At 37.8% G+C, this 144,149-nt stretch overlaps 4 protein-coding genes across 5 annotated transcripts; 2 read left to right on the top strand and 2 right to left on the bottom strand.

The window, feature by feature from the left end:
* Window positions 1-19,585: 19,585 nt before the first annotated feature.
* LOC140237322 (coagulation factor XIII B chain-like) lies at window positions 19,586-45,456 on the top strand. Its single transcript, XM_072317259.1, has 11 exons — window positions 19,586-19,666; window positions 21,758-21,980; window positions 31,660-31,848; window positions 36,611-36,799; window positions 38,136-38,336; window positions 39,462-39,650; window positions 40,475-40,687; window positions 42,148-42,348; window positions 42,833-43,105; window positions 43,943-44,078; window positions 45,144-45,456. Exons 2-11 carry the CDS (start codon window positions 21,857-21,859, stop codon window positions 45,454-45,456), a joined length of 2,028 nt encoding a protein of 675 aa, XP_072173360.1. The 5' UTR covers window positions 19,586-19,666; window positions 21,758-21,856.
* Window positions 45,457-50,275: 4,819 nt separating this feature from the next.
* On the bottom strand, window positions 50,276-83,925 carry LOC140236702 (myophilin-like). 2 transcript variants are annotated; one of them, XM_072316623.1, is made up of 5 exons: window positions 83,547-83,925; window positions 59,625-59,764; window positions 57,793-57,859; window positions 55,866-55,970; window positions 50,276-54,435 (listed from the first exon to the last, which is right to left on the bottom strand). In XM_072316623.1, the coding sequence occupies exons 1-5, from the start codon at window positions 83,601-83,603 to the stop codon at window positions 54,226-54,228; spliced, it is 579 nt and encodes a 192-aa protein (XP_072172724.1). In that variant the 5' UTR covers window positions 83,604-83,925; the 3' UTR covers window positions 50,276-54,225. The 2 variants fall into 2 exon arrangements, with proteins under 2 accessions (XP_072172724.1, XP_072172725.1); XM_072316624.1 differs by lacking the exon at window positions 83,547-83,925 and adding an exon at window positions 78,559-78,717.
* Window positions 83,926-103,122: 19,197 nt separating this feature from the next.
* Window positions 103,123-120,928, bottom strand: LOC140236905 (pre-mRNA-splicing factor 38A-like). Its single transcript, XM_072316840.1, has 9 exons — window positions 120,799-120,928; window positions 116,802-116,961; window positions 116,233-116,354; window positions 115,037-115,164; window positions 112,794-112,862; window positions 111,905-112,014; window positions 110,475-110,602; window positions 107,933-108,002; window positions 103,123-103,259 (listed from the first exon to the last, which is right to left on the bottom strand). Exons 1-9 carry the CDS (start codon window positions 120,926-120,928, stop codon window positions 103,235-103,237), a joined length of 942 nt encoding a protein of 313 aa, XP_072172941.1. The 3' UTR covers window positions 103,123-103,234.
* A 327-nt stretch (window positions 120,929-121,255) lies between these two features.
* Window positions 121,256-134,606, top strand: LOC140237363 (uncharacterized). The gene is made up of 15 exons (XM_072317299.1): window positions 121,256-121,452; window positions 122,876-122,985; window positions 123,438-123,625; window positions 124,050-124,335; window positions 124,724-125,409; window positions 126,163-126,269; window positions 126,572-126,673; window positions 127,370-127,541; window positions 128,276-128,383; window positions 129,773-129,922; window positions 130,847-130,966; window positions 131,405-131,574; window positions 133,194-133,281; window positions 133,881-133,917; window positions 134,307-134,606. Exons 1-15 carry the CDS (start codon window positions 121,346-121,348, stop codon window positions 134,468-134,470), a joined length of 2,595 nt encoding a protein of 864 aa, XP_072173400.1. The 5' UTR covers window positions 121,256-121,345; the 3' UTR covers window positions 134,471-134,606.
* Window positions 134,607-144,149: the final 9,543 nt, after the last annotated feature.

Raw genomic sequence — 144,149 nt, forward strand, 5'->3', positions numbered from 1 at the left:
CAAACCAATGTGATAGGTGCATTATATTTTTTTTCGTCACACCACGTACCAATTTCTGATGATACACCCGCCTCCTTATAGCTTTATTGGCTTGTGTACTACGAGAATTGACTTATTATTGTTGTTACATTTCTTACATTGAATAGTCCTGCGATATCATAAATGTTTATAAAAGATATTTTTTGGTATTATATGAATTACTTGTGTCACGAATCATCCTGTTTTCAAAATCTCGCTGATAAAGAATAGATTATGTAATATTATACGAAGTATGTCCACACCCACATTTAACTCATTGATTCCGTAATTCTTATTTACGTGTCTGTGTTGAATACGTATATACAACAGAATTTTTTATATCTGCCGGACAGTAAAACAATAGTAATAATCATATAGACTCATTTATGGGAATTATTGTGTTTCAAAGTTGTTGAACTATTTTTATCATTGTATGAAATTAAGTTGTCTTTTTAGAGACAGAATTCACGTTGCAAATCTTGTCACTTTCACAAATACAAAGATATATATATTTTAAATACCTATAACACTAGTTACCTATTTTGCACTTTCATAGGAAATACATTAGAGGAATAACATTTCTGGACACAGAATACATGAAAAGTGTGAAAGAAAATGGATAATAATGTTATTTGACCAAATGACTTCAGTGATATCAAATCGAATATTTCATTGTCAGTTTACCTACTCGTTTTCCAAACAGCTCTACACATGGTGCATTCGAGATTGAAGGTTACTTGCTTATGTACCCCAATCACCGTCATTGCACAGAATAATCAAATAAATCTTACGTCCACAGCAGTCTTTCGAGTCCATTGAAAGCTCCTCTTTCAATTTCAGAAATTTCGTTACCTATAAATGCTCTGTGAAAAGACAAGAAAATGAAGAAGAATGCTATAAATTGCGTACCAGGGCGTAACTTTACGAACAGCTTTATGAAACAGGGCCCAGGGTTAATAATTTCATGACCAGTTTGTAGTCTTACCTATAGGCAAATACCTGTGCCTTCATGTAAGCTCGGGTGTAAATAATGTGATATAATTAAATGTTTGCTAAACTTCGGTCTTCATAGTTCGATTTCCCGCATCTGCTGTGATGCTGGAGACTGTCGAGTTCGCACTTTATTCTCAGATAACCTTTTAGAACTTTGGATATAATGTGGGTCTCGCATATCCTTTCCGATCAAACTCTTGCGTTTAAGTATCAGTCGATACTTCCAAAAAGGGGTCATGTATATACCATTTTCTTGCTTTGTACGCCATATCTATCATATTCTGATCTATCATAATACAAGTATAGGCCTACTATAAAGAATCACACAATTATGTATTCGTATATCCAGGGCTCCACACTAACATTTTTGTTTGGTGGCCCGATGGGGCCACCAAAATCCTCAATTTCAAAGCTTTGGTGGCCCGAGAGAAAAATTTGGTGGCCCGAGAAAAACAATAAAAAACATTAAAAGTCATGTTTTTTTAATGAGTCAAATATTTAAGTTTTATCATAGTAACAATTGGAAGTTGGACATATCTACTCATAAATAAACCTCAACAAACTCACTCACTCTCAGGCACTCATTCAGTCCTTTTCATCCATCCTTTAAACAATTTTAACCGCTAATTTCCGGCACAAAAAGTTACGAATTTGTTGACATACTTTTCAAAAAATGTTGGTGGCCCGAGGCGGGCCATAGGCGGGCCACTAAATATGCCCTTTTTTAAATTTGGTGGTCCGAATTTCATTTCTGGTGGCCCCGGGCCACCGGGCCACCGTTAGTGTCGAGCCCTGGTATATCATAATATCATACCTAGACCAAGTTAAGTATTGTGGGTGTACCTGCTTGCCAAGGAGAAAATAAGGAAATACAGGATTTCAACATGAGCATAAAGACAGTACATTATGCAAGATTATCATACAATAATGATTTGTTTGTTTGTTCATTTCCATCTGAGAAGATGGCTGGATAGCCCATATTCAGCTACTTTAAGCTGGTCTTCCATGGGGTCCAGTTGAATGTGAGGTGGGACCACTTCACCGGGTTAAACACCCTGCTCTTTGCGATGAATGAATGAAGCGAGATCTTTTAAGTGCAAGTATACTCTCTCATACACGGGTCCTTCATTTTATGTCCTATCAGAGGGACAGAGTGTTTTGCCTCTTGCTAGAGGGAGCGGTATGCTTACACACAACATTGCTCAGTCCAGACTCGGGTTCGAACCCGGGCCGTGTGATCGTGAGGCAGACGCTCTACGGACTAAGCCAACTCACCGCCATGATTATTCTTACGCATCTTACGTGAAACAATTACATTACAAGAGGAAGTTGATATAATGGATTAACAGTAGAATACTTTATTAGTACATTTATTTGAAGGAAAGAGAAGATTTCAGTCATTTCCTTTCACGAAAATAGAGTGCATAAAAATCTAGGTAATACTTACATCCCGAAAAGCTGTGGATTACCGACGAACGTATTGGCTCCTAACCGAGTCAAGTTATTATCGTTCAATATTCTGTCACGAGGAAGCAGAAAGATTGTATATTACTGACACAAATTAGGTACAGTGAGTTATGTGAACGTGTGTTTACAACCAATTATTGCTTATTAACAGAAATATAATTATAGTCTGAAAATTATGGGGCTAGACAGTTTTACATTACATTTCGTAGCCATGCCCGGCATTTTGTCTGTTTTATTTAGCAGAAAATGCAATGTTCAAGAATTCTAAATACTGTGTTATTCAACGCCCTATGCCTACTATAATTATAAAGAAAAGGCACACTCTTGTAACAGGCATACGAATTGTTATCAGATGATGTGCATACATGATTATGTATGTACATGGAAATAAGTATGTACAGACGGAGATACACTAAAACACACACACGTATGAAATAATATCTATTACATATACACAAATGCGTGTGTGAATAATATTTGTATCCTATACAAGCCCAAAAAGTTTGTGCACAGATAGGAGAGCGCAGGTTTGCTAAATCATACTTACAGATACCGCAGCTTGTACATTCCTGTGAGAAGACTGCTGTGCAGTTCAGTCAAGCCAATTTCATTCATGTACCTGAGCACCGAGAAATAGAGAACAGTCAGTATTTTTATATACCATGGTCCTATTGTGTGCTGGGCAGACTTTGACAAAAATTTGTCGGTAGGTATATCATCTATTAATCAGCAAAAAAAAAAAAAAAAAAAAAAAATGAGGAGTAAACGTGCACTGACTTGACAAAGATCACGGAAAATGTTGTAGTGTACTTACAATCTTTCCAGTGACTCTAAGTCCTTGAAGATTCCTGATTCCAGATTTCCAAGATTGTTCTTGGCGATAGATCTGGATCAAATCATAAGAAAGAATAGGTGGCATATAGGCACGATTGGAAGCTCTCCAAATTCTATACAGTCGCTCTTATAGCCTAATACTCCTCCTAAAGATGTTATTGTTATCTGTCAAGCTTCTATTCACTGCAACTGTACCAAAAGCTATTATTTGAAGTGAGAGAGCTATTCAACATGGCGTGTGGGTGGGTGTGTGTGTGCGTGTGTGTGTGTGTGTGCGCGCGCGTGTGTGAGTGTGTGTGTGTGTGCGGTTGGGGGCGAAGGGGTTGAGGTGAACGAAGCCAAATTTTCGGTAGAGGAGAATAAGAGCATTGTATAGAATGTTCTCGCGTGTGCCAACACGTTCCACATTACTTGTCCCAAAAGTTCTATGTCAAAATGGCTGACTTTCAATGGTATCACTCTTTGTCAACATACACTACATGTAGATATGGCATTACATCTTAAAACTTGTTAGTTTTAAAAAATCGTATACCACTGGAACTGTCAGATTCATAGGTTCTGATGGATATCAATAAAACTCTCAAACAGTAGTCTTGGGATGGTTAGGTTACTAAGAGTATGACATGAACTTTGGACCTCTTCAAATGTGTGCTTTTTTTTTTTCAAGTGACTACACTTTCCCTTTTGCAGGGAAGAAGACGCGGATTTCTTTTCAATAAAGAAAGAGTGAATTAGCAAATATGATAATCTGTTCAGGACTCAGTAAGAGTATTGCCACTGAATGGATTAAAAACGAATGCACCTCAGATCACCAGTGACAACAGATAAAGTTTCTTATTTAAATGACTAAGCACTGCTAAGAATATGAGATGGAACCAGCAAGAAAGAAGAAGAAGTAGGCTGAAAGAGTGAATGTAGAATATACTGTTTGAATGAGAGAAGTAGAAAAAACATGAAAAAGACAATGAAAGGTACGCAGAAGATACAAATTCAAATGTGATAATGATGATGAAAAATCCAACTTCTGATTTTATGAGCAGTAGAACTAGACGTACAAATGCATAAAAGAGATTTTTTTTTTTTTTTCCTCCCGAAATAACTTGGTAGCAAAAGCAAAAACAACTAAACGCACCTTCGGGATAATTTGATTCGCCTACACATCAATACACCCAATAATCAAGTTCAGATAGTCACATTTTCTGTGGAAAATATCATAAGCATAAACCTGTTCTGCACTGAGGTTGACGTCAGAACAGTAATTGGTTGAAAATCCCCTACCAAACACGCTAAACCATAAAAGTAATCAAGTTTGTGATGGTTACCTACACGTCTTGAAATCCAATATCGTTACCAGAATTTACCTCTAGGGACCTTACAGATATTACAAAATAAGTAAGTACTTAAACTTGCTATAATCATCCGAGCTGCACTAAATTTATCTACATCGAAACCGTACATTGCTTATTAAAGCCAAATTAATGATACATGATATATTACAAAATTATCAGCAGAGGTGTTAGAATGACGAATAGCGCTTACAGAATCTTCAAATTTCGAAGTCCACTAAACAGCCCCACATCAAGATGGGTCAGGCGATTGTCGTTGATATTTCTGTTTCAAGAAATAAAGGAGGTAATGCTTGTTATATAGAAGGTTCGTTCATCCTATTATAGAAATACGGTTGGTTATTCCGAAGGGTTGTTATTCCAAAAGACACAAATTCACTATACCTATATAATTATTTCCGTTAATTCGAAAATGAAACAGGGTTCGTTATTCCGAACAATATTGTGGCGTTACTGAGTAATCAAAAATGAAAAGAAGATGCGTGCAAGCGAACTTTCGGAATAACGGACCTTACTTAGTTTCTCGATTAATGAGTCTTCGGAAGAACGAACCTCATCCTTCTGAATGACGAACCCTCGGAATAACGAACCCCCTTCCATTTTGGATTAACGAATCTTCCGAATAACAAACCTTCGGAGTAACGAATTGTAACCGTATTAAGCTTTAAAGGTCAGGACCACAACTGCTTTGAGAAATGCAGTATGAAATCACTCGATTATAGTGCATGCTATAACCGCTCTATCATTTGAAATACCTTGCTATCATATCCAGTCTCGGACTATATAGTGCGTATCATTTTATTCGTAATGTGTCTTTTCAATATCTATAAGATCTCATTTCATCCATGATCTATTTCTATGTATGAATTATATTTTATAAACACACGTATATTCTTTGCTGATATTGACTTAATACATACCTGAGCAATTAAACCTTGTCATGTGTGATGGTGTGAACAATCATGAAATGACATTAGAAATGCCTGGTGTTGATTCATAAACCTTAGTTTCAACTCTTAGAAATTAAAATCTATTCAATTACATTAATTTGTTGTTCACTGTGAAATCAGAGAGTAACTTCAATCAGGTCCAGAGGAGTGTAATATTGTGTAAAGACTAAGGAGTAGGCCTATTCACTTACAATCTCAATATCGAATCCTGCATACTAGTGAAGATTCCAGGGTCAAGACGTTGTAATCTGTTGTCTGTTAAGGTTCTAGAATTGATTGAAAGATCACCAAAAAAAAAAAAAAGAATGATAATAATGGCTCTTACAGCTCTCCATCTATTGATGCTCAAAATGTTCAATATGTAAAGAATGCAATTCAAAATAACAAGAAAAGGGACGTATGCAAAACAATGTTTCTTTAATGATGATTCCTGACCATAATGCAAAGAGAAAATGTCATTATGAAATATGTTACAGATGTCCAACTTTTGACATTACCTATGAAATTACTATGTGATAATCAAGATAAAGAAATGTTGCAATATGTGAAGTTACAGCATTCACAATACAATATCAAGTTGAGAGAAGTTGCTTGAAAAAAAAACACACACACAATAATGTATACATGTACTTCTTTTCAAACGTTTTTAGTGCTTCTTCGCAACAAATGTCCCGGTTTCTTCGTATAATGATAGACAATCATTTCATCATAATTGTTTCATTAGCTGGAGTTCTTTTTAAACCTGATCTATCGCATTTCACTTTACTGTATGATTAGAATCAATTCGGGATAACTGAGTGGAATAATAATTAAGTATGACTGTGTAAGAGGTCCCGTCTCTTATTGAACAAAATAAATACATAAGCAAGCAAAATAATGAACTTTCAAACATCCCTCCTCGCTCTTCGCCATGATACTCTAAAACAAGAGGGTATTGAAAATCGATATTTTGTTTAATTAACAATAACTACTAGTATCGAAATATAGACGAGTAAAGATAAGTCAACACCTTCAATCTTGTGATAATTGCAGAGATCAAATAAGAATCGACAGATATCTTACAAGGTATCAAGTTTTCGCAACGGTTTAAAGACATCAGGATGTAAGTATGTGATCTGATTCTCCGCAAGCTTTCTGCAATAAAAAAAAAAATATGGTGCAGTGATATCAGTGTGAAAGCCATTGAGAAAGTACATTTCATTATCATCATGATCATCACATGGGATTTTCCCTAAATATACATGCGGATTGATGAAGGAGTGCAGAAATATTGGGATAGTATTCACATTTGTGAGGTTTGAGGAAAATCGGACATTCTGTTCAAAAACTGGATGATAAGTCTGTAATAGTTTATGACGTCATGTCATCACAACGATACAGCTCAAAGGAATGTGTACCTGTCATTTAAAAAAGATTGATTTTATATACTCAGTGACGTAGTTATTTTGTTATTCTTCTGATTTGTTCTTCATAGAAATCATAATTCATCCTAAAAACATTTCATACGCATCTGCCTTTAGAAAGCGAACACAGATAAACAAACGTCTTAAGTTGATAGTTCGGAGATGCCATTCAAATGTTATTTTAGTCCAGGTTGCAAGAGAATTGATAACTATTTGTTAAAACATAATTCCCCAAATAATAGATCACTTAGTGCACATTATTTATCTATCGCAGACGAATGGATTTTGTACCAGATAAATAATGAAGATTGCAAAAGTCATTCCTATTTATAAGTAAGGGGAGAAGAATGATTGAATGATGTTAACAATCACAGACCAATATCCCTATTATTATTATCAATATTATTATTACTACCACTACTACTACTATAACTACTACTACTACTTATTACATGTATCATTATCGTTATTATTATTATTATAAGTACGAGTAGTAGTAGTAGTAGTATTATAATTGGGTTTTTTTTTTAGTTATTATTATTATTATTATTATTGTATCATTTGATGCATGAATGTCGAGGAAAGATTTGTGAAGTGCGTGGAATACATCTCTACGTTTAGTGAATTGTTGCTGCAAACAGACTTTAGAAAAGATTTGGCTGGAAGTACAAAGGCTTACAGTTTCTCCAAGCTCATTAAGTCAGTTGTGCATTCTGGATCGAATGATTGAAGTTGATTAGTAGAAAGATCCCTGAAAGAAAAAAAAGGATATAATCATGATTTTCATGCGATTCTGAAACAGTTTCAGACAACAGAATAGACGATGGAACACAATTATGGCTCATGAGATTCACGTGACCATCTTGATATCATATGTGATTTATATGAATCTTTATCATTTCCAGGTACCATTACATCGCATCATTATTAGCTACAAAGATATTTCTGGCCTGATATTGATACTTCATATGACTTCCGTCTCTTTTTCCACGATATTAAGGTGATCCCGCTTGATCAATCTTTAGAATTGTAAAGGCCGCCGCAAACAATGCGACTATCAACCTATCATTCAAATACCTGCATATTAAGCTCTAAAATCAAAGTCTACTCCGAGTGGCAAAGGAATCCACAAAACAAACAAAGTTAATACGACGAATAGTTTCCGAGGAGAGTTATAGAGCACAAACGTGAAGAAAGAAGAAGAAGTCACTTACAGAGTATTTAATACGGTCATGTTCTCGAAAGTCCCGCACTCAATTGTGTGCAGTGTGGAGTGTATCACTGCCCTGCAAGAAGAAAGAAAAAAGCAAGGCGATTTACGCTTAATTCTAGACTCGAGTGGGATGAACATTTTCGGGTGAAATTTCACGAATGACGTACGTCGGTGACCCGGAAGGAGAACGCAAAGAGATTTAGAATTAATTGTCCGGATCCTATAGACTTGACTGACATGATTTAATTGTACAAAATTTGAAGAAGTAACATCTATTTGGAATCTGGTCTGAGTTACACCCGAGATATTTGACGGAGAGTTGGATAGAAAAAAGAAAATAGAACTGTTCATACCACCTCATCCACTCATCTTTTCGAGTTGACTCCCTGTTTGTTATCTCACAGTGATATCTTGAAGCCGTCATTTTTTGCTAGTACAAATCATCTCAAGCTTGACGACATGATCTCATGGAAAACATAATACTCGAAATGATAAATTATATATATATATATACACTCTTAAAACATCCGAGTCAGAACTGACCCGGAACTGGGTCCGTTGGGGTCATACACCGTTCCGGGTCAGAAATGACAAGGAATGGGGTCACATATGACCCATTCAGAGTCATGAATTGGGTCAGGGTGACCCCATTCGGGGTCTTCATAACCAAATTCTAAGTCATTTTTGACCCGGAACGGTGTATGACCCCAACGGACCCAGTTCCGGGTCAGTTCTGACTCGGATGTTTTAAGAGTGTATATATATATATGTGTGTGTGTGTGTGTGTGCTCTTCAGCGTGAGTTCGGGGATTTTTTTTACAGTTTTTTTTTTCCTTTACGTGAAAGTCCGACAGTAAGATTCTCTTGTATATTATTTTGCAAAACATCTTCTGTGATATAGTACGTATGTACAAGACTTGCATATTTTGATGTATTAAACATGTTAGCAGGTTTTGTACTTCAAAGGTTATCTTCTGTTTCCATTTTGACCCAAACTTTGCCGCCTGCCCTTTCGTATCCCCGGGAGGAAAGAGAAAATGTGTCTTGTACAAGAATGAAAGCACTTGGGAGTCGGAAGACAAACCCGCTACTTAAAATTCGAATGGCTTCCGCATGTACACCAGAGCGTACCGATAACTAGTTCTTTTTTTTCCCACACGATTACGTTAATGATTCTCATTAAGATTCCTAAGGCATAATGTACACCTACATGTACTGTAGACGAGTCAGACCACCCCAAGCCTCCTCCCGTATCATTGTCACATCGAAATCGGAAATCCACCTACGTGACATGAAATGTGTCAAAAGGAGAAAACAGACAAATCGTGATGACTTTATGATTATGATCAGATAGTTTGTGACATGATTATGGAAGTGATCATCACCTTTATATGTACAGCACTAAATACTTTAGAAAATAGACAAGCAGCTTTTTTTTTTTAATGACAGTAAAAGGTCTTCATTTTTTTCTAATACCTCAACGTTAAGTATATAAAGCTTGTGATGGAATCGTATTTTAAAGCGCCAAAGCAACTACATTGAATTGGTACATTCTTCATTAACGATTAAATTGCCCCAGGGTGTATGAAGAAAGTTGTAATAAGCACTAAATCATAAAGATTATTGAATAGGTTCAGCTTTGCATCTTTAAAAGTGCAGACCAATGTCAAACTGAGAACATCTTTACAGGTGCAACTTTACATCTTTCAGATCAGAGAGGTATGAAAGTTGCACCTTTAAACGTGCTCCCATTGCGACACTGGTCTGAAAGGTACAACGTTCCACCCGTAACGGTGCTCTCAGCGTGATATTGGTAAAGTTGCAGAGTTTAAACTATTTTACTTACATAGAGTGTATATTTAACTTAATGTGTTCTGACGAGAAGAAAAAACAAACAATAACAAACGAGGACGTGTTTGACATCAATTTCGGACATTTCAGAGGTGTAAAGAAGAAAATCCCGTCGCTGGGTGCAGAAAGAGAATGCAGCGTAATAATTTTAAGCCTAGAAAAAGTATAAAAAGAAAGAAATAAACACAGACATATCATGTACAAATTCCCTTAATTATTTTGTTTTGTTCGAAATTTTGTACATTCAACTCATTGATTAATTTGTTTTTGATTTACTTGTAACCCATGTAGAAAATGAAATAACTCAAAACAAAGAAACAAACAAATAAAAACAATTCCACCACCCCATCCCCCGAAAAAAATATAAACTTCCTGTTTGAAATACTGAAAATACCCACAGAGTCAACAGGAGTGGGTAGGACGCTGGAACAAAAGGAAGATCTCCAAGATTGCTGGAATTTCCTGTAATGTGCCTGAAACGGGAAAAAACAAACACTTATGTTCAAAGTTTGTAAACTTTGTGATAAACTAAAGCTGGAACAGTCAAGAGAGCAGTGTGAACAACGCTAATAAGTATTTTAAACACTTTCATGTTTAGATATTGAAATGTCAATATGCGTGGAGAGTTTCACGCGTATTGAAATAATGAATTTTGTGAAAATTGTGAAGGTAGCTTGTGTAATACGTTATCGGCGTGTGGACTTTTTTCTGTTATTATTACGGTGATGTGTGTTTGGCTAAGTCTGAACGACATGATGATGCCATGTCTAATTCCTTGTTGTACGCAAGCATCATCTGCACGCCTCGGCCAGACTTTGGTATATGAACTACTTTTTTGTCGTAGAATATCATTATGGACACTTCTTCTTTTGGAAGGAATAGTGAATGAAACAGAAATAAGAAGCCTAAAATCGGAAATTTTCAAAGGGTTTATGTGTCGTACATAAACTTACACAAAGCGGAGAGCGGGGTTCAAGGGAACGTTGTCGATTTCTCCGTTTATATCATCACACTCCACCCTTGTTAAAGAGCATTTGGAGCAACCAGAGGGACAGGAGGAGAGTTCATCTGGAAGAAAAATAAAACTATAAACGTATTTCCAACATTGTTGAAAAAATTGCTGATAAATATAATACAGCATTTCGTGATTCTAATTTCCTTTATAGTGCCGTAAATTCGATCCATAATTCCTACGTTAATACAAATGTATGTCCGGAAAGACCGTACCATTGTGAGCGTCGCAAACATTCAATAGCAGATATAATACAGAAATGTAAAGTTATCCACCTTTTCTCAGAAATATTATGGGGATTAGAATATCATAAACACAATTGCTAATACCAGACTTTGCTGTAAACATTGTTTTCAAGAAAAATGATGTATAAACCTAAGGTTATCTGCTTTTGTGTCAAGAGTTCGAATGAAAGAAGGCAAATTTCGACACAAAAGTGAGCATTGTTGAATTTGAATTTCAGTTTTGAGGATACTTTGAAGACATTCCATTGGATGCAGTGAATTAAGCCTGGCATAAAATGGAAATGTATTTCGGCAACATAAAACAGAAGAATAGAGGTCTGCTGTAATGTTAATCTGAATTCATCGCATATTATAATATATCATTCTTGACATGCGAGAGTCTTACTGAGTAGAAAAATGTGCAAACCACTGTGGATAAATCCAACAGGATCGCTGTCTCAAGTGGTTACAGTTTGTTATTCCGAAGATTCTTTATTCAGTTTCAGTTTCAGTAAGTTTTATTTCTCTACTTGTACATAACAGACAATAAGCATAATAAATATCGAACATATTATTTACAAGTCATAAAAATATAAACAAAATTTCGCATTGCAAATATATAATCATGTGAAATAGTACATAAATATCATTACAGATCTTTAAGTGTACATGTGGAGGAGACCGTTATCAATAAGCAAAACGCTTGACTTGGATTACGGCCTCTGAACATAATATGCCTTGTAACAATTTTTTTTTTATTTAACTGAAGGAAGGAACATAACAATTATACACACGTAGAGCAATGTAAATCTTTGAAGGATTTTAAATGTCATTTGACCAAAAAGGACGACACAAGGTGGAATGTATGTAAACGAAAGGAGAACAAAACAAAACAAAACAAAACCCGAGAATAAGGAACCCGAATAGGAAGAGTAGAGGGAAAAGAGAAGAGAAGAAAAGCGATGAGATACAGTGTTCAGGAGTTGGGAACTATAACAAAAGCGTAATTTCTAATTCGAGTGGTACATTGCAAGAAGGACGTTTTTATAGGATGATTTAAAACATTGTAAAGAAGAACTGCGTTTAAGGTCATCATTCAATGAGTTCCATACATCTGGACCATGATGTCTTATGGAATTTTGAGCTATAATGAGTGTAGGATTTTCCAAATGATAATCTGTTGCATGACGGGTAGGATACGAATGAATACTATAATTTGAAATATACATATCTTTAAAATTCATTAATAAAAAAAAAAATCGATATTCCTGAAGAAGTTCATTTATATGCACCTTCTTTTCGTTTCGAATTAACGAACCTTCAGAATAACGGACTTCTTTTTTCTTTTCTTTTATTTTTATCTTCGGATTACCGAACATTTGGTATACCAAGTCTTTGGAATAACGCCAGATATATTTTTGGATTAAGGAACCCCTTTTTCATTCTCGAATTAAGGAACATCTTGGTATATGTAATTTGTGAGCTTTTGGGATATCGAACATTCGTAATAACAAACATCTCCCGTTTGAAATAATATGAAGAGTTTGTTTGCAAAAACCGATAAGTCCATATTTGCCAAATGGAGATATTTGCGATTAAAGGTCAAGAAAAACAAAGAATAATAAGAAAATTTTTGCTTCTTTTGACCATAACTTCAAAAATATACCTTTATATGTAGTGACCAATATATCATTTAAAAGGCATTATTTTGTACTTTATGACAGAGATTGAACTTCAAAATCTTCAAAAATGGACTTACCGGTTTTTGCGAACAAACTCTTCATATACTTTGCTATATTGCACACGAAGGTTGCGCTTTCGACTGTGATGGGTTTACGTCAGCAGGGATGAAAACGGTGAATTTATGTGGACCTGTAGGCCTATAAACTCACCACAGAGTATTTCGTCACTCCCATCTACACAGTCTATGTCGCCGTCGCATACACTGTACGGGTTGATACCGGGGGCTGAATGATTGAGGCATCTGACACTTGCTGGAAGTTCTTCAACATTTATTGTTGTTGTTGTTTTGATTGGGGAAAATATACAACAAATATCACTCATAATTAGACACTTCAATATCCTTTTGACGTCTGAAGAAGATGAAAACAAGGAAAAGTAGAAATTACGCGGTGCGTAATATATGTCCCCGCCGGAAGTAGCGTTTTGTAGCAAATGTACAATACAGGTCAAAAATCAAGGTCAAAGGTCAAAATTCTGTGTAGAAGTTCTGAAGCCCTCACCTAGTGCCATCACATACAGCAAACGGAATTGAAATCGGGTTAGAAATGGCGAAGGAGTAGCATTTTGTAGCAAAATGTACAATACAGGTAAAAAATCAAGGTCAAAGGTCAAAGAAGTCAAAGGTCAAAATTCTGTGTAGAAGTTTTGAAGCCCTCACCTAATGCCATCACATAAAGCAAACAGCATCGAAATCGGGTTAGAAATGGCGAAGGAGTAGCATTTTGTAGCAAAATATACAATACAGGTCGAAAATCAAGGTCAAAGGTCAAAGAAGTCAAAGGTCAAAATTCTGTGTAGAAGTTCTAAAGCCCTCACATAGTGCCATCACATAAAGCAAACGGAATCGAAATCGGGTTAGAAATGGCGGAGTAGCATTTTGTAGCAAAATGTACAATATAGGTCAAAAATCAAGGTCAAAGGTCAAAGAAGTCAAAGGTCAAAATTCTGTGTAGAAGTTTTGAAGCCCTCACCTAGTGCCATCACATAAAGCAAACGGAATTGAAATCGGGTTAGAAATGGCGAAGGAGTAGCATTTTGAAGCAAAATGTATAATATAGGTCAAAGGTCAAGGTCAAAGGTCACCACCGAAATTCTGTGTAGAAGTTTCAAAGCTCCCATGTAGTGCTATCATGTAAAGCAGACAGAATAAAAATCGGCTCATAAATGACAGAGAAGTAGCAAATTGAACATTTTGATCACACACGGACGCACACACAGACGGACGGACGGACGGACAGACGGACGGACGGACGGACACAAACACATACGGAGCCCGTTTCATAGTCCCCTGCTCGAACTCGTTCGGCGGGGACAAAAAGAAGAAGAAATAATCAAGCAAGAAGAACAAAATTAAACATCAACAAAATTACATGTCAAATGTGAAATCGGGTTGTTTGCTACAACTTACACTTACCACAAAATAGTTCATCATCACCGAGAGGACAGGTAGTCACGCCATTGCAGAAGTCTTGCAGGTCAAAGGTCATGCTGCTATTGACGCAAGGAAAGGCATCTGTGGCCACAATTAACAATATTATGAATGCATTAATGCACTAAATTCTTTATCCTTTTTATCTTAACTTAATTTTTGATACCATAAGCAGCACATGGCAAAGCGAACACACAAACACAAACATATCAATACAGACACAGAGATACAGACGGATGGACTGACATAAACACACATACATACACACACACCCATGCACACAATAGGCAATGGGTCTGTATATTCATATTTTGTTTAGTCTGTCTTAGCTATATGACCTAGGCCGCGGCAGATAAGGCCTACTCACTGCATTCCCAACTATTCAGTATTAGGCATCTCGGTGCCTAGTACTAACATATAGGTAAGTCCTGTTCGGCACCTTCACAATGCATGCTGTGAAGTCAACGTATTTGTGTTGATGTGGAAGTAATGTGGATTATGACGTACAGGTCCATTCAGAATAACTGCATGCCAAATCTCTGGACCAACTCTAATATTAAAAGTCAGGTCCTGGTCCTGTAGACTGGTGCCCTTTATGCCTGATCTTTGGCGAGATTGCGTAGTTGTTTGCCTCTGTTTCTGAATTCAGCAGTGTTGTCCTGCCCAGTTTCAAGACGGACTTCAGGGCTTCTTTGTACTGTGTTAGTTTCCTGACTTGAGACTCCCACTCTTAGTGTTGTTACCCAAACAGGATAACCTTTTAGCGATGTGGCTGTCGTGGCTGTTTTCCATGTATATTCGCTTTCAGCCTCTGCATTCGTACTGAAGATGAAAATTACATACTGCAATATTGCAGCAAGAGTTGCTGTCATCGTAACTTTTTTTTAATGAAATGGGACCCAGATGATCTGTCAGTGCATTATACACAGAATCTAATTACTAGAAGTGTAGTCTTTTTTTGTTCATCACTTGCACAATGAATTACCAGATTACATGACATCACCATCACTCCTTTGTAGAAGTGATCATGTATAATGATGACCGTTAATTTAATCAGATTAAGCAGTGTGATTGTAATATTATTATACCGAGAAAATCGCAATATGGGTAGAATGGACTGTTTGATGGAGGTCTGCGCTCTCCGATCGATTTAAACATGTCACTTATATGGGAATGAAAAAGGTGGCAATCTTATGATTCTAATCAAAGACAGCTTTGATGCGTATGGGATATTATATGATTAATATTTGTCTGTCACAAATCTTTGGCGTAAAGATAGAAGGCATTTTTAACCGATCGAAACTAGAAACGAATTAAACAACTTTCATAAGTCCTGACTTTCCACATTCTTGTGTTTTATGAGCCATTCTTGACTTTACCAAGTAAGTCCGATGATGATTCTTTTATGAAACAATGTCTCTGCTACCATGAGCTGTTTTCATATCCCTTGCTATCGAACCGAGTAAATTTGCCCTCACCAAATCCATGGTGCTTGACACGGGTTGCCACGCCGTGATGTCACTAGTCAATGTTACAGCAAATATAATGTATCTCCGCTTATTAAGTCAAACGAGTGGCATACACCATGTGTAAACCTCATGCAAACCTTTGAATATCTTTGACCGCCTCGTCTGCAATACATACTTACATTTCAGTTCTTCAAGTATTTAGCGGCAGCAAAAACTGATAACCTTGCTCTTCCATTTCCGTGAAATGTCCACAATAGTCAAAAGATATAATGATCGCTTATCCTTCCAGAACAGTTGCATTTAAGCAAGTGTACAGACTCAATTTTTTACCAGATACATAATTTCCCGTAGTTTAGAAAACCTAAAGGGCGGTATCATTTCCACAACGTCTGCGTAATGTTCAAAAGCTGCTTTACAGTCGGTGTCAACACAGTGAAAGTTTTTCTTCTTTATTTTGTTTTTATCATGCGTGAGTTTTTTGAGCAAAACTTTCTGTCAGTGTTGACATAAAGAATAATGTAATCATTCTCGATGATGACAGTGTGAAAGCAAACGCTGTACAATGTCTGATTTCGATTGCATTATTCCAAGCAAATACAAGACAAATACGTTATCATCCCCGATTTATTTGATTTCATCTGTGTCGTTGGCCAAGAAGAAAGAATAATATGTCTGATAAGTTTAGAGTTGATATCTGTTCTTTCCTAAGTAGCCGTTACCATAGGCGCTACAGACGTCTAGAACAAGGAGCCTAAAAATTGAGAGGACGTCGTATTATCCACTATAAGCTACAGCAATTGCACTTTGACTAATTCATATATTTAAATCAAATGTGAAATTAATGTATTTTTAATATTTCACTACAAAACCAAAAGCTGTGTCACACGCGTATTTCTTTTAGAATCTTGACATGCACATCAGTACGCAATTCCATTTTGTTGTGCTTTCTATAGTGAATGCAGAGCTGAAAAAGGACCTATGCAATGTAAGAGTATGCATGTTGACCTACGTTGATCTACGGTAAAGGACCTTTAATATGCCCTGATCATCACTTATGTGGCCCAAATAATATTCAAGCATATGTTATGTATCTTATGATAATTTCTCGATATTTTTCTTCAGATTACTTGGATATGCAAAAAAAAAAAGAAAAATAAATAAATAAAAATCTTTTAAACCAAGATCCTGTCGATGTCATCATCTGTTACGTAAATCATTACAAAATTACTGATATGAATAACAAAACGCATTAAGGATCGTGTATTCCCCTTATTCCGAGCATAATTGGCGTGATTTTATATTATACTAATGTAAGTATAAGAGAATACATTCTTGTGGCCATTTAAGCAAAGATCAGGATATTCTAAATCAACACAAGAACACATGCGTTTGCATTGCACAGGTCATTTAAAGCCACATTCTTCTTTTCTTGCATTTATACAGATATTAAGCCTGGACAGAATTTCTGTAACAAATTCAAACTATAGATGGGAGTAAAATACAAAAGAGGTATTTGTGCGAAACGAACTTGCTTTTCTGCGTGGCTAGATAACCCTGATGACAAGTTTGTATTTGAAGATATCATTATGAACTATGCCGCTGTATTTACAATAGAATAATTTGTTTGCATCGCATACTTCAGTCCGTCTCCAACCAATGGATTTTCATATGGTGTTGGAAAGACTGCACATCCATATACAAAACCACATAATAATGCTGTCGGGATGGGCAGAATATGTTTAGGATATAAAAAGTGATTAAAGGGATGGTAAAGTTTTCGTTGAGATGGGGATTCAGATTTTAAGTTTTTGTGAGGTAATTAACAACCACTCCTGAAATCAAATTCAAGAGCATGCAATTCTAAGAGGAATTTAAAGTTTATTTGACGCCTGCAAAATCGTTTTTGAAATGGCTTAGATAATAATATGAAAAAAAAAGAAGTAAAACAAAGTGGTCCTGGTAAAAGGTGGGCCCCACCTTTTATAAGGACCTCTTTGTTTTTGGATATCTCAGTCATTTCAAAACCAATTTTCATCAAATAAATTTGAGTTCTTCTGAGAATTGTATCCTCTATAATATTTCATAAGAGATTTGTCAGTATTTCACAAAAAAGATGGAAGCCTGAAGCCCCATCTCAACCAAAACTATGCCATCCCTTTGAACCAATGTTCAAGGTGTATGTATCCTCAGAAGGAGCTGGTTCAAAAGACACCAAAGTTCGCTTATTCCATATCACTAAATCGAACGTATGTGTTCATTTTTTTTAAAAGAAAAATCATATAATTTATTTACTCGTGTGCACTTATCTGGAAGGCAAGACCTATTTCGGACAAAACTACAGTCCCTGTTCTGAATACACCGAGAGCTCTTACATGAATGATTGCTAAACTGACTAATACGTTTTGCTGGGTTCTTCACATTTCCATATTCTTTTCATTCTTGCTCCGCGTCTGACATGCATGTTAACAATTGCAGAATTATTTATAAATACTGATTAAAACATGATCTAGAAAAACTGGAATAGATGAATGGAATTTGTTTTCTTTTACTACCACGGATTACCACATTTAACATGGTTTCATTTCTTCGATCATGTGAAATAACGATATTGAAAAATTGATAATGAATATAATATGAAACAACTTTACACGGACAGAACAGATAGATGCAAACTGCCATTACATAAGAGTTTGATTGCATAAGTGATTAAGCGTCATTTTCGAATATCTTTTAAAATGAAATAAGTCCATCAGATAGAGCAAACTAAACCTTTCCACTGATAAATCACTTGTTGCACAAACATGAATATTTTTAAATCATTATTGAAAATAAGCCATATTCATTTTTTTCTTCGTGTTTTGCAGATCGAACCGCAAACAGCTGAACTTGACGGGAATGGGGTAACCTCGTTTTTTTTCGCCCAAGCTCTCCATATATCATTATTGACGATATAATGATTATAACTTGTTTGCATATAACACGTCACACTGCATTTAACGATTTGAAAATTATAGTAATTTCTAGTCTTGATGTAAAGATATCTGCACTGAAGTGTCCTTCAGCGGAAAAGGAGGCCAATAAACAGATTTCACCTTGACTGAAAGTAGCTTGTCATGTAAAGAGGAAGGGAAAGCATGCATATGTTGTTTAAACTAAAAGGAAAATGAATATCATGCCATTTTCATGAATACATGTTTTTCCAGATAGTAACTTGTGGTTGATTGCAGCTTCCCAACCTGACATTTGCCTTTCATGTTGAATTTCTATTTCGTTCTCCAATACGAAAGTTTTGACACCAAGGCATACAGAAAAAAATAGCAATATAGATCGTAGTACAAAACAGGGGGTTATTACATGAAAGTATACAAGGAAAAAGTGTAAGACAATCCAAGTACAACAACTACACACCGAAAGCTTTCGTATACCACATGGTATCTTAGAATTATAGAAATTGTTTAAGATCTTTACTAAAAAAAAAAAAACAAAAAACAGAGGCCCAACATCTGAGATAATTATTTCCACGATATAATGTATATTCATCTACTTGCCTACGCCTGTTTGGAATCTGTGCCCATTCCATTGCAGCAGCGACGTCATCGAAGCCCCGAGGAGCAGCGTCAGAGCTGTGGGTAACTTCATGGCAATCCGCGAGGGAATTCTTCTCGTAGCGTTCCCTTGGATCCAACGACATGTGGAATCTGACTGATTCCATCCGTTGAGTATCATCCACTATTTACACTCCTCCCCTTATTTTGTATGCATTTTTTTTTTTATTTGGTGGGGGGGGGGGGGTATCAGGTGGAGAGGGATGTGGATGGAGATGTGTGAATTTGACGTGATACATTATTTGACATTCACTCTCAAACGGCGAGCTTCGCTCCACTGTAATATTTCCCCCGAAATGTCAAGTGAAACAAATATGCACTTTACATGTAGATGTATTTGTTCTCTCATGCTGTCTTAGGAAATAGTTCTGGTCATCCTGACTCTTTCGTTTATTATTCATACACAGTATTTAGTCACGTACTTAAAGTGAGAAATAAAGTGGAGATGTAATGATAAGGTAGGAATAAGATAGTTGAAGTATCTCGCTCTATTGAATCTATCTGTTGAAACTGCCAGTACAATTTGCCGTCTTGCATGTACACAATTAACTATGCATTACTAAAGTTTGCGTGAAAATACAGTCCAAACATTTTTCTTTATTTCGGCGGATACTTTGATATATATATTTTTCTGCACTAATTGTGTAGCTCTGCACAGCATTCCCCCATAAGACTGAATTTTACACTCTAGTATCTGCGTTAACCTACCAACGGCTGTCTGTATCTATTTAGATTGTCTCATGTTACCATGGACAGAGAACAGGCAAGCACACACCCTCCTCCCCAGCTTGTGTTTGATTACTATTGATTTTTAACCTCATCTTTTTCTCTCTTTTTTTTTCCCCACAACACTTAAATATTGATATAGCTCATCAACGTAGCTTACAAAAACTCTATTGCATCTGCGTTTAAATGTTTGATACTCTCTCAACTTGAATTTTGTGTTTCGGTCATGAATCAAGGCGCTTGACTGATCAGTAAATCTATAGTCTTATGTGAGCATAATACTCATCAGGTGTTTGTGTGTATATTTTTTGTTTTGTTTTGTTTTTGTTTCTGTCTGAAGTTACTCTGCCTATTGCCAGAACTGTCATTTTTTTCTTTCTTTTTTTAGCTGGAAATGAGATGTGACAAATGCTCGTAGCTTGAAGGATGGGACAAGGCTATAACTTCACATCAAACCGTTTCCTCTAATTGCTGATGACGGTTGTGATCTTTGTATCTGTATAATACCTTTTGTCTATTAAATGCTGTATACACGGAGGGAAATGTACATCATTATATAATGTGCAATTTCTACCTGCTCAAAATTATAACATCAAACTTCTTTTTAATAGCAGAATTTTGCTATAAACAAATAATCTCCAAATCAAAAAAAAAATCATTTATATATTATTATATATTATCATTATGCAAAGGTATAATCAACTTCTTTCCTGATACTCGCACATCTCCAAGCACTATATAGCATTCGAGTTTAGAATAACAAAAGACATTAACAAAGCAATCTCGTTTTTATCGTAACATAATTGTCTGATAGCAATAAAGATACGAAATGTCACTGCTCCTTCTTTTTTTTTTTTTTTTTTTTGGGGGGGGGGCTACATCAGTTTCATGCAAGGCCTCGACAAGCCTTTTTAGAAATGTTTGATTTGAATTGTAATTACCTCCTCTCCTCTCTCCCTCTCTCACCATCTATCTCTTCCCCTCTTGCTAATTCTCTCTGCATGGAGAAACCTAGTTTCAAAATACATTTGCACAGATTATGCAAACATAATTTCAGAAATGAAGTCCCAGCGACACACCCTAATATCTGTAAGGGGACGCCATTAACGCTGGATACTTGACACGGGCTAACACGAGCCAGAAATGATAGACAAGTCAAGTCTAATGTTGTCAGACTTGTGTTATCGAGTAAAAGATCTGTAGTGCACATTAACCTCATTAATTCCCTCAATATTATGAGGAAAGTAGTGGGCCTTGTTTGACGCAGTATGTGCCAAGTTGATCCCAGTATTTCTGTCTCACTCTCGTTCTACTGTTTTTACCCATGGTTAACATTTTGCGACATGAATCGATTCACTCTCTCGCCATAAGGAGGAGAACGAAATTAATCGGATAATTACCGTCTCTAATAAGAAGGGAGTGCTTGTTTTCGACACAGCAGCATATTTCCTTTTATTTTGTTGATGCGAATTAGTTACACGCAGACCTCGGCGTTTTTTGGAAGCCAAAGGAAGATAAATACGTAGCAGAACGTTTATCATTAGACAATATCCCTCTCCGCCATTCTTTGACGATGCCCAATCTTCCTGGAGACTTAATTTGGATCCTGATCATCATTTCCCTTGGAATGATTCATGTGCCTGTCTGTTGGACCTTAACACCACCGGGGATGGCTTTAAACAACAGTACTCCTTGCGGTAAATAGAAAAGACCATGCATGTTTTCACCTGTGAAGCGAGAATCGTATAAACTCAATCATTGCAAAACTTTCAACTTGCATGAATATTACACACAACCTGCATTAAAAAAAAGAAAAATATCTACCTATCTTCTTATATTTCTTTCTATTCATATATCAATTCTGTTCATCAACTAAATTTTGTATCTGTAGATCTGTAAATTAATCATTCGTAACTATACGGGCACATGAGTATTGTCCACCATCTTGCGTTTTTCTACCATTTTTCTTTCTATCGTTATGGTGTTCTTTCTTTCTCCCCTGTGTGTTTGATTCCCTCTGTAGCTCGCCGTCGATCTGTTTACTTCATTGTAACTGATTCTTGCTTGCCCGAAATTTCTACCTATCTCCCAGAACTATCGAATGATACGTGCATGTGTATCATTCTATATGCGAAATGTCTTTTCCCCTCGTTTTCCTATCCATCCAATAAACCATCTAATTTGTCTGATGCCATTACTGAACAATAACGTCATTCTCAATTCAGTGCATTAGATGAAACGTTGTGTTGTTGTCATCACTGTCTTGTTTGTAATGATGATAATGTTTCTTCGCCAACTGATATGTAAATATATATATAGATTATGTTAACTTTTGTCATCAAGATAAGGAGACTATTAACGATAACAATAACAATGATAACATTGATATAAACAGTCTGTTTATCAATTCACTTGACTAACACACATTCTATTAGGTACGTCAGTGTAATTGATTGAGATGTTCTGTAGTATAGCTTTATAGTTTTTATGTCTGTTATTCAGCTGTTATTTGATATATTCAAGTCAACTCTTAGTGGCATTCGTTTCTCATAGATTTAAAACTAGAAATGTCGCTATGGCGACTGATGCCTCCGCCATATATGCATGATTCTCCCAATAGGCGTATAGCACAATGTCTTCACAGTGTGTGATCCATGATAGTTTCACATATAACTGGCAAAATATTGAAATGACAGGTTTGTCAGAAATGTTTTGAACTGGGTTTGCTATAATTTTCTAAGAGTGCAGGTACACATATTTGGGGAATTTTGGGGAAGTTTATGCATTGAGTAATTTCCAAGGTACGAAGAAAGAGTGTGATGACGGTACAAAATAGATTTTTTTTTTTTTTTTGGGGGGGGGGGCATTGAAACCTGGCCTTTGACCCTTAACCTTTGACCTTCTGGCTGGAAATTTCCCGCAGAATCTCCATTAGGTAATGCATGTATTAAGTTTTGAAACTAATAATGCAAGCATTGCATATACTAGTATATGAGGGAAATAGTAAAATTTTGAGTTGACCTTGACCTTTGACCCCTGACTATTGACTATTGACCCATGACCCCTAAATTCCCTAGATAATCCCTGCCAGACAGTACATGCATATGTGCCAAGTTCCATGAAGATACATTGAACCATTTGCGAGAAAAGTAATATTACAATATTTTCACCTAACTTTGACCTTTTGACCTTTGACCTTATGACATGAAACTCTCTCTGGAGAATCTTTACGCAGTAGTACATGTCCACACCAAGTTTCAAGAAAATACCATCGGGCATTGCATAGATATGGGGGAAATTGCAACATTTGTAGCATTTGACCTTGACCTTTAGACCTTTGACCTCTTGCCAATGTCACTAAAATCTACTCAACTAATTATCCCATCATACATCATCCTTGGACCAAGTTTGGTGAAAGCTGCTTCATCCAGTTTTGAGCTATCACGTAAACAGATAAATTTTAGGATTTGACTTTGATCTTTGACCTTTGACCTCTGTCCGATTTCACTGAAAAACTAGTCAAGTAATTGTCCCATCATACATCATCCACCAACAAAGTTTGGTGAAATTTGCTCCACCCAGTCTTGAGTTATCGCGTAAACGGAAACGATTTCATGAATTTCCTTGACCTTTGACCTTTACCCGATTTCACCCAAAATCTAATCAAATAATTGCCCCATCATACTTCATACTTGGACCAAGTTTGGTAAAATTCCAGTAAATATTACTCAAGTTATCGCGTAAACGAATGCGGACGGACGGACGTACGGACGTACGGACGGACGGACAACCCGAAAACATAATGCCTCCGGCACCACTTCGTGGCGGAGGCATAAAAAGAGAGAAAAAAAGTTGTGTCATGTGCGTGCAGCCATGTAATGCGTCATGAAGCTGATTGACTCCAGTTTAAGCTATGGTGCAAATCGCAAATTGGGGCTACTCTGCACTCCCCACGACAGCACGAAGGAAAATGGCGCGTAACCACCACGGCAGGCAATAAAAAAGTGAAAGTGATGGGCAAAATATCGTAATTACTTTTTTGTCATGTTTACATACTCATTACCTGATTACAGAGACAGACTGCAAACGCGTTCATTCTGCCCCCTTTTTTCTCTCTTTTTCTATCTCCCTCTCCCTCTCTCTCTCGCTTGTGCTCTCTTTCTCTCTCCCTCTCTCCCCCTATTTGTCCTTCATCGTTGAATTTTACTCCTCTGTAGATCTAGATTTTGTGTGAAACAGCACACTTTCAATCGTGCCAGGCGCTCGACATATTGAACATATTAAAATTGTCTGCATTGCATACGTATATGTTTATAATCTATTTTGCCTTTTGACTTCCTTGTTTAAACCAGTTCGGCATATATTCAGTATTAAGACCAAAATATGTATTTATATAGTATACATTATATATATATATATATATATATATATATATATATATATATATATATATAAATTATGTGTGTGTGCCTGCCTGTCTATTTGTCTGTCTGTTTGTTTGTGTCTGTCTGTGCTCCGAATATCATTTTGCCATTACGTTTTAAGCTTTGAAACCATTTTAATCCTCCTACACACGATGTGGGTCTTAAATTTGGGCGGCTTTGTCCATATCGTCTTTGATCCTTAAGCCGTAAGATCTCCTTCAACATCTTTCTGAATCAGAAGGAAGTTTTTATTGTAGCAAAGAAACCATTATCGACTTTTAATAGGATCAAAACCTATACTTCCAGAGAATTTCGAGATGTACAAATTGCATTGTTCATTAATCTACAGTTACTGCGCAAGAAGTATATGGGGGATAAATAAAATATGCAACATTACTTAAAAGCGAATTTTATGTTTTCATTATCTGATGCAGCTTTCGCCAAAAAACAAAACAAAATAAAATAAAACGCAGTTCTGAATGTTTCACTTTTTTCATATAGAAGCGGAAGGGGAAAAAGGGGTGTGAATCATTTAAAATCAAAGTAAAACTCCTTTGCGCATGTCATACACATGGACACAAACACTAAGTCATCAATAATTACGATTGCACCATCTTGATCTTTTTCTCATGCTCATTTCAGACCATTACCTATCACAATGCCTTACTTCAACACATTCGTAGACCTATACATATAGAAATGTATTTCTATATGGACATCAGAATCATGCCTGACCCGATTTAATCACGCCTGCGTGAGGTAGATGAATATAAAGACAGATATATTCCCCTATCAAATCTCGATTGAATGTTTGAGGTTCTCTTTGTGTGCAAATACCAACGTGTATTTGCAAGATCAGAAGTAGGTGCGCATACATCACATAATATATCAGGCATATTAGATGCGGCGCCAGAATGTAACGATCACTTCTACGAAGTGATCGTATACTATAAAAGGTTTTGTGTGTGTGTGTGTGTGTGTGTCAATATTTGCAGATAATTATGATTACAATGCTGATGCTGATAATAATTTAGTTAAGTTACACAATGTCATGTAAACTTACTCATTGCTTTTTTTATCTATATCCATATCACTGTTGGGGGAGACCAAACTAAAAGATCAAATCTAAAAAAAAAAAAAAATAATGTCAAATTTTCGGGAGAGCCAGTGGTAGCCAAATTACAATAAAAAAAAAAAATGTGATCGCCTTTCCTTCTGGCATTTGATGTTGTATCTTTATTCAAATGCCAAGACTGATATCATTTATGGATGCATCATTATATCAATATTAGTTTTCTGTAATTTGAAACGTGTTTATGCAACACCATTACGATTAGCATGTCAGTTATTTTCGTGTTTATGCAACACCATTACGATTAGCATGTCAGTTATTTTCAAGCATAGTTGAAAATCACTGCATAACAATCAATAATTGAAAAAGGACCCCATGTCCTGTAATCTACCAGACTCAATTAAAAAATGTTCAAAATCTATGAACCCAGCTGATTTTATTGTTTATATAGTAAGAATGTCAGTGTACACTATCTGTAATGTTATGAGAAAATTCTCCTAATACATCACTGATACAAACACAGTAGAGATGTTTGCAGACGTAGAGTAAAATGACACATTTTGAATTAATTAACAACAAAGAAAGATAACGTTAATGTTCCCTTCTATTCCAGTAGTGTGTGGGAGGGTTACATGTTTGTGTACTTGTTTACAAGTTACATGTTTGTGTTAATTTAAGCACGCATCTTGATTTGGCGGTGCAACTTGGACCTCTTAACTTTTGATTAATTCAATTTACTCCTGTGTATTCAATCAGTTAAAAAAGAACAGTTCTTTAATCATTTTCATCTTTTTACCTTTATTACCACATTGATAAATACTTCATTTGTAAAAAAAAAAAAAAATGAAAATTCGTAGTAAAGTTGTAATTTATTAATGCCATTCGTTGTTATGAGTTGTTAGTCGTTGTTATGAGTTTTTGTTATCAATTCATATTTTGACAGGACAATCTTTAACAGGTATAATGAATAACTACATACTGCACGAAGATGGTCCAACTGATAGATTGAATAAAACATGTTAGTATATTTGCAAGGTAATAAAGAGAATGGTTAGTTTCTTGAATGGTTCTGGTTTTGAGGTTGTCTTTTATATTGGACGTTCAGAAAAAATAGTAATCTATTCATTAAATTAATTCACCTCATGAGCCATGCTACACTCCTTAAAGTCAATAGTTTATTGATTTAACGTAGAAATAGTAATCGCTGATGCGTTTTTACGTGCTGATATGAAGGGCAATGGACGTTGGTGCTAATTAAGGGGATGCACGTGTGTGTTCTACAGAATTATTTTTCTTGAATTATTTTCATCTTTTTCACCGCTAGTTCTTTTTATTTGATATAAAAATATCAATCTATTCATTCAATTAATTCCCCTCATGAGCCATGATACACTGCTCAAAGTCATAATTTGTTGATTAAACGTAGAAATAGCAATCGCTGATGCGTTTTAAATGCTGATATGAAGGGTAATGAACGTTTGTTTGTTCATTTTCCATCTGACAAGATGGCTGGATAGCCCATATTCAGCTACGTTAAGCTGGTCTTCCATGGGTCCAGTTGGATGTGAGGTGGGACCACTTCACCGGGTTAAACACCCTGCTCTTTGCGATGAATGAAGAAGCGGGATCTTTTACATGCATGAGTTGTTGCTCTCTCATACACGGGACCTCCATTTTATGTCCTATCCGAGGGACAGAGTGTTTTGCCTCTTGCTAGAGGGGACGGTATATTTACACACAACATTGCTCAGTCCAGACTCGGGTTCGAACCCGGGCCGCGTGATCGTGAGGCAGACGCGATACCGACTGAGCCAACTCACATCCCCTTAATTAACATCACGTTGATGTTAAAGGGGATGCAGGTATGTGTTCCAAAGAATTGATTATTTTTCTTGAATTATTTTCATCATTTTCATCTCTCGCTCTTTTTATCTATTATTGAAATATCAATTTATTCATTCAATTAAGGTCACCTCATGAGCCATGATACACTGCTCAAAGTCATAGTTTATTGATTAAACGTAGAATTAGTGATGGCCGATGCGTTTTTAAGTGCTGATATGAAGGGTAACGGACGTTGATGTTAATTAAGGGGATGCAGGTATGTGTTCCACAGAATTATTTATTTTCTTCTGCTTATCTCCAGCTTAAACTGGACTAGAAAAGAAACCAAAAAAAAAACAAAACGACTGTAGTGTTATTTTTAACCTCTTCGGCAGCTTGCCTATCCTAGAATGTAATTTGCTTTAAATCATTCATGTGTATGAAAATATAATTATCCATTCTTTCAAATACCTTCAGAATATCATCATGTTATTACAATAAGCTGACAATGTAATTTTGAAATGAATAGCCAATATTTCAATACTAAATTTCCATTACATATTTGAAATGTAAGCTCATTTTCAAGTCTGAAACAGTGTTTAATAAAATCATTTTGATTTGCTTTTTCAAATAACCATATTTCTTTGTCAGTGAAGAACGAAATAAAATATGAAGCGTTTTTATAGCACTTAACAAGAAAATGATTTGTGGGGATCGATTTGATCATGTTATAGTACATTCTTTATTCAACCTTTATCATTATGTGGATTTGTTTTTGTTTTGCTTTTCTTTTGGTATAGACGAATGAAAGTAGTGAGAATTCTTTTAGAATATAAAGTGTGATAACAAAAGACTGAATATGGGGATGAGATTGGCATGAAATAACTTTAGGGAGAGAGAGAAGAGAAAGTGGACTTAACGGTAAAACAAAGTCTGCATGTGACGCTGAGACGTTAATCATGACTGTGAGCATGGTGAAACATAGAATTAAGCAAGAAAAAGGCTCAGTATACATTGGAGTAAAATGTACAGATGAGGTGAATAATTTTGATTAGGAATCAACCCCTTGTCATCATATCAACACACACACACACACACAAACACAAAAGCCCTGAAAATAGCAGCAACAATGCTTGTTTGTTGTTGTTCTTGTGATATATAGCCAAGAAGACATTCAGAGTTTATAACAAAATTACACATTTTCAAAACGAATACTGCGAAAATGTTTAAATTTTCACTGTAAAGGCTGCACGAATGAATGGAAGTAATTTCGGAGAATACAACACGCGCGAATACCTAATAATTTTGAACAAGGCGCACTTACGGCACGCCGTGCGGGCGTGCAATGTGCCACTTCGTGGAATTAATGAATAGAACGTCTTTGTGAAACAACGATTTGCGCGTAGATTTCCTTCACGAAGTGGTACAAAATCAAATGTTTGCAACTTTATGGTATTGATATATTGTCTCCTCGATTTGAAAAAAAAAAAAATCATAGTAGTTGGTGAAAAAGTACCCTTCTTGCTTCCACAACTAGGCGGGCGACCCAATGTGAAACTTCGTGGACAAAATCGAACTGCGGTTTACGCTTATGATTTCGTCCACGAAATGACACAATTGTTTCCTGCCTCGCAGTCGCAATATTTCACGTTCACTATTTAAAATTGGCACGTGACTGTAAAGAACAAGTTCTCCTCTTTCTGTTCATGTATGATTTATCAAATTTGATTCCAGAAATCCACTCGAGTTAACGATTTCATAAATTGTAAAGCTTTGGATGCGTTTTTCTCGAAACGCGGTTTTCATCAACTACGCGCCAAAGTGCCACTTCGTGGTATCAGCGGCGAATTGTATTATACTACTTATGTAGTCTTGTGTAATGCGTAAAGTTTTCATTAGTTGATCACTTTAATCACACTACTTACTGTCTTCGTATTCTTCCTGTATTTTTCCTGTTTTTCACAGGACAGTAATGTAAACGAGTTAAGAAACAAAGATTCCATCTGTTTGTTAAACATCTATCTATCTCAATTTATCCGCATCCTTCCACACATGTGAAAGAACCTGCCTGTACCACCTGTGGTTTTTCTGGGTTTGATACTCTATTCTCGTATGATGATATCTATATCACGATGATATCTCTATCACACTGTCGCTGAAGGCCTTCCGATATAATGTTAGAGGAAATTCACCTTGCCTTTATTTGTCCAAGTTGAGACACTACCCTCGCGATCCGTTCAATGCAAACCGGTGCCTTTGGATAGGTGTCGTTCTGTATATGAATCATGACTCTCCTACTGTATGTAACAGAGCCTGCTTTGGTCTTGTACGATGTGCATTTGATACTGTGTGAATCCCTGATCCACTGAGCAAATGAGCTCAAATGTGAGGTGCAACATCTAAGGAAAAAAGAATGTATTCATTTCTTAGTTTAATACGTAGGTATATGACGTATGTTTAACATCACATGCACACAGGCACACACACACACACACACACACACACACACACACATCATATTTGTTATTAGCATTAGTATTGTTATTATTATTATCATCATCATTATTATTATTATTATTATTATTATTATTATTATTATTATTATTATTATTATCATTATTCAGTTTTCAGGGTCCATACATGTATATTCCAAGAAACTCATTGATGAAATAACATAACAGCGATTTTGAAAAAAAAAATCTACAATATGAAATAATGTGAGGAATGCATAAGTCACAATTTTCAAAAGAGCATTTCATTTGCAGCTGAATTCGGCGTTTCTGGATGCAGCTCTCTGAATATTAAGCATAATTATGTTCGTTCCAGTTCAGATTGCACTCGGGAAAGTATTTAGAATTGTGTGGAGCATTTTTCAGTATAAGGGAGCATCCATCAATAGATTACAATTTCCCTTGTGTTTGTTTGTCTGAAGTGAGTAGAGTAGTTTTGATTTGATTTTACTTTCATTTTATTTCTTAATTTCTTTTTCACGCATATTTATTATGAAAAAAAAAGTCAATTGATGTTGATGTTAAATGATTGTTGATGTTAAATGATTGCTGGTTATTTGTTCGTTTGTTTTTTTTTTTTACATTTAAACCATGTTGACACTTTAGTTGATAAACAATTCAGTCGAGTAGTAAGAATTTTTAAAATTTGGTGCGAGTAAAAGATGTTCATATCCTTGGCATAGACAAAGAATATAACAATATGTATTAATATATGATATTGTTAATATGAATAAAAATAATATTGGTCGAGATATGAGCTTCACACCACATTTGTTGTTGGGGTTTTTTTTTGTTTTTGTTTTTTTGTTTGTTTTTTTTTTTGAGCTGCGACATTAAGAAAGCTGATATAATCGTTGGCAGTTATACGGAAAAAGTATACCAGCCAAAGGAGTGACTCTGGGATCAATCTAAGCTGCCAAGTTTGAACTTAGACCCTACATCTATAAAATAAGCATTAAAAACGTTTACCGTCATATTTCTATTTCGTACACACACACACATACACACACACACACACACACACACACACACACACACACACATGAATGTATAATGTACATGCACAGAGTTGATTAAAATCTGGGCTCCGTTTCATAAAAGATGTTAGGATGGCAACTCTTGCTGGAATGGCAACTTCCCATAGCAACACCCAATCAGGAAGCAGGATTCTTTTCGTTACCATGACAACTGCCATTCCAGCAAGAGTTGCTATCATATCAACTTTTTATGAAATGGGGCCCAGATGTTGATGTTGGATGATCAATGACTTTTCGAAATATGCAACGACTCACGCTGCCCTTCATCGACTAGTTCTCTCTATTCCTTTGATACATCACCATGTAGTCCTATAATAGCAGATTGATGTCCAGTATCTTTTCTCAATGTAACATTATACATATCCATACATTTCAATCACGATATGTAAAAAGTTTGCTTCTTATTGGCTGTATGTTGTTGTGCTTGATTGCAAAATAAACATTGAAGTGAGCTATGATGTTGATCAGGAGATGATAAAGAGGAGGAATTATCGATGTTTTCGCAACAGATTATTCTTGTCACGATCCGGGTGAGATTAAAAACGGATACCGGGACCTCTTGCTGGCGACGTTTCCAGCGTATCCAGCCAACGCATCATCGATCGAATATAGCTGCGACAGTGGATATCACATATCCGGACAACCGATTCTCACGTGCATATCCGGAATATGGAACCACCCAAAGCCATCGTGCAAAGGTAGGTTACCGTAAAAACCGTTTTTACGCTTTACATTAAAGGGGCATTCCGGACGATTTTCATAATTTCACATCATGTAGTACATAAATCAACAGCTTCATGTATAGATTTGTAGAATTTATTGTGGTTCTTGAGCAGAGAAACAGTACTTTCAAAAACCTTAAACAAATTACACTGAACAAAGATGATGACATAGGAGCCTCACATATCTCAGAAATGTAGCAGTGTCATTCCATTACAATACCACATGCTTGCAAGCTCACCTGTGTGTAATCTATGCATGCCTTCTTCTTTTGTGCTGCTTCCTTGAGCCACATCTCATGCATTCTTATGGTGAGGCTGCCATGTCATCATCCTTGTTCATTGCAATTTGTTATAAACTTCGAAAACATTCTTATTTTTCATCCCAATCATAATAAATCCTTAAACTCTGTACCCAGTATAACTAATTTATATATGTTCAAATGTAAAAATTTGAAAATCATCCGGAGGTCTCCTTTAACAGCTTTGAGGTAGTAAATGACAATATTCAAAAATTAGGAGCAAAACGCTTTAAAGTGCTTGTTATTGATAAAGCATGTTATGAGAAAGTGAACTGTCATAAGGCACTCCTGAAATATGTTCCGACTTTCTGCATGAATTTCGTTGCAAGGATATTTCGCAACATTTAAAGATGAGCTTGATTGTGGCATTCGTGTTGAAATGCAGATGAAGGGTTTTCAGAAATTGAGGAGTATCCAGACAAATTGATCTGACATCAAAAAGAGACTGAAAAAAAAAAACACATCAAACCTCACATCAGAAATGAAAAGAATAAAAACACAAAACAAATGATTTGACGAGTCTCTTTACAAAAGTAACATGGCGTGACGAGAAAGATCGATGACTGAAAATTCATCATCCAAACCATCAATCAATTTTTGGAGAGGTACAAGCTTCTATTATACGTCAAACGAGAAGAGAGCTTCAGTATAAATAATGCTCTACTTGCAAGCATGGACGGTTTTAATAAATTAATGCGATCATGATAGATTATACTGCGTATCAAGTGTAGTTGCGCTACACTCTGCATCTACAACGAGTAAAGATCACAGTGGCTACTTGCCAAAATATGTCAACATTGATTCTATGAGTGTGGTGGTACATATATGTTGGTAATTTTCTCAAAACCCCAACCAAAGGATTTTTTTATAAAAATCTTAACAGGAAACCTCTTCATGAAAGAGGTGTGCAATCACCTAAAAGTTGTATTTTTTTTGTCGTTGTTGTAAAGCTGCAATAATTACTGCTGCAACAATGGGGAGAAAAATCGCAGCTGACAGATCGCTCGTCGGCTGTTGCCATGGTAACTGCAATCATTGCGGCTTATAAATGATGAAAATCCTCGACAGCAACAAGAGACTCGATCCCTACGTTCCCAAATAACACCACATCCTTGGGCTGCAGATACGCTAGAATGTTTCATGCGATCGGCCTCAAAAAAGAAGAATCGTATATAACAACAAGATTGTTGCAGACAGGTTATATACCAGAGAGAGACAGAAGCTGTGGTCATCCGTCATACTGATAATATCTCTCCGTGTGTTCAAGAAACATATACAAAGAAAAATCATACACAGAAAAAAAAAGACAGTTTTCATGACTGTTAAACATATTTCATGTTTTTGCCATAATTTTGTAGAATAACTGACTTCATGTTTGATTTTGAAAAAAAAAAATAACTTCGCCCATCCCGTTACTTTGATTTCACTTCTTCATCAAAATTATGAGCATGAGTGACATTTCACTTTCAATTCAGGTCTTTTCATTCATTTTTCATTTTCATTTTTCTTCCAACAAAACATGACACAAAGTAAATCGAGGATTCTATCATAAGCATATATACATTACAAAGTACGACAAATAGACGATAGTCAACAAACTTTTTAAAGTATGCATACATATTGGAAATACAAAGTTATGTTTAGAGGGTGAAAGAGAACTGAGAGGTCCACAAAAAGCTATGCTTGTAGAATGTGGACCACTCAAGAATTTCTTCAAAAATACTTACTGTAATTACAAGTACATAAGACAAAAATAATTAAGACAAAATGAAACAGACAACGGAGACAGAACAACATGACATTACTAAACTGAGGCTATGGTCACAACCCCCAAAATCAGCCTGCTTAGCGACCGGTCGGCGAGTTTTTAGCTAAAACCGGTCGGAGAACGACCCGTGACCGACCAGGCGCCGCTGATTTTTAGGGCATCGGTCGGTCGCCGCTGAAGTTTTAACGCGGAGTTAAAATTTCAGCGGCGACCGACCAGTTTTCACTCGCTGCCCAAAATACGCTCGGTGTCCGAGCAGGAACCGCCCAGGTACTGACCTAATCGAGCGGTCGCTGCCGAGCGATTTAGGGAACAAAAATAATAGAGACAAAAATGACAACAGCACAGAAGAAAACCAAGAGAATAGATCGAGCGGTCGCCGTCGAGCGATTTGGGGACTAAAAATGTTAAGATAAAAATGACAGAGGCACTGAAGGAAATCAGGGCCTAGATGGAGAAGATAATCTAGCGCAATGTGGACAGTGGCGTATCTAGGGGGGGGGGGGGGGCAAGGGGGGCACGTGCCCCGGGCGCCACTCCTTGGGGGCGCCAAAAAACGGGGGAAAAAAACGAAGAAAAAAAAAAGAAAAAAAGGAAGAAGAAGGAAAAAAAAGAAAAAAAAAAAGGAAGAAGAAGAAGAAAAAAAAGAAAAGAAGAAGAAGAAGAAGAAGGAAAAAAAAAACAAAAACAAAAACAAAAACTCCCCCGGAAGGGGGGGAGGGAGAATGGTGGGGGGGGGGGGCAGAAAACCAAATCAAACAAGATAAAAACTAAACATGATGATGACGCGGACAAAATGACAATGTTTCTTGTGTTCACACAAAAATTCCATGTTCAGTGAGCTGAAATACAAAAATTTTCGGCTCGCTCGCTGCGCTCGCTCGCCAAAATTTATATAAAAAAGACGGTAAGAACAAAACATGATGATGACAAACTGACAGTGCCTATTGTGTTCACACATGTAATTTTATATTTAGCAGGCAAAATGTTTCACGGAGCAGCGGCTGCAATTTCTTTCGTTCTGAAGCGATCGCCAATTGGATCAAAAGAAGGCGCCAACGGTTTCGAACATACGGGGGCGCAAAAAAACCCGAATCAAACAAGATAATAACAAAACGTAATGATGACGCGGAAATATACAAATTTCGGCTCACTCGCTCGTACTAATTTAGATTATTTTTTCAAGTCCTCGGTTTGTTGGTATAAATCGTTATCTATAAGGCCGTCACTATTATCTTGATTAGAATTGTAAGATTTAATAAGTAAAAAATGACAAGAGTTTCCTGATTTGTAAGCTGAAATACAAAAATTTTCGGCTCGCTCGCTGCGCTCGCTCGCCAAAATTTGTATAAAAAAAGAGAAGAAGATAAGAACAAAACGTGACGATGACGCGGACAAAATGACAATGTCTATTGTGTTCACTCATGTCATTTTATATTTAGCAGGAAAAATGTTACACGGTTTCGAACATACAGAGGAGGAGGGCGCAAAAATAAAATCAAAAAAGATAAGAAAAAAAAAAACGTTATGATGACGCAGAAATATACAAATTTCGGCTCACTCGCTCGTACTAATTTAAAGTATTTTTTTTTCAAGTCCTCGCTTTGTTGGTATAAATCGTTATCTATAAGGTCGTCACTATAATTGTGAGATTTAATAAGTAAAAAATGACAAGAATTCCATGTTTTGTAAGCTGAAATACAAAAATTTTCGGCACGCTCGCTGCGCTCGCTCGCCAAAATTCATATCAAAAAAGATAAGAACAATACGTGATGATGACGAGGACATCTAGTTATCGGTGGTATCACATGGCGGAGTTTTGTTAGTTGATAATTTAACTATTAGATGTTTTGCCTCAAGTTTTCTCTTAATTAATTAATTAATCAATTAATCAATTAATTAACACATCACAAATCACATAGGAACATTAATAAACACAGGTAGCTCGTGAGAAATTTCCGGCAGAGACCGGCGGGTGGCCGCCGGTACGCCTACGGGTCACCGGTAGATGACCTATCGATCACCCGTCGGTCGCTGAGCAATTTCGTAAAAATCGGCCGGTGGCCGGTGGGAGATCGTCCAGTTGCCGATGGGGCATCGCTCGGTGACTGCTCGGACTCTGCTCGTTGCAGATCCCCACATTTCGCCAAAATTTTACTGAAATCGATCGTTGACCGACGGGAAATCGACAGGGCGCTGCTCGGTCATCGCTAGGATTTTACAGCCTGCTCAGCATCTCCAAAAACTGCTGAGCGGTGCCAAAATTTCAGCAGCGACCGAGCAGGCTACAAATCGGTCGGTCGCCGCTCTGAGTTGTGACCGTAGCCTGAGGGGGATACGACTGAAAGGAATGGGGCTTTACCGCAACCTACTGCACCCCTTTCCGTGACAAAGGCAATCAGTTCAAGAGTTTAATAGTAAAAGCGTAAAATAAAGGTAAAGCGCTAAATTTTCAAAGACACCCCACTTCTCACATAAAAAAAAAGGTTATCCTCGAAGTTATGAGTAAAGATATCCTTACATTTTCCTATTATCATTTCTTTGGTTTTCTTAATCGTAAATGATAATCTATGTCAAATTGTCTAGAATGAAATAACTCCTTTTGCAGTTAAACTTTTCAATTTTAAACATTATCTTCAACGTTTTGGCGCGTCATTTAATCTTTTTACAGCACAGTGCGTGTTGCCGACCGAAGAGCTCAAGACTCGTAATATCACCATGGTAAATGTGACGGAGCCCGACAACGTGTGGGATCGTTTCGTGGTGAACTGTTCTACAGGGTACACTGTGGTTGGCTCAAACCTTGTAGAATGTGTGGATGGACAGTGGTTCCCCAGCCTTGACACTCTACACTGCGAAGGTAAACATAAGCAAGTTACAGTTCGCCATTCCAAAGGTTCGTTAATCCGATAATGAAATAAGGTTAGCTATTCCGAAGGTTTGTTAATCCGACAATGAAATAAGGTTCGCTGTTCCGAAGGTTCCTTATCCGAAAATGAAATATAAAGTTCGTTATAATTCTTTACATTTTATATTAACGAACCTTATTTCATTTTCAGATTAACGAACACTAGAAATAACGAACATTTGGAATAACGAACATCACCCGCTTTATTGTAGGTGATATCCAGGACCTTTTACTCGATATACTCCACAAAAGTATATTTACCATAGATAATTTTTTGTCTGATTGACAATGTTATTGTTGCAATAGTGCCCTATACTATAGTGACAGTGGAAATTAGCATTGCAATAATTCCATGCTCTATATCAATATGCTTCATCTATTTCAAGAATTCATATCTTAATTGAATTATAATTATGGTCAAATCAATCCATTCACCTTACTGGAAAGAATGCAGTGTCCCACAGTGTGAAACACAATGTGAACATAGTACGAATACATTGCGAACACAATGTGAAATCTCTTCTTCATACGCTGTTAAATTCGAGCGTTTTAACATTGTGAACACATTGTGAATCATGAATTCACAGTGTGAAACAGAACAATACTATATGAACTGTCTGTGGAAAAAAAAACAACAACACACCACAGTGTGAAATCATCGTCACACTGTTCAACTCGAGAGCTTTCACATAGTCGACTATGCAAACATAATTATTGTGAACAAACTGTGGGACGCTGTGTTCTTTCCCGGTCCAAGGTCCCCCCAGAGGACCAGTAACACATTTGAACAGGCTCTCCATCAGGTCCTGGACAAATGTTTCTGTAACCATGGTAACAATTAGCATCTTTTCATCATTAGATAGGCAACTCTGATTTTTGCTGTGTGTCCTAGGTTGGAGAAAGTTGTGATGGAGCTGGTTACACTTACTAAATCTGCACAAAATCAAAGAGGAATTTACAAAGTGTGTCAATGTTAGAGAGCAACAGGAACTTCTGAAGCGTGTTCCCAAATTTGAAGATCCGTTATTGAACGATTAAGAGGAGTTTGATAACTTTGCAACTGATATAAGCAGTGGTATGTGACCAAATTAGGTCCTACAGGAAAGAGAAAGTTTCATTCTACATTGTGGAATACCAGCAATGAATGAAAAAAAAAAAAATAATGGATAAAAAGATACAACACCAATAATGTAGAAATGTGGTTTGCTGGATTTTATGGGTTAGACAGTAAAATATAACTAGCCAGATGAACTGGTCAAGTTTTTCTCATGTATAATTTTCGTTTCAGCGACGTGCACCAGTCCACCCATCGCCAATTTCACCAAACAACCATGGCTCATCTTCACACTCAAGACCACTTATGACAACGGTTCACAGCAAACCATCGTAGAGGTCGCTTGCGAAAACGGTTCTACCCTCATTGGGTCACGTGTTTTGGAGTGTTTGAATGGAAAGTGGTTCCCTCTCTATGACAGCTTTTACTGTCAAGGTGAGCTTTCAAATATTTCCAATATCTTCCGTGAATTTATCTAATTTCTTTTTAATCGGCTCTATTTTAACGAAAGCTCTCAGGAAGACTTATCAGAATCATGACTGGACTTACCCTGAGGTCTCCAGCCCCATTATCATTTCCCCATCAGCATTGTCAAATACCCATTCCTATACCTCGATCGAGGGCGACTTCGTGGGTACAACACCCTGTCTGAGGAACTTGGAACATGACAAATGTCTCAACCAGGTATAAGGAACTCTTGGCTGTGAGAGTCTAGAGCTCTCTAGTTCACCAAGACGTTCCTCAATAATGGAGGAATCCTGTTTCTACCAGGTCCTCTGAATCATTGAGGTATTCTTCCTCCATTTTCCTGATCCTTGGTGTCAAGATTGTGTTGGGTTGGTGGTGGTGGCGCCCTTGTCATACCTCTCTCTCAAGGAGATGATCGAGATTATCTCCCTTGATAGGAAAAACAGAGGTAGACTCGACTTTTCTTTCTCCTCTTCATCTCCAGCTCTAGATCTCATGCTGTCCGTCTCCCCCAGGACCTTACCTTGGGTAACGCGGACTTGTGGACAACAGAAATACCTGAGAGAAGCCATGTCAACATGTTTGACTGAGGAGTTGGGAAATTCTGAGAAGGGGTTTTCGAAGGATATTATGGACCCGATCGTTACCAAGTTCGGAGAATTGCAAACATCATTGTCGCAGTTTTCACTTACGCAGCCGCATACACTCATCCTTGTTACCAAATGACCTTATGACCTTATGAACTGGCAGTGATCAGTATTCAGTTACTATAGGGCCTACCCAGTGAGGCAGTCGCCTTGTACCTCCTCGGTTTACCACTGTTTGCATGATCTTCCTGCTGCAGTTGGCATGTACGGAACAGACATCTAAAGGCAGTTGAAAGTCCACAAGCGAGTAAGAGACTGGTTGGCAACTGAAAGCCGACTGATTGTTCATATTTACTGTAGTTCTCTGAGACTCGACTGAGCAGAACAGACGATATAACTCCTATCATACCCACTAATAATATCAATAGAGCTGATACGATGGTAAAATTTTTACTGAATGCGAGAATGCAAGACGCTTTGATCATTAATTTTGTCTTGTGAATAGTTCCTTGCGGGTATCAGGAGCTAAAGGAAAGGAAAGACCTCATCTTCAACTCCACCATGTCAACAACCCAGCCGGAGAGACAAAGTGTACTGGTCACGTGTGCTGAGAACTACGAACTTATTGGTTCTAGCGTTCTCCATTGCGTGAATGGACAGTGGTTCCCGCCCCTCGATGACTTGCGTTGCGGAAGTAAGTGCTCACTCACGCTGATGTTTTTTCGCGCTTCCATATCATTGAAGGTTGTTTTTTTCCCTAACTTCCATCTTTATGGTCTGACCTGACACTGAAAAAAAAAATACATGAAACAGCCAAACACTTCATCTCATTAATTTTGTAATCGATGTACCGATACACAGAAACAGCACTGCATACCTAAAGTAGTTCCTTCAATCTAAGTGCAGTTTGAATAAATGAGCCTGATCTGATCTTGGTCCCATATTCTTTCTTATAGCACTTACAGTGTACACGGAAGGTCGTATAGTAACTAATAATGATCTGATGGAATCAACCCTACTTCTCGTTTTATATCATTATTTCTCTTAACTATACTTAATCGAGTGTTACCTTAATTGTACAAATAAAATTTTATTGTCAGTTGCTTGTCAGTTCTTTCGAGGAATCTTGGATTGTAACACATACCATCATAACTGGACGACCAAAAGCTTTTCAGAACCTGACGAAGGCATCGTCAATTAGTCATAGAGTTGTTTGTGTATATTTGCGTGTTATTATAGGCCAACTAAAGCAAGAAAGATATTCAATATACATTAAAAAAAATCATATCTTTTTTAGATTAAGGCCGTCAAATCAAATCTTGTTAGTTTGGGAGAAAATCCACTGTGTGATAGTTTTAGCCTACTGATAAGTTCGTAATTTGCAGCGGGTTAAAAAGTAGCATTGGAAAGAGAGGACGAATATTCTCAATCTCATCATAAACAAAAGAATCAAATAATGGCATCACATTAATGACAAATGGCGTGTCCTTATTATATATCTAATGATTAATTCGTGAGGTTTAGATCTTTGCGGATACGATGCTCTCCAAATAATCCCTAAACTCATCATTGACGAGACGTCGCCAACGACGACTACTATAGCAAGCCAGCTGGCGAGACAGACTGTGCGTGTCACGTGTGCTGAAAACTTCGTCCTGATTGGCTCTTCTAGCACACTGCAATGCGTGGATGGACAGTGGTTCCCTTCCCCTGAAGATTTGTGCTGCGAACGTAAGTATAACTATTAACCTTAACCTTTATTTTTTTTTTTCAGAGAGAAGATTGGTTGGTAACACTCCAATAGCACAGTATAACAACGATTTTGTACAGGGAGCTAAATGACAATCATGAAAGCGACTTATGAATATCAGTAAGGGATTTTGTTTTACAGTTTCAGATTTGAACTTCCCTTCCCTGCAAGTATCGTTATTGTAAAGTTTTAATTAATGTTATTTACTCGATTCTCAATTTACTCGATTCTAACGCCTTATTTCTGTCACTAAAGAAAGTGAGATGTATATCATGTTATTGTTAAAAAAAAACCCCCGGAAATAGATTTGAACTTGAACTTTAGTATGATCTCATTAGGGTTGGGTTTTTTAAAGAGACCTTTGGGCATATTATTAAAGCTAAATGTAATCAGTAATCTGGGACTTAAATAATTGGAACCTCGGACAAGCCGTGGGATTATTCTTGTATACTCAGTAGCCATTGAATGAAGTATATGTTTAAAACACTTGAATACAGTTTTGTCTGAGAACAGTCATGTCGATCCGAGAATGAACATACAAGAAATTGAATTAACTCCTGTTCATTCAGTTCTCTCTTCATCTTTCTTTCTGTCTGTCTGTCTGTCTCTTGCTTTCTTTGTCTTTCTTTTTTTTCTTTCTCCCCCTCTCTCCCTTTCTATGTTCGTCTACTTGATCTCTCCTTTCCATTCCATTTCAATTCTTTTATTCATTTCCAACAAGTAATCATATAGCATGAATATAATAACGCAACAATGTACTGAAAAAAACAAACAAACAAACAAACATGTGAACTGAGATACAACGTTGTAAATTTCATGACAAAGAGTAATAAAACGTGGTAGGAAATGGAGTCTACTGCTAAAGAGCAGGGCTTGAAGTTTGCAGTCCCCTCATAAAGAATATCGAATTACAAAACTTACCACTAGGCAAATTGCTTGCAAAAAAAATAGAAAAAATATGACAGAAAAAAAATACATGCACACAGACACATAAACAAACACGAGGCAGCTCTCTTGCATAATAGAAGCAAGAGGGAGAGTGCGTACATGTAAGCGTGGAATGCTTGACAGAAAGAGACACTACCTACACAGTGGACAGCAAAAAAAAAAAAAAAAAAAAGGAGAAGGAAAAGGAGATGATGGGTCAAAACCAGGGAACTCGAGGTAGTAGGCTATAAACTCACCAAAGTATGAATACGAGATATATCGAGAAGAGTGTAGAAGACGACTCACTCATTCATTCATTCATTCATTCATTCATTCATTCATTCATTCATTCATTCATTCATTCATTCGTTTTTTTTTTCAATTTCCAACAGAAAGACATGAATATTTTACAGAAATTGAATACATATTAGTCACATCACAATACACGATACACAATAGTAATAAAAAAATGGACTTGAAATCAAGACTTTCGTCTTCTGTGCATATTGTACAGGCAACTGCCCGGATGTGACAATCTTTCAGCGAATAGAGGGGGTGTCGGTGAGTGTAATGAACCCCGAGGAGGTGGCGGTGGGTACCTTCCTGCCCATCCTGCGGGTCCAGTGCGCTGAGGGCTATTCTCCAGTGGGACCAGAAAAACTGATGTGTGTAGAAGGGGAATGGTTTCCTGCTTACAACGACCTGCTGTGCGCGCGTAAGTCTTCGCGCTAACTCAGCCTATAAAACACATAACGAACAAACAAAAACAACAACAAACAATCAAACTATGAGTTTGACAGGGATAAAAACAACAACAAAAAATTACTTGTAATCCTTACTTCTTCTTTTCTTTCTTTTTGGATCGGAGACCGACGGACAGGCATCAAACATGTAGAATTTGATGAAGTGCATATAACAACGTATAATGTGTATGTGCATAGGAACATACTTCACATAGGCCTGAACATAATAATATGCACATACAAACATCATACATGGTTTATGCCCACATATTTATGTATGCAATTACATGTACATACACACCCTTTATACAATAATACATGCATACAAAAAACAACACCCAAAACAAACAGACAAGTTGTGACAATTGTTTTTATTTTGTGTACATTGTATTTGATAGCGTATTCTATTGTATTGCATGCCTTCTCACACTCCTTGTCATTTATGTTATTCTAAAGGACTGTGTGTTAACGTGACGATTCCCCCCGGCTGTGAGACAGACGGACCCCCTACTACCCCGAGACAGACGGCTGATGGCTCAGTCGTCCTTACGCACGGAACCGCTGTGCGATGTCGGGGAAGGCCGCTCGACCAGTTCCCGACGTGGGGCTACGACGAGGCCGAGACCGAGATGCGATGCTTCGACGGGACAATGTATAATCGCCGGTCGTGCCAGCAGCCGACGCGTCCCATTCCCGAGACCACGGAAGTGACGATCGTGGATGAAACAGGTCTGGGCACCGTTTCATGAAAAATGTCAGCCCTGACAAGTTGTTAGTCTCTGACAACTGCAGTAAAATCCTTGGTTTTGATTGGCTGAGAAGCTCTGGTGTCTAACTGTTACCATGGTGATTGTCAGAAACTGACAACTTTCAAGAAACGGTGGCCTGATCTGTCAGATCTCTCTGTGCTCAACTCGAGTTACAATTCGTTTTATTATGCGGAAGCATGGAACGCGTACCTCACGCCCAATATCAGACTCAGAAAATCCTTTTCTCCCATAATCTACACATACTCACACTCTAAAAATGAAATGGTAAACCAAAACATTTTGAATGTTGTCACTACTCAAACATTTGGTGAATGTTAGATTTAACACTTTAAATGTTGGATTTACCATTTAATTTTTTAGAGTGCACCTACCAGTGTCTTTCCTATAAAGTCTGTTTCTGCATCATCAGACAGAACAAAATGAAACCTTTCCAGAGATGCCTTACTTGTAACATGATAGAATAGTCTTGAAGTCATGATTAAAACCATCCCGTATTTCCTATATATCATTTCCTTATCTTTATTCGCAAATATCTCTACTAAACCAAATTGGATTTAGTTCGACGTCCTGCGATAAATCCGTTCATATTTTTGGCATTTCTTGCTCGTTGCATTTTATTCTTCTTCCGAGTCTGACATTAAGCTTTCATTACCATAGAATTCTTATAATGCTAATGATTTTTCTAAAGTAGTTTGTTCAACGGAAAAGAATGAGAAAGGTAGTCTTGAAAGAAACGCGCTGAAAGTACGAGTCTCATCTCGCAAGATTGCGATTCGCATTATTTCCATCTCTTCAGAAGCTACAACCAGTGTCAATAACACGGTGGCCCACACTGAGTACTTTTCCCCAACGATGGTGGCGCTATCCTGCGTGAGTGGCGTGCTGTTCGTGATCCTCCTCATCATTGCCTTCTTCTTCTATCGCCTGCTTCGGTAATTGATACATCTGCCTTCTCTAGTTCAAATGAAGGGATGGTTGCAAACTCCCACCCCCTTGGGCTGCCAAGTAAAAATTTAATGTGCATAGGATACCCCCTCCCGCACCCCCCCCCCCCCCCCCCTCTCGCTCGCAGCCTTCTCTCGCTCGGGCTCGGTCGCTTCGTATACGCTCCCTTGCAATACCCAGCTCAGCCCCTGAACCCCCCCCCCCCTGGAAAAAAGCTAGATCCGCCCCTGCCACCCCCGATACATGCGCAATATCTATAGACGAGTATTAACAGTAAAATATTTCCACATTCAAAGGAACGAAGTTCTGTTGAGTAGCTAAAATACTTTACGCACATGAGCAAATATATCCAAAGTGTGAAGAGGCGAAACAAACGACATGAATTCATGATGTCATACATTCCTAACTATCAGCACTGTAAGCATGGTGGATAAAAAGATGAACGCTTCTTATATCAAGGGTCACCGCCATAATTTTAGTTGGTCAAGACATTTTACATCCGTTCTTTGTAATTTTCACACCCATGAACTGGGTAACCTGCTGCAGTTTTTCAAGCTAGTTTTCATGTAGGCCCCATCATATTTCTGTTACTTCTTCAAAACACCTTTGTACTACAACATGACCATGAACATTTGTGTTCAGTACATTCTTCATTTTGTAGTGTGCAACCCAAAGGCGTGGTTGTATACATTTGTAGTCTTATCGTGCTTATTTAAAGTACCATTCGTATCGACGAATTTGAGATTGTGATAAGGATTATGAAATCAAATTGAATAAAGTAAACTAAACTCAATGACTCTCTCATGATCCATAGGTTGAGTAAAAATAAATTCTCTAACCTGAAAATTGCATATAAGAGCTTACTTATTCATTCACGGTGGAAACATTATTTGTTTCATTTTAAAATTATTCAAATGTTCATCCAATATCAACCCACGTGTCATTGAGACACGCTACTTCTTTATTTAAACCAAGGGCATACCAATAGTGAAGGCAGGACAAATTTCAGTCCCTTAATACAATGTCTGACCTGTTTCATTTTGGTAACACAGTCGGAGGAAAGACGATGCAAAACAAATGAAGAAGTCTGGCTTCAGGAATCAGCTCAGCATATTCCAGCGACCCAGCCCCGAGTCGAGCCCCGTGCCGCCCAAGCTCCCATCGCGACCCATGCCGCTGGGCTCTGTGGGGTCGCTAGGTTACTCAGACCAGGAGAAGTGGAAGCTGCCGGGCCAGAAGATAGCGGAGGAGGAGGAGGCGGAGAGACGGAGGAGGGAGAAGGAGGCGATGCAAGCCTCCACCATCTACGAACAGATTGGTAGGAAGGGAGACCAGCCGGAGTACATCGACGTCTTCGTCCAGTAGCATGGGGAGGATGTTCAGCGAGATATTGATGGTTGTCTTCTTGTTGGATTGAATTATTTATTGAGACATTTATTTAATTATCTGCTTATTTATTTATTTGTTTATTTATCTATCTATTTATCTATCTATTTGTTTATTTATTTATTTATCTATTTATTTATTTATCTATTTATTTATTTATCTATTTATTCATTCATTTATTCATTCATTTGCTTATTCATCTATCTATCAATTTTTTAAAATCTTTTTAACTATTTACAGCTTATGGATTTCTTTATTTCTTTCTTTTTCTATCTATCTATCTATCTATCTATCTATCTATCTATCTATTGCTTAAGATAGCAGATTCCCTTTTCCATCTCGTCTTTCTCTGATGTCTTCCTTTTATTTTTTTTTATTTTCTTCTATTTTTCTTCCCTCTATTCTTTCTTTCTTTGTTTTCTTTTTAATATCAATTTTATTTTGTTTTTCTTCTCCTCCCTCTCCTCCTTCCTTTTCTTTTTCCTGTTTTTTTTTTTTTTTTTTCTTCAACGTTGGGAGACATTAAAGGGGACCTCCGGATGATTTTCAGACTTTTACATTTGAACAACTTTAAATTAGTTAAACTCAGTACAGAGTTTCACATTTATAGTGATTGGGATGAGGAATGAGAATATTTTCAAAATGTATAACAATAAATTGCAATGAACAAGGATGATGACATGGCAGCCTCACCACATAAGAATACATGAGTTGGGGATCAAGGAAGCAGAGCAAAAGAAAAAGGCATGCATAGATTCGTCACAGGTGAACTTGTTGAGCAAGCGGCATTAGTTACGTTCAGACGACAGGCCCTAACCTCGAGGTTAGGAAACCTCGAGGTTAAGCTCCTGCCCCTTTGAGTTCGTTGATTTTTGTGTCCACACGGTGACAAGTGGGACCCCCTGCGGCTCGTGGTTAGAGCGCTAATCATAAGATTTCTCGTGGCTCCTAACATCGAGCTAACTTTGAGGTTAGCTAACTACGAGTGCGTCTTCACGGCCCTTAAGTACAAGCTTAACCTCGAGGTTTCCTAACCTCGAGGTCAAGGCTTGTCGTCTGAACGTAACTATTGTAATAGAATTACACTGCTAAATTTCTGAAATATGTGAGGCTCTGATGTCATCGACACTGTTCAGTGTAATTTGTTTAAGATTTTCAGTTTATTTGTTTCTCTGCTCAAGGACCACAATAAATTCCACGAATCTATACATGGAGCTGTCGATTTACGTAGGCGCCTAGTAAATGATGTGAAATTATAAAAATCGTCTGGAATGCCGCTTTAAGCAAAATCTTTCACCAGGAATCAATTCTTACTTTGTTGCATCAGATAGAGGTTCCATAGGGACAGAGGAACGTTTTATTTATTTATCTTTTTTAACGTTCTTACGTACTTACTTATTTACCCATTTTTGTTTGTTTATCTATTGTCATCATCGTTATCATCATTATCCATATTCTTTGTGTTTCAGTTTAATTCACATTGCATTTCATAATCATAGCATTCATATTAGATGTTTATATGTGCAGAATTAGGAATTCTCTTCCACTTATGTAGATGAGGCTTCTGTCGTTCTATAACGTTTTGAGTTCAATACACATTGTACGCTGTAATAGATTGTGCGTTCAGTCACGTGACAGGCAATGCCCTAATACAACTGAGATTAAAGTTTTGTGTGTTTTTTTTTTTATCAAAAGACTAATGGTGATAGATTTGAGAGAGAGAGAAAAAAAAAGAGGTAAGAGGTAAATGCCTGTAAAGTAATTTCATGTGGTGTTTAATTCATTTGTGCCTTCTTTTTCTATGTGATATTTTGGTTGCTGTTAATTTTGTAGAACTAGCATCTGTTGATAATTTAGCTATTCAGTACCAAACATAATACCAGTCAAATTTATGGCCCTTTATCAAAATATATATTGATCGTGACGGAAAGAAACTTACTAGCTGGTCTAGAGTGAAGATCAAAAATTGAGAATTAATTTATGGACCGTGGGTCCAGATGAATGAAATCAAAATGCAGACGACAAAATTACTTGGCTCCAAAACAATAAGATTTCATCTCTGACTGACAATAACGCCATGATGACCAACATGATCGACGTTATTACAGTGCTGACTATGGATCTGCTGTCGCTGTTTACAATAGATGTGATTTCGATGCAATTCAATCTCTAAGTAACAGTAGAAATAATTGTGACACGTCGCACTTACGTGCAAAATTTCATATTGCAAAAGAAACGGTAAAATATATAATGTAACCGGACAATGTTTCTTGGATAACACAATTCTTTTCTATTCGGTATCACTTGACTGCAAAGTCCCTTTCTACATGATATTCGCATAATGTAGTAACAAGGCTGCAATTTAATTTCTTATTATGTACTCAGTATGAGCGCTATTTACAGAATACGAGTCCAACCTTTAGAATGTGGAACACTTTTATCAATATCAGGCGTAGAGAATGACCCCAAAGACTGTAGTCAGTAATCTTTATATGACTTATTCATTCTGTATCCAATAATTATAGTCTAAAAGATTTGAAGTTCTAGGCATTAAGTAGCAAGATGTATTAGTAAGCATTGTATCGTAGATTTATTTCGTATAGACAAGGGTGTCATTTCACAAAGAATGTTATGATAGTAGTTTTTGGTGGAAAGGCAACATCTTTTGGAACAGCCAATCATGAAGCACGATTCCTGTCATTATCATGACACTTGCTATTCCAGCAAGAAATTCTATTACAGCTTGCAACTATTTTTTTTTTTTCTTTTTAATGAAATGGAACCAGAGGGTCCTTTTTTGTATCTTTGAATTTCTCATACTCGTAACTGGGAAGAGACGCTTTCATCATTGTTCTTTTATTGGAATTAAACGTCATATCCTGTTTGGTTAATCCGATTCAACATTGTTTCTAAACAAGGACTGTCTTCTTTGGTTTGTGATTATTGTTTTGTCTAGTACTTCTTCGTTCAATCCTTAGTTTTATCAAGAAATAAAGTAATAACCAGTTTGAAAAGAAAATGAAAACATGACATACGCATATCATCATCTTCATCGTCAAAATCATCGCAGCTGATATCGTTATCAAAATCATCGCTGTCGTCAACATCCTCCTCCTCCTCATCATCATCATCATCACCACCACCTGGGGTCACCATTATCTTTAATAACAAGCAAGTCAAAATAACTGTATAACTCTGACTTCACAATTACGGTATTTTTGCAGCATTGTTTATGGGAAATATTGAAGCTGATAGGCCCAATTATGCCATATTCCGCAGAATTCCGTCGATATCATAAGTATATTTGGGCATTGTTTGTCTCTGACACGATCGCCTCACCACTATTGAATTTTATGAGTTCACTCTATAACTTCATGTGGTGACTTTGAACACTCATCACTCATGAACACTGTCGGTGATGAAATCATGACGTCAGATTTGTATTACTACCATTAGGCCTACAGTTTGATGTTGTGCGCACTTCTCTACATGCAACAGCGCCATCACAAGGTTTAGGGCGAGGCTTTTCGGAATTCATTACGACGCACAGACAATAATTTTGTTAGTTTTGTTTGATAATAATTTTTCTCCTTGTCTGTATCCAGAGTAATAAATTGGCCTGTGGTTGACAAAAAGATAACGAGTTACATAGGCAGTCTTTTGACTCTCTAAAAGATGGGGGGGGGGGTGATCTGCCTTCAAATTTTGCTCATGCAGCAAGCATAAAAGCAGGCATTATTATCTCTGCACTTCATGGACAGATCAATCACTTTGATATACAAACAGCATGACAAACACAAAAAGGCACACACACCCACGCACAACTTTACAATTAAAGGGAAATTCTGAACCAGTTAGGCCCCTTAAATGTTAATCTGAAAAGAAAGAGCATTTTTTTTTTCACAAGCACGACAGTGAAATCTTATTGAGATTAAATTGAAAGGAAGATAAGAATTCTTTAGAATTCGCCCATTTTTTTTTTTTTTGGCAAAACAGTTATCCAACAGTTGAAATGAATATGCAAATGAGTTATAGTAGCTGATTATGTCATTACTTCACAATTTTTCATTTACATTTATGATACTAAGACATGACAAAAATCAATTCCTCTGCAATGAAAGTTTAAAACAATTTGCCCATGGCTGAACAACATCAAAATAATGATCAGTGAAATACTGTATGTAGGATTAGAGACCGATCATTCATTTGATCGACTGGTCAAATACTGTTTTTGAGAAAATTAGTGAAACCTGACAATTTCACAACTTCCCTAATCTTTGTTTATCTTTATCAAATTTTCACTGCTGTGGTTGCTAATTAATTTTCTCTCTTCTTTTCAGACTAACTTTGGACTGTTCTGGAATTCCCCTTTAATAATTCATGTTTTCTCTTTTGTGTTTGTGTGTGAAATAGGCCAAGTAAGATGTACATAACTCTTGAAGTTTTTCTCTCATTTCTCTTTCTATTGCCTTCCTTTTTCCCCTCTCACTTTGTTTATGGACCCTTTAGGAAAACATGTCAAGCATAAACACATCTGAAATGGTGCTGTCCATGTGGGTTTTTTTTTTTTTTTAGGCTTGTTTGGATGTTTTTAATCAGTTTGTTGTGATATGTTGTAGATGTGCATTTTGATCTGTAATATCCATTTACGTCTGACTTAACAGAAACACACACACACACACACACACACACACACACACACACACACACACACATTCACATGTCAGCCTTTTAAGGACAGGTTATCAACTTGAATGCTTGAAAGAGAAAGGGAAAAAAAGGTAATTGTTCAGTTGTACACTCTTCACCTCAAGATACAGCTTTATTCATTTCATGTATGAATTCACTCCTTGTATTTAACACTACAGTAAATGCCACTTTCCATTGAAAGTTAGCCACCTTGGAGTAATATGATGTGTGAACTGCTCACCTGTAGTGAGTTGCACAGAAGTGGAGGCTGTTGTAATGATAGCACTGCAATGGTATGGGTTAATATTTCCCCCTGCAAAATATGTCAGAATTAAGCTGGGTGGTGCATATTTCTAAGTATGCACTGCACCCATATCAACAAATACATACAGCAGGCGGAACAGCCATATTGACAAGTCAATCAGTTATATGTTCATATGACAACAATCACCGAAAAACTGACCTTGCTCTTTAAATAAGTTTATTCAGTCTCCACAGAACAGAACATTTTCACTCCATTGGTTTTGCATATGAGTTCAACAGCCTGTGACTAGAAAGCAAGAATGCTTGGTAATTTGGGTGGAAGACAAGAAATCATGAAGTATCTTTAATCTGCAACTATAATACTATCATAGTTTGCATGACAATGCATAATCTGATGATGACAAGCTCATGGTTTGAACACATGTAGGAATGACTACTTGCTATACGGATGTGGGAATAAATGATTTGGCTTCCAAAGTAATACTGAACTTACCGCTTGAGATACAAATATCAACAACCAAGTATGTGATTTCATGGATTAAACCAACTATGTGATTTCATGGATAAAGGAACGAAGATGGTTCAGTCCTTCTACGATGCTCAGAATTTTGTCTGACTGCCCTTGTTGCAATTGTTTCTGCTCTCACAGTGAAATGCTCAAGCAGTTTTGCTTCCCTCCACAATTTTGGTCTTGCTTTCAAGGCTTAGGCATGGGGATGGGATGACCGAAGCACGCCCTCTTGTGACGGATGGTTAGCCAGAGCACAAGCTGCAATCCAGCAATAAAACCATGTAGACTAGGGAAGATTGCATAAATGTGCAATACTTTCTAGGCACCGGATTTGTGTTGACAATAATAATACAGCTTCATTCTCTGCAGTTCTGTTGCAGTCAAATGTGTGCAAAAATGTTGCCAAGTTGAAGAAAATACAACAAGTGATGACAGAAAGAAATTCAGACATCTGTGTGGAATTAGTGAACCCATCTTCTGTTCCATTATCACTCATGGAATGTTGGAGTAAGGAGATTCTAGGTTTCCTAGTACCTCCTTGGTTGGAGGTCAACAAACTTTCACTAACAGCAGCAAGCATACATTATACCAACCTTTCACATCTTAAAACATGATCATACAAATCATGCTTTTAGAAATTCTCGTCATGAAGAGATGGATTTCTCGGCATAATCAGTAACCAAACTCTGATTATGTATTTGCAAGCTACGCTGGGTGTCTTTGCTCCAGTATGCATACGTCAAGTATGGCTTGGTGTGATGGAATGCAATGATGAATGTATCGCTTACATAATACACAGAGTTACATTCAAAGACAAGAACATTTACTTTTTTTTAATTATATATACAATCAAGCTGTATTCATGCCTTGTGAAGTAAAATGGTATTCAGCGGAGATGATAGCAGAAGTGTAAATAATCAAAAATATAATATGCTTATAACATTCTACGTGACTAATTCATGAAACACAAAACATTTCTCGCTACATGATGTACCATGCTCTTTAAATACGACTTCAAACACCACAAGGCCACTACCTGTGCTTTTATATATACCCTTCATGATGTCATTTTATAATCCTATTACTGGCCTAACCATATCAATAATGCTCATTTCACAAAAGACATCTGCATATCTCTTTCCTCACAAAACACTCAAAAGTGCCGACAATTCTTTTTGTCTAAGATAAGAAAACAACATTAGGTTGGGATTTTTCTATAATGTCATCATATTAATCATGCTCCCCCTCTCTGATCATCTAATCAATTATGCCGCGATGAGCAAAAGGAGTAAAAGCAGCGAGGGAACACCATTTTATTGATACTAGTGTAGCAAAGCGCATTTCATTGCCATATCACTATTGGCGTACCGCATGAAGCGGATTACTGATTAATTGGGCCAGCAGTACAACATGGCTTGCTGTACTATGATACAGATTTATGTATTTGTTGTCACAGCAAAATCGTATGATCAGGACAAATCCTGTTGAGGTAAAGTGGAATTGAAAGTACAATGACTAAAGCCAATGAAAGGATTACCTAAAATCAAGTGCATGCAGTAATGCCAAAACAGTATAACTAAAAAAAAATGAGCTTTTAAGTTTTGTGTGTGCACGACAGTGCTAGATTATGGAATACCAAGAACAGTTACAGAAGGTGGACTGTATGAATGTAACCAGTACAATCACGACTGTATACATTATACATTCTGCAGAAGAAAAGAAAATATTAAAGTGGCAGATTTCTCATTATTTCAAATATTGCCACACTGTTTATTTGAAAACAGTATACCTTACATAAAAAGAAAGTGATAGATATCAAAAGTCATCAATATAATAAACTGTGATGCTACCAACAAAACAGCCAAGGCAATCAACGGAATATCGAGAAATATTTTCCTGAAAATAAAGAAATCTAATTATGTTAAATTTATCAGCAGCTACTAAAAACTTTAGCCACAGACAGCCCAAACAGGAGCATACATGATAGCTTTATGATAACATATTGTGATATGTAAAGTCATAAGTGTTCACACACAGCCTTGCCATACATACTTGAAAAAGAAAAAAAGATACAGAATAGGGTTCATTTGAGATGTGCAAAAGTGAGACAACACATGTGACCGAGAGTTTTTGTATCAAAGCTAGAGACACCTAATCAACCTGCAGTTTGCGCACTTCCAACAAAACCTGAAAAATCAACCTGATGTACATGTACCTCGTACATTTCAAAGAATAGAGCTGCATGAATTCATATTAATGTATCTAATTAGTTGCAGAATGTTTTTAACTATTTGAACAGGTGACTATAGCCAAGATTTATTAGTGTGCTGCAGCAAAACAAGATAAAAACAAAACACAACAATACAGAAAACAAACACAAGAAAAACCAGACTATTACTAGACTTCTTGGTAGACATCCTACAGAAAGAGTACTCAATGTCTAACCTTTCTTTCTGTCCAACATCAGTGCATTTTTAATTTTTACTCGGGTGTACATTTAGAATACATGCATAATCTTTAGGGAGTGAAAATCACATGCAAAAAGATTAGTTTGCCAGGATACCTTTCAAAGAGTACAGCTGAGTGCCACACTTTTCTATTTTTTACAATCAGTGAGTCTACTTTGCAGATTCTGTCTCCGGAATCATGGATGACGTTTTTGTTTTTCTTTTTCTTTTTGATATGCATCATGTAATGCTTGCTGCAATTGACCCTCTCCCCTAAGCTTAGATATAATGGCTAATAAAGCAATCAACTAAAAAGAAAGAAAGAAATAAAATCATCAATGGAGGCGCCACCACACCTCGCTCAACTGCCATGGCAAGAATGATTAGCAGGCCGGCTAGCCGATGGTGATAATTAAGCAAGGCCCAAGGTAGGCATGATTTCTTGATGAGCATCTCCAAAAAGAATAAAACTTGCCGCAGTGCTTCCACCTTTTCACAGATTCCTATCCTCAGATTCCAATCACTAGTGTATTATTCAAGACTCAGAAACCATTCATCAAATAGAGGAAATACCCCTACTAGCTACAGGTGATGGAACTTTTTTGACGTCATGAGCTGTCAAACTTTTCTGCTATATGTCTACATTAAAAAAACACTAGAGATGAAAGAAAAACAAACATTACATAATCGCAAGTGTATGAGTGATGAAGCAGTATTGTCCTATCTCAGGGTAACATAATTAGTAACTAGGCCTGTACATATGTAAAATGCATACTCAAACACATGTACAATGAGAGTAGAGTTTTGATCCTTCTTGAAGGAAGGCTGGGGCGGGTCTCACAGTTTGCGAGTGTTGCCAAACCCTCCCGACCCGGCTTGGCTGGCTCCACCAGTAAACCCAGCCTGCTGACTGAGGACTGCCTTCCCGGCAGCGAGGGTCTCTTCTGAGAATTCGCGTTTTGTTGGATCTTGAACGGCAATACCGATGTCAACATTAACGCCCTTCTTCCTGGCCTGGCCTGCTAATGAAAAAAGGCAGTTGACCACCTGTGTTGGGGGGGGGGGGGGGGGTAGGGGTAACAAACAAAAATATCACAGTGTTACCAAGAAGGGGACATGTCATATACATGTGTACTGTAAAACAAAAGAGCATTTGTGGTATTAAAATTTTGAGAGTTTTAGTTAACGGCTCTTTTTGCATTCAATGCCAGATAAGCAAACAAGAGCTTTCATGTGCATTTTACTTTCATGAACCGAAATTTGCAAAAGTTTCTGGTCTGAAGGAAGTCAACACTCAGATAAGTCATTCATTGCCACTGTCTGATACATAATCTTTACTGTAGGCCTGCATGCTACATCTTGCCTTCGGCTCTCTTAAACTTACAGTCAATTAACCCTATTCTAACTGGGCTATTTCAGACCAAGTTTTTACTGGGGGGGGGGGGGGGTCAATTTGACCCCCCCCCCAGATCTCGGCCCCCGATGGTGCGATTGCCGCAAAATTTTGCCTGAACATAGAGCCAGATGTCAACTACATGATTACATGGTCATACAATAGAAAAATGTTGATTTTCTATTTTAAGTAAATTAATGATGCAAATTTATGCATGAAATCATATTTTCACCTGTAACTCCATTAAAAAGACTGAAGGATTGCTAAATTTTTGTGTCAAAATTCCTCAAGACACATTTAACAATTTTTTTGTAAAAAATAGCACAATCAAAATCAATTTCTTTTTTGTTTTTTTTTTTTGTTTTGTTAAGTTCTTATGTATTTAATTGCTTTTTCGACCTTTTGTTTTCCATTGTTTTTTTTTCCAAAATTTGTTGCAGGCACTTTTTCAAGTTTATCTATACGAGAATTGATTACTTTCAATGATTTAAAGGGGTGAAATAATCTAATTTATGGCAATTTAACCAAAAAAAAACACAGACTTTGCATTGGATTTGCACACAATATCATGAATATGAGCTGTTTTCTGGTTGACATGCATATGCAAAACATGACGTAACATCAGAACGGTGTACCCTGACGTCGCAAATTTGGTCTCAAAATATGCGGGAGACTTCAATGTAAAAAGTCTTGAAACGACGTGGCAAAATCTTTGCGCGTTGCGGAATCGTGGTGCGAAATGTCGATTTGACCCCCAGTTAATATAGGGTTAAGTCAAGTTTCGTGCACCCATTCTCAGAAAAACACAATTTTCTTTTAATCCTTAGAAAATGGTGCATTGTCAGGATGTTTAAAATTATGAAACAAATCACAGAGCAGCTTGGATTCTGCAGTGACTTCTTAAAGGAAATTGTTTTGTGAACAAACAAGAAACAGATGCAGTGTGATCAGAGGTTGGTTGACTTTTGCAATGAATTAACTCCCTGTCTGAATACCCAAAAAAAAGTCAGAAAAAAGAAAAAAAAAGAGGAAAACTGAGGGGGCTTGTTTATGTCAATGTTCTACATTGGCAAGTCGTACTTACACTCCCCACATCCTGTTCTTCGTACAGGTCCACCGTCTGGAATAGGGAGGAGTTTGGCACCCCGTAGGCCTCTGCTGCCTTCAGGAAGGAACTGATGTTTTCCATCTGTGTTTATAAAGCAAGAAAACAGAAGCACCAGAGGTATAAATATCAGAAAGGCACAGTAGGTACAGCAGCTTTCATAATGCATCTGTAGGTGAAGCAAGGAACAAGATCATATCCCTCTTGCTGAAATGCTTTTACTGACTTCCCACGAAACAATGTGGACTATCTAACTACTGTAATGGCTTCCAAGCGTTTGCATAATCAAGCCCCCATCCCACTAGTTCTCTGTAGTCTTCTACCATCTTTCCCGCGTTCACACTAGACCCAAGTCACAAGGGCAGCCAGGAGAGATCTTATCCTATTTACGACTGACCGTCCACACTGCTATCTGGACTGTCCCCGAGCTGTGGCGGCAATCAGGCTTGGGGTGATCTAGCACTGCCATTTAATGAACAATCGATGAACACGGCTGGGCGCTATCAACTACAGCTCAAGGCAGGGGAGGATCCAGGAATTCCGTAAAGGGCAGGCGCCTTCACAAAATTAAAGGGGGGCACACTCCCCCCCCCCCATTTTTCCTTTTTATTTCCTTTGGTTTAGCAAAAAATAAAAAGGGAACGCACACCCTGTGTGCCCCCCTTTGGATCCACAACTGCAAAGTCACTATCGTGTCCCCTCCAAATTTTGTCCCCAGACCCGACTTGCTTTGGGGATAAAGGGGAAAAATTCCTCGTGAGTGTCCATACTACGCTTTAGGAGGGGGAAGGTCCTGGGGTGTGGGACTTTCCCCAAGACACATGGGGAAAATCTGTCTGCAAAACCAGATCTTTGTTCATCGGCAGACAGGATTCTCCTCCATGCATCAAGAACATTTATAGTAAGAGATGAACACGTTCTCCAATCTTGCAAAACTCATCTCTGGAATTAGCTTCCATTAAACATCCCCATTGTACCCTCAACATGCAGTCTTTACAAGACAAGCAAAGATTTATCCACAGAACTGATTTTCCTGTACTTCAACTTTGTAAAGTGCTGTGGAATCAATGTGTGTAAGAGCACTGTGCCTGCGCAAATACAATCATTGTAAGGGGTTTTGGTTTGTTTTAATAGGGCAATACCAGTGCAATGTTTGGTATATTCTGAGTAAAAGAATTAAAATCTACATTTAGTAGAGCTCTTCTGTTTATAAGCTCAGGAAGAGATGTTAAATTTACTATTAGCATGCCCCTGAAAAAGAACCCTGCCAATTAAGTTAGACTTTGGAAATCCAATGCACCTCTAAGTTTTTAGGCATTTCAGTTGCCTTCATGAATGTGGAATATCCAAACATTAGGTAAGAAACATAAATATTCTAATTCTATGCAAAGATGTGTATCAGAATGGCTGTCAATAAATAGTAGTAATGCAACTCCTCTCATACCTGAAGAATCATGTTACCCAAGTTTGAGGTTTTTGGCTTACTATACAAATAAAAAACATCTTTGTTTGTTGTTATCTTTTATCCTTTTTTTTTTGGGGGGGGGGGGTTGGGGGTTGGGATGGATTATCCTAATGCCATTAAAAGCCAGGTAAATCACAGTATGATGTATTCATGAACACATTACAGGTTTCGTGGAGTTGACGTACTAATCCAAACCATTGTTCAAAAAGATGACAAACTCTACAGACAGAGCAAAATCTGAGGATTAGCATCTGAAGCATTTCTCCGGTAATGTTTGTATACATGTGTGGTGCACACATAGCATTTTCAATATTCTGATTTGTCTCTTCATTTTCTAATCCTTTCAAGGGCTCTTGGCATACCTACTTATATTCAGTACAAAATGTTGTGTAAAATGTGGTGTAAGATATTGCCCATTTATCCCACTCTACATTGCCTTACCTGTTTGAATGCAAAGCTCTGGGTGTTGACCTTCTTGATGGCACCTGGCTGGAGGTGGTTCATTAGACTGCAATCAAGGGGGAAAAAATAACACATCATTATTGACCTTCCATGACGCTGTGGCATAGTGGATAAGACTCCCAACTCCCGATGGGAGGACCTGAGTTCGAATCCCGCCCAGTGCTTACGTCCTTGGACAAGATGTTTTTACCCACTACATGTCCCTCTCAACCCAGGTGTATAAATGGGTACCTAGCAATGCTAGGGTAAATGGCGTATCCCTGCATTTCGGTGCAGGAGTAGGCAGGTGACATCATTTTCCGAAACCCTGTCCCCTTTCCTTCCTATGTAAATATATCACTTGTAAATATCAAAAATAAATGTGATTACTTTTTTTTGTATATAATTAGAAGTAGTGTAGGTTTTTATAATTGAATTCAAGGGTATATTTCCTTTTTGTAGCAAATTGCCCACCCGGCAGAGAGCTCCTCAAATCTAAAAGAACAACAAGAACAACAACTAGGGTAATAATAATGGCAGGGCCCTCTGGTAGAGCAGTGGCAACACTGAAGAGGCTACCCTGGGTAAATAAGACTTTATTATTATTATTTGGAAGCACATTTAATTATCAGAACCAACACTTATATCTGCATCATTATGATGATGAAAACTAAAAATGACAATGTTGATAACATCAATTATAACAATAACTGAACCTTATTTCAATTTTAGAAGCACATTTGATTATCGAAACCAATACTTATATCTGCATCATTATGATGAAAAAAACTAAAAATGACATAATGTTGATAACATCATAACAATAACTGAACCTTATTTCAATTTTAGAAGCACATTTGATTATCGGAACCAATACTTATATCTGCATCATTATGATGATGAAAACTAAAAATGACATAATGCTGATAACATCAATCATAACAATAACTGAACCTTTAATATTTCAAGTTTAGAAGCACATTTGATTATTGGAACCAATACTTATATCTGCATCATTATGATGATGAAAACTAAAAATGACATAATGCTGATAACATCAATTATAACAATAACTGAACCTTATTTCAATTTTAGATGAATATACCTTCAGAATAATGAACTGTTATCCAATTAGTAATTGTAAAAATCATTATAAAACATATCATGGTGATGTGGTTTAATGGGAGTTGAAGGGTTTAAAGAGGAAATCCAGTCCAAGTATAAATTAGTCTGATGAAAAGAGTAAAATCTTATGAGTTCAACGTTAAAAATTTGACTAAAATCGGATGAAAAATTAGGAAGTTATGACATTTTGAAATTTTGCTAATTTCTACAAAACAGTTTTTGTACAGTGGATATGAATATGCAAATGAGTGAGCTAACCATGTCATACCCTCACAATTTTCCATAGATCATGTGCAATAAATGATGAAAATTCAATGTTTCTGTCATGAAGTCTGAAACATGATGTTATTCTTGGTTGAATAACTTCAGAATAGTGATAAGTTAGATATACGAGGATTTGAGCCTAGAGCATAATTGCGTTTGAATGAAAAACTGGAAATTTCACAATTTTATGTACTTTTATGGTACGTTGCGAGGGAATAACATATTCACTTTGCCATTTGCATATTATTCATATTGACTGTTCAAGAACTGTTTCCCCCCCAAAACAACAAAACTTCAAAATGTCATAGCTTCCTTATTTTTCATCCGATTTTGATCAAAATTTTACCAATGAACTCATAATATTTTACTCTTTCCTATCAGACTAACTCATATTTAGACTGGATTTTCCACCTTAAGACAATGACACCTTGCACTGCACTCACTTGCATAACACCTGGCCATCCTTGAGGCACTCTGCAAATGGAGCCATTCCGGTGTTCTGATTCTTGAGTTTGATTCCGAGGAGATTTTCAATCCATCCCCTCACCTTTATCTCATCCTCCACGCTATATTTTTGGTCCCTCTGATTTCAAGAGGCAGAGAAGAATAGAAAGAGAGAATATATGAACACACTGAGGAATATTACACAGGCTCTACATGTACAAGTATATTCCTGTTATAACAAAAATGGTTATAATAACAAAATTCAACATACAAGGCAAAATTCATGGCCCAAAATTATTAACTAGATGATATACTTTATATGTTCACATGTAACAAAATTTTGATATAACAAAAGAAAACTGCCTGTCCTGAGCATTTCGTTATAATGCGAGTCGCCTGTAATACACAAACCATCAAATTTTGCAGAGAGGGTTGTCAAGTCATGTTTTAAAAGGATGATCACAAAATAAAATTTGGAAAAGTTTGCTGTCACTGTGAAGTCATCTACAGTATGTCCAAAATCACCATGCTGTTTACCAGATTGTGAATTTTACCTATGCTAGAAAAAAATAAAAAAAGATTATATGTTGGTAGATCCCATCATGCATTTAGTATCCGTGCTTAACTTCAAACATTTTACCAGCTCCATGCTCACCCAATACTGTAAAACATGATATATTCGCGGCATGAATTTTTCGCGAATTGCAGCTGACGACCTCTTTTGCGGCATGAAATTTTCGGGAACTGCCACTGGCATTCAATGCATATAGTGTGGACAAGAACTTTCGCGTGCATTTTAATTTCACGAATCTTGGAGCTCGCGAAATTCGCGAAATTAAAATGCACGCGAACATTCCTCGTTTTACAGTATTGAAGACAGTGCTACCACATACATGTAGGATCAAGTACCGTAACTGTAGGCTATACGTTAAATATTTCATGAGGTTTTTATTTTTGCGAATCTTGCGAGTCAAGCAGTATTCGCGAAAATATTGACTCTGATCCCGCTGTGGATGTGACATGTGCATGTACATTTCTCCGGTCAGGACAAACTCCACGATCACGAATTTAACCACTCGCAAAACACGCAAAATATATGGCATGTACAGTAGCTCAGCATTTTTGCAAACTCATTATAATTTTTCCTCGTTTGAAAAATATGAGCTATACAGTACCTACAGGTACACATAGAATATACACCTGTACGTACTGTTAAACTGTGCCTGATGAGTTAGCGCTAAATGAAAGACTTCATATTTAGGGAGATACTGCACAATGATAAATGTACAATTAATTAATTCACGCAATTGTAACATAACTTTAACAAAATTAGACTTTTGTCTTATTATTTGACACTTTGTGCAGAATGGGTTAGCATTCTTGACATCCTTTGAAACAAATATCATATTTAGCAAAGTAGGCCTACAAATTTATATTATTGAGATAGTTCTGAGATTAAAGATTTCACCAAAGAAGAAGCAGAGGTATAGTATGGCTCATACAGCAGGCAGAAAAATCAACATGCAATTGAAGGGGTCGGTGCAATATAGTGCTAACCCACACATTGTTCATTTTGAGATACAAGCTGTAATCGCTGTTGAATGTTTGGAAAGTCCATACATTGTACATTGATAAAACATGAATGCATGCATTTTTTACCATCTTATTGGTTGAATTCAAATATGATATTTTCACGGAGGTTAGAGTGAAGGATAAGGATTATGAAAATGCATGTAACTCAATTTTGACAGAAGTGTGGGTTAGCACTATATTGCACCGACCCCTTCAATTCATAACCATGCAGAACATTATCATGATGTGTATCTATTCCTCTACCTATCTATATCCTGCTATCTCCAACAATGACATTCAATATTTCCCGCTCATAATCATCCATCCAAACACACGATTAAATTTCATGTAATTTTTCTTTATTGTGCATATATCTAAAACACTCTTTGCAGCCAAGTGAATGGTTTGGCCACATGAGGATATCCTGTTCTACCAGTCCATGCTTTGAGTTTCCCTGTAACCAAACTCCCCTGACCTGTATAACGAGTAAAGTCACCATGGCAACAGCTCAAACACACTCAAACATACCCCCACCCCCTCTCAGAACCTTATAATAAACTATATCAGGTCAGCATGAAGCACCGGTGTTCAAGCACTGGGCGTGGTACCCGGTGAAATCTCTCGTCCCATTTACATACCATACTCGATGCCCTCGAAACCTGCCAAGTGACGTGTTTGGTACCGAGTCTCAATTTGACCAAGGAGCTATTTGTAGTAGCTCCTTGATTTGACTAGGTATCATTCCATCAATGTTCAACACAGAGAATAAAACGGATGCCTAGAGCGACTGATTTATCAATGACTTCTCTCTGCAGAATTCATTCTCTTTATAACCTTGAGACCAATTTACCTCTGCCAAAGGAGTTAGAAATTTTTTTGAAAGCCATCCTTTGTTGGTCTGTCCTGCAGGCAGTATTATAGCACTCGCAAAGTTATGAACACATTCTGAAGAAATTTTCAAAACCAGTCTGTTGCCATAAGGAGGATAGGTGATTAGTTTGGGCGCTGGGGGGGGGGGGGGAGGGAGAAAATCTAGATCATGATCTGGAATGAGGACCTTTTTGATGGAAAGAGTTTCTGCTACTGTGGGATAACGCCATTATAGGCACCTAATGCATAATCTATTTCTATGCTGTTCCGGACCCTTAACCTGCTAAGCCTTAGGCCATGGTGGAGGGCTGTACTTACAAAGTGCTTCCAGTTCTAAGATACATATTTTCACTTCCCTTGAATTAAAAGTTGTCATAGGTACATGAAGAGATGAGGGCAAACATGTCTGACTGCTTTTTCTTCTAATCAGGAGGAACTTCTAACCACATTTACATCATATTGACCCTGCAGCAATGTTTTTGTAGAGCAGACTGCGCATCGCTCCAAAAACATGCTTTTCTAAAGCAATTCAGTTGTGAATGTTCAATGAAATCTTTACAATTTTCAGAGAGTTGATAGGGTAGAAGATCTTTTTCCCCATTGACGTAAGTACATGTACTTCTGAATATCAGCTACTTAAACATTCTACAGACCATCCCCCCACCCCCCCCCCCCCAAAAAAAAGCCCATTAATGTAATAGCGATCGTGCTGGTATGTCCATACTAGTATTATTAAAGCGTTTAATTATCTCTAGTTTTGCAGTTTTGTGTCCCCCTCCCCTCAATCTGCTAATGTTTTAGTCTTCTTTCAAGGTGTGTTTTCTACCATCACAAGCAGCCTTCCAATGATGGAAATGATAAATGTTTTTCACTTCTTAAGATTTCAGCATATCACATCTCTTCAAGGACAAGTGTGTGATGCAAATGGCTACTCGACTGTGAAATGGGCAAAACTTTTGGAGGTAACAGACCATATCATTCTTTTTTCCTCCAACTGCACTGAATCGGACAGAGCGTATGCATCCAATCATGATTCAAAGTCAAGTACGCTTCTGAAAGACATTCTTTCTTTCTTTTTTTTTAAAGAGTCATGCCAACATAATATCTACACAGTCAAATAATGCAGGTTCTGTAAACAGCTGGTAATAAAAATGTTCCTGTAAAAGAAAGATTTACTAACATTCTGAGAAAATTTGTGCAAATCTATTACAGATACCATACTGTTTTTGGCTAGACAGAAAGCTTGTCTTGGGGCTTTCTCAGCAAGATTATTACATAAGGCATATGAACCTGATTGAGCATTTCCAGAGTATACTGAATGCATTTGAGTATGAGCGGGTAGATGGACAAGCTTGTTGCTAGGTCTGTAGAGAAAAAAAAAATCTGTAAATATGCATAGAATTATGAACAGGCCTCTGTGGAGAGCGTTCTAATAATTAGGGCTCAGTCATTGAAACAGTCAGAACAAACCGTTCAGGAATGATATTCTGCACATGCCTTGTGCATATTCAGGTTCACTAAAATCATCATAGACTGTGGTCCTGTTCTATCGTATCATGAAAAGCACCTTGAAAAGGCTGTCTGCATAAGTCTACTATGTCTATCAGCCTATGTTCGCTACTACAGAGAGTAAGCCTACACCTTTCCTGTGTTACGATTCTAATGAGGAAATATTGACCGTACTCTATCAAGTAGACAGGCATGCTGTTTGTCTTGATATAAAATGGCCAAACGCTCAGACACGTGGTAGTTGACACAGCCCCTCCACTCACACACCTTGCTCAATGTAGTGAAACTTTGCAGTCTTTGATGCCAAAGACTTCTGATGACCTTGGATTCCATGGAATGTATGTTTGTGTTTATGTACACTATGTATGAATGTACATATGTCGTATGTTAACATGCATATAGTCCCTATACTATGTTGTTTTAAATATAAAGGCCTATATCATGTATACAGTGTGTATGTTTGTACTGACGACTGTTATATAGAACACAAGAGGGAAAAATAAGTTCTGAGGTATACACATAACAGGCCTATCATTCCATATGTTCAACGATGAAGAGCTAGGTACCCATGTTTGTTTGTAACACAACTTTTGGGGGACCATAAAACATCAGCAAATTCTGATAAATCGTCAAACTTTCATTTGTAACTTGAGGTGTGACTGCTATAGAATACCTTAAAATCTCAAAACCCGACCAGAAAAGAAAGTTATTAATTATTGAAAATATACGATATAGCACCATCTACAAAAGAGGTAAGAGGGCAGCATGCATTCAGTTTTATAGATATTCAACAGTCTTTATTTAAAAAAGACCATGCTCTCAAATTTCTGTGCGATGTTGCCCCATATTCTCATATTCTCGAACCTTCCGACTACAGTACAGAGGACACAGCCGGTGGTTTTCACTCCTCGCCTAAGTGGTAATGTCTCGAGGAGGGTTCCAGGAAGACGGGAGAAAAAAAAAATAGTGGGGGATTCTCTGCACCCAAATTGGTTGTCTCTGATTGATGAAGCAGTCTGGGCCCATGACGCACATTGCCCCCTTAAAGGGAAAGTTTCCCCAATTATACACATGGGCTGACAATTCAGCAATATCAGTAGAACACATCAGTGAAGTTTGAGGAAATTTGGACAATCCATTCTCAAAAGTTACGAATCTTTAAAATGTTGATACTGCCATCACTGGATGATAAGACTAAAAAAATTCTAGACACCACACATGAACAATGATTTAATGATTATATAATGAGAATACCCAAAAATTTGATAATTAAAAGTACACACTCCTTTCACTTGTTACTGACATAATTATATCAAGGGTAATATTATTCCCCTGCTTTCTGAAAGGGGTAAGTCAATTGCTTTTTCATTAAAGGGTGTGTACAGTTCTGGTTGAGGTGAGGATTTACAGTAGCTTTTAACGTTTTGTGAGATATTCAGAAACCACTCTATGAGATGTCAAAGAGCATGCAATTCTAAGGGGCATCAAAAGTTTATGTGATGAAAATCAGTTTTGAAATGGCTGAGATATCCAGAAACATGGTGAAACAAAGAGATCCTAATAAAAGGCGTGGCCTGTCGCCTTTTTATTATTATCACTTTTTTGGATATCTAAGCCATTTGAAAACCAATTTTCATCAAATAAATGTTGAATCCTTCTTAAAATGACATGCTCTTTCATATTTCATAAGAGGTTTGTCATTATCTCACTTAGAAATGTTCAAAACATGAATCCCAACCTCAACCAGTACTGTACAGTCCCTTTAAGGTAGAAAAATGAAATTTAGCAGAAATCTGCTTATATTTTCTTTGTATTGTTCATTGTTTTGCAGGGACATCACAGACTGGTGTAGTCTTCTCATCAAGCAATGGTGGCACCAAAACTTTTAAAAATTTATAACTTTTGAATGGACTGAAATCAGATATTCCTCAAATTTCACTGATGTATTCTACTAATATTGTTGCATTCACTCAATACATAATTATAATATATATATATACACAAGGTATCATATTTAGGTGAACTTGTCCTTTAAAGGCTGCTGGGAAGAAAGCTCTGGCATAAACATATACACAGAAGACACAGCATAGTTTCAGTTGTGATAACCTTCTTCCCCTTTTTCTCTCTACTTTCATAATTCGACTTTTCTTTTCACAGCACTACAAACTTGTTTTGCACATAATGTATACACCTATTTGTATGTAATGTATGTGTGTGTGTGTGTGTGTGGGGGGGGGGGGGGTTGCCACACACATGATATACATGTAGGACCTACGGGTTGTACAGGACTGTACACATCTGCACTCTTCAACATGATTCTTATTTTGAAGCTTGGCTGAGGACATCCCGTAAATCTATCAAACAGGTAACTTATATGGTAAGCACTGTGGGCACTTGTGCATACAGTAAGGAGTTGTCCTGATAGGGTAATAAGTAGGCCCTAACAATGTGCATACAATACAAAGTGAAATGTACAAATATCTTCTCTAGACTATGTTCCTTAAAGAAAATAATGCTTATAAATGATATGAGTATACTTAAGAGGAATGTTTCTCATTTGTATTTGGAAATCATGAATTTAAGACTTTTTAAATCAAATACCACTCTATAGGCTGTTTCACTTTCATTGTGGATAAAATGCTATAAATGGCATCCACAAAATGCTGTGTACCATACAACATTTAGGTCCCCTAACAGAAACAGATTTTTCTTTGTAGCTTCCTAAAACTTAAAGTACTTGCAAATCAGCACTCACTTGAAGTTGATATACGTGTAATATAGACCCAATCGTTGCTAAATTAATCTGTTCTCACAGTGGCATGGGGTGAAATTCAATCAAAAGCAATGGTAAGAGGCAGAATCAACCAATCAGGGAAAATACCATTTAATGGCCCAGGGTACGAAATATCGGGAGATATAAAGCATCTTACCGATTCTCTTCCTCTTTTACTTCATGTAGGGCCTACACAAATATTCATAGAAAAAAAAATACAACACACACACATGTACATAAAATACATGTACCTGATGGTACATGCCCTTAGATATGTATGGACATACGTATGGGTGCGTATAATGCATTCTAATACATGCAATAAATTCATGAACACATATTTACACATATAGGTCGTGATGGGAGTGAGTGTGTGCATGCCTGCATCCGTCTGTTTGTCTGTAAACAGTGATTCAGTGCCACAGAATGCTGCTTTCACTTTAATAGTAGCACAGAGCACACCGCCTATTGGCTACTGTCCTACATGTACAGTAGCTTGATTTAAAGAAGGGTGGGGGGGGGGGGGGATGGGAAAAATCCAAATCGTCGGTTGAGAATGATAAGGGCGTTAAGTTGCCACTAAACCCACAGTGTTCAAGACCACTTAACGCCCTTCTCATTCTCAACAGACGAAATTTGCATACATTACATCCTCTGTCATTTGCGTGTTTCATGCACATAGAAATTGAAAGTGTAAGACTATCAGTAGAAACATGCTACTCATTTACAGTATTGCCAAGTTCATTTCTTTCTTTGAGATGATAAAGATACTGGGCTTGGATATGACTTTATTAAAATGGCAATACGAAGTGCAACCTTTGAGTACCATGAATTCAGGGACCAGGATGTAAAACCTGGGTTGTCCAGTCTGTACTGTAATACACTTACTGCCTGAGAACACACAACAGGGAGATATGGATTTTTTTATGACAAACAGCAGAGGAATTCTCATATCCTGCGACCTTTACCCCATTCACGGGTCACTCCAGCGTGTGAGGGGTTAGAAGGCAAGGCACAAGAATGTTCTCTTCCGCAGCCATCCACCTGACACCAGATGAAAATAAACGATGTCTTTCTGTTATTCAGTCCAAAAATTGGTTCAGATCTCTTGAAACCCAAGCCGCAGTCTGACGCAGCACTTGTGAAATGCAGCTCCATAGTTTGAGAGCTGTTTTCGTATCTTTTGTGACTATTGTGATAAAGTAGGCCAATCTTCGGTCGTGTCCTCTATACACTGGTCCCTAATCTCTACGTCACGACGTAAAAAGAATAAAAGAAATATAGAGTCTAACATACAAGGAGGTGTTCCTTACATTTGCAAAACATGACTCCAAAAGTGGATTTTGGCAGCCGCAAGAATGTGAAGGACTGGAAATGATGTAAAGGAGGCCTTACTGCATTGTATGCGCACAGATCCAATTTCATTCATATGTATACTGTAGCCCTCTCAGTGTTCACATTGCTTGAACATGGTTTCAAGCACAAAACTTCATCTAGATTTTAAGAGAAAAAAAAAAATCAACAGCTACTCAATCTCTTTCCTAACTCCACAGAACATTCAATGATATCATACTGATATAACCCACAGTGGTATCAAGTCATCAACTACAACCACCTCTGTCTGAGAGCCAGCACTGCTAAGTTATTGAAAATAGGTCTTTTAAAATCAGGGTGTCAATGGGTGTCATTTATTGTTATGATCCCTTTCACTAAAAAAAGAAGAAAAAAAAAAAAAGGAATTTGTGACCTGGCCAATATATAGCAGGTTGTATATGTATGCTGATCACATCATCTCATAGTATGTAGGCCTACTTGAGATAAAATAAGAATGCTTTATAAAAACATGAAACAAAACAATTCCATAACTTTTTCATTATACGGCCAATTTTTATTGACATTTTTTACTATTCCACTTGTATGATCTCACTCCATTCAAGTGAACTTTAATGTACAGCAGAGTTTTGCTCGAATTATGAGCAGTCAATACAAATTCCAAAGAAATCCTATTAAACTCAATTACTTTATAGTCTGAATCCAAGGCTAGATATTTTGTTGGTGTTTTTAATCTCAAGAGGTGATGGAGCAGGGTAATCATTTGACACTAAAGGCTGTTTGAAATGACGGTCTATGTCTTCCAGGCCGTATAGCCATTTGGAGTACATTTGAACGCAGTCTTCCTATTTCGTGTGCATCATATCAATATCATACCATGGCCACCTAAATTGCATCTATACAGGTACAGACCTGTAATAAAACACACAGGTCACATACCTTGTTTTCAACCTAATCAACATGTGGGTGTGAATGGAGACTGCAAGAAATTCACTTTGGCGAGTTCGGCTGCTACACCAAACAAGACCACAGAGATATACGCTTTAGTGGATAGAAATTCATTTAATGATTTGTAGGCCGCGATCTACACGAAACACCATGTGGATATGGTTAGATAGAAATCCATTTGGCAATTTGTAGGCTCCTACACCAAACACCATGATGATGGAGGCCCCTACACCAAACACCATTATAATGGTGACCCCTACACAATACAACATAATGGAGACCCCCTACACCAAACACTAAGATGAAGGGGTACATTTCACCTCTTCAATCATTCTTTTATGTGTTTCTAAGAACGGAAGATGGCAGGAATATTCACTATCTATTAATGTTTATTTTTTTCATATTTTACTATTCATTTTCATGTGCATATTTGTGTAATGATTTCTGTACTTCATAACTCATTTTTCCTGCGCCTTGAATGTTAGTTATGTGGAATTGGCGCATTATAAGTAGCCTGTATTATTATCATTATTATTATTGTTATTATCTGTAAGGCAGAATGAAAATCCATGATAAACTAAGATATGAACAAATATAAACCAACTTATCACTGGGACTCTCAAATACATCTGAATTGGGACAGCCTTGCTGCTCGATGGTATCCCTTTACTACCAGGTCTTCAAGTGAAGCTGTGAATAGAATCAACTCCTGTGAGTTTCTTGTTTTACTCAGTTCTCGTTGTTTTGTTTTAATCTGTAGTCAGGGCAAAATTGTGTAGTGTTCATAGTGACCAGTTAATCTGATTCATTTGCCCCTAAAGTGTCCATTACACCAGCAAAGCTTCTAGTCACATCTGCTTTGCAACTGACAGAGGAGAGCTGCTCCCTCTTCCAATATATTCTCCCATCCCCGTACAGCTATCTTGGTCGTTGTGCCCATTTAACAAAATATAGGGTCTATCAACATGGGGTGCTTCATCTCTCTCACTCAAGATCCTGATTAGGTTTATGAATCATCCCTGGCAGATAGATCCTTCTGTGCTACCCTTGGGGAAAGCCTGGGAAAAAGGATCAAGAATAGGAACCGAGCCCGAAATTAGAACGCCCTCCCGATACGACCCCTCTTCCCTTCCCCTACTTCTGTCTAGAAGTCACTGTCTTCTGGAGTGTCTAAAAATCACACGGGACAGCCCCTTTTTGGAGCAAAAAGAAGAAAAAAAAGAGATGGGAATGAGAAAAAGAAATCAACACTCTGCAGGATTAAGCTATCTTTCTGTCTAATAGAAATTTATTCATACACCACTAATGTATGCATTAAATATAGACACACATCTCTGTATGGATAGATTGACATGTGTAAGATCATGCAATACTGGTATTTAATGACCTGAGGAGATATGAAAGGGAGAGTATGGTGTATTATGCACAGTCTGTTTAGGGAAATAACCTTTTTAATAGCGGGAAATTGTGAAGCAAAGACGGCACTAGATAAATCATTTAGCAAGCATTAGAAGCTGTGTGTCTTGGAACAAAGAAATCCACTTGAAGACTATATAGTTGTCCTCCTTTCTAATCGGTGGTTAGTCGTCATAATGTGCTTAATTTGCTTTCACTTTCATGACTGGGTCCATTTTATGCAAAACCCATTCAAGAACACGCACAGCTTTGATGGTGATGGAAAAATGTGGCTTTACATGGGAATCCAGTCTGCAATATGATAATGATAATGATGATGATGATGATGATGATGAAGAAGATGATGTTGGTGATGATGATGATGATGAAAAATTTGGCAACAACATGATCTCACAATCAAAGACGCTTGATAAACAACAACATCTTCAAAGACAGCACGTCTCAGGCAAAGACGCACATCACCTGAGACGCGCTGTCTTTGAAGTTGTTGTTGTTGTTGTTTTTCAAGCATCAAGGTGATCTGCATAATATGCTTGAGGACCGCGCGATGTCCATTTGTTTTGTACAGGATTAGCGCGCACTTTCCTGTCTTTGGTGGAAACCATAGGATAATATGGGCAGAGAAAAGCCAACTCTGGCTATTCAGTCATTTTTACTAGACAGATAAGAGTACAGGGAAAAGGGGGGGGGGGGAGACTGGAACTGAGGAGTGTACCACACATGGGCATCAATCAATTAACGTTCCACGCCAAAAGCATATTTGTGTATATTGGAATCTATGTTCAGAATGTCTTGCTTTGGTGCTTCAACATTCGAGATATACTGCACGCATTCAAAAGAGAGGGAAATGTCGCTTTCCAGTTTTAGTGCTTTTGATAACAAGTCATTCAGAATTCTCAAGGTACAGTGAAGTCTTTACACAAACTGGAAAAGTGCAAAAAATTGGAGGATATTACTCTTCGAGTTTCAGTTATCAAAAAGGTGATATCATTTCAATCCTACTCTGTCCTGTAGTCATATACTGTCAAGAGGAATTTTTTGCTTTCCACCCTGGGCAGATGGCTCAGTTTATCATAAAAGTGGACCATGAGATCCCTTACATGTACATGTATGAAAACTAATTTGCCAGCATATTTGAGGTGACAGAGTAATCTATTGTCCTAGTTTAATGAACTGTCTCTGTCAAAGGATTGTGAATACAACACTCATCAGCAGGAAAATTTTTTAAAAATGTACATATTGACAAGGCTGCATCATAATAAAATCCACATTTCATCGTAGCACAAACATTCTTTTGCTTATTGTGCCATTTACATAATTTGATTTCAAAGAATCCAAAAGGGTGTGGAGGAATGGAATCACAAATCACTCGTTTGACAGCTAATGGAATGAAAAAAAAAGCTACTATACAAAAGAAAAAACCTCAACTTGCAATATGGAATATTATGAACACATTGGTATCCACCCTGTCAATAATTGCCCATCTGACATACAATCAGTATGGAAATCACCACTGGAGCATGGTAATGGACGTAATTTAAGGCTATTCAAAATCTATGGACCATTACCAGTACATCGTTTGACTCTGAGTTGACAAAAATAGCAATCAAAACACATATCAAGCACAGAAGTGGGGAGAGAAATGAAATAGAGATAAGAAAGGGAGAAAGAATTTGTGGTATATAAGAGGGAGATATATTCAAATACATGAGAGATTGAAGGTAAAAGATTGATTGAAAGAGATATTTAATATGAGATTGAGAGTAATATTGAAGGTAAAAGGTGGATTGATATAAATATATGTGAGAGATTAAAGACAAGAGGTAGATTGACAGAGGGAGAGATAAATATATAATGAGAAATTGAAGGAGATAGATAGATAGATTGATAAAGAGAGAGAGAGAGATATGAGAGATTGAGGGTGAGAGATAGATATATACTGATAGCTAGACAGAAAGAGAGAGAGAGAGATAGACAGAGAAAGAGTCAGGGAGAGAGATAGAGGATAGACATACACTGTAGCCTTTTGCCTATTTGGCATGCATTTCTATCACCTGAAATCTCAAGAGGAATGAAAACATGATATACACACCTGCAGTGTGCAGCCGAAGTACAAATAGCCCCAAATGCCAGCATGCAAATATCACATCTCTGTCACAGGTTAGTGTAATATTTCAGACCTTGCTGTCATCTTTTAGCACCCTCAATTTGATGATTTCACAGTCATTTTTAAAATGGGGAATGTACTTATCACTATAAAAGTGTGGTAGAAATTGTAAGTTGAATATTATGAAGGCAATATGGGTTGATATTGAATGCTGAATATTTTGCAAGTTGAAGCAAACAAGCAAACAAAAAACAAAATTGGATAGATATTTCATATATTGATGGTGGTACCTGTTTCTACATGAAATGGTTTTGGGAAACTGATCTGAAATTTCATGACTTGATCCAACTGCAGACCAGTTAGGTATTAGGTGACTAGTACGTACCTTCCTTGTTCAGACAAGGAGGAAAATATTTAGCATGGTTTTAAGCCCAAAGTCAATATGTTTTGCTGTTGCATAATGATTTATTGCATTATGTATCCAAATAAAGCATGACCTTTAAATTTCCTCAGACACGGGGAAAATATCATAATGTATTCAATCACAGATGGGCATTTTCAAGGTTGGTGTTTGGCAAAGGAGACTAGCAAGACACCACCTTTGTCAAACAGACCCATCAGCGCTCACAAAGAATATAACCAGTGGCTCTTCACTCTATTCTCCCTGGCCTGGAAAACACTCTGAATATGAACTCCTGACATGGGCAAAGTTTTGCACTTTACAGATACACCAGGGTATGGGGAAAAAAAAAAAAAAAAAAAACCTGAATGAGGTCAAATATTTGATCACGTCAAACTGAGAGATGAATCTTCATTATTCAATATCTCAGATGGAATAAGACCGGTTTGAGGCTGGTGAAAATCTGTCTGCGATGGAACCTCCTATATAAGATTACGTGAGCTATTCCCAGCTTGCAAGATTGCATAGAGGAACGTTGAAAAATTACGGTTCAGGGTGTGTCACATGTTACATGTTATATGAAATAGATGGAATTTGATGGAATTGAGGAGCAAAAGGTTTTCCACCCTTTTCTCATCTTACAGACGTACATCCATTGTGTTGTTCTTCTGCAAACATGCAAAACTACAAGGTGACACAGCAAAATGGCACGCAATTGCCCTTGTCCTGTTTTGAGCAACAATAATTACTATTTTTTTCTAGTGACAACTTTCAATACAGCATGAAAATCCTGCTGTTCTTATGAAAGGATTTGAAAGACCTTGACACCAAATCAAACACTACAGGGATTTGTAGTACAGTAAGCAACCTTAATTCTGTAGCTAAAGTCCAACTGTTCCAACAACAAAAATTGGCAAATATTCTCATAAGACACAAAAACTGTTCTGTGCAGAAAGGAATGTTAGGAACATCCCCCTACCACTTCTCACGCATCATAATTACTCGTAAACACAGATGCACCTCTTATACAGAGTGCACATATTGCAGAATAAGTAGACATAAATTTGTCCTGCGATGAATCAACAAATAGTTGGACTCTCAACAGGCATTCAGCTCGATCGGTTTTATGGTATGTCCATGCCTTGTGGGTAATCCACATACTTCTGAGTGACCTGCTGGTAGACAAAGGGATACCACGCTTGACCTATCTCCCATAGCCTGATGGACAATGACTACATTGAGGGCAGTTCAACCGAGATCCAATGCATTCATACACGAGACATATTGGGGCCCTGGATCACTTACAAGTTACAAAAATGACGAAGGTCCAACTGTCCACTGACCAATAATAACCCTCTCCTGCAGAATTAATCTCCCATTAAAAAACAAACAAAACAAGAATTACATCTACAGTAGCCAGATGAGCAATATCTTTGCAAAAGAACCAACTTGAAAAAAAAAAAGGCTGAATTGTACTTTATAGTTAGAGTAGGTGCCCTTTCAACTGGGGGTTGCAAATACTGGGACATCAGTTTTGTTAGAACTGCTAAATGTCATAAGCACTGTCAGATCGATATGCCAGAATACAGAGAAACATAGAAATACATTGTACTTTTGTACTTCTGGTTTTATATTTAGATGACAACCACTATACAAGTGTAAGTGCTGAAAGCATCATTGTTACTAGTAACAAAGAAGACAATGATAATAATCATATCTAACCATAGCTGTAGTGTAGTAATACCTCTGGTACCACTACTACTTCTACTGTTATTACATGTACATACGATGACGACTACTACTACTACTACTACTTCTACTACTACTACTACTACTACTCCTAAGGTGTACTACTACTACTACTACTACTACTACTACTACTACTACTACTACTACTACTACTACTACTACCACTACTACTACTACTACTACTCCCAAGGTGTACTAATACTACTATTACTTCTACTAAGTGACTACTTATTTTTAACAAAAAATGACAAAAGAACTACAAATGATTACAAACATCATTGTAATCTGATGTAACCATGGCTATTGCAGTAATCATGTTGCTATTGAACACAACCTGGTGACAGTTTTATATAAAGACAGTGATTTGATTTGGTTTATTTGATTGATGTCACTCCACTTGTATTCCTTTTCTGCTGCAACAATGTTGATGATTTCTTTAAACCCAAAATCTCTTCTTTTTCTAACATCTTTGAAACTATAACCTGCTGGGACTATAATTAAAGATATTAACCTTCAGGCAAAGCAGTAAATGCCTTTCACAAATATTCTCAGCAAATTTAGCTGCAGCAAAAAGCCTGAGGCATTTGACATTGACAAAGACTTTCACCACATTTTCATAATCTATGGGGACAAATTTGGCCCCAAAATTACCTCCCTGCCTCTTGGCGTCTGCTCGAGTGATTACCCGGGGTAAACATTCATCCATGCAAGCGGGGACAAGTGGCCAATCGCCATGATACCTTCTTCACGCAGTTTTCATTACACTGTCCCATCTCGTACTGCTATGGCTGCATCTCACTCGGCTATCTCGCAATCATGTAAAGTGGCAGATTCGACGGCCAAAAGCAGCATGCCTGTTCATCAGTCCTACAATAACCAACAGCTAACCATCACAATGAAGTGAGTCCTCATGAACAGAAATGAAAGAGTTTGAATGCAATAACTGATAACATCCATTTTGATCAACTTGAGATATTTGAGGTTGAAGCTCCTGAAAACGAAAGAAAACAACTGAAATGTGTTATGTGATAATGTTAATATCTTCACAATTGTTTCTTCTTATGTGATGATTGCAGGATCGCTGAAAAGATTTTATTTTTCTCTGTTCGATGATGACCTTAGTACTTAAAGGGAAGGTAAACCCAAAAAGCAATGTGGATTGAGTGAAAACAGTAACATTGGTAGAACGCATCAGTGAAAGTTTGAAGAAAATTGGACAATCGATGCAAAAGTTATGAATTTTTACAGTTTTGGTATTGGAACAGCTGGATGAGGAGACTATTAGAGGTTATGACGTATGAGTGGACAACAATATCAAGAAAATATAAAGAAAATTCCACAAAAATTCATTTTTCATCAAAATTACAAATTCCATCATCTTGATACCGACATAATGTGAGGGTAGCAATATTCCCCCTGCTTTCTGAAAGCAGTTAGTCAAGTGCTCTTTCACAATGCTAGAAAAGTGAATTTTTGTTGAATTTCCTTTATATTTTCTTTGTATTGTTGTCCACTCATACGTCATAACCTCTAGTAGTCTTCTCATCCAGCGGTTCCAACACCAAAACTTTAAAAATTCATAACTTTTGCATCGATTGTCAGATTTTCCTCAAACCTTCACTGATGTGTCCTGCTAATGTTGCTGCTTTCACTCAATTCACATTGCTCTTTGGGTTTACGTTCCCTTCAAGAAACTTTGAAAATGGTGCTTCTTGCATTCAAACTCTTCAACTAGCCTAAATGATGCAAATGATACACTTCAAAAATCTCTTCACAACTTCAAAGTTGCAGTCTTGAATATAATCATATGCACACAAAAATATTATCAGTTTATCATAATAGATAACTTATAGGCTTATATCATCAATACACAGGAGAAGGAAAGGTGGAAACTGCACTTTTAAAGATTTAAAAAAGTTTGATGGCAAATGTTTCATCATTATCACCACATACTAGGCCTAAATGATGAATTAGACACCTACATTGTACCTACTTCAAGAAATTATTTAAGTCTCTCAGCATTGCCACCCTAAGAATGGATAATGACTGTTTCCAGAGAAGATGCTCATGCAAGTGACAGAAAACAAAACTGAAACCAAGTTCACGCTGTATTCATCAACAGCTTATTTCAGCACACAAATTTTCGAGCGATTTGCTCTTTCTCAAATGTTGATAATGAGAGAACAATAACAATAAAATAACGCTCGGAAACTTGTGTGCCTGAATAAACTGTTGGTGAATGCATGAACTTGGTTTCAGTTTTGTTTTTTATATTATCACACCAACACGTGGACAACTTACTCAATATATTATACATGTGTGTGTGTGTGCGCATGTGTGTAATTATATCTTTAAAAATGCTTATTATGTATATGTTATGTCTATACAAGTGCACATATGATTTATAGACATAATTATACACACATGTGTGTGTCTATAATTGATGGTGGAGTGATTTTACACAAGTAGAACTCATTACATAACAAGTAGAACTTGTTAAGATCATCTGATAGTGGTCTCATTTCCTTAGTTCATGCTGAAATATTCCTTGGCAAAATCTAGAGAGACAGGTAGTGGGGGGGGGGGGGGGAGACAGATTGCCCTAAGGGGGGCATTTCATTAAGCATTTTGTCCGACAACTTTGTCGGACAAATTTGCTCTCAGCCAATCAGATGCAAGGATTTTAGTAGCTTGTAACAGTTTGTCAGAAAAATGTCCGACCAAACTGCTTTAAGAAATGCCCCCAGATCTCCAGTCACCCCCCCCCCCCCCCCCCATTTATAGGAGCGATGACAGGTGGCTAGCCCACATGGAAATATGAGCTTAACCCATCTTTCCCTTTTCCTGTCGACTGTCCCCCTTTTTTTTTTGACAGGACAGGGTTCCCATGTCTAGCTTTGCTGTCTGGCCTGCCTGACAGACTTTGTGTAAGGTCACCTGGGGTCAGCACAGGTTGGGAGGTCATCTCATATAAACCCATCACATTTCAATCTGCACAGGAATCCGATTGGCATATCAGGGCAGAAACAAGGAATATACCATATGGACATGATTTCATGTGTGTATTCAGATTTTTACCAACTGTTTTATTACTTTTTGGTGTGAGAGGCCATGGGGGCATAAATCTGGCAGTAATTTTAACTTCACTTCACTGGACAATTTTTCTTTCTTTTTTTTTTTAAATCAAGAGCCACTGCATTTCCTGGCCCTCCTCGTAAATTTGCTTTCCTCACAGGAACAAAATCAGACATGAACATGTCTGATAAGTGTGAAAACATTCTTTCTTTTTTTTTTTTGGGGGGGGGTACATAAAACAAATATAACTAGAAAAAATGACTCGATTCAAGTGCTACGATTGATCCAACATTTAGGCCTACAACTATCATGCATGGTTTGCATGGCAATCGCCAAAAAGTTTACAGCATCATTTTGCTTTTAAATATTTCCTTCAAAATTTTCTTTACTCTGTATGTGTTTCTCCCACCATGATTTTTATATTTTTCTTCTTTTTTTATGGAAAAGGGCAGAGGAGAGCAAAAACTGAAAATGGGATCGACATAATATTTTGACTGAATACAATAGTAATGTACATGTGTACATTTTGTGAGACAAATTCCATTGGCAATTCACCGGCGCAGACTGATTACCAAACTGGAATGATATAAAATTTCACAATACTGCATGGCATCATATGTGAATCACTATACTAGATATTATACACTCTAGGGCTGTACTCGATTCAGGCTTCGATCGTTGTAAAATACTCCTTATTGTGCTTATTGAACCCGAGATGTGTAGTAACAGAACATGCATGGCGCATCACATCACAGGTAGCATTTATCGCCATTTGATTGGCATGGCGGAGACAATTTACAGAATCCAAAATCACTTCAGCAGGTGGTTCTTCCGACTGTTGCTCTGGGATACCTATTGCAGCAGCCGGAGTCGGTAAGTTTATTATTTTTAGTGACATATGAACTTATACACGGCTCCGCACGTTTTGTGTCCGCGCCAAAGACAATTTCTGCTCGGAAACCCGTGGGATTCTACGGAGTGCTGTCGCACGCACAGCTCAGCTGCAAGCGCAAGGGAGATCGCACGCGAGAGCTACATGACATGAGACGGGAGCGCTCTGCCTACGAGGTAGTCGTAACCTTGAGCTGCGAGTACAGATAACCACAGGATTAAACTTACGTTTTTTAATCTAACGCGATAGTGACGTTCTAACTTACAAATAGCACTGACTTATAAATTTACCTTTCTTTGGTTATCCCTATTTATTCCACTGGGTTGTGCTCTGTATCCAGACATTTTGTCGATAATTCTGTGTCACAACAGGTAGTTTCGGCCTGCAGGAGGGCTGTATAATACCTTCACCGAGTTCGCACGTCAGTTTGCGGTGCACGGGCAAAGCCAGTGTGTAGCCTTTACAGAAGACTTTCTCTTAAAGTGGTCACAGCGAGCGCGCGATCGCACATGTCTTCGAATGGGTGAAAAAAGATATTTCTTTGGTAGTAGTAAAAAGACCACGCCCCCACTCGTGCTAGAGACAAATCGTCTTGGTTGACAGGACCACAAGTTGGGCGAAAAGCCGACACATCATTTTCGTGGAATTTTATAGCAAAACGGAAGTCTCGACTCAATTCTTTCATAATGACATCAAGGAGTTTGAGATTTCAAAATGATTGAACATCAACCGCGATTTGAAATAATTAGGTCCTTATTAGTTAGTCGGCATGAAAAATCAAATCAAGTGAGACTCAATGCGACAGTGTCATTGAATGTCGAGTGTCATTGAGTTAGATATCATTCGACAGGTGGCTGAAAGCGTTCGTGCCCAACTGATGTAGGCTCTACGACAGTAACTGCTGCGATGAATAATAATATGGAGGATGAAAGATCACCGAATTGGATTTCGACATAAAAAGTTCAGACACTGACCATTTCTTAACGCATATTACAGTGCAAGGTTTTTGGATGAAAAGGGTTTTTTGTCCCCTGTCGAAGTCGGAACAGGGTCATGTGACCTTACAGCGAGGTCAAGTGCAGATACAGCGGGGTTCACTATTGCCACCGCATCGGCAGGCAGCCGATTTGGTGTTCAGGCATTGATGAAACGTGCGTATTGTTGTCTGATCTCTTTTGTCATGCTGTCTGACCCCAGGGGCGTGAGTCAGCATTCGCGATCTGTTCCCTGCCCCGTGCATTCCTTTCCAATGACGTCATTCCTGTCATTCACACAGTATGATAAACGTGCTTTATCATCCAACTTCCGGAGAATCACATGTTTTATTCACATATTTGGTATCAGCGTCGGTACGTTATTGACATTCCGTACTTCTCTCGATATTTTGACAGTGACGTGGTCCTGCACCCTTATAGCCAGAGCATATCAAAACCGTCCTAGCTGAACAAGAGACCTCTACACACCTTCTATTCACTTGACGTCAAAATAGTTGACATTCTCTTATAATTATCATTCAAGCAGTTGCCTTTACGGATCTTTAAAACTTTCTTTTAACAAAGAACAACACACTAGCGTCACGAATGGATTCCGGTCGAAACGGAAACTCACAATCACATGACGTAATTAATGATTCTTGTTTGATTTCAATAATAATTTACTTGCTGGAATGTACCACTCCTTTTATTTTTCTTTCCTTTTTGCATCGCTGTCCATTAAGATGGACAAATCACATGCGACTTGCAATCATTTTTTATGTGATAGTCATCTGCATCTCGCTATACAGAACTTTTCATAACTCCGCAAACTTGCTGGAGATTTACCCATGAGATATGGCGATTGAAACATAATGCAAAATGTCTTTTTTGTTTTGTTTTGGGTTTTTGTCGGAAAATACCGTTGTTAATGATTCAAAAGTGCCAAAATATCGTATAAGAAAAAAAAACTAATTTATGGAGATATTACAGCATGTGCAAGAGTTATTCCAACCGCTGAAATACCTCATGATTAATACGTTATTATTATATACAGGTATATAAAATACTGTTATTTACAAAATTAGTGTCAATCACATTAATTATGATTACCTGCTTAAGGTAGTATACTGCTGACGATAATGAAGATAATGATGATGATGATAACCGAAAATAATCATACTATTTTATGTCGTGTGATGATACTACTACGATAACTAATAACAACAATGATATGATGATGATAATGGTGATTATAGTAGCTATTGCGGTCGAAGGCCAACAGGATATTCCATTGCTTTGGAATGCCACCCTATGCCACACTCCTTGACCTTAACCATTGCTAATTGTTTGGCCTACACTGTGTTAATGTCATTAATAGATCAAATTGTATATATTGGCAGCTACAACTATAGCATTGAAAAATTTTAAAAAAAAGTTTTATGATGATTATAGTGATAACAGTTATGAACACCATATAAAATATTCATCGTCGACCATCAACTGCAGTGGTGGTGCAATGGCAGTCCAATAATTCCTGTACACAGTGATAATGTCCATTACTCTCATAATGGTACTTATGCCGATACCGCAATCACGCTGTTTTCACAAGGTCGGGTGAAGGTTCATATTAATATCATACTCTGTAAAATATGTTATGTGCCAATAATCACGACGAGACTTCGGACTGAGTCATGAACTGTGGACTCTCGATGTATTTTCCTAGCCATTTGCACCTTTAGCTAGCCGCCATGGATCAGACGTGTATGATATGGACAAAAGATGGCGATATGACACATCGATAATAATGTGAAGAGGATCTCATCGAATGGACTCTCCTCGTTCTCCATGGTTAAAAATAAAAGATCAAACAAAAACAACACAAAACAATCCATAACGGAAATTACGAACCCTATGCAGTTAACAACACAAAGCAATGCATATTAAATAGATAGACAGAGTTTGGTAAATATTTATTAATATGTCAACGTCTACTTGAACTGCCAAGCTCTTGTTTTTGCGGAAAGCTCCATCGTTTGTTTGTTTTGGTTTTTTGCTGTTTTTTTCACTACTTATTCTTTTATAGTTTAATATACATCAACCAACTGCAATATAACCATTTTTGTCTTCTTTTCCAACTCTTTTGAATTATGGACATCGTTTAATTTCATTTCAATATCTGCCCTTCGTAATTTGTGACCCATCAGGAAAGATGTTACAGTTATGTATAGACCTATTATGTCGATGAATTGAGTTAACGCGCATTTATGCATTCTTTTAGTCAATAATCATAACTTTGAAGTTCCGACCGAATCATTGATAATCATGTAAAGTAACATCATTATTCTTTATCACTCTACTTTCGACGCGCTGATATTTTCCAGGTTAATGGATGGCGTGGGCAATATAATAAACCCATTTCTTGCTCATGAACTTCTGGATCAGTCACATCAAGTTTCACTCCCCTCCCCCTAACCACCCCTCCTCCCCCCCCCCCCCCCCCCATCCTTCACTTCCTCAACCTGTCTGCGAGTGCAGACACGGAACAACAGGAATAAGTATATCTATACCGTTTGCGGTCTACACTCACACACTGCGAAAGCCTACAGTGCAGGCGAGCTATTCCTTGACAGGAAATACGTGTTATATTTCAGCCCGCAAATATTATCCTCCATCCAGCACAAACATGTTTGTTTCACAGCACCGGGATCTCGACACTACAGGACTATGCATTGACTAAAAGTACTCTTTGTTTCAAATCAACGATCTAGAGTTACAAATCTTATATCTTGAAATACACCACGCTGCCTCAAGGGGAATCAATCGTAATAAATATATATGTTGAATTCTCATGCCATTCGATCACGTTTGTGATCACAATTTAGATTTCACAATGTGATTTTGGACAATTGGACAAAATGACCCAATTTCTAACGTAATATTCCATAAAGAAAAGAAAAGAAAAAAAAAACAATCGGTGAAAATTTTCGACATAAGAAGCATCTCCAAGCGTAAAATTTGGCGAAGGTTGGAAAATATCACAAGTTGGCAATCGCTTGCAAAGAAGCGTCAACTCTCTCTCTCTCCCTCTCTCTCTCTAGATCTACTTTTTAGGTGCTATCACACGCAGAAATGTTACCTCGGGTAAGGAAAGAGTTAAATTAGCGCGACTGGGACAATCAAGATCCGAACTGTCCGCCGGATTGGTCATATGTTATAATATTCGCATTTAGAAAGTAGTCTAGAGAGAGAGTAGTTTAGAAAGTAGTCTGTATACAGTCGAATACAATTGTGAATAGTCATAGCACTCAGAGGTATTTATAACATCATAGTACGTGTACAATAAACTGTACTCAGTCCATTATGATCTATATGAGTATGGTCGGTCATATAGCCTATGCATGACTATCCCGTTATGAAATCGTGCTATCGATTGGGTATTGGTGTTATATGGGGGCGTGGCTGTTCCGTACATAATGCATGCGTGGCTCAGTGCATGGAATCACCAGGTGGAGAACGTCGATACACATCAGCATCAAATTTATATCACAATATGTACTCTGCTACCAGTCATATTGAAATCTTTTAATACCTGATAATACAGACTTTTTGTTTATATAGGATATTAGTGATTATCACGGGAAGTAAAAGGGTGCACATGTTTACTACCGTGTACGTTAGTCTTTGGCGCTAAGGATTTTAACCCTCAAAAAGGGGTCCTAATGACATTGACGTTAATGGATTGCCCTGCGTCTTTGGAAGAGTTTTAAAGCAAGGGATATCATCTTATGATATGTAATTACCCACCTTTCAATATAGGGGAGCTGAGAGGGACGGCGCTCCAAAATATCCCCCGCCCCACCCCATCACTTTCTCACCGTTCCTTTGTTCCGTAATTCTTATAGTACGCGCCTCCTTCATACATTACGCATTTTCCACGCTATATTCTACGGGCCCACAGCTATATGCATGAACTTCCGGTTAAAAGCTGATCGTGTGAAAACATTTTCCCCCTCTTCTGTTTTTAGATCAGTCAATTGAACAGCTGCTTCCTAGATATCACGTTGAACTAGATTGCTTGGCTTTGAATGATCGTCTGCTGTATTTCCCCCCTTGGCAGCAGCAACAACAACAACAATGAACACTCCCGAAGAGAGAAACATAGTGAAGGGAAACATAGTATCATGATTGTGTGCAGAGCCCGTCTGCTGCTGTCAATGGCCTTTTTATGTAAGCATGAACATTATACGGCAAGTTTGCTCCCGACATGAATCAAGTTTTGTACAATTATTCCCAGTCATAATCACCTTTTGCTGCATGTCTTTCCTGAGCCCGCTCGGTGCTGCCCTGGTTGAAGCCGACATTTTGGCAAAGAGATTCGCTTTTTAAAAAAAAATCACAAGAGAGCACCGAGAGAACACCGAGGGGTAACGCTAAAGCGCCGAAAACAAGCGGCAAGAGTGCGACACGGACACACACGGTCCAAATGTTTAGCTGGCAGAGAATGAAGCTTGGAACCGCCAGACGACTCGATTTTTACGGTCTGATCCCTCGTTCTGCTTTTTTGTTAGTCTGCGACTATATTCCGGCATAGATGCGTCACGCAAAGTGGTAAAGCGCTTTTACAGTTTCGGCGCAACGAACGTTTGCGTGAGGACAACAGGTCCCGATAGTCGCAACTTATCTCCCGAGTAAACCAAATTCGTTATGTGCCCACGCGATTTGATGTGGGTTGTCATTATCAATGTGTTTTGGAGCATGAATGTCGAGTCTGCGCAGGGTGCTCGGATATGCCGAGGACGACACGCCCATCTAGTGACCTGATCAAATATCCTCATAACTGGCAAGAATAAAAAAAAGAAAGAAAAGAAACCGCCACAGTGACCAAAAAAAAAAAGAAAGAAAGAAAGAAAGAAAAACAGTTGAAGAAAAACAGATGTATCTTTACCAGAAGGTTAAAGGAACTACTTCCGAAGCTGTTTGTGTTATGCAGTCTGCTATGGTGGCATGGTTATTTTGAGAAACAGGGGCTTAACCTAACTTCCTGAAGTTGGGTTTGGAGAAGGTGGCGAGGGGGAGAGAATCTGATCAGGGTGGGGGCAGATAGGGAAGAAGAAGAAGAAGAAGAAGAAGAAGAAGAAGAAGAAGAAGACCAATAAGAACAAAAAGAAGAAGAAGAAGAAGAAGAAAAGGAAAGGAAAGGAAAGGTCTTTATGTATTTATGTATGTATGTAATTTAGTTATTTATTTATTTATTAATTTATCTTTCAACAAAATAATGGCGGCGTGTCCATAAATATCTAGATAATTTAAGTAATTATCAATGACACTGTGCAGAGGTGTAAGGTCCGACCGGGATGGACTAAGTTGGGGTCGGTAGGAATAGAAGGTAGAATAATTATGACGAGAAAGAGAATGAACCTTCACAAAAGAAAGATACTTGTAAATTCCGTCAAAGTATTGAAAGAGCATAGGGCAATTTAAACTTCGGAGTGATTCTTGCTTGTTTCTGCTTCAGTTTGTCAAGCAGTCACGCTCGATTCTTTAGCAGACTATGGTTTGGCCCATGTAATGCACATCTGAAACGTAAAACTTAATTTGTAATTTTACCAGGAAACTTCTGAAGTATAGAGATTGAATGACATACTGTGATATTGTGAACCATTCAGCGACGGCAGGCCTGTTGCAGACTCACACCCGTGGTGCAAACACTAGAATACATTATTACATCCCTCCTCACTGTGACGTCACCTCAACCCTATGACATCGCTCCTTTCTAACTGGTCAATCAAAGAGATATATATTATATACCTCCTTTATTTATAGGTGAATCAATCTACACCCCTGTCCTACACCCCATATTCTGTAGCTCTCGCCACCTCCCTGCTCTCGCAGCTCAGTATGCACAAACCATGGACCCTTTTGTGGTAGGGTCCATGCACAAACCTTTCCAGAATGAAATCTAGGGACGCGGCCTTGTCATGGGTTTAAGACACGCGCACCCTGTCGTCTGCTAAGGAAAAGGAAGTACTCTGGAGAAAAAGAGTCACCCGCTCCATGATATATAGCAACTGTCTTTGAGGCAGTAGCAGCTATAGTACCTGTACATGCAGACTCTTGATCAGAGCTTACTGAAAGTTCGAGGAGGGGAAATTGTTTCTCCCTAATACCCCCATAATACGATGTGATATGGCAGGGGTAGTTTAAACAAACCATTATCGATGGACGCCATGCAGCACGAAACAAAAAGCTTGACAACTATAAGCGATAACCATACAAGTGAAGTTTCATTAATCAATGCAGAGCGGCGACAAATCGCAAAACGCTGTTTTGATATAATGCTCTAAACATATCTCTCTTCACTTCCCTATTTCTTAAGTTTCTCTTTCTCTAAATAGTGGAAGAGTCTATGCAAAATGACAAACATGCCAGGAGATTATATACAATCATAATGCGTAGGAGGAAAAGAATGACTCTACTCTAATACTGGCGATAAAATGCTCTTATCTTGCAGGCAGATCACTTATAGCGGGGTATAATGCTTTTACATGAATTCTTATTTTGGCTTGCTACGTTTTATGGTCTTCCATCATAAATATTATAATAGTGATAGACCTATGGCTGAACTTAACTGAATATGATATACTATACATGCATGGTGATATCGTCATTGTCTTTAAGAGTATACAAAACATACACCACTTTTAAAGACTTTCTCTAAGTTTCTATATCGCTCTTTAACCCATCCACATTTTCCCTTTAAGGACGCAATATCATTCATGTCCACAAGTTGTTAGTGAGAATGAATACTCTATGAGGCAACACAGGAGCACAAATCCACAAGACAATATAAGGAAGACACGCAAATGGGAGGGCTGGGCTCCCGAGGAATAGATCGAGGTAGCAGGTATAAACCTCGCGGCCTGGCTTTTCGCTTGCGGTTATATATTCGCAACATTTGGAACATGATACATATATTCCGTGGTGTGCGGATGACTCATCATTCATTTGCCAGTGTGATGAGCCCCAGTGAACATTGTTTAAAGGGGTGAGTATCCCTCGTTGCAGAAGATTCTGTCAGTTTCCGATATCACAGCATTTCGTACCTCGGATATTTTTTTTTTTTCAGTCTTTCCATTTAAACAACTACACGCATATTGGTCACACTGAATTTGTAGAATTCATAGTGATTGGGCTTAGGAAAAGAATGGTTTCAAAATTCATAACAAATCACAATGATCAAGGATGATAACATATAGCAGCTTCACAACGGAATGTGCGATGTGGTGCTCAAGGAAGCAGAACAAAAGAAGAAAGTATATGAATAAATTCTACGCAGGTGAACTTGATAAGAATTGATACGTTTCTAAAATATGTGAGCCTATAGATGTTCAATGCATTTATCTGCTCATAGACCACAACAAAATTCCACAAAAGTCAAAGCAATTCACATGATGTGAAATTATGTAAATCTTTTGGAATAGCTCTTTAATCATGTCGTATGATCGGACAAATCAGAGCGATCGGATTGTCAGGCGTGAGCAGTGAGTTAACGGTGAGCACAAAGGATTGAGTCATGCGTGCAGGAGATCATGTAATTTCATTGGAGGAGAGATATTTGCACATTAAATCAGTGTATTATGATGGAAGAAATTTCTCCCGTCATTCGGCCGTGTTTTTTTTTTCTATCTCTCTCTCTCTCCAGCACCTGAAGGGGTGAGTCAACCCAAATATAGTGCGTTATCATGTTATCATGAGAAAGGAGAAATCCTGCCCAACCCTCTCTCTCCTTTTCTCCATTTTTCTTTCTCTCTCAATAGAGGCACACTGAAAGACAAACAGACAGACACACAGACACAGACACCCGCACACACATATACACACGGACACACAGACACACAGACACACACACACTCGTACACACACTCACACACATGCAAAAGTTTTCGAGCTTTCACATCACCGTTGTTTGAAGAGCAAATACTCTCTATACTTAGCCATGAGGGACCTTCCGATTGCCGGGTGTTCGCTGCCATGGTTACGCCTTAATGCATTCAATCCACATTCATCACAACGTCATTGGAATAGGGAGTGTCCGGCGAGTAAAAAAAACCAAAACAAAACAAAACAAAACAAAGCCCCCCCCCCCCCCCCCAGAAAAAGAAAAAGAAACAAAAAACAAACAAACAAAACAAAACAAAACAAAAACACTCCCAAACAGCAAATACCACAACAACAAAACAAGCAGTAAAGCAGAAAAAAAAAACAGAACCAAAACCTTGACAGAAAAGAAGTAATGACAACAGCGTTTATTTTCATACTGTAAAATACATGTAATATGTGCGGTTCAAATGAACAAATAAATAAACGAGGAACAAAGCTCACATCGATCATCGCCCTGTCACTCTGTCGTACCAAAATACTAGAGTAAATAATAGGACTAACTTTCATAAGAGGTTAACGGTTGCTATCTCGATAAGAGATAGTTTACTTTGCGTATGTGACGAGGAAATTCCTCGACAAAAATGATAATCATGACACCTCATCAGAGAGCTGATGGAAATAATGTTGTGCTTCAGTTTTAAAGGGAATACATGTTTCGTATAATAAGAATATGTAGCACCTTCAAAGACCACCGAGCAGCGTTTGAGCAAATCAATCAATCAATCAATCAATCAATCAATCAATCAATCAATCAATCAATCAATCAATCAATCAATCAATCAATCAATCAATCAATCAATCATTCAATCAATCAATCATTCAATCAATCAATCAATCAATCAATGATTGATTAAGTAATCAATCAATCAATCGATCGATCAATCAATCAATTAATCAATCAAAGAAAAAAAACAAATAAAACAAGACAACACAATATTGAATTTAAATTGCAGGATTGAAATGCATGAATCTTTATCTTTTAGATGCCAAAGACAAACAACTTTTAAGTTTGTAATTTCCATGTACTATTTAGGCTATGTGGAAGATGACTACTTTGGCTTATGTGGACGATTATCTTTTTTTTTTTTCATAAGACTGCAACTTTTTCCCAGCTTATTGCTCTCACATGTGAAACCTTCATACTGCCATCGGGGTGGTATACGAAACAAAGTTTAACGTTAGCTAATCACGGAATTTCCATCTCACTGCATTCACGAACGGGCACATTATAGCTACACTCCTCTCGCATTGATAGACTTTGGGTTTAATACACGACACTATAGTAACATCAACATTTGATGTTAAGTGTAGAAGTGTAGTATAGAGTGTAGTAGCGTAGTAGTGTTGTATAGTGTACTATTCCCGAGCGGGGAAAAATATTGTTAATTGTTGATTAAAAAATAAAACAACTTGAACGAGTATAGATAGCATACGTTATTACATTATACTATTTATGCATTCCTGAACCATGAACTGTTGGTGTGCTTTATGCTCTGCCTTTGTGCCAACGAGAAAGAAAAACATAATTTGTTGCTGGTATGATCGACCTCAGGTTGATAATTGCCAGGTCACTGCCGTGTCCTTAGCCCATAAAACATGATCATATTTACAGCTCCATATTTCTGTGCGCAGCATTACAGGGAAAGAAAGAAAGAAAAAAAAATAGTCTGAGTTCCAGACTGTTTTGTGTTATTTTTGTTATTATAGTCAGCAATCTATTTGTGCTGTTTATTAAAGCGTTTATTTTCAATACATTATAGGATAGAAATTAGGTGCTCCATACTGACCGTGATTTCACGACATGCACTCAGCTTTCATAGAAAGGTGAATGAGATGAAATGGCTAAAAGATATACTGCACTTGTATTACCATTTATCAGAAAAGAAACTTGGAACAAGAAGACGATTCTTTTTTTTTTTTGGGGGGGGGGGTGTAAAGAGCGGAACAGACTGTCTCAAGTACGGAGGTGAATTCCATAATGTACCAACACTATCTCGTTGTTCTCGAGTGTTCTATCTTTAGTCTGAATATCCAATTATAATGTTTCTCAGCTCATCCAGTGTATAACTTCAAAAACATGCATGACTTCAACGAAGTTAAAAAAGTCATTCTACTTTTGTCCCGTGCACGTGGATATGTATAACATTACATTAAAATGTTTGAATATGAGAAAGTTGTATATCCTATCCATCTGTAAATATACAGTTCGTCACAACAGAACGAACAGAACAGTGCATAAAAACACATTGCGTCAACGCAATTGTATATGTGATATGGAAAAGACAATAGCAATTGAAGTCTCTCATAAAGATAATTTGGATTCCTTCCCTCTCCAAAAACAAGCAGGCCTGTATACATTCTCTATCATGTCTATCTGAAATTGTGTCATTGACATGATTAACAGAGAAACAAGCAGAAAGCTATGACGTTGCATGTAATATACCTTGGACGAGTTGGATGGCAACCGTTCAGGAGAAAAAAAACAACAACAAACATCTGCATAGCCGTTTTATCAAACTTTGTTTATGAACATTTCAAAGAAAATAATGACAGATACTAAACGTGATTTCCTGCAGGATATCACAGACTTGTTTATTCGCTAAACGTTCAAAGACCCCATCGCCATTTGGATGCGGTTACTGTTTATACTAAAACGGTTGCCATAGATACACGTTCAGCTAAAGTCTAAACGTGTGCAAGGTCTTAATTTGGTCATGTTTATTGACAAGCAATCAGCTTTAGATCATTGAAACAATGCATATAGTATACAAAATTGATACAAAACAAAAATCTGTGAGAAGTCAACACTATACCAATAGCCCACGCACAGGAAAAGAACCAAGTATTATTTGCCTGTACGGGGTTTTGGAATAAACATGTTTGTATATGTTGGTGTGTGTGTGTGTGTGCTTGTGTGTGTCTATTCTTTTTGGTTTCTGTTACGGCGGTATAGAGTTTCGATACCGCATGCCTCCCAAAATTGAATCCGATATTTTTCGCAAAATATTGATCGTTTGAAAACAATGACTTACGCTCCAAAATAAACAGGAATAGCGGTTTATCATGTTTATCCACTTGACACATCTCAACATCACCAGTGTGGTGACCTCTTACAACAGGGTTTGAATCCTCGTATGATGGTTCGTTCCGCTCTCTGAAAGCAGGGTACATTTTTGTTCGTGGTGGTGCAGCAGAAGTGCAACGTTCTTGTCTGCTATGTGTTAGTTTGTGCGCGTGAATGAGTGTATAATATGTACAAATTTTCATGAAAACTACGATTGTTTCTATATTTACACAAAAAAGGTAAAGGGAATGACGTGATAATATGGACGTTTGTATCAGTGTGCACGTGTGAGTCATAGGGACTGTGATGAATCTATTATGTAGTCTCCACTAATCCCTTACTGTTTGCTGCGTATTATTTCAGGACTTCAGTGGGAAACAGTTTTCCCTATGGAGCAAAATATATTTCAATCCATCAATAGTTACAAAGATAAATAAAAATGAGTGACACACAAAATGACAAGATCATTGATGGATAGATAAAGAAAGAGACAAATCAATTCACTATGAAGAAAATAAAAGAAAGAACGAAAGAGATTATATAATGATAACATAAATCTATACAATATATTCACCGATACATATAACGCAAGCATGCATAAATATTATATAGGGGCAATAATAGACAATGATATAGTGATCATAAATGATATTGCCGAAATCTTCAGAGGTATATCTTGGGAAAAAAAAAAATATCAGCCAAGCAATTCAAGTTCTATCCATGTGCTATTGTCTGACCATCAAGACACTTGGAAAGACATTGTGATATCAATTATACGTTCTTCGACTATCAGCCAATCAGAAGCAAGAATGCGGGAAGGGATATGATATATAGTCGATTAATATTATTGAGTAAAACATGATTGTTTCTTTGACATTGTTTGATGTTTTTGTGCATGCGCACATCAAATAAAGGAAGGTTTAGGCGAGTGATACGACTATACATCGTGTCGAGTAAATTGTATTATTTTTGATTTGCCGATTCCAATGACAAATAGTATATACCACTCCCTTTGTCTAATGTCATCTATACACAAAATATTTCACTTTATACATGGTGTGGAGTCGCGCCTAGAATTCTCGATATACAATAATATAATGTACTGTTATTTAGGATTGAGTGCACGACCGTAAATATTGATGATATTGTACTCGCAGTTCTGAAAACATTTTCCTATCAGTGACCAAAATGTATAAGTATGTAATAATGACGAGTATTTTCTCAAGACGCATGATAAAAAAAGATGCAAAAACAAAAATAAAAAGCATTCACGCGTAAGGAGCGTTTACCATTTTCGCTCTTTAATTTTCATAGCATAGGCCTACTTAAAGGTGTCAATAATTGGAAGATATTTAAAGCTTCGTCTTACTGTGACTGAAATATGGCCAATGAGAGATAATATAAAAGGAAATAAATAGATATGCATAGTATGATAATATCAAAGCAATATTGCCTCACTGTATTTCAAAAGCAGAATTATATTGGCTGATGACACCCAGCTGTACACCTCATTCGATCCATCTGATCCTTTAAGTGAGGCCTCTACCAGACATAGACTTGAAGCATGTATTGATGATATGAGGGCTTGGATGATACGGAACAAACTCAAACTGAATGATGACAAAAGTGAATTTATGATAATTGCATCAAAACATCTGACTGCAAAGGTCCGTAGTCAATCATTACGAATTGGACGTGTCAATGTACAATCTGTATCAAACTGTAGGAATCTGGGAGTTTATTTTGACCCTGAAATGTCAATGGCCACACACATTACAAAAACATGTCGATCTGTATATTTGCAACTACGCAATATTCACAGTATTAGAAAATCCTTATCAAACAAAGTTGCAGCCTCTGTTACTCATTCCTATGTTTTGTCTCGTATTGATTATGGAAATGCATTATTTTTCAAGGCTTCATCTTACCAACTGGCCAAACTACAGCGTGCTCAGAACTCTGCTGCTCGGGTCCTCAGTGGAACATCTCGCTTCTCCAGCATTACCCCAGTTCTAAAAAATCTTCACTGGCTACCAGTATCCAAGAGGATAGAGTTTAAAATTCTTCTTCATACATGGAAAGCAGTACATTCTTCAGCTCCAAAATATTTGCAAAACCTTGTTTCAGAATACGTCCCTGGCAGAAATCTCCGTTCATGTAATAGAAAACAATTAACAGTTAAAAGAACAATCTCGACTCTCGGAGAAAAAGCCTTTGCTTCTGCAGCCCCATCTCTCTGGAACGAACTTCCACTGAGGATCCGATCAGCAGAGACCATTGAAACATTTAAAAAGCTTCTGAAATCACATATGTTCGCATCTTGTTTTGATTGAATTTTCAACGAATTGTTCATTGGGGTATATTTTTATCTATCTCTTTCTCTTTTTCAACCTTCTTACGTACACGCTACGATGTATGCTATTCTTTTTATAATTACGTCCCTCTGCGCCTCAGAATAGGATACTAGATTGAAGGCGCATTACAAATGCTGTACTTATTATTATTATTATTATACACAAATATAGCAATGATATTTATGACATCTTATAACAACTTCTACATTAGATAAAAAAAGAATTGGGATAACTCAAAAGTCCGAGGCATATCATTTGGTGCATTAGGAAACGTCGTTAATTACAATCAAACATGGAAATGATATACAAATAGTCTCGAGTTATTTGTTACTTGCGAAGTAAACTTTAAAAACTCGTGTTTGCTCAATTTCTGTATCATGGTAATATGCGCGATTGGACCCTTTTGAACGACCAAAAAACAAACAAACAAACAAACAAACAAAAACAAACAAACGAACAAAACAAAACAAAAACTGAGGGAGAAAAAATGTCGCAATGATCTAGCCCGTATGAATCCTACCATGCCTACAGCTGTGTATATGAACATTCATAATATATTGTTGATTTTCGTTGCCTCGACGGAAATAACCGTTAGCAACCGTTGTAGGATCAACAAACAAACTTAACAGAAATTGGTATAGATTTTACACAAATTCATCAGGCAGTATGTTGTGGAGTTGGAGGTGCATTACAGGTTGATGCCTCCACATCCGGCCAAATTGCTTGTTGGATTCTGTATTACATGACCCGCTGTCGGATTAGCTTCCGTGATCTATAAGCCTAACAACTGCCGAGGATGGCTTAAAGGGATAGTATACACTTGTAGTAACAATTGGTTGAGATGGGGATTCAGATTTTAACTTGTTGTGATATAATTAGAAACCACTTATATGAAATATTAAAAAGCATGCAATTTCATGAGAAATTGAAAATTTATTTTCATTAAAAAAACAAACGCTTTTGAAATAGCTGAGATACTTAAAAATAAAGTGGTCATAATAAAAGGTGGGATCCACCTTTACTAGGACCATTTAATATTACTTTGTTTTTGGAAATCTCAGCCATTTCCAATCCGATTTTCGTCATATAAACTTTTAATTCCTCTTAGAATTGCACACACATTAATATATCACATAGGAACCTACGGTAAGTGGTTTCTAATTATCTCGCAAAACGTTTGTGAAACCAAAATCCTCAACGCAACCAAAACTACATTATTCCTTTAAAATGATTACCTTCAAAAAGAGAAGCCACAATAGAGGAAGTCGCGAGAGGAATTGCGTCAGAAAATGGGTTTTAAGACGGAAGAGCAAGATTATACACCCCTGGCATGTCCCGCACGCTATACCTGTAATATACTGGGTACCCTGTTCTGTTTCACAGAGCTCCATACTTCCGGCTAAATTGTTATAGTCCTCTTGAGAGATATACACACATACACGCTGAATTATGGTTGTGTAACCCTGTGTTACCAGCTGATAATGACCTCGGTCAACCAAAAATATAAAAGATTAGGTGATTGATTGAGGCCTTCTTGTAAGAAAAAAAGAAAGAAAAGAAAATAGTATCCTTGTGACAAAGTCAAATCTTGGTGACTTTATGATGTCTGTTCTTTTTTTTTTTCATATGATGTGCAGGAGTAAGGTCGGGTGTGCGCACACTGCGTGTATGTACATGCATCTTTGTGTGTGTGCGCGCGCATTTGTGTCTGTGTGTATGTCAGTGTGTGCGTCTGTGAAAGGGAGAGTGAGAAAAAATGAGCCCAGAAAGAAAGAAAGAAAGAAAAAACAAAACAAAACAAAAAGTCTTGAGTTTAAAGGGACTGTACAGTACTGGTTAGGATGGGGAGTCAGGTTTTGAGCATTCATAAGTGAGATAATGAGAAACCTCTTATGAAATATGAAAGAGCATGTAATTTTAAGGATTCAACGTTTATTTGATGAAAATTGGTTTTCAAATGGCTGAGATATCAACAACAAAAAAGTGATAATAATAAAAGGCGACAGGCCACGCCTTTCTTTAGGATCTCTTTGTTTCATCTTCCTTTTTTTTGTGGGGGGGGGGGATATCTCAGCCATTTCAAAACCTATTTTAATCAAATAAACTTTTGATACCCCTTAGATTGCATGCTCTTTGACATCTCATAGAGTGGTTTCTGAATATCTCGCAAGACATTAAAAGCTAAATCCTCACCTCAACCAGAACTGTACACATCCTTTAAGAAATGTATCACGCCAACTCAGACACCCACATGAGGGGACCCCCTCTATTCTTTTTTTTTTAAAGTCATCAATAATATTTGAGACTACAATCAACAATAACGAATCCCATCTTGATTATGGTATCCTCCCCCTTATTTTTTTTTCTTTTTATGCCTCCGCCAACGAAGTGGCCGGAGGCATTATGTTTTCGGGTCGTCCGTCCGTCCGTCCGTCCGTCCGTCCGTCCGTACGTACGTCCGTCCCGTTTTGTTTTTGTCGATATCTCAAGAACCGTGTGGTGGTTTTACATCAAACTTGGTATGAGGATATATCCTGGGGGATAATACTTTGTTTGGATTTTAGGGTCACGGGGTCAAAGGTCAAGGTCACAGGTTTTTTTTAAAAAAAAAAGGTTGAAAATTCATGTTTTTCTCCATATCTCGCAAATGGTTCAAGGTATCTTCATGGAACTTAGCATATAATTATGCTTGTTCCAATGGGCAGTGATTAGTGATTATCTAGGGAAGTTGGGGTCATGGTTCAAAGGTCAGGGGTCAAAGGTCAAGGTCAACTCCTCAAAATATCACTGCTTTCCTTATATTTATGCAATGCCTGAAGATTTTTTTTTAACTTGATGTATGCATGTATTACCCAATATATATTCTGTGGGAAGTTTCTTGCCAAAAGGTAAAAGGTCAAAGGTCAAGTGAAAGTGCTGAATTGCACTTTTTCCTCCATATCTCAAAAGTAACTGTAGGTATCATCATGAAACTTACATATTTATGCATGTTCAACCTAACAGTGATTCTCTTTGGAACTGAGAGGTCAAAGGTCAAAGGTCAAAGGCCAGGTTTAGATAATGCTATTTTCCCATTTGATACTGAAATTATACTTTTTCTCAATACCTTGAAAATTACTCAATGCATAAACTTATAAAAGGGTCAAAAGTCAAGTAAAAATCATCAGTTCCCCAAATACCTGCCCCCTGACATTTTAATCATTCATCCAATTGAACCTAGTTCTAGGAAAGTGAACATTCAGCACATTTGTGGCAAACCTGTCATTTTAATATTTTGCCAATTGTGTGAAACTGTCATCACACATTGTCAAGACATTCTACTATAGACCTATAAGGAGAACAATGCATTATGGCGGAGGCATATCAGTCGCCGTAGCGATATATCTAGTTTATTTCTATTCTTTATTCATTATTATTATTTATCTTATTTATTTATTTATTTATTTATTTATTTATTTATTTATTTATTTATTTATTTATTTATTTATTTATTTATTTATTTATTTTTGCAGTGGCATCTGCATTCAAAGCAACGATCGTTGATGCCTGCAATGGATTTCTTGAATCGGGATTTTTTCCTTCTTCTTCTCACTCCTTACACTTTTCACTACCGTAGGAAGATGCTGTCAGGAACACGTTAGACTTGCTACACATCAAAGGCATGTAAAACTGGTATATCTGAATAAGGTGGTATATTGGTCGATGAATGCATAAAGTATTTCCACTGCTTCTGGCACAATAGACCAGTCTAAAAACATATTCAACTCACATTCAATTCTCTTTGATAATTGTCGCTCCCGACAACCACAAAAGCATGCTTGAGGTATACGTATATTGGTATGTATCTGTATACATTGTGTATGTAACAAACTGGAATACATGCGTTTTAAAGTGCGTTTGATACGAACAGGAACATGACTTCAATTAAATATTCCTGGGTCCTCGTTACTAGTATATATTTATGAGATTATATTATATACCCAAAATATCTATGACAAAGTCCATGTGACGGATATGGAAATTGAGCAAACAGGGCACAGACAATGAATTATGCATACAAATAATTGTGTGCAAATATATTGGGACGAAGAAAAATATAAAACAAAACAAAAAACAAAACAACGACCCAACAGTATACCCAAACCAGCACAACGACGACTACTATCTAATAACTACATCCCACAACTACTGTACAACAAAAACTACTACTTCTACTGCCACTACATTGTACTTCTGATTTTATTATAAACCGTTCAGAGCCCCCTGCTACTAGTACTACTACCAGCATTACTGCTACAAACTACTCCTTAATTATTGCTATTACACTTCTACATCTACACACTGGGAAACAAACTGAATTCACCAAATTTGAAATGGAATGATAAGACTGTAACAAATACTTGGTTTCCCAGTCCAAATAAGCTTCGCATTTTCCTGGCGCGAAATCTCGGTATAATTGTTTTGTTTGTCATGTTTACTACTGTTCATTAGGTTGCTCTGTCTGTAAAGGGAATTCATTATTGTCACATGGTTGGTCAAGCTCGGTACTATGAATGACGCTAACGAACCACGATCCTTATCAGAACACCTAGAAGATAATGCGTGATTATCACTCCCCCGCTGGAATGTGACAGATAGCTCTGTTTGCGTAACGGTCCATGGCGTAACCAAGCGTGTAAATTACCGGTCAGATCACCTTATATGACCCTATCATTAGCATAAACATGTGAACATACATAATCGAGAAACATGTACACAATATCGAGAAACATGTACACAATCATGTAGGCCTCATGTCTATACCTATCATCCATTACACAAAAAGGGGGGCATTGAATGGGTATGTGGCATTGCACAGGGGACTGCAATTTGCAGCGCTGCTACTAGACAGCGTGTGTAGTGGCTTCCGTCTGTAAAGCTTCCCGTACATCAAAAATTACAAAGGTCCTTTCACCACATGAATCTCTTTTGAAGGACATAATCTCGGAATAACATTGTTGACGTAAGAAACGAGGCCGCTGTATGCAAAACATGGTCCACATAATGCCAGATAATTTGAATAATAATGAGCAAAGTGGAACGGACACGGAAGAAAGGCACAGACTGTCTCGAAGAATCGGGGGGAGGGAGGGGTTGGGGGAGAGAGCTCAGAAACGGTAGAAGTGAGGGGCAACGAAATTAGAAGGGAAAACGAAACAAAAGAAGACTGAGAAAAGAACGAAGAAGAAGTACAGGATGGGAAGGAAGAAGGACAGAAAGAAGATTACAATAAGAGAAAAAAAGCAGGAAAGGACAAGGAGGAAAAAGACACAACATTGCTCTTGAAAGGGGCAGAGAGATAAGAAGAAAGATAAAAACAATACAATAACATACAGAGAAGAGAAGATATGATTGATGGGAATTAATGGACAAGTTCACCTGCATATAACATGTGGCTTGAGAGTGCAGCAATATTTCATAGTAGAACACACATTAGTGAAAGTTTGAGGAAAATCGGACAAACCATTCAAATGTTATGAATTTTTAAAGTTTCTGCTGGATGAGAAGACTACGACAGTGTATGTCGCATGCATAGAACGATATAAGGAAAAATATAAAGAGAATTCCACAAAATTTTTCTTTTTTAAAAAAGAAAGAAAAGAAAAACATTCCCTCCACTCACTACTAACATATGTTAAGGGTGATTTATTCCCCATGCAAGTCAAGCGCTCATTTATTATATGAGAAAAGTGAAAACATGTTGAATTTCATCTTCATAGGGTTATTTCCTTTAAATCATTTTATGGATGTGGCATCACAAGCTGTAGAAGTCTTCTCATTCAGCGATGGCGGCATTGAAACTTCAAAAATTCATTACTTTTGAACAGATTGTCTGGAATACATGCACTGGAATAAAATGCCATCTATGCATACAAGTCAGATCTGAGATTAGCTTCTTTGCCAATATATTAAAAATCCAATCATTTGATAAGAAATCGGTAAAAAAAAAAGTGTGTTAACATTTTTGTTAATGTCCAACTGCATGTATACTTTGTATTCTATATTTGCCCTAACAGTGACCTTTCAAATCAGAACAAATAAATACATGTATATCCTTGAGATCATGAAGATGCCATGGGGTTATTATTCACCTATAGATATCACTAGACACAAGTCGCAATGTTACTTGTTTGATTGCCAAAATTTAGCTGCTATGCAATGTCTTTTCTCAAAACCTCTCTCTCACTCATGAAAATATGACTGTAACATGTTGATCTAGACCGAAGACACAAGAAACAGAGCATCATTTATGAGAGCACATAACTTATCCTTTATTCCAATCAAAAGGTAACATTAACAGCTGTACAATTCAATGAATCATGATGAATGTACTTTTATATCAAAGACATGACACAAAAAGCAAACCATAACATCGTAAGACGACCACTCGTACAGAAGATAATCCCAATGTCCTGCAACTTACCAGCAGGTAATGGGAATTCACACAAATGGGGACCCTTGTTCAAAAGAAGTTTACTATATGTCTACAATTGTACTTTCATCAGTATTTATACCGTGTACTCCCATTATAACCATTCCCTCAGGACTGGTAGTTTTCTATAACTGGGAAGTATCATGTACAAAGATATATAGATGATACACATGATGATATGGGGAACTGAATTGCGATTTTGTTGTACAGAGAATTTCGCCATAACCGTGTTTTTTATAACCGAAGTACACTGTATAAAAAAAAAAAATAAAAAAAAATAAATAAAAAATATAACAAAACACATATTGATAGTCACTTTTCATTAGAAAAGATCTTTTGCCCTAAATTGACAACTTTGAAATGGCTTGCTTTTGATTCCAGTGATACCACACGGACTGGTATCCCATGTTTACTGTATTTGCAGGGAAAGATATATTCTATCACTCTTCAAGGATTGACTTGTAACCTTACAGATATTAACATCAATAGCTATGAAGTTATCATTCAACCTCAAAATACAGCTTGACAAGGAACAGGTTTGGCCTTCAATATCAAATCAAGGCCAAGTTGTTCCCCCCCAAGTCACTGATAGAGAGTGTGGATTCTGACAGCGTGGGAAACAAAACACGCATGCAACCTACAACCTACCAATGCTGTATGCTGCCACAATGTATTTTGGTCATTCATGACAAGTTGTTGTTGCCGTTTTGTTCTGTTTTGTATTTTTCTTTCTTTCTTGAGTGTGTGTGTGTGCTCTTTTTTTTTTTTTCTTGCTCATTACTTCATTTTCTGGCTCGCCAATGTTGAGCAAAATTTGATAATTTTGGTCACATACAGGTAACATTTCAATTATCTCATGTTTCATTGCAGCACATGATGAAAAATTTAGATAAATTTGGAAATCTTTTTTTTTCTTTTCTTCAGCATCACCGAGATGAAGGATTCTTAAGTTTCAAAAGAACTGGTGACAAAAAAAAAAAAAAAAAAAATCTTTTCTTTCAGTATCCACACCTGGTAATTGCACAACGACAACAACAGCAACAGCAACAGGAACAACAACAAATGATGAATTTTAGTAGCAGGTGGCCTGGTGACCAAGTTCTGCACTTTAGTAGCCTGTGGTTTGGTGTCTTTTTACATGTATTGTGGGCTGCTCCTGCATGTAACATCACATCATGTTCCCTACCTCAGTTTGAAGCTATCAATCGAATCCATTAAAGCTCTACATGGCATCATTAAATTCTCATTTCCAAGTCTGCTCTGTCATACTCTTCAAAGCACTGATCGACTACCAGGTAACTATAAAAATGTTCGGCTTCACTCAATGTGATTGATTGTCACTTCATTCATACAATGTAGTTTCAGTTCCACCTACTCATTACCAGGCGTTTATCATCTAACATTGTCATTCAATCATGTTAAGAGGACTTTTCTTACCATGCTTTCTGTGAATGCAAACTCACCATTCACCCAATGCAGTACAGTGCACTCCTATTATAATAAACACATTTATAATGAAACTATTGTTTCAACAAAGTACCAATTCAGGTCCCAAAATGAAGCATCTATATCTCTTTACAAACTTTATTGTTCAACTTTAATAAAATTTTGATACAACAAAAGAGAATTGACAATCCCGATGATGTCTACGTAACGGGAATCGCCTGTTCAACCAGATGACTAGAGCAAAATTAATGATAGTCATACTCATTTCATGTCCGCTGTTAACATGAAAACATATTCATCTCGTTGCTCTGCAATCTGCAGATCACTTTCCTAACCCTCTGATGTAAAGTACTGAGAAGTCTTTAGATTTGGTCTATGACATCTGATGACTTTATTAGGAAAAGGGTTAAGCAAAGTGACCCACCAACTTACCATTTACATTCCTGATACTACACACCCCTTCTCAAACATTCCATACAATTTCGAATAAACTTCAATGTACTGCAGGAGCCTTCTCTTTTTTTCACATAGCACTTTCAAGGGGTGATACAGTTTTGGTTGAGATGGGTTTTGAGGTTTCCAATGTTTTTTTGATTATGAGTTTTTAAGATAATGACATATCTCTTATGAAATATCAAAGAACAAAGAGGAAAAGAGGAAAGAGGAATTAAAGGTTTATTTGATTAAAATAGGTTTCAAAATGGCTGAGATATCCAAAGCAAAAAGATCCTAATAAAAGGTGGGAGCCACCTTTCATTAGGATCACTTTGTTTTACTTTGTTTTTTGATATCTCGCCCATTTCAAAGCCGACTTTCATCAAATAAACTTTGAACTCCTCTTAGAATTGTAGGCTTTTTAGCATTTCATAAAGTGGTTTCTAAGTATCTTGCAAAAAGTAAGAAGCTGAATTCCCTACTCAACCAATACGATACCATCCCTTTCAGGTAATTGAGTGAATTAGAATTACTGTGGCTTGACATTGAAGCTGTATCTGTATAGTAAATTTATCATGCAGCCTCAGCGTGATCATTATGTAATATTACATGAGCACAGGCAATTTCTTGGGGAGAGCAACAGCAGCCTCCTTTCACAAAACATCTGGACAGTCTCAGAAGAGACTAACCACAAGTTGCTCATTTCCCCTGTACAGTGTGAAAGCTGCTTTAACAATTCATTGCGTGATGGCTATGGCACACACACACTCCCTCCCTACAGGCCATTTTTCTTTTTTTTTTTTTTGGTGTCGAAGGCACTCAAAGAAAAATAGAAGGAAAGCCAGGGATTACCTTGCATTAGTCTGTGTCTGAAACCAGGATGTGGCTTGAAATGTAATCCAGAGCTGCTGTTTAAGTTCTTATTCATGAAAATTTTTACCAGCAAAAATGGTATGAGCGAACCCATTTTGAAAAGAAGAAAAAGGAAAAAGAAAAAAGAAAAAAGGTCAATGAGCCAACCAAATCAGATTTATAATAGCAAAAAACTTGGTGACATATTTTATGTACAGGTAATTTACCACGAGTTAGTCAATGTCATATGTCGGACTTTGTTTTAAACTTTTGCTCCTCTCACTAGACACTTGAAGTTCTCTATGAAGTTATCAAGTTTCAGAACTACATTTCTGTGGCTTGGTGCTCATTCTTATCATTACAACATTTAATCCTCTGGGTTTTTTTTTTTTTTTTTTAGCATTTTCACAGTAAAGGCAGAATAAAAAAAAAAATATCACTTTCATTTCAGCCCTCTCTCTGATCACTTATAACTGGTTGTTTCGGTTGCACAATGTACACAACTTCTGAACTGCCTTTAAAATCTAGAAGTGGTTTTCTCAAGTTGCCAGTGCATTTTTACGGCTTAAAGTTCCTCATTCTGTCTTTAAATTGGCAAATACTTGCAAAATTCCCTTTCTGATTTTGCTCTGATTCTCAAAAGTTCAAGTAATTTCATACTCTCATCATTCTCCAGTAGAAGAAAAGGTTGCATAATTGAGAGGTGAAATATTAATGACAAGACACTAATTTCTGCAAAAATATACCCCCAGTACCTATGGGGTTAAGGGAGTTCAGTAAAGAATATGAGGGATGTTGGCGGCCTGCAACCTGGATGCTAAGCCCCATGAAGACACAAGGCATCAATAAATCAACCATTTTGTATAGGAGAAGAGCGTCCATCTCTACAAAACTGCTGGCTTGTTAGTAGAAAAACTAAAATTGAAGTACCACATCCCTGGGTTCATATAACCCTATTTCAACATGAAAATTCGTAGTTCCTAGAAATCCATCTACAAAGCGAGTTTTTGTACACACAGAAGGGCCTGGAAATTAATTCAGAAGAGCCTGAATTCAAACATTTGCCTGAAAACTTGAATTCCCACCAGCGACCTCCTTCTCTGCTTCTGGAGTACATGGCCTTGGATAAGATGTTACGGTTTGCTCCACGAAGAGATACAGAGCCAAGGTTGTGTGTAAAGATTGTCCAGCCTTGCTCGAGACATGTCGATAAACACAGACACAGACACACAAAAAAGGGGGGGGGGAAAGAGGAAATTGTAGGAGCATTCCTGCGAAGGCTACTATGATAGTCTTGATACGCCAGCACCGATCGACTGTCTTCCTTCCTTCCTGCCTGCTCCTCTCTCCTTGCTACAAAAGTCCGAGGTCTGACAAAACGATCGACCCCTGACCCACTCCTGGAGGGCTTCTACCGGCCCCTTCTGATCACTTCCTGTGAGATCTCCGGTGTCTGCATGGAAGGAGGAAGGACAGGACAACATTTGAAACTGAACCAAAAAAAAAAAGAACCAAACACAACAGGATGCAGTATACCCATCATACGACAAGCCTATCCCTAAGCTATGTATACAATCTTTAACTGTTGCTAAGAAAATAGCGACAGAGTCCGTGCATCTAGGCAACAAGAAAATAGCAGCAGACTGAGTTTGAATTCAGCATACATGGAAACGCCCCTTATGCACGCACAAAGATGAAAATATCCACAAAAAATAAAGGACAGCAGTGGATTTATTCAAACTTCTATGGCTGTCACTGGTCAAGGTAGATATCCACGTCAAAATGGTAAAAAATATAATCAATGCAAAAAAAGAAATTAAAGAATGCATCAAACATAGTACAAATTAAAACAAAAACAAACATATCCCACATCCCTTCAAATGATTCGTTGTTCTCTTTCTTTTTATTTTCATTTTTTTTATCATCACGATAACCAACAGAAATCATACCACAAAACAATGGCTTCCACATCAATGACATCTGGTCGCCAAATCAGCAGACACAGCGGAACCAGGAGCAGCAGAAAATCACCACACACCTGCCTAAACACACACACCTTTTATTTCCATTGTTATCACATTCATAGAGCACACATGGTATGGCATAACCTCACGCACACCATCGTATACTGTAGGTACACATTTGCTGTGTTTAAATCAAAATTGGCTGTGAGCGTGCCCTGCATCCACAAATATTCGGTATCTTATATGGAGGATTAAAAGAGTACATGTATAGCTGTGATGTCTAATTGTGTAGAATTTAGAGCTCTTTCCATGATCTGAATACAAAGCACCAGTTTTACTGGGTAGAATAATGATTGAAATTTGGAGTGGAATGGCCCTCAGAAGCCTGCTCCCAGGCCACAATGGTGAACAGTATCTTGTCAATAATGACACTCCCTACCCCTAAGGATAATTTTTCCTAATCCGATCAGAACGCACTATGAAGAAAATCATAAAAGGGCATTTAGATTCAGCATTAGGAGGATTGGACTTTGCTATGACTTATTACCCCCGTTAATGTAGTTGATTGTGGTCACTATTATGCAAAAAGAAGAACACCTGATTGGGCTTCCATTTTAATCAAAACTATCACTATTCAGGGTACAAAAATGCAATATGACTGGGTTGAATCACTTCCTGGATTATGTGGGGAGGCTTTTGAAATCTCCAGTTATGGCCTTTTTTGGCTCTTGTCCCTTGGCCCTCATGGAGGACACAGTCTGAACCATCTTCGTAAAACCTTGTGTGCCTTACTCCTAGCAATGATTCTTCCCAAGTTAAAATTGAACAATGGATCTTATAAAGACATTTGAATTAAAAAAAAACAACAAACAAACAGACAGACTATGGAAAATGTGCAATGTCAGATGGACAAAGAGTAACTGCAGTAGCTCACTTGCTCCATTGACTCGGGTGAGCTAAAAATTAGAGGTAGAAGAACATTGGTATATGGGGGGGGGGGGGATCAGACATGACATACTACCCCCCCCCCCCCCCACACACACACACACACTTTCTGTGCATGACACGCCACTCTCCTCTCCCCCTCCCCCTGTCATCATTCACTGCAGCGCTAATCATTGTGAGCAAATTACAAGTAACATGCTCCATTATAGCTCTGGCTGAGTCACAAACCACAAACTCTAACCACAGAGGTTACAGTGAGTTACAAGGGAGATCTTCATGGCCAGCCAATAGGTGTGAGGTAGCATGCTTACTATGCACTGCCTTAACCTTTGAATACAGCATGCTGCCTTGACACTGATCCCTACAACACATGTGCACTGAACTTTAATCCACACAAACATAACACACCCCAAAAACACATCACACTCCCTTTATGATGAGCAAGGTCTAGAGTATTAAACAGTGATAGCCCCCCCTCCCCATAACATGCCTGACTCGGCCGACAGTTTGCCAACTTTGCTAAGAGCACAACTGCGTACAAACCGACTGATAAATCACAGTATTCCAGTGCATTAAAAGCATCATAGCTTTTCATAAAATAGCAAAAGTTGTATTTTTTTCCCCCACAACTTTGCTTTACTGCATTTCTAGAATAAACACTTAAACACTCTTAACATAAACACTATTACAGATAGTTTCAAAAGATACTACGGCTGTGAAAAACAGAATGTTTTAGGAAAGTGTTCATGCGTTACGGTTTCAGAATAATGTGGCACACAGGGGGCTTAAACTTTGGCACACGAAGAGTTAACCCATTCCTTATGGGAACCTTGTAACCAAGCTCCCGTGGCATCAACTCATATATGAGAACCTGGTATACCAGTTTCCCAAAATGTAGACAAGAGTGTCAACATTCTTGGCCTACATTCAAGGTTGTATGTGTTATTCTGGCAAGAAAAATTACTTCTATCAGTATCTGTTCTTTTGTGTATCAAAATTGTGTGAGTTCTTGGTCTACACAAAATTTACTCTTTTCCAATGCAGTAGTATGCTTGTTTTGCTATAAGACTTGTATGAAGACATACACAGCCATCAAGGCTGAGCTCACTACATTTTGACTTTTGCCGACCCAATTGGGGTGTTCTTATAGAGAATAACAAAAGAATTTGTGAGCCCATCAGCGCACGCTCTATTCATACCTCACGTCCCATTGATATTTTGCACTGTTTGATGGCACATGCAGTTGACTGTGAAAAGAGATACATGCAATGCTTGACTGCTTTCGCATAGGCTGATATACCAATCTGTTTGTTCTCTGTTGATGGGCAAAAAGAATCTCGTTTGGGGGCATTGAAGGCTCTCAGAGGGTCTAGGGCAATTACCCCCTGGGCGATTACCCCCAACCCTTCCCCTGACCTTAATCCTGAACCTAATCCTAAACCAAACTCTATATCCTAACCCTAACTCTAATCTTTACTTTCACCTTATCACTAAACTAGTATTCAGCCTGGGGGGGGGGGGGGGGGGTAATTGCCTTGATACGCTCTCAGAGAATTGTGGGAGGAACAGGTTAAGAAGGTGAGACTCCTTTGCCTGTCTTTGTACATGTGGGGGTTTTGGGGTGTTTTTTTTAATCCCTCTCTTTACATAGAATTACAGGGAGATCATACTTTATAGCGAGACTAGACAATATTTGGTTTACAATGAGAATCATACCTGATTTACATACTTGACCTCATCAAGTATTCTCTTCTCAGAATCTGTCTTGTTGGATCATGCAGACATTTCACACAACTTTCCACAAAATGGCTCTCTCTGGACTAATCATTGGCACTCTTTGAATATGTTCACCTCATTGATTTTTTTTTTTTTTTTTTGGCTGTGTAATATAAGAATTAGTGGATTCCTCTGGATAATCATATAATATATGCTATAAAGGTTGTTAGAAAGATAGTGGTTCCTCCAACAAATGATATGTACAAAATGTTGAGGTTCTTCACCACTTCTTACACTCTAGCTAGCCATATGATTGAGATGGGGATACATAAAGCTAATATAGAATGTGCTATCTCTAGTAATATCATGGAATTAAATCTGTGCATTATTTGTTTTATAATATGGGTCTATGACATCAGCTAGTAAATCTTTGCATTACAATACAATGGGGCTGGTCTGCAACAGGTCGTGCAGATGACGTGTTCTCTGCAGTTTTTTAATAGAAAACTTTTTTTTTTTTTTGTAATAGTAATTCAGCTCCATTGTTGTTGTTGTTGTGAAGTTTTACATTCTCTTTTTTTGTCCCATTCATTGCACACAATCAAGGGTCATGGTCTGATTAAGTGCTGGAATAGACCTATACTTCAGGGCCACTTTCCTCAATACACACTTTTACAAAGTGTGTGCTTTCTTTCCATTATTTAGATAGGTTATGAGATTCCATTTAAATTGAGTTAGAAACCACTTTAAAGCTCAAAGTTTGCTCTTTCAGAATCTGACCTCACCTAAAAATCAACATCTGGCGACTTTTTGTTTGTTTTGTGATGCAGGGTCACATATATAGCTGCACAGAGCAATCGGTAACCTGCCACAGGATGCATGCAGTACAAATACGCTTTTTTGGTGTTCACTTTTTGCACTCCTGTGCATCAGCAAAATAATAAGTAGAGCACACAACTCATTGCAACACTTCTCATTGGCTACATTCTTTAACTCGTTTTATAACTGAGCATCTTATCCCACTGACTTGCTACCTTGTTAGTCTGCCTAGTTAGAAAGTGATGTGATGTATATCCATGCCCATGAAACACTGGCAGCAGAACGGTAGTGGTCAGCAACTATATTTTGTACATGCCAATAGGCCCTGTTTCATATTAAAGAGCTGTTTGAAAAGTTACGCATGACTTTATGAATGACCGGAATATGAAGTGCCAATATGTGTGCCCATTTTTTTTTTTCCCCCTTGCATTTTAACAAAGTACGACTGTACGTCAATATTTCATCTACACTGGCAAAAATCACTTTCAACTAAAAACATGTTCTAAAATGAAAGATTAATCATGATCATCTGAAAATTTCAACTTTAGCTATTGAAATTAACAACAATAAGGAACCCACTTCGCTTGCCATATTCAAGTTGTTCATTAAAGTTGTGTACAACTTTACAAACAGCCTTATGAAACAGGGTTCTGGAGTGACAGTTGTTGCAGCTGGGACTCACCTGTCGTCCGGCGAGACAGATCTGTGTCTGTGATGGTGGCGGTCATCTCTGTCATGGTGATAGTTGCGTCCTGAGGAGGAGAGAAGAGAAAGCTCGTTTATGAAATACTGACCGATACTGGCAAAAAACATATCACTCACTGGTGGTACACAGGTTGCAGGTCAAGGAAGGTAACCAGCTACTGAAATCATACACTGGTATCAGCACATAACAAGCACGATGGATTTCAATTCTACTTGACCACATGTTTATGAACTGATTACATTGGCTTGCAACCATGTCTAGTCCCATCAAAACACCTGGATAGGAGTCTATGCCGTGACAATCATTACCTGTTCCATGACATTTGCTCCTGCGACAATTGCTCCCATGAAATATCTGCACGCTGAAAGCCAAACATAAAGCCTACCCACAAACATAACCCTAACCCTAATCCTAATCCTCACATCAAACTAAACCTAAAACCCTATCACAACCCTAACCCTATTTAATATATCCCTTGGAGAAAAGAAGACTGAGGTAATTGTCGCTGGAGCAAATGTCCCGTCTCCATCATTACCATCAGCACACCTACTTGAACACAATGTAAATGACACTTTGAGGTGGAGTTTCTGACGATGCTAAGACAATTACCCTCCAAACACTACTGAATGGCCCCAGCTACCTCCACAACAATTACTCCTATGGCAAGTATGTACTCCAGTGGACCATTTATCGCGTTGGGGGGGGGGGGGGGGATGTAGGTAATTGTCAATTGTCCTTAGGGATAATTATCCCTAGGGGTAATTGGCCTGGGGATAGTTGTCTGGGGGTAATTGTCTGGAGGGGGAGAAGGGTAGTTGTCTGGAAAATGGTCATGAGTTGGTTGAGCTCAAAAGTATAAGAGTCTACCACTAGTCATTACTGGGTCCACTGGTACCTGGTAAATAAGACTCTGTACTTGAGCATACTGTATGGGGTCCTGCATTCAATTCCAGGCCAATGAATATGTTCTTTAATATCCAGCCATTCAATCCTGGGGAATTTTGCTGCAAAGATCATCATCTTGTAATCACTAAGTTAGCACCTCCGAATTTCTAGGCACATCTTATATACATTTAAAAAAGAAAAGAAAAGAAGGTAAGCTGGGACTGGTAAAATTGTTGATTCCGAATCAGCACAAAATCAGAAAGACTCTTATTTAAGTTTCTACTATTTGAAAAAGAAACAGGAACTCAATCTTCTTAAATCTATGCTTCACATTGAAAAATCCTTCATAAATCTTGCAATTAACAGGCATTTGAAACACCTGTAATTGAAACAAACACTCATATTTGAGTAAGAAAAAGGGCTTACACTACTGACATGTGATTTCTGGGTCTTGATGGGTCACTAGGATTTCTTTTTCCTTCCCAAGATGCCCTTGTCAGCTCAAATATAAAAATGGGCACCTGGCAATATGTTATGATAATAACATATGGGCTCCAAGACTTTTGCACAAGAAGCAACTCTGACATTTATACCATACATCTATTTCATAAACTTAATTATGCAGATAATGCAGATAATATTTAAAATATATCATGGTTGTAAAATTGAACCAGCCAGAGAAATCCACACTTTCCTGATGCTGCAATTATTCACATGATATCCGTATTGAAAGCAAACTTTGGAGTTTGTGACCTTTTGATCGCACCACACAGTGCAGTCAAAAAGTCACCTTTCTCTTGCACATGGAAGCATAATATCACCACAGGGGCAGTGACTGTGATGATTATCCATCTCTTCTAAGCCCTCTATACCCCCAGTGCTCGCAAATTTAGTGTGAATCATATTCAGCCTTTGGGAAAGCAATTTTCATACAACCGTCCGCATTATTATTTTTCTGCCGATGATTGAGGGATGCATTTCTGAAAGGGGCATTAGATTTTATACAACACATAATTAGAATGTAGCTATCCGATTGCCCATCACGTGACATTTAGTTAAATGTTCCATCGCATGCTGTGGCTGCCAGTCGTGCAATTTTGTTTGAACAAAAATGGATAGCGCATGGCTGACGTCACCCATTTCCATTGACTCCCGTGTTCAACTCAAGATTGACTCCAAGTTTTTGTGCCATCGCATGGCTCTGATGTCACAATAAACAAACATTTGCCATGCACACTCAACAATCACAAGCCAGCTTACAAGCACATAATTTTGTCACTCTTTTTTGTAAACGAACTTCAAGGGATTGACTTTGCACACGTATGTACACGGTGACTGTGACTGTGCAGCTACTCATTTGCCTTTAACGGAAAATAGCTGCCATTTCTGTGCTAAATTCAAGAATCTGTGTGGACCACATCTGTTGACGTTCGAGGTGTTGTATAAAACAAATAGTGTGTGGTCTTTACTTGCGCAATGGAACAAGATTTCGCACTCTGTGAAAGATGAGGCGCACTATTCGCCTCGTTGAATAGAGCGCCTCTATCTTTCACCTCCTGCGAAATCTTGTACCATCGCACTCGTGACCATTCCCTATTTGTATAATGTAACATTAAAGATCTTGGAGGCCTACCTGGAGAGCGGTGTCTACGATCCCTCTCCCTGGACCTGCTCCTGGCTCTGTCCCTCCTGGGGCTGCGGCTCCTCCTCCTCTCTCTCCTCGGTGATGGACTCCGTCTCCTAGGGGACGGACTTCTTCTCCTGCAGGGGGGGGGGGGGTACAACATCAAAACTTAGCCATGGAATATGACGCAGATTTCTAAATTTGTGTTCATTTGACATTTGGCATGCATCCAGGGTTCGAAATTGGCAATGGTCCGCTGGCCATTGGCCACCCGAAATCACGTCGGACTAGCTAAAAATCGAAAAATTCTGAAGTTACTAGTCCGTCTGGCCAGCCAAAATATTGTTTCAGTGTCAAAATTGATTCTAAGTAGTCCGCCTGGCGAGTAAAAAAAAAAAAAGAAGTTAAGTGCGACCCCTGGCATCGAGCATTAGACTTTTGTAATAGAACCATGGGGGGGGGGGGGGGGGGATTTACATAAACAGGAAAAAATAATGCCTCTGGCACCCTTTGGGCGGAGGCATAAAAAAAGAATTCTGCAATAACTGTGGCAGGGTAATTATCACTTTTAATGCCAACCATCACACTGGTGACTGCCTTTGTATTTTGAATGACATTGTTTCTCTGCGTTTATCCACTATGACTACCAGTCTTATGGAGTCGAAGCCATTCATTGAGCTTTCCTTTTTTGGTTCTTTTTTTTTTTTTAATGAAAAGTGTAATTTGTTGGCTTTTGATCCCACGTAACTTGTCAAAGCCAGACTTCAACATGACAGACTTAGTTTACTATGACATGGGAAATTCACTTCAAGTTAATATCAATCCTCACAAAGCTCTCTGAAGCAACTGGCTTTGGAAATGAATTACAGAACCAAAGATTTGCCATGTCATGTTCTGAGGCTAAGACAAGCTTGTCCGAACAAAAGACTAAGATGAGATTGCCATATTTCTATTTCATTTTCCAAAACATTTTTTTTTTCATTACTTATTTCAAACACTGTGTTGATTTATATTCATATAATATTCACTGCCATTTATTTCAATACAGACTATTTTCTTCACAAAGCTAGAGGGCGCACTTCCTCTTAAGAGATTACACTGCCAACTACTGCACATCTCATATGGCTGATTATGACTTGAAACTTAGACTGTTCACAGATTCCATCATAGCTTGCATGAGTAGTACCACTTCTCTCTAACCTTCAACACTTTACACAAATCGTTTGGGACGAACATGACAAGACTGAAATAATTAGCAAGAAACCTTAATCAACAGATTCTATGACTGTTTAAATGAATTATAAAAGATTAAAAAAAAAATAACATAACAAAATGCAAATATTCTTAACACGATCCCTAAACAAAACATGGAAAGAAAGGAAGACTTGATGCAGGTGATTTTTTTTTTGGTCGCAAAAACCATTGATGGCAGTCCATACCTTCTGGGTGATCTGCTTCTACTCCTTCTGTAGCGAGGAGAAGGACTCCTGCGTGGTCTGTCATAGTCGTGATATGAGCCTCTGTGTCGCTCCGGGGATCTTTGAATATCCTAAAATGTGGAAAATTATGAAAGGGTAAGAGCGATAAGTGCAACTGGGGAGCCAACAGATTTTATGATCAACAGGAGAGTAATCAGCCTCTATTGTTGTATGTGAGGTCTTGCATTTAATCCATTGGGGATGGACTGATTCTGCTAAAACACGCATTTACCATAAACACCAGCCCGAGTATAATTGGGACTCGTCCTCAACGGGTAAGAGGGTACTGGATATGAACTTTCAATTCAAGATGGATTTGAAAATTTAAAGGGGATGGCTAGTAACTGATCAGTGGGAATCAGTGGGAATGCTGGGGATGATTGTTTGGGGACAATCATCTTGGGATGATCGTTAACGGGGCCGTTAACGATCGCTCGACACTGTACAGGCATGCTAACCTGGAAACATTGAACTGCACATTACTTGAATAGGAGACCCTTCTGAAGCAAATCATTTTCACACAACAATAGATATATAATGTACTCTTAAATGAATCCCACAAGGATTGGAACAATCATCCCCCAGCATTCCCACTGATTCCCACTGATCAGTTACTAGCTATCCCCTTTAAAAACATTTATAACTCACTGGTATCAGATATTCCAAATTGAGCAAAATAAGGGATAAACGTACCCCAACTCAAGGAATGCTACTTTGTAGAAAAATAGCTTTGAATTTATGTGTCTTGGAACATGTACTGATTCACCCTTTATTGCCCATTCTTCTTCTTCAAACAATGTTGTTTCCACTGATGGGGAAAAGGGATAGCGATGTTACCATGACAACTTACTGGCATTTCCATCTCGCCTTCACTTGACTCCTCCTCCATGTCATCCAAGTCTTCCTCCAGGGGACTCACCTTGGGGGAGAAAAAAAAGAAAAAAAGAAGAGATTTGTCAGGGATTAAAAACATTCAATGTCTGCTTTAAGACTGAATTCTCTCTATGTTTGTCGTGTGAAGCATTAATCTCTCTCCTCAATTATTGTGTTTCTTTCAAAGGGATACAAAGATTCCAAATGGACCATAGAGATGAAAGACAAAGGATGGTGATAGGGGAAAACAAACGGGAATCAACATAAAGAACCTATGCAATGCAAATGCATGTTGACTTGTGTTGATTTATAATACCCTGATTATCCCTTATCTTGCCAAAAGATAGTTGAAATGTGTCATACATTCTGAAATAAGTTTTCAACATTTTTTTTTTTCTTATCAAAGATTATTTGGATACATCCCCTCAAAATTTCAAAACCAAGATTTTGCTGACTACATCATCTGTCAATAGCTGCTAAGGTAATGATGTGATTAACATAAGACATTGAGATGCACCTTCCCCTACACTGAGCATAACTTTCATGTTTCCATGTTATTACTATAATTGACAGAAGACATGGCAAACTACAGTGGATAACCTAAGGGATATGCCAAACATGGACCGTGTCAATATCAAACATTATTCCGGCTTTTGTCAATCATGATGAAACTAGAAATGTCGCTTTGGCGACTGGTATGCCTCCGCCATAATGCATGATTTTCCCAATAGGTCTAGATAGTACATGTGGACACTGTGTGATTACATTTTCACAAAATTGGCAAAATATTGGAATGACAAGTTTGTCACAAATGTGTTGAATGTTCACCTTCCTTGACGTAGGTTTAATTGGATGAATAGGAGAGCATGTATCTAGGGATTTAAGGACTTTAACTTGACTTTGAACCATTCATACATTTAGGCATTGAGTAATTTTCAAGGTACAGGTGTGGAGAAAAAGTGCAATTTCTGAATTAAATAGTAAATTGTTACCTTTTTCATCTGGCCCTTGACCCCAAAATTCATGAGATAATTACTTTCAGGTAGAACATGCATAATATGTACTAAGTTTCAAGGTAACTTGAGCCACTTCTGAGATATGGAGGAAAAAGTTAGTTCAGCACTTTCAATTGATCTTTGACCTTTTGACCTTTGAGGCAAAAAGAGAAAAAAAAAACTTTCCAGAGAATTTCTATTAGGTTACACATGCATACACCAAGTGTAAAAAAATAACCCTGCTGGCATTGCATAAATATGAGGGTAATAGTAAAATTTTGAAGTCTTGCACTTGACCTTTGACTCCTGACCTTTGACCCCATGAACCCTACATTCTCTAGATAATCACTTCCAGTCAGTACATGTATATACTATGTTCCATGAAGATAACTTGAACAATTTTCCATGGTACAGAGAAAAAAAAGAAGTTTTCATATTTCTACTTGACCTTTTGACCTTTGACCTCATGACCCAAACTTTGCACCAGAGAATCTTAATTGGGTAATACATGTATACACTAGTTCCAAGAAAATATCTTCAGGCATTCAATAGATATGGTGGAAATAGTGAAATTTAATGTATTTGACCCTGACCTTTTGACCTTTGACCTCATGACCCAAACTTTCACCAGAGAATCTTAATTGGGTAATACATGTATACACTAAGTTTCAAGAAAATATCTTCAGGCATTCAATAGATATGGTGGAAATAGTGAAATTTAATGTATTTGACCCTGACCTTTTACCTCATGACCCAAACTTTCACCAGAGAATCTTAATTGGGTAATACATGTATACACTAAGTTTCAAGAAAATATCTTCAGGCATTCAATAGATATGGTGGAAATAGTGAAATTTTATGTATTTGACCTTGACCTTTTGACCTTTGACCTTGAGCATGTGCACCCAAAAGTTGATAGGCACAACTTCACCCCCTAATACACATACATGCCAAGTTTCATTAGGATACCTCAACAGGTTTTGATAGTTACCTTGTCCACAAAATTCATTACGGACGGACGGAAGGACGGACGGACGGAAGGACGGACTGACGGACAGAAGGACGGACGGAAGGACGGACGGACAACCCGAAAACATAATGCCTCCGGCACCACTTCGTGGCGGAGGCATAAAAACTGTACAAGCTGGTCAATGACAAAGCTTGGCCAAGGGCTATTAACAGCCTTTCTTCCCATCAAAGAATTACAGTAAATGCATCCTCTCACCCGAGGTTCCAGCTGTTCCGTTTCCTCCAGGACATGTCTCTTCTGCACACGAGGCAAGATGATGTCACAGACCCGTTCCTCATGGAGCAGCTCGTCGATGAATTCGTCGACATGGGACAGATAAAATGCTAGGCCGCGCAGGAATCAGATACACAGAGATAGAGCAAGATAAAGGGATGGAAATGTTTGTAAATGAAGCAATAAAAATGATAAGAACTTTGGTTTTGTTTTGTTTTGGAAGCATCTACTGATTGCCCAACAATGTCACCATCACAAGACACTTTTCAAGAAGCTCTTTGGCTAGACACACTATTGTTTTCCCCAAACACACATTTTGTGATGTCTTCACTTTGGTGTTAGATCTTGGCCTCATTTCATCTAAAGAATTGATTATAAATTTCCTTATCACACAGGCTGCCATAGACTTACGATAGAAATCAACTATATAATCAATTCTAACTCTTCATACAACAGGGCCTTGGTGTGACATAAATTCTCAATACATTGTAAGTCCAATCCCCAAATCAGGAAGGACTCGATTTTTCTTTATCAGGATGTGGAAAAGACACAAAATTTTTCAGAAAACCTCTGGCAGAAATAGGGATATTTTGGCAGCGCTGTGTTATGAGTGCATCATTATCTACAGAAGGAAATACTGTAAACAAACAAACAAACAAACAAACAACATGATGAACACCACACCAGATAACACATGTTCTTCATTGCTTAATAACATCATACAAGATTTGTGCTCTACTGTAATTCCAGCACATCCTAATATTATTACTTCCACCAAGGAACTGGGAGGTTAAGTGATCATCAGCATTGGTTTGTCTGTTTGCAAAATAACTCAAAAAGTTGTGTACGGATTAAAATGAAACTTGCATAAAAAGTCAACATTGACACAAGGAATACCTCATTCAACTTTGGTAGTGATCCGGGAATTTTCATGGATTTTTGAAAGATTTTTTCATCTTTTGGCATATAAGGTCAACAAACTTGGGGTTCAAGCTGTGCGTACTGGAGGTTTCATACACGCACTAAAAAGCCTGTGCCCTGTTCGGGCCAGGCGCAATGCAATTCATTCCATTTGGGGAAATTGCATGCATGTAGGGGTGAAGTGATTTGCTGGCTTGGTGGAGGTCTGTGCTCTCTGAGTGCTTTTCTAGTATTCATTTCAACTTCACTGAGCTTACCTCCTTCCTTATCCTGTCTTCTGACTTTCCTGTAGTCATTGTATAGTGGCTCCAGGTACTTGTATACATCTAGGCTATCCCCTATCAGCCTCATGTACGTGGCTCCAAGGCAGCGGACATATCTGACAAACCAAACAAACATGAACGCAAATGAAATGGAGGAACTGAAAAAAAAAAAAAGCAAACAGGTTTCATAAAGCATCTTAAACTTCTGATATTTTTGACACTTTTTTTTTTGTCCTATGAATAGAGAAACTCCAGTGGTATTGTATGTATTAATTTCCATTCATTCACGCTATTTCTTCCATAACACCAGTACACCGATTAATTCATTATCCATAATTTCTAAAAACAATTTTCAGCTTCCGGCAATTTATTTGATTCCTTTCTATTACTTACATCTGAAGTCTAACTGGAAATGGAATGGAATTTTGATTTAAAGTTGAACAGAGCAAAGTTTGCACACATCTTCAGTTGCAGATAAAAAAAAAAAAAAAAAAGATATATACAACAAAACATTACTACAAAGACTCCTTTAATACCAAGCAGAGAGGTATAAGTTGACTTACTTGAAGTCCTCATTCTTGATGAACTCTATAATGATGTCTTTCTCAGGTTGGATCTGCAGCATCTTCAGGAGAAGGCAGAGGAATGGAGAGGGTTTGATGTTCCCGCCATAAGTTCCACCAACGTAACGCAGCTCCATGGCTTTGTCTACCAGTAACTCGGCTGTGAAATGCAAAATAGAGATAGCTGCATGTCATTTTTTTTTTTTTAAGTAAAAATTATATCAAATAGTGAAGGACCTCCCGCATCACCTCTCTCCAAAAATCCAGACAAGAAACTAGATGTAAATTTACTCTTTTTTTCACTTGGCCTAAAAAATTCACTGAGCCTGTCATGTCTAAACAGAAAAATCTTTCTGACCAGAGGAGTTTTTTATCTTTTTTTTCTTTTACTTTTATCTTTACGGCCCTCCTCCATATTATTCAGGACAGGATTCCATGAAGCCAGATGTAGTCTTCACAGAACATATCCCCAATGACAAGATACAGACCAATCTTTCGGTCAAGTCACGTCAGCCTAGCTAGACTGATACAGTGGCCCTAGTGGCTGGTAGTCTGACCACCATTTTTTTTTATACACTTACAGGCGTAGGTTTCAATAATCATAAAGCCAACAGCACTGTCAGCCTACAGCTACAGGATCCATTGGCATCGGGGATGATCAGTGGCGTAACTACGGGGGGGGGGGGGCATGGGGGGCACATGCCCCCCCCCCCCCATCCGCTGGTAAAAAAAAAGAGAAAAAAAGAAGAAAAAAAGAAAACAAAACCCTACCAAAATGGTAATTCAAGGGTTAGTAAACTGCTTTTGAAATCGACATGAAAGGATGATCAAGAAAAAAGATATATTTTTCTAAGATTTCTTTTAACCATATAATTAAAGAGGTATTATAGTGAAACATTGTTCAAAAAGCCCGGAGACGACAAAAGATTGTGATTCAGTGTGATTCCTGGTTGGCACTTTGAATACAAGCAGGATGTGCGCAGTGTACTCAGAACATCGGAATGGCAAAAAGAGTCGCTGCAATGTTGCGCAACGTGATGTTTGATAGGTTGTACACATTTGCTATCAAAGCTTGATCATTGATTTTGCAGTGTTGCTTTACATACTAGTCTATATTAAAATGCCTTGCATTGCCAATAATAAGACTTGACCTTGGCTATTTCCTAACTTTTCCATCTATATGAAACACACACATTCACAAACACAAACAAATTAGGGGATGCTCTCTATAAAGTGCAGATTTTGGACATCCTTCTCCCGCTTGGTCACTTTGACGCCCCCTCGCTGGTCATACCTCCCCCAATCATGAACATAAACCGACACCCTTGACTACCAGTGGCGGATCCAGGGGCGCACCGGGCGCCCCCTCCCTCCAAAGCAAAAAAATATATATGTAGCTACAAACGAGTTTTGGGACTGTAAAATGTCAAAATTATTACGCTCGCTCGGTTCGCTCATTCGCATTTAAACATTATGCAATTGTCCTGATGCTGCTGTCAATAATTGCCAGCAGTTGCGCCCGGTGCGTCCCCTCCCCTTAATTTCCAAAGCGAAAAAAATATAGCTACAAACGGCAGTTTGGGGACTGTAAAATGTCAACATTTTCTAGCTCGCTCGCTCGCATTTAATCGTTATGCAATTCTCCTGATGTTGCTGTAAGTAATTGCCAGCAGTTGCGCCCGGTGCGCCCCTCCCCTTCATTTCCAAAGCGAAAAAAATATAGCTACAAACGGCAGTTTGGGGACTGTAAAATGTCAAAATTTTCAAGCTCGCTCGCATTTAATCGTCATGCCATTCTCGTGATGTTATTGCCAGCGACTGCCAGCAGTTGCGCCCGGTGCAACCCCCTTAATTTCCAAAGCATACATACATACATATATTATCATATATGGCTACAAACGGCAGTTTTGGGACTGTAAAATGTCAAAATTTTCAAGCTCGCTCGCATTTAATTGTTACGTTATGCAATTCTGATGTTGCTGCCATGAGGTGCCCCCCCCCCCCCCCCCCAATGTCTTGACCCATGGTACGCCACTGGGGATGATCATGATGCAGGATCGGGAGTAAGTACAAATGTACATACATGCTGGCTAGCAACTAAAGTTCTCAGTCTAAAGAGCCCAGTCGCTGCTGTACGCAGAGATTCGCACAGCGGGTGCGTACTAAACAGCGTCGCGCGTCTTGTCGGGCTATCCCGCGAGCAGTTATGGCATGCGGCAGGCAGTTTCTTCTGCTGCCGCTTCTTTTACTGTCAAAAATTCGCCTTTGTCACCACAGAACATTATTTAGACGCACATTGTTTATTGGAATATAAACGAACTTTCTTCGATAGCAATGTGTGTTGGTACGTGTTGCATCGCAATATGCAATAGGCACTAAGTGTTCGACAGTAAGGTTGAAATTGTTACATCGCTGAACAGTCCCTGGTTTGAGATTGCCTATCTATGCATGATTTCATGGGTTTGTTGGAGGGAAAATGTGAGAAGAAAGGGTGGCTTCTAAATTATTTGCTTGCCAGATTCTGGCAAGCATTTTTCCCTCTTATTCCAAAACGCTTCCCGACTTTGATTTTCACTTGCCGCGGGAAAGCGCTCACTGTAATTTCACTCGCCTACCGGTAGACCTACGTCTGTACGACAAAATGTGTATCTGGTACTGCTGGTAGCGTGCAAAAATGCGTGCAGTTTTCCATAGCCAAGTGACGTACCATGACGCACCCCTCGTTCAAAAATTTGACCGACAATGATGGGATTTTGAGGCACCCCTCGGTCAAAAATTTGACGGACAAAGCTGGTAAAATGACGAACACCTGGGTCACAAATTTGACGGACCAAACGAGGAAATGACGCACCAATGTCCGGGGGTAGTGGGGTGAGTCATTACATTGACAAGTGCATTACCGACAGCATGCAGCATGGCAATTCTGGACGCACACATTTTTGCATACTAATGACATTGAATACGCGCGAAACTTTGTAGACTAGCCTCAGCTCACAGAACATTGTATGGATCAAAATCACCAAAATTGGCAAAAACGCGACACAAAAATGTAAAAACGCTACGAAATTCCCATTTTACATCTACCTCGGATTTAGAAGATGTCGATTTATCACAAGATTTTAGTGCGTGAACTGTCCGAAATGTTCAAGTTACACATTTTACCATAAAATGTGAAATTTGAGCCTCACATAATTTGATGGTTTTTCTTTGTCGTCCGCTTGGTAAGAACGTGTATGGTGAATTGTGGGTATAAATTGTGATTCTGGTGTAAGGACAAGGTGCAAAAGACGATTATTCCATTACGAAAATTGCCTCCGCTCCGGAATTATAATGCGATTTTACAGACCCAAAAAGACAACTTTTTGAAGAGGGGTAGGATATTTGAAGTCTATTTTCCAAGAATTGAAGCCGAATTCGTAGTTTTCAGGACTTTGTCAATATTGGCCAAAATTTCATCCTCTGAGTACGGAATTCAGAGCTACAGAAAGGACAAAAAAAGCATCCGGTGATACGATCAACTCTCCTTCCAGTCGCAGTTGAGAGGAGGGTAACGTTGCGTTGCTGTCAATACTAGGCGAGTAATTTACTCCGCACTCTACACATGCACACTCCAACAACAATACTAGTTTAAAAAAAAAAAAAAAAATGTAGTAGGCCCTTAGTTAGGACTAACAATGTTAGAAAGACGGGGCGTCTGGATCTCATCAACGCACTAACGACCGCAACACACCACCTCGCCCTCGCACGCACGCCAGCAACAGCCGACGCTCCTGCTCAGCGGCGGCGGCGAAGCCCGCCCGCCCGCTTCCAACCAGAAAGACCACATCCCACATCCCTGATGAAACGCAACGCCGCCGTTCGTTGCTAGTGCTGGCGGTGCACACTGACACTGTCACGATCACCGATCATCATGATCATGCCGATAACTGGGAACGAACCATATTTACAAGACACATTTTAGAGACTGTTACTACAACTCTTAACGAAAGATTCATACCACTGAGAGCAAAACATTCTTCTTTCCAATATCTCGATTCATAAATCCGAGAGCGGGTGATTTTCTCCACCAAATACTGCGGATTGGTACCCTTTATGCTACGAGCGTCTTTCACCGTGCGATTCGCCATCTTGCCTTCTAAAACACGGTATCAATGCAAAGCGTGTTTAGTATACATAAAACAGAATGTTACAGCAAAATTTTATATGCAGTTATCAGCATTTCAATTTTATTATCAAGCTGACATCAAGATATTATCAATATTAATTAAAAAAAGAAAATGTGCTGCATAAAATGTACAGGTTCTGTAATTGGTGTTGCAAAAAAGAACAAAATAATATAGCATCTGCTGGTTACACGTCTATGTAGTCATGTGATTGACCTCCCGCGAAAACCGACTTTGTTGACAGGTAGGTTTGCCGGGAAGCTATCGATGTGATGTGGAGAGCAGCTGGCAGGGATTCTCACGCACGGACGTAAATGAACCAAGTACCCAACCTTAACTTTTAGAAGCTTTTAAAACGGATGCAAGATTTCTAGAGCGAATATGAGTACTGACAGGACTGAACGCATGAGGAGGAAGAAAGGCTTTGTGTGGATTGGGAAACCGAAAAGTGACGGCAAGACTAAGCGCCGATGCAATCAACACTACGAGTAAGTAGCTCTGACGTTAAACTGCATTACACACGGTCAACTTTTTGTTTATCGACTTTCATTTCCGAGGCCCGGGAGTGTCGGGCATTTAAAAATGGCCACCAAGGCAAGTGTTGAGGTGTGAGTTCGGAATGCTGGTGACATGCATGCATGACAGAGACTGTCTATTGTTAGTAGCTCCATGGTCTATGCATATGTATTAAATTTAAATTGTTGCAGTTTTAAACTGGCAATCTAACTGGATTTCTCTCGATTAGGCCTAGGCCTATATAGGCCTACATGTAACTTTTAACACTTAACGTTAGACCAAACCAGTGACTTACATAACAAGCATAACAATAAACATTAGATGATGTAATACCAACAACACTGGAACAGTTTTATCTATAAATTTATAGGGCCCTAACGTTAGTCGTTAACCGTTAGATCTAACCAGTTAGATAGGTATATGAATAAACATGTGTAACAATGTTAACAAGTGTAAACTCATGCATGTGTGCATTCGTTCTGACATTGCTTTACATAATAAGAGTTCTTATAAACGTTAGGCTTTTGAGTTAGAGATCTAACTGGTTATAGATTCTATTATATTATCAATGATTATAATCTATCGAATGTCATTGAAAGAACTGGCCTCGACTAGCCAGCACCATGTGCATGCTATCGCCAGTTCTTCTTTGCCAAACTATATTTCGATTCAACCATATGTTGTGACCTTGTTGACGATGTTTGGTAAATAAATTTCATTTCATTCAAAAATTTCATTTCATTCCATTCATTTATTCATTCATTCATTATTTCACTTCATTTCATTTCATTTCATTTCATTCGATCATTTCATTCAGTTTGTAACTACATGTACGTTAGTATTTACAGTAATCACCTTGACATTTATGACAATGATTAAGACCCTCTAAAAGATCAGAACTGCCTTTTTTTTTCTTTTCTTTCTAAGTTTTAAAAGATGTGGCTTAGCTGGCAGCACTAGAAAAGATCTTTTAGTTCCTCTATGAACCGAAAGATTGATGTAAGTCTGTATTTTTGTGAATGGCCAGGATTTCCCAACAATTTCGTAAGTGGTTAAATTCGCACAAAGTCAGACAATTATGGAGAAGAAACTACAGTACAACAGGCTGACAAATGTACGCATCCACATCACATTCATATGGGATCAGAGTTGATATGTTTCTAAATTTGTGTATGATACAACCCCACTCACGAAAATCCTAAAAATAAAAAGCCTTGCAAAATATTTGGCGTACAGGCAGACTTTTATACAGTTAATCTATACTCTTTTTTTTTATCAAAGTGTGAATGACTGTGAAGTTATCAAATGTTAAAAACACAAGAGAAGCAAAGAGTTAATATTCCATCCGTTGCTAAACCATTCATCGCCTTCTGTCGTCATGTTTGTCTTTTGCAGAGGTTTCCATCTCCCTGAGACGGGATCAATTAAAGTTGGTGATCATGTCTTTGTGGAAGGGGAGGATGAAGAGTCGTTCATTGCTCGAGTGGAGGACCTCTTTGACAATGGTAAGAATGGAAAATCATGGTATGATGGTAGTGATAGCTCCTTGGACATCTGAAGAAGGAAAATGCTCATAGTTATCTCAAGTATTGGCAAGAAAAAAAAAAAGGTGATAGATAATTACAAAATGAAAGAATGAATGTATGAGTAATGGAATGAATAAATGAAATAGATACCGAGAAAGCTTTGAAAAGATAACTTTATCATGATAAAGGCAGAATCATGCTCTTTAGATGTTTACATCTCATTCCTCGATCTTTGAGATTATGGTTAGACATTAAAGGCATATTAAAATGTGCAGTCACTGTATAATGAGACTCACAAACACAATATTTTAGTAGGTGTGGAAGGACAGATCTTTGAATTAGTCCTGGATACTCACCAACAGTTTGCTACACCCTTTTTTAATCTCTCTTCTTGTTTCCCTTTCTTATTTTTTTTTTTTTATGATTTCCAGGGCAGGAGCATACAGATGACCCCCGAAGAGCCAGGGTGCAGTGGTACATGCGTCCATCTGAGCTCCCAGCCAACATAGCCAAGAAGCTGCCCAGCATCCATCCGCAGGAGATCTTTGAGTACCGGGTGTCCAAAGGAGGCCTCACCTCAGTGGAGATAGATGCCGAGACCATCACTGGAAAATGTTTGGTAGGCAAAAATAAACAAAATTGCAGTGACAAACAGCATCATTCTTCGAAGCTATTGCAAGCCAAGTTATCATTTATCATTCCCAAAAGGGGAGATGGAATGTAATCAGCTCCAATGGTTCTTGAATTTCAGATTTGAGAGATTATTACTTTGTATTTCAGAGATCACCTCAGATTTTGGTGTCAAGCATATGCAAGAGCACCAAGATTAATATTCCTACTGTAGTGTACAGAAGCTGAGATGGCAAGTGTTGGAGCGGCACATGTGACATAACACATCCCCAATACTGAGAACACCCATGCCTTGTGTTTAGAGAGTCATGCAGGCTTTTGATATCTGCGAACCACATAAACCATCTGTAGTGTAGGCTCTATGAGATTTGAAAATGAGTTTGGTCTTTTCTGTCTTTATCCCTGTCCTGTAGGTGGAAGAGGAAGCTGTTGATTGCGTTTCACAGACGAGGAAGGAGAGGCAAGGACTAGAGGTCTTCTTTGTGCGCTACAGCATAGCAGGGAACACGGTCACACCTCTGATACAACCAGAATCAGAATCGGAGTCTGAGGTGGAGGAAGAAGTTGAAGAAGAGGAGGAGCAGTCAGAAGATGGAGAGGAAGATGATGAGGAAGAGGAGGAGGAGGAAGAGGAAGAGGTAGTGAAGCCACAGAGGGAGAAAAAACGTGGAAAGGAGAACACTAACCCCAAGGACATGGGTAAGATCTCTTTGAAATCATGGAGATACTGTACACCCTCTTCAATTGGTTGACTTGCTTTCTTTTGTAGGATAACGTTGCATACACACCCATGCTTTGACATTGACAAATATGAATGCTAATTGGATCCTATCATTACTGATGTTTGAGGGTTCATTCATGATGCAATAATTTTGCTGACCACACTGATTGTGATTTGTTTTGAAACCATCCACAAGTTTTATTTTTTTTAAACAAATAAAATTAGATATATGCATAGGAAGAATACATTCAAGATGCTTATAGATATAGTTCGTTAAGAGTAAGGGAGAAGCAAGAATATAGCATGTGTGATGAAGAAAAAATGATACCCATACAATCCAAAATCTATTTTCTAATATTTTCTCAGGGAGCTTTCCTGCGAGACGAAACCAGTTTTTCTCTCCAGAGGAGATCTGGGAGATGTTCTCTTCCGATGATGATGCATCGCCATGGAGACAGCCCAAGACTCAAAAGGGAACCACTGCCCCAAGGCCAAGGGGGAGGCCTCCCAAGAAGGTGGCAGAGGGGAGCGCCCAAAAGAGACTGCTCATGCCAAACACGAGGGTGAACCTCTCTCTTCTCAAGCCCCACCTATCCAAAGCAGCGATGCTAGAGGAAAGGGACGAGAAGCCCCGCGGAAGAGGGGCAAGCGGGCGACTCACCAAACTGAAGACACCGAGCAGGGACAGCAGTACCGAATCGGGAAGGGGTCGCAGCAAATCCACGTCCAAGAAAAGCAAACTGACCTTGCCTTCCACGCCCGTCCAGAAGAAGACCAGAGTCAGCCAAGTTCCCCAGACGGTGGGCGGCAGGGGAAGTAGACTGTCCAAGGGGGCATCGACTAGAAAGACTAAAAGTTGCATCAAGTCGGTGCCAATGCCGAGGGACAGTAATAAGTCTACTCCAAGGAGAAGGAAGTTGACTTTCGAGCCAAAGGAGGATGAAGACCCCAGTGATGAGGACGATGATGACGATGACGATGATTATGACATCAAACTCACACTGAAGAAGAGAAAGATGTCGGCTTCTCAGGAAGCGACACCCAAGGCGCAGGTTAGTAAAGCTAGGGACCCAGTGTTTGCTGGAATGCATGAGCAGCTCTGAAATTTTCATGCAATGCTTTCTAATCTTTAAGATGTACATGCTGGTTTGACATTATGAAGCTATAATTTATGTTATCTGAAGTTGCATAATGAGAACAAAGCCACTTGAAGGACAGTTTTGAGCTCTCAATCTCAACAGTTCTCCACTTTACCAAAGTACTGTCACCATGAGTTTTTTTTTTTTTTTTTTTTTTTTTTTTGTGTGTGCAAATTTATGCAAATCACTTCATGCCTACTGAACTCAAAAAAAAAGAAAAAAGAAAAGAAAAAAGTAAGAACATGCCAATATTTTTCTGGAGTCATTGAAATATATGCAGAAAATTAACAATTGAAATGCACTGAAATTGGTCCAATGTTAAAAACTAAATCTTTGAGAAGTTTAAACGTTTGGTAGTAGCGTAGAATTATTTCTGTGCTATTTTGCAGGGTTCGAAATTGGCGATGGTCCGCTGGCCATTGGCCACCCAAAATCACGTCGGACTAGCTAAAAATCATAAAATTCTGAAGTTACTAGTCCGTCTGGCTAGCCAAAATATTGCTTCAGTGTCAAAATTGATTCTAAGTAGTCCGCCTGGCTAGTTAAAAGAAAAGTTAAGTGCGACCCCTGTTTGTGAATTTGATAGCAAGCTTGAACAAGAAAGAAAAAAAAGAAGAAAATTGATTGTAAACTTGTTGTCATGCTCGTCCCTTGTAACTGTGCCAGGTTGGTAGGAAGAAGAAGTTTTCCAGGAAAGATGCCACACCGGGGATTCACAGCAGAGCCACGCCTTGCAAGACTCCCTCAAGACCTCTGGAACATGCACGAGTTAGGTAGGTACCTCTGCCTGTCTTAGGTCAGCTGTACTTGTTCCTTTTTAAGTGATCACCTACCTGTCAGAGATTGTTTCATTAAACCACAAATTATTTGCGTGAATGAAACTTTCACTTCCGTTGGGTGGCAATGGATATTTGTAGTTTGTTTTGTGGATGCTTTTCATGAGCAGAGGTATGCTTTATTAAATGGTTCAGTCAAATTTTATGCTGTGACAATCCACTGTTACAAAATAACTTGACTCATATTCTATGTATGTGTGGTAATAAGAGGTACAAATTTTGATATATTTGTGCTGTAGGTTGCATGTTTCAGCTGTGCCGGACAGTCTGCCGTGTCGGGATCAAGAGTTTGCAGACATTTACGCCTTTGTGAAGAGCAAATTGCTGGATGGCACTGGGGGGTAAGTTGATCTGAGCTCCTGCGCTCTCACAAGTACACATTGTATTTCCTGCAAGGATGTCAATATGTGGGACTGTGTGAGAAGCAGCACATCATAAACCATCAGTGCTAATTACAGTAAGTGATTGGCTTTTGCAGTGAACCTTTAATCCATGACTGGCATTTCAGATGTATTGAATGTATTCTCTGAGGCTGATAATGATTAGTGTGTAGGTTTACTTCTGTTCAGAAACAGTAATCGATATGCAAAGATCATTTATATTCAAACTACATGCTCCTTCTATTTCAGTTGTTCTTACATTGAATTTGCAAGAGATCCAGGGTCCTGAGGAAGGAAATGTTGGCCAGAGATTTTTTAGTTAGTGACATAATGAATGCTGTTCGTTACGTTAATCATTCAGTGATGTCTTGAGTGGCTGTCATCTTCAAACTTACATATACAGCAAATTATCCCTTGGGCCCTGAAACATTACTGTGATAGTGGTTAACAATCATTGACAGAATTGTGTTCTTAGACCAATCTCCATTCCAGCTTTAGCAATGTTTACAGGAATCTTTCAGCAGCTGTTTGTTTTGCTTGTTTATGTAGAGTTTGGTTCTGCTCCTTTTCCACCTCCTCCTCCTCCTCCTCCTCCTCCTTCTCCTCTTCTTCCTCCTCCTCCTCCTCCTCCACCACCACCAACTTCACCACCACCAGATGCATGTACATCTCAGGAGTGCCAGGCACAGGGAAGACTGCTACCGTGATGGAGGTCTTACACTGGCTGAGGAAGGATGTAGAAGCAGACGACGTGCCCAAGTTTAAATGTGTTGAGATCAACGGCATGAGACTGACCTCCCCTCACCAGGCTTATGTGGAAATCATCAAGGTTAGTTTATGTTTTCATGATCATTTATTTCTCCTGTAAAGTCACTTCTTTCCAGATTGCTATTTTTTTTTTTTTTTTTTGGGAGGGGGGGGGGTGGATGGGATGCTGTTGTCTTTATTCTAGTTTCCAGGTGTAAGTTTGAGAAAGAGAAATCACAAGGATAATGCCATGAGGAAAAGAAACAAAACATTGGCATATACACATGTACACAGTTTTATATCTGAGTTGTACACATTTGAAATAGAAACAATGTCCTATCCGTCACAACAGTATTTTTTTGTGACTCCTTTGAGGAGATACCATCCGAAACACATTTACATCGGATGATAATGCACACTGCTTACTCAAGTGACATTAATTTTTGGTAGGTAAGAATTTACAATTACACTGTAAGTGCTTGTAAATCCATACATAAAGACACATGTATTTGTTGAAATATATATAAACATATGGGTCCGAATTCATGAAGGTGATACAATTGAAACCATGGTTGAAACCATGGTTTATGCAAATTTCTTCTGCGTAAATACGATTGACAGATTGCCTACGCCAACAGATGTCCAGTAGCAAACATGCATCGATACGCGCATGTCAAAGATACACCTATTTCACGCTAATTTTAGACCATTATACAAATTTTGTACCATGGTCTAAGTTTAAGTTTAAACCACCTTTGTGAATTTAGGCCATGATATCTTACCTGAAGTCCAACATTGTTTGGTTCACTTTTCCAGAGCCTGACTGGAAAGAAGGCCACACCCGAACACGCTGCTACACTCCTTGACAAACTGTTCAGCTCCAACAAGGCCAGCAAAGTGCCTACCGTTCTTGTGGTAGATGAGGTGAGCTACAGGGTTGTATCTTGAGCACTGGGAGACATGTCAGTGGTCTATCCCTTGGTCTACTCCTTCTTCGTCTAATAGCCGTTTAGTCTCGACCCACATGGTCCAATCTTGTTTTGTCTACATGTACAACCAGTCTAATGACCCTTTAATCCAATTGCCACTTAGCCTCATCACTAGTTGGTCTACTTTCAGATGGGTTATGCCCACTTTGTCTAATACCCACTGTTTATTAGACAAAATGGGGAAAAGTCCAAGGAGACAAAACTGCATATAGACCATCTGGTCATTAGATGCAACGATACGTAGCCAAACTGGGCATTAGATGAAATTGATAGTAGACCAAGTGAGTTTAGCCGTAGTGGTGATAGATGAACGGGAAAGTAGACCAAACTGGGCATTAGATGAAATTGATAGTAGACCAAGTGAGTTTAGCTGTAGTGGTGATAGACGAACAGGGATGTAGACCATCTGATAGTAGACCAAGTGGCAATGAAGCAACAAGTTGGCTGTGTGGTTTGCATGGTTGCAGCACTAGAAGGGAAGGGGTTCTTGGTTCAATTCCAAGATAACATGATTCTGCATAATAACTCCCACGTGGTGAAATAATTAGTGGAATAGGCATATGTTGCCCACAAGCTGTGTCTTTCTCGACCCAGATGTAAAAATGGGAATCTGGCAGCATGTTATGTAAGAACAGCAAATTGCAGGGCCCTCTCAATGACCAGTGGCAACACTGACATTGACAAGATCATTGAAAGTTATCTGAAAGATCATTCAGAGATCTGTCAATTTATAATGTCTTTCAGATGTCTTGCCCAATGTGAAATGATGTTTTACTTTATTACCTCCGCCAAGGAAGGAGGAGGTTAAGTGATCATCGGCATTGGTTTGTCTGTTTGCAAAATAACTCAAAAAGTTACGAGCAAATTTGTATGAAACTTGCAGGAAAAGTTAATAATGACACAAGGAACAGATGACATAATTTTGGTAAAGTGATCCGGGAATTGTTATGGATTTTTGAAGTTTTTTTTTTTTTTTTTTCCTTTTGGCATATAAGGTCAATGAACTTTGGAGTTGCACTTACTGTACTTACTGGAGGTTTTCATACGTGCACTAAAGTGCGTGCTCTCTGCTCAGCCATCAGGCAAGGCGCCACGCAGCAGGAAGCTTCAATATTGGGAAATGTCATGCGTGCATGGGTGGAAATGAATTTTGCCTTGCCGGAGGTCTCCGCTCTCTGAGTGCTTTTCTACCTTTTTTTTTCCTTTTATTTTTTCAGTTCTTCAAATTTTAAGTCCAGTGGTAATCAGAGATATGATAGTATTAAACGTGTGGGAAAAGTGAAATAACTAAGTCTTGTCCTTGTCTTGGTATTCACATCACCAGCTTGATCTGCTGTGGACCAGAAAGCAAGGCGTTCTCTACAGTATCTTTGATTGGCCAACAAGGCCCAACGCCCAGCTCATCGTCGTCGCCATAGCGAACACCATGGACCTCCCGGAGCGCATCATGATGAACAGGGTCGCAAGTAGACTGGTGAGAACTTTACCAAGTTTCAATCTTCATATTATTATTTTGTTGTTTGGTTGGTTACCTCAAATTTGGTAGGTGGTAGGAAGCAGAAATTGATGATAAAAACATTTTTGGATTAAGTTTTAGGGCCCTTCACAATCTGCATGGTTGCTGCTCTCAAGGTGGTAGCTGTCGCATTGGCAAAGTCATGGGAGATGGGGTTTCCACTTATATGTACATCCATAAAATCTTCAGGCAATTACACATGAAGTGTACCTGTAAAGATGGCAATTGAATTATTTGAATTCAAACACAGTAGTAGTACACTCATAATCAAGAATGAAATTTTAGTTGCACCATGTTGACATCATCTTCATGAGAACTGATACTGAGATATATTTCTGTGAAGCTTCCTAACTTTACCGACATGGAAACATTCAGATCACTCATGGTTGACCCTTTTGCTTATTTTAAACATGTGTAATCTACATTCAATTCACAAAGTAAGTGCTTTTTCACTGCCAAGTCAGTCAACTAAAGTCAGCAATTTCAAACTGTGGATGACAATTTTGTCCATGCACATACTTCTAAATATTTGAATGCCCAATGAATATGCATTCTGTTGGCCCTAGACCACTATATAGAGTCCCCCCCCCCAAAAAAAAAAAAAAAAGAAAGAAAAAAGAAAAAAAAGGAGAGAAATATCTTTCAAATCTCTCAAATCTCTCAAAGAGAAATATCTCTCAAACACTCAAATGCTTCACTTCTTTTACTTCTGATCAGAAGTACAAAGTACCCTGCTTTTTGACTCCATATCTTGGTATATCTTTCCTTTTATTCATATTGTGTGTATGGTGCTATTGATTATGTTGAAGATGGAGGGGAAAAAATAAACTTGAAACTAGGCACTTGCTAATCCCAAAGCTGGCCTGTCTTGTAATTCCCTAGGGTCTAACGAGGATGACTTTCCAGCCATACACCTACAAACAGCTGCAGGAGATTGTCGAGAGCCGTCTGAGAGGAATAGATGCCTTCCAGCCCGATGCTGTTCAGCTGGCAGCCAGAAAGGTGAGGATATTCAAGCCATCTTGACTCTGAAAAAGGGTTTTTGGATAATACCCACATTCCACAGAGACATTTTCTAATCTGTTACTCATCGGAAGCAAAATTGTTTGCTTCCGGCCACTCACCAAAGCGTATCAGCTCACAGTATGATGAATTTGAGTTGTGTTGGTTGACTATGAGGTCAGTGTTTGCAAGATCCAATGAGGATCATATGCAAGTTGTCAAAAAAAAAAAAAAAATGCTAAAATTAAAAAAACATTGTTGCTGTCCCCAGAATTTTTATTGTGAGATAGGAGAATTTTGTCACCCCAGAGAATATAAAGCACAAACATGTGGTAAATTTTAAAAGCAGAGGAGCTGCTACATGGCCATGATTAAGTAGTGGACTTGCACATGACTAAGCTTCATGTTCACGTTGTCTCTTCTTTATCTTCCTGACAGGTGGCAGCCATCTCCGGTGATGCCAGGCGGGCCCTGGACATCTGTCGCCGGGCAACGGAGATTGCGGAGGTCGCTGCTGGGAAGGACAAAAAGAAGGCGGTGGTGGGGATGGCCCAGGTCAACGCAGCGGTCACCGAGATGTTCTGCTCTCCCAAAATCATGGCCATGAGGTGAGGTTTGACCCCCTTTCACTCCTTCAATCCTATGGGTAACAAGATTTATGGTCGGTGGTTCTGGGAGAGTTAACTCTGTGTGCTACGTTTGCACACTCGACTCAATAGATGATTCAATTCAATTCAATTCAATTCATTTTATTTTCATACTTCTCATTTATGAACATTACAACAGAAACCAGACAAGTTCTTTTACCTGTGAACAATGTGCAGAAAGCAAACAATATACATGGTGATAACACAGTAATTACATGTAATGATAACTGGTCAAAATCGAAATCGAAATGGGGTTGATCAAAGAGAAGTATGATGGGACCTACATGAAAGCTAGCTTGTTTGGCTGTAAGCCCCGAGTAATCAGTGTTTGTGAAAAAGAAACGGAGAACGGATAGAAGATAAGACCAGAATGATGATGTAAGGTTGCCAAATTTTGTGTAATAAAAAAGAAGAAAAAGAAGAAGAAGAAAAACAAACAAACTATACATTAATATGAACTTACTGTGACCGAGCCATCATTATTATACAGCCTACTTTGGTATATATACTATAAACTATTGTTGCATTAAAACTTTCACCAGGATATGATGATTTGCCTACTTCACATATTTTGCTCAAATGTACAACCTTGCTAAATCCAGTTAAACCTTTCTGTGTCAATGAATCAAATGTGCACAAATTTCAAATTCAAACCTATGGACAGGTAATAAATCTGGCATGCAAAAGAGTTCCCAGATTGCAGTATTCCACTGTATACTCACGCTGCTATTGTTGGCCAAATCGGGCTTATAGTATTACACCCAACACACCTTGTGCATTGATGGCAGCCAGTGGGGTGCTTCCACTTATCCTTAGAATTCAAATGATGCAATAGGCAACCTGACAAGTTCTGTTTATGAAATAGCGCCATCTGTTGATGCCGTGATGAAGCCAGAATATTCCCCTTTCTTGAAGCCATGTCATACAATGGTTGCCATAGTAGGCAATATCTCTGCATTGCATACGCAATCTGTCATGTGTACGACAAATTATGTTTTAAGGTATGTGTGATGGAAATTTTGGAATAGATGAAATGAGTTACACGTACCTTGTGAAAGGCTGTCTGACATTTAAAAATAAACCCTTTTGCATGTAAGACAAAATACATGACGACAGGTTACTGATCACACATTTTAGGCTTGACATCCAACATTGTGCTAGCAAACACAAGACACTTTGATGCCTAGTATAGATCAATGATCAATCTGCTCATTCACTCTGCAAATCCTACAACCGCCACTGTATAATGATGTATTGGTTCGACGGAGGGAATAACTAATTCAGTTCTGTGCTAATGAGACTGCATAGCAATGGGTGGACATCTCACAGTATTCATCCATTTCCATTGGAGATTGACCAGTCAGAAATGATTGTGTAATGGATTGATGTACCTATGATGGATAGATCTATTGGACTGATTGTTATGATATGATATGATATGATATGATTTGATTGATATGATTTCTAGATCCTATGCTGTGGCACCCAAATAGAGTTTGTGGTTAACAAAACAATACTGTACTGTACGATCTTCACAACTGTAATTGTGTTTTTCTTAAAATTTTCTTGTCATGCCGCAGGCTAGCATCTGAACAGGAGCAGATCTTCTTGCGTGCAGTTATCTCAGAATTCAGACAGTCGGGCTTGGAAGAGGCCACTTTTGCTGAGGTGATTTTGCATATTTGTTTTGAGACAAAGTATTTGATCATTGTCCAATAGCAGCATGTTACTGAGATAGCACATAGTGTTGTTTGTTTGTATGTTATTACATTGTTTTATCTCTTGTTAAGGTAGGACATGTTATTTAAGGTTGATGAAGAGTGTTTATCTACTTGAAAGCATGTTTTTATTCACTATTTTATTTGCCATTAGTCCAAAACAGTGTCTTTCATTGGTCAGTCTGTTTTATAATGTGGTTTATTTTGACTCAGTGCCATAGAGCAGCGTATCATTTGCCGAGGCAAATCCTTGACAATAGTAAGAAATCTATATGATCAGAATGATATTCAAAATCGTAAATAGGACTGTTACAATTTATGCATCACTTGTATAGGTGATTACATTCTGTTCATGACAATATCCATGACCTTGGAATTTATTTTAATTTTTATTTTTTGCAGCTTTGTGAAAACAGATATGATATTGCTTATAGTTGGACTGGACAAGTTGGACCTTGTTATGGAAGTAAAAACAAGTGATTGGGTGATTAGGTAATTTCTTACCTGTGTCACCTTAAAATGGTCTACCATTTTTTCTTCTCTCTACAGATTCTACAGCAGCATGTATCTCTATGCAGAATAGAGGGTGAGTTTATATGAAGCATGAAATCAACTATCATTTCATCTTTCCACTGTTGTATCAACATTGTCACGAACAAGTGTAATATATGCAGAGAATGCTGTGTATATGTTGTGAATGAAAGATTACCATTATTAGTTTAAACTGACCTTAAATTTGTATACAGGTGAGTCAACATGCACCTATAATTCTGCACTCATGAAGAAATAACTTATAAAGCTGAAAAAAAAAATAATAAATCTAGAAACATGTGAAAGTTAATGAATATGAAGATGATAAGCTCTATTGAATATCATTAAGGTCAATCATTAATACTTTATCAAACAAGCTTCCTAACATATTAGTATGGATAGATGTGACTCTTTTATTATTTTCTCTTTACCATCACCATACAGGCTTGCAGCCACCAACCGTGTCCGATGTCTGGGGTGTGTGCAAACGACTGGCCTCCACGAGGCTGCTACTTCTGGAGGCAAGCACCAACGAGTTGGGACAGCGGGTACGCCTCAACGTCAGTCAGGACGATGTCAGATATGCACTCGATTCTCGCAACCAATGACCGTGATATGGGCCCAAACTTCTGAAGAAAACATTTACCCGCCCTGTACAAGACATGGTTTTGAACTTGTGTATGGTGCTATACAACACAACTGGGACGACTCATCAACCTGTGATATTCAACCAGAAGGATACACCATGAGCTTTGTCCTTGCATCTGTAAACCGCTGCTTTCTGGAATCAGATGGACCCCCAATGTTTGCATGCAAATTCAGACAATCAGGAGTCTCATCTGGTTGAAAATGACAGCAGCAGCCATATGTCAAGTGCTACTTGAGCCTTTGTGTCGAATTCCAACAGCTGTTTTTATATGTGTATCAGATGTACTGTGTAGTGGCAGTAGGTAAAGCCTGCAATAGAAGTTGCCTCCGTTTGTTTTTCGGGTAAATGATGCAATGTTCTATTACAACAACATCAAAAATTCCTCACAAGACACCCCTTTTGGCTGCCAGGTCCATGTTGTACCATTTTATCTTCCTCTTTTTATAGAAATATTCTTTACAAAAAATCTGCATTATTGTGTTGGCTAAGTTTGAGATTGTTAGAGTAAATTCCATTTTTAACACTATCCACTGGATAATCAAGACTGTAATGAAGGATGGATGGATCTAAATACTTCAACCGAATCAAAACATCAAAAAAAAATTCTGAGAAATAACCATCGGAGGATGCAGTTGTTTGTCAAAGTATGAATTGCCTTTTGTCTTTTGATATGGAAATGAATCTTCCAATATGTTCTTTCTTAATAAATTTCGGATATACGTTTTTGATATATTTGTTTTGATTAACTTTAGGAGCGCATGCTGCTTTTATTTATTTCCAAAAAAGCAGAGCAAAATCGTACTGAAAAAAAAAAAATGTAATAATGGTCAAAAGAATGCGTACCTGACCTTTTAACTTCTGATTCCATATTCAAACTGTGAAGACAGCTGTTCCACCTTGAATTTCTGGCGTGTAAGTAATGGGGAATATACTGGTATACTGTAAAACCAGAAATGTTTGTGGCATGAAACTTACTTGAATTGGAGCCGATGGCTTTTTTCGCGGTATGAAACTTTTGCAAATTGCCACTGGCATTCAATGCATTGTCTAGACAAACCCTTTCATCTGCATTTTACTTTTGCAAATATTGGCTCCTCGTAAAATTTGCAGAAGTTTATGGTTTTATAATATATCTGGTGGTTGACATCAGAGCATTCCCACACAGAGAAACTAAGCCGTATTTCCCTTGCAGTTTGCTTGTTTTTATTCCCCACTGAATTTGTGGAAACATAGGTATGTTCTAAGCTCCTTATGGTACATCATCACATGTTGTGAATGTTTGAATTTCTGTGTGGGACAGAATTACATTTGGTGCTATGACATTTCATACAGGATTTTATCATTACAATGTACATTCGATTCCCAGGTCATTTTCTGAATTTTAGCACTTGTCATTTGTTGATAAATGCTGCATTTCTGTGCAAACGGAGGTTTTAAGATTTTAAGTAAAATCATTCATACTAGTGCATAAATTGCTGTATACATCATCAATTCTTAAATTCATCTTGTAATTCTAATGAAATTTGATCGAAATGTAAAAACAATAATGTAATATCTTGGTTTTTTTTAATTCGTTCCTTACAGTAACAGCAGGACATAATGTTGTGACAGCCATACCACATGCGTCTTCCTTTGTACAGGTAATTCCTGTTATAACAGAGTCCACAGGACCAGTAGTTTTCTTTCACTCCCATTATAACGAACATGATTATAACGCAATTCTTGTTACAACAAATAAAAATTCAGGTACCAACATTATCTCTTTCATATTATTTATTTGTTTATTTGTTCGGCTGTAATGAAATTTCAATGTATCGAAAGAAAACTGCCGGTCCCGAGGACTTCGTTATAACAGGAGTCTGTATCAAAATTTTGTCATAACTAAATGGAATTTTTCACCACAGATGTCAGTGAGATAGTTATGGGACCTGAATGTTTAACTTTCTTATAGCGAAATCTCATACAAATAACTGTATTCACGGTGTGGGAGTGCCCTGTATTTTAGCAATATTGATAATATGACACCCATGTGAAATCCCTCATCTGCATTAGCATCTTGAAGGAGGTTTGTGATAATTGATATCAACTAATTTAGGTGAGTGTTTCTCACAATTCTGAAAAATATGAATTGAATACAACTTGAAGGTCAGAAAAGTAAAGCCTGTGGATTCTGGAAAAATCATTAACCAATACTTCATGTCAATCCAGATATAGTATTTTGTCATGTATTCTGTAAGTGTATATAACATACACCAATGCGTTCTTGTTTCTTATGAGTGTTTGTTTTCATTGTTTTTGTGCCTTCAAAATAAATGACATATATTTGTGACATATAATAGGATGAATCTGGCATTAGTTTTATCCGTTATGGCCACAAGCATGACCATGAGACTTTGAATTTAAAGGAATTGTAGTTTTGGTTGAGACCTAACTTTAGATTTCTTATATTTTTGGGTGAGATAATGAGAAATCTCTTATGAAATATAAAAGAGCATGTAATTCTAAGAGGAATTCATTGTTTGTTTGATGAAAATTGGTTTTGAAATGGGCGAGATATCCAAAACAGAGGAATCCTAATAATTAGTACCATACTTGCCAACTAGTAAGATTTTATCAGATTCAGTAAGATTTTTTATGTTAAAAATAGCAAAATCAGATTTTCTGTCAGAGAAATCAGATTTTTAAAAAATATTTAGATATACCTTTCATGTGTATTTTCTGAAGATTTGACCGAAAGTAAGATTTTTAACTTCAGTTTGCATATAAAATAAGATTTTTGCAATCCACGAGTAAGATATTTTATCTTGAAATGTTGGCAGGTATGTAATTACGATCGCTTACTTTTACTTTGTTTTTGGATGTCTCAGCCATTCCAAAACTGATTTTCATCAAATAAACTCTGAATTCCTCATAGAATGGCATGCTCTGTACTATGAAAGTTGTTTCTTGATATCTCGCAAAAAGTTAAAAGCCCAATCCTCATCTCCAGCAATACTTAACCATCCCTTTGAAGGACAATTTCACCAAATTAATATGTATGGATTGCGTGAATGCAGCAATATCAGCAGAACACTTCGGTGAAATTTTAAGGAAAATTTGACAATCCATTGAAAAACTGTGAATGAATTTTTAAAATTTCAATGTTGCCGTCAGTGGATGAGAAGACTTACAACAGTTTGTGTTCAGTCACCTACTGCAGGACAATAATGTCTAGAAAATAAGAGAATTTAAATACAAAGTAAACATTCTTAAATTTCTTTCATAGTCACAAAGCTTGAGGGTAATATCGTTCCCCATTCTTTGTGGAAGAGGCAAGTGAAATGCTCTTTCATTTTGCCAGAAATATTAGGGTGAAATTTTAAAAATTCATCCAGTTTTCCTCAAACTTTCACTACTGTGTTCTACTAATATTGCTGCATTAACTCAATCCACCATATTTCGGTGACCTTGCCCTTTCAACCAATGACAGCACTGCTAAATTCAAATATGTGTGTGTGTGTGCGTGTGTGTATGTGTATGTGTGCATGCATCAACATGAACATGAGCATGACCAAGATTCAGAATTACCGTAGGTATACTAATGCACACAATACAGATATTTGTAAATATGAAACTGAATGAGAAAAATTTCAATATGTTGCAACAGATTTGACATTTATTGAACAATATCAACATCTTTGTTGTGGAAGTTTCTTTAAACAAACAAAAATATTACAAGGTTGTAATTGCAGAATATATCCCAAAGAAATCATGACAGTAAAATTATCCCAATATCTGGAAAACTGCTTCTATTAAAGCTGGACACACACCATCGAAGACCATTCTGACATACTGAATTGTACATAGGACTTTGTTCAATTAATAATCAAATAGTTTTAGAATCCACAGTGTAGCTTCCATATGATCCAGTTTACATGGATTTAAAACACTTAGAATTTAGCAGGAGTTGTGAATGTGCAAGCAGGTATTTTATTATTCTTGCATCTATGAACAAATGTGCAAATGTGCAAATGTGCAATGAGTACATGCAGTTTCAAAAGAAGTCTTACAAAATGTAATGCAGTGTACACTGTACCCTCATAGAACCTCACCTTACACAACCACAAGTCGACAAAATTGACTAAATCAAAGAACAATTCTGTCCAGATGTTTATTCTATTGTGTAGGTCAAAGGATTCTCTTTCGTCCCTGTGGTTTCTTATGCGATGTTGATTAAACATCTGTAGTTTAATACAAGTCTGCATCAATTTTAAGACAGCAAATACTGTTAAAGGGAACCTTTCGTGCATGTTGCTTGACCAGAAACGAGCACAAATAATTAAAGCATGTGAATACTTTTGCTTGCCATAAATACCATTGCTTATGTCTTGATGCTGCGGAATTTAAAAATACATAGAATTCATCTTACCTGACTGAGCGTGAAAAATCACTTGCAAAAAATGTCCACCAGAGTATATAAACTGGTAATTGAATAGAATAGCAACACACAACATGCTTTGAAAGTGGACATGTATGGATTTGTAAAGATACCCTCTAATGTTCTCTTGGTACACAAAATGAGCAAAATGAAAGAAAAAATCTTTACCCAAAAATTTGGGAATACAACATCTTACTATGCATGGCAAGCTGTCAGGATTATAACAAATGATTTAATATTTACATGATCTATAAATATTCTCTAAAATGATAATGTACAACGTGAGAGAAAAAATATGGCAGCCTCGAGCTGTAAGTGACTACCAATGTTTTAAGGCCATCTACGTGTTCAACACTGGACGACAATACTAAACATCAAGGCTAAAAACTAAACATGAAAATATGAATCACATGAGTTCGTTGCTCAAATACAACCTGTAAAACTTTCAACACATTTGTAGTTTACAAAAATGGCAACAATGTTGCTTCAAGGCATTGATTCACAATAATGTGAGAATGAGGCTTCACCAGCCATTTCTGGGTATTGAGTACATCTGACACAGCACATCCAAATTGTACAACATTTACATCTACATGTATATATCATAACAATAACAGGAGAGGTGTATTAAGATGGAAACATGGCAAAATCCTCAGGACGAGCAGTTTTCTTTCGTTATATAAAAATTTAACGGAACAAATAAACTATAAAAAACATAGTTCTCATCTGCCATTTTGTGCTTAGGGAGCTCGAGGCTTTGCACTGTGCAGAGGATGCCAAACAGGTGTGTGTGTGTGTGTGTGTGTGTGTGTGTGTGTGTGTGTGTGTGTGTGTGTGTGTGACACATAAATCTTTTATTCCCCTCCCCACTAATTTTCTACTAACCAGAAGAAAGCAAAAGCAAAACTTTTCATGAGCTTCAGAAAGGCAACATCTTTCCAGTATCGATACACTGTTAACCGTCCTCAACAACACCTCTGATGATCAGAAGATAATAATCATTTCAATGACTAGAAAATAATGTCTAAAGAGATTGTGTAAATCAAAATGGCACAAATTATGCTGAATGTCAGTTCCACTTTGCATCAAGCAATGAAAATCAAAAAGGCGCTATATATCAGAGTTCATCTTGAATTCCCACAAAGTCTTCTCATCATCTTTTCACACAAACGTGCACTCACATACTAAAAACAAAAAACAACCAGGAGTTTAAATTTTCATTAGCACCATGAATCAAACGGTGTGATATGCTACAATATGTGCTGTCATTTAAAGTTACGATGAAACCACTTCTGTTTCAGTGCAAATTACAGCTATTTAGTACTACTTCATAACGTTTAATATTTATGATTTGTGCAATAATGATAAGGAAAATGACAAAAATGATTACAATATATTAGCAATAACAATGATAAAAATAATGACAAAAAATATAACAACCTACTGAAGTAGTCATTATAGTTGTTACTATCCCTGCTCACAGTTTTATCATCATCTCTGCAAGCTGACCCCACTGGCAGTATGATAAGATTTAAATCAAACAATTCAAAAGAAGAAGAAAGGAGAAAGCATACCAGCAACACAAATCAAAAATGTAGATAGAATAATTATAATGCTGATGAAGACTTCAGCAAACATGTATCAAAATCTGTGGTGGTACATTGTATTATGTAAAACCATGGCCCTGTTTTATGAAGAGCTATAATTGATTACCGTACTGTATAAGTGGAAATTTTCGCGGTGTTGAAATTTTCGCGCATTTCGCGCAACCAGAAACTAGCGTGAAAATAAAAGCACACTAATATTTCTGCTTGCCGTATGTGACAGTAGTTGATGTTTTGATTCTGTGGAATTAAAAACCCGCGAACTCTTTTTATCCGGCTGAGCGCGAAAAATTAGTCGCACGAAAATATCCACTTTTACAGTACATGATTGATTTCTATGGTAAGTCTATGGCAGCCTGTGTTGTAGGGAAAGATAATCAATTCTTTCTTTTGATAAAATGGGGCACAGGTCTCACACCAATTCCTTCCCCTATATCCTGAGCAATATCAAGGTGCAGAGAGCCTCAAATTTTAAATAATTACTTTCGCCACAAATCTATCAAGGTATAAGCTTTTAATTCTTTGTGTGCTTTTTTTTTAATATGTTGGGCGGATTCATGCATGCATCTAGCATTATCATATTGGCAAGAATTTTCTTCTCAAGGTATTTTTTATCAACGATACTGAAAATGTCCCATTTCGTAGCAGTCAATAGCTAATCCATAATATAGGATTACTCTCAAAGGCGATATGTTTCTTCTTTAAATGTAATGTTCAGGTTGCAATCACTGTTATCGAATGGCAACAGAGCAGACTGAGGCAGTACTTGAAACTTGAATACTTCATGACAGGCTCAAGACCTGAACATAATGAATATCAATATGGCTCCCACTTTGTATTTAATCTTAATCGAGATGAATTAATTACATCTTTAATAGAGATGTACACTTTCAGACTTTACATGAGTTTCACTGGCACATTAAAATCATATAACCTTTTCACAAAATCTAACGCATTAGGTATGTGAAACCTATATTCAACTTACCTGTGCTGCACAAAAACAGAACCACAATATCTACTAAAAAAAAAAAAAAAAAAAAAGTGCCATTTTTCAGATACAAGATATTAGCATTGGTAAATGAATCTTACAAACAATCCCACACACTTCACAAAAAATATTGCAAAAAAAAAAAATCATATAGGTCAATACGTCCAGAATACAGTAATTCATACACATACAGGTAGGCTTATTGGAGCACTGTCACATGTGGTGGCAGTATCACAGTAATATGTATCATTAACACACATTGACACAAATAAAAGTGCTGAGCAGTTATGGCCTTTCCTTGTTACATTACATAGCAGAATATTCCCCCCTCCCCAACACCGTGTGAGCTTCGAGTATTGATCCAGAAGATTTAAATCATGTTCCAGTGTATTGCTACCATGGCGACGGTTTTCATAATACATTGTACATGCATCACCATTGCATCATACCATCTCCCCGGGCAGTTGGTAGAAAATGGGGGTTTTCCCCCCTTCCCTTCAGGAACTTTAGCCTTTTATCTAATGAAGCCAGCGTCCCCACCAGAACCTGCTGCAGTGAATAGCGGGCTTTGCACACCGTGAGACTAGAGGGATGAATACATGCATTAATCATGCAGTATCTCAACCAGACAGCCTTCAAAAGATGATATGCTGAAATGCATGCACTATCAATACTGTATGTGGGGATTTTTACCAGTCTCCTCACACTACACTTCAGTGATCGATCCATCACAACCAACTCATAGTTCTGCTGTATGCAGCTGCAGTTTTCACCTCTGGTTCACATGAATCATTTAACATAATTTTACATTGCTCATTTGCATCACAAGGTGTAGTCTGTTTCTTTTTTTTTTTTTCATGTTTCTCTTTCAAACATACACAGGTACCAACACAATAAACATGGCATTATTACATACCAAGGATGTTATTGTCCCAAATGTCACAGCCAATGACACCACACTATTGAACATGTAATGTAAATCATGCTGCAGTCAACATTCAACTTCCTTTTTACTCCCACCGAACACACCGGCAGTGGCAACTATCAGCCCTTTCACTCAGGCATGGCTCAAAGTCTAAATAACAATGCACTGTTATGATTGGTTGCATGGCAACAACTACTGCACAGAGTCGTCGGTGGTGTGCTTTCTGGGGTTTTTTTTGACAACCAGTTTATGATGATCTCTGCCTATGCTGTATCTCACACAGTACACCACAAAACATATTACTCTGTATGCCATGAAGACTGCTCTCTGAAAAGAGCAAAATATGGTTTTAATTTTAGCAGAAGTGCGTCAAGAGTATAGTACTGCTCATTTATGTTCACCGACTCGTCTACAGGACAGTAAACAAAGAGAAAAGAGCAGTAAATATGACTGCTGTTGAAATGAAGTGCTATTGTGAAGCGTTCACAATACAGAGGTGAGATTTCCAAACTGTATTACATGACAGACCTTTGAAAAAATGTGTGCACGTTGCGCATCACACAAGCAACAACACTGCTCTGCATGACATTTTAGCCCTCCAGCTGTGCACTTTACAAAATACAGTCTAATTGGTAGAATTTCTATCTTTATTTGACGAGATTAATGTGCAGTGCCCATAATCGAAGACTTACAAGCATGAACACATACAATGTAAAGCCCAGACAAAAATGAATACACATCTAAACATGACAGAAAGACAGACACACATGTCAGAGAGGAGCAATGAGACAGACTGTGATATCATTGCACCTTACAACATGTTACCTTGCCACATCCATTAAAGATAACCCAAAAAACAACAAAAAATGGACACATGCTCAGATGAAACTACTGGGCTCAGGTTGGCAAGTGTGGACATGTTTCACCTTGTCCTGTCCATTAGAGCACAGTACAGTAGGACCTCAATTATCCATCCACATCAGGACCAGCGGGCGTCCGGATAATCCATTTGGCCGGATAATCCATTTGGCCGGATATCAAAGGAGATATGCTCAAATACAGCACTTTTCAGCATATCATGCTAAGGGTATACACATGTTATCATTTTACCAATTCACTAATATTATGATTATCTGCATGGCATTGTCATGTTTCATGCTTCATAAGTTGTTACGGAAATAAAACGAAATATAAGTAAAATATCCCTAAATGTATTTTTTGATTGATAATTGACTGACAAGGAGATGGATATTGTGACTCGCCAAATACAACTATTGTACTGCTGCTGCATTGTACTGTAATGGTACCACTTCTGTGCACTCAGTGCCAGTGACAAGCACAGCACCAGTCATTGACATTGTCTTACGAACTGACTTAACAGTTAGAGTCCCTAGCGATGACTGGAATATGTCCAGTCGTGTATTTGCATAATATTGGTTTGATGCATGTTTGTTTTGAGTGAGATTTAGCACTGAAAATACATAAAAATATATTATAAAACGTAAGTCAGTCGACATCCAGATAACAGAGAATCGATGGCCGGATAATCGAGGTCCTACTGTACTACATGGCTTTTAAAATTATACACCTGTTAGCGGAGACTTTGCTTACACAATTGCACATTAATCACAAAAGGACGGAACTTGCTCAAACACCATGGCCCGAATTCACGAAGGTGGTACAAACAAAACCATGGTTTAAACC

The sequence above is a fragment of the Diadema setosum genome, chromosome 13 (genome assembly GCF_964275005.1).
Source record: "Diadema setosum chromosome 13, eeDiaSeto1, whole genome shotgun sequence".
NCBI classification, from domain to species: Eukaryota; Metazoa; Echinodermata; class Echinoidea; order Diadematoida; family Diadematidae; genus Diadema; species Diadema setosum.

What these genes read in the sequence shown, in the direction of transcription:
- LOC140237322 (XM_072317259.1), top strand. Translation starts at nt 21,857, where the DNA reads ATGCCCAATCTTCCTGGAGACTTAATTTGGATCCTGATCATCATTTCC. An exon ending in CGATGACTTGCGTTGCGGAA is followed by an intron (nt 39,651 to 40,474) that starts GTAAGTGCTCAC and finishes TTAATTCGTGAG; the next exon opens with GTTTAGATCTTTGCGGATAC. An exon ending in CAACGACCTGCTGTGCGCGC is followed by an intron (nt 42,349 to 42,832) that starts GTAAGTCTTCGC and finishes GTTATTCTAAAG; the next exon opens with GACTGTGTGTTAACGTGACG.
- LOC140236702 (XM_072316623.1), bottom strand. Translation starts at nt 83,603, where the DNA reads ATGTCGGCTTCAACCAGGGCAGCACCGAGCGGGCTCAGGAAAGACATG. An exon ending in GATGGCCAGGTGTTATGCAA is followed by an intron (nt 57,860 to 59,624) that starts GTGAGTGCAGTG and finishes CCTTGATTGCAG; the next exon opens with TCTAATGAACCACCTCCAGC. An exon ending in AGAGCTTTGCATTCAAACAG is followed by an intron (nt 55,971 to 57,792) that starts GTAAGGCAATGT and finishes TTATAAACACAG; the next exon opens with ATGGAAAACATCAGTTCCTT.
- LOC140236905 (XM_072316840.1), bottom strand. Translation starts at nt 120,928, where the DNA reads ATGGCGAATCGCACGGTGAAAGACGCTCGTAGCATAAAGGGTACCAAT. An exon ending in AGAATGTTTTGCTCTCAGTG is followed by an intron (nt 116,962 to 120,798) that starts GTATGAATCTTT and finishes TGCATTTCACAG; the next exon opens with CCGAGTTACTGGTAGACAAA. An exon ending in AAGGCGAGATGGAAATGCCA is followed by an intron (nt 112,015 to 112,793) that starts GTAAGTTGTCAT and finishes TCCACATTTTAG; the next exon opens with GATATTCAAAGATCCCCGGA.
- LOC140237363 (XM_072317299.1), top strand. Translation starts at nt 121,346, where the DNA reads ATGAGTACTGACAGGACTGAACGCATGAGGAGGAAGAAAGGCTTTGTG. An exon ending in CCATCACTGGAAAATGTTTG is followed by an intron (nt 123,626 to 124,049) that starts GTAGGCAAAAAT and finishes CCTGTCCTGTAG; the next exon opens with GTGGAAGAGGAAGCTGTTGA. An exon ending in TTGCTGGATGGCACTGGGGG is followed by an intron (nt 126,674 to 127,369) that starts GTAAGTTGATCT and finishes CACCACCACCAG; the next exon opens with ATGCATGTACATCTCAGGAG.